Source organism: Nothobranchius furzeri, chromosome 9 (assembly GCF_043380555.1).
Source record: "Nothobranchius furzeri strain GRZ-AD chromosome 9, NfurGRZ-RIMD1, whole genome shotgun sequence".
Lineage (NCBI taxonomy): Eukaryota > Metazoa > Chordata > Actinopteri > Cyprinodontiformes > Nothobranchiidae > Nothobranchius > Nothobranchius furzeri.
The window spans coordinates 35,613,535-35,757,713 of NC_091749.1; the positions used below are offsets into that span (position 1 = coordinate 35,613,535).

Below are 144,179 nucleotides of genomic sequence, written 5' to 3' on the forward strand. Positions count from 1 at the left end.
TATACATTTTTTATAGTCATTCATTATCCCATTTCCAGAATTTCTTCAAAATAATCCACCACTAACTTAAAACAGAGGCAAAATTGTAACATTCCTGGTAGAGGTTTTTAGGCAGCTATTTACCTTTCAGATGATTCTCCATGAATGCTAGACAGAGCTGGCACTGGTGTTGGAGAAATAAACAGTTGGCGTTTCAATGGTGTTGATGCTGATGCTTCATATTTGGACTGATGACTGTAAAAACAAAGCCCATATTAAAATAAAAAGTAGTGATCACAGGCTAAACAAGTAAAAGAAACACAAAATATTATGTTATATAGCCATCTCTTAGTTTACACATCTATGTTATTGTAAGATATAATGAATTGAAGGCCAGAGGAACTACTAAATAATTGACTGTAGCATGAAGAACATGCAAATCACATTATATTTTTACATTTTCCTGCTAAAACAAATCTGATTGTAATTGATAAAGTATCTCCTCAGCCAACTGAGTTCAACATGAGCAGCTAATCACTCATTTTAACATGATTTGCTTTTTCAAAACAGGGAAACCTAATAAAATACTTGAATTTGGCACTCGATTATTGCTATGACTGCAACAGGCTAAATAGTGTGATATCAGGCTAACTGACAGCCAGTGTGACCGTGTTTTGTATAGGTTTGTGGTCAGATACGTCTTTTTCCAACAGCTAATGTTTCTCCCCAGCCTTCACAGATTTCTGCACGAGCTGATTATCATTCCTTTTATTTTAATATGGAGTTTTCACGTAGGCAAAACCACAAAACCAGACAGTAATTAGAATTCAAGCTAATGCTACATTAGCCAATAGGACACTAAGCATACAAAGCTTGTTTGCTCTATTACTTATTTCAGTGAAAGGAAGATTTTAAGTAAATTTATCCGAAAAACAATAAATATCTTACCTGTCCAAAAGCTACTTTGCCAACTTCATCCATTTTCAGGCCGTGTAGATCACGACAATCTCTCCATGGTGTAAAACAATCTCCAATGTAAATTCGACTCGACTGTCTTAAACGTCTTACAGCCACTTTTGAAGAAGGGCTTTACAACTTTTTAAACGTTTTTTGAGATGTGGAAGGCAGTCGAGGACTCAGTAATTTGGGGTTTTGTCGCTCCAGAGCTGTCCTCTAAAAAGCCGAGTGAGGTGCGTGACACTGTTGTGCACGCTGAGATCTAATGCTCGTTCTCGATGATTGACAGCTACCCCTGGTGGTAATGCAGCGCTATTGGTCAACGTGTTAGGCTTGCAGAAATATTGGCTGAGCTCTACAGGGCAGGGGAGGAACTTAGGAGAAAATTGAAATATTAAAGATGATTTACTTTTTTAAATAAAACTGGGTCAGATGGTCAAAATTAAACATTTTTAAAGTTATTCTACATTTAAAACTTACGTACCCTGCCTTTAATGGTAAAAACTACACATTGTCTCTTTAAGCTAAAATAATAGAACAAGAACTATAACAGTCTGGAAAACTTTTACTGACAATTGAAAACTGAAAATTATGCAACAGTTAGTTGCTATCAACACTTTTTGAGGAAATCATAATCCCTGCAGGTGTTTTGGCCAGTTAGCATGACTTAACGGCCAGCGTGCTGACCAGGCAGGTATACCGTCTGCTCTGTTTCAAGGATCTCACTGAAGGTGACACAAAGGCCAACGCAGTACATAAACTATCGTCGACAATGAGGCAGATGGCAGAAAGGAAATGACTCTTATTTATTCTCCCCGTCTATGCTTTTTTTTCTAACCTACCTCCCTGTCCCTGCTGTGCTTTCAGAACTTGCCATACTCTCAGTCTCCTTGTCACTAGATGACTTCTTCCTCTCCTGTTTGCTGCACCTGTGTGTCTGGCTGCACCCCCCACCCCCGCTTCACACCTCTCTCCCCCATCTCAGAGTCAGCCTTTGATCTTGCCAGTCCCAGCACACAGGCAGACAGTGATGCTGTATGGCTTCTCTCTGCCTATTAATGTCCTAACTCTTCCTCTGCCTTTTGCAGAAGCTCAACTGAGACATCATTTGCCCACACCGTACTGTGTAATGACAGGTGTGGACACTCCTAATCGCATACTGGTGTGTTTGTGTGTGTGTGTGCATGATAAGATAAATTTAAATGAGCTTTGGGTCGACTAATAGGAGCTGAAATTAGTAAATTGATTGCAGCAGAATGTGTCAGTTTAATCACACTATATTCTGTTTCCAAAAACAAAAGAAAGACACATTTGACAGCTGCCGAAAATGATACTGATGGTATACTGTAAAAAAAAAAGGGAGCATAAATATTGAATTCACTCATGCAAGTTGATTTGGATTGAAATCAGGTAAAATATTTAATTCCAGCAGAGAATCTCTGCTTTGTTGTTTTTGGTCCAGGAAAACAGGAGAAAACAAAATTCTTGTAAACTCAGACTTGGGCAAGTGTAAACTCACTTCCAAATGTTGGTGCATGCATGTGAAGTATTTAGTGAAATTTCACCCTGAATTAGGCTTTAGGTGGAAGCAGGAAGATAAATCATTTTAGTTTTTGTCCAGTTTGTGGTTCGGCTTTGAATTCCAACAGTAGTCTTTTCCAGACTTAACGACATGGTCGTTCTCCCAGACAGCAACAAGGTCTAGGTTCAGCACGTTTTTGCACATGCAGTACCACAATCTGGCCATCTTTTCCTGCAGTATCCAGGTATTTATGATGCAGGTGAGTAATGAGTAGCAGCTGGTTGGACCTGCACAGCAGGCATGCTTCTGCAATCAGGTGCACATGGGGGGAGAGGACCAGAAAATGGAGGGTGTGATGCAGCTAAAGTCTGCTAAACATTTAATTTAAAGAGACCTAGGTTGTTTTCTCATTATTGTACAAACACAATCATAAAAAGTTTTAAGAGCTAAATGTTTAAACATGGTCTTACTCACAATGATTCTGTATAATTAGGATATTTTATAAAATTCAACGTGTAATAAATTCTGACTTTACCAGAGTTTTATGAAAATTCATCCAGTGGTTCATGGTTTTTTTCTATTGCTAAAACAGTCCCTCACAGGTGCACAAACACCACCTTTCTTCAGCTGGGAGAAAATATTCAAATTCATAGAAATAAAAAAAATAAATGACAGATTCATGTTTTAAGACAGGTTTTTACGCCTAAATGCTCCACAAATGATAAAAATCACAGATCATTTGTTAAATTAATAAATGTTTCAATACAAAATTGCATCATAAATAAGAGTTAGCAGTTATGAAATCAATTAATCATATGTAAAACTATGGATCAATAACATTTGTAAAAATATATAAAAAATTAAAATCATCCCTTATAGTTTTAAATCCTTGTTTTTTCTAACCCCCCCCCCCCCCAAAAAAAAACAACAAAAAAACACATTTAAAGTTGACATTCAACCCATCCATTTGATCTCAATGTGAGCCAGTCTTACACCACTTTCTCTCCTCTCCCCTTGACACTCTCTCTCTCTCCGTTTCTCTTCCCTCAGTCTCTTCATCTTTCTCCTTTTCCTGGAGTGATGGCTCAATTACCATTCCTCACACTCATGCTTCAAAAAAGAACAAAATGGAGCAGGGTTTCTCTTTTTTTAAGACAGAAAGAAGAGACTTTTAATTTTTTACTCTCTTTCTCCGGCTGTCAGAGTTCACGGAGCTCGGTTGTGAATTACACTGATAATTTTAAAAGATTTTTGTGCTGCAGCTCAGCAATGGATCAATTCAGAGGACTGAGCTTAACAGCAGAGGAGGAAGAGGAGGAAGTGATGTTGGTGTGGCTATAATAAAATCAGTCAGAATTTATACACACAATCATGTTTGTGTTGAGATATACAGTCAAAACATCCATACTATGTGTGTGTGTACAAGAACGCACTAAGAAGTCTTTTACATCATCCTTTCCATTAATCTATTTTCTGACTGCTCATCCTTCTGCGTCTCCTAAAAACCTCCATCACTGCGTTTTTGATGCCTCTCTTTCTCCCCTCCTCCTAATCCTCTCCTTCCCTAAGAGCTGCAGCCTTGAGCCTCAGGGATCCACATGACTTGATTGTGTTTTGATGTTCTTTTGAAACCTACAAGTGCACTCAGCACTCAAGACCTATAACATACACTTTCAAGACCATTCACCCAAAGGAAAAGGGATGCAGGGGAGAGAGGGGAGTATTTAATATAGCTGTTGTAAGTACACAAACAGATGGGTAAATAAACACAAACCCCTGAAGAAAAGGGGATTAAAGCATCATAAATTATTACACACACACACACACACACACACACACACACACACACACACACACACACACACACACACACACACACACACACACACACACACACACACACATATATATATATGTGTGTGTGTGTGTGTGTGTGTGTGTGTGTGTGTGTACATTGTCATATTCAAGTTATTTCTGTGACTGTTGTGCATTTTTCTTTCATTGACCAGAGGGTACCAACAGTTTTGTCCATGTCTGTACGTCCTCTCTAGCCTGGGAATGTTGTTATCCCTAGGAGGAACTGGAGGATGTTGCTGGGTAGAGGGGTGTGATTTTAGGCCTGATATTTGTTGTTTGCTTATTCTGTAAGAAAAGTTTGTAATTGTTAAGTACCCTGGTTTCCTCCCACAGACCAAAAACATGCATGTAAGATTAAATTGCACCTTGGTGTGAGCGAGTGAGTGTGTGAATGGCTCTGTGTCTCTGTGTTTCCCTGTGATGGACTGGGGACTTGTCACCTCCCATAAAATAATAAAATACATTTTTTACTGTCTTGTCTTCAAATAAACATTTTAGTCCAGCAATGCTTTTAGAAATAAGACAAAAATATATTTTTTCTGCATTTCCAAGAATTAAAAACTGATATTTTCTTTATTTTGCAGCTCTGTGTGTTTCCCTCAGGATTAGTACGTGCAGAACTGCAGCTATCAAATACGTTGGAAGGGCAGTAATCCTTCCACATCCCTTAATCACTCAGAGGATCCTGCCTCCCACTGGGTCTCTTTGACCCAGCTTCAGTTCAATTCCTCAACCACAAATTTGGGCTTTCCCTCCTGCCACCATGATCGATCGTGTAACAACAGGTGCTCGCAGGTGTTCAGATGTGTCCACACATCGACGGAAAGCTTTTCTGAGCTTTAGAACAAAGGAAATTGGCTTAGAAGGCAGCAGGAGAGGAAGAATAACAGTTTATGCTACGTCCTTTGTAGATGTTTGAAGTGTCACCTTCTCTTTGACCCTGAGAGGCTGGATTGAATTCCTAAGTTGTCGTCTGAAGTGAAAGAATTTACTTATCTACAGTAAAGTCCTTTCAAAGTCAGAATCAGGGGTTGGCTTGTTGTTTTTCTGTTGAATTCAGAGCTGAAAGTCACAAATAATCACATTTTTCTGCTTAGTTTAAAACATACTATTTAACCTCACGCCCCAAACCAGAAAATGACTAAACTTTACTAACTCAATTACATTCTCAGTTTTTTTAAAAGATCAAATACATGAAGTTCAGCCTCCGAGCATAAATAAAAAAGTACTTCTGCTTCAACTTTGAGGTGCTGGTACAGTGTGTTTTAGCAAAGCGATGACGGTGATGTGTTGATGAAGCGTGTCCTGGTTAGCATATCTTTAAAAGGTTAGTGACGTGTGTTATCTGTACTGTTTCTGTTTATTTTAATGGCTATAAATATTCTTCATAGGGATTCCACTTAAAAACATCAGCAAAATGTTAATTGTGACCTTTTTGAAGCTTCTCCCTCAGGGGAAATAAGGTTTATCAATCAAACACTACAAGATTGCAAAAGGGCAGAACAACCCTGGAATGGATATTAAACTTATTTTTATGTGACTTCATTTTCATGTGACCTATTTTCTATCAGATGTACATTTATTTAATTCTCATGTAGCCATTTACAAGCATGCTAAAGTTATGTTTAGTATCAAAGACAGCTGAGTCCATTAACTTAAAATAATAACATTTTTCTGTCTCACATCACACTATTTCATTATTTTGCTCATTTAGCTGTAGTTGACATGCCTCATTTTAATGTTTTTAGTTATTATTTCCGATGCATTATCAATTAAATAGAGATGTTACCCATTTGCTGTATAAAAGTTATGAATAATTGTGTTTTAACCAGATGCAGATACAGCTTCCTGAACAGAAGAGTTTACGTTCTACATGATTTCCACCTTAACACTCTTAAAATTTCACTTTGGGCCATTCAACAGAAGTTTTTTAATTATTAAAGATTGACCGAATACCTATCACAACCAAATAGGTATTATTTAGTACGACTTAGCTCATGTTTAGTTCACTATAGCTTTTTAAACTGTAAGCTAGAGCTTTAATGTTGATCTCAGTGATTGTTGAGTTAGAACCATCGACATATATACTGGACAATTAATTTCCATAGGCTCCAATATCACTTTTTTGAGGCCAAATGGGAGGTGGCCACCACCGCCATTTTGACCGTGTCACAGGTTCCGTCAAGCCCAGACAATTCCAAAAAACGGAAGAGAGGAGGAGCTGAGGGTGGGGCTGTAAGTCTGGGATCGACTGACGACACCCGATCGAACTAGCTACAAACAAACCTGAAGCTAACCCAAAGCTAACGCGGAGGTGGGAGCTAAGCTAACGGAGGTAGCAACCTAGCTACAACCGGAGTTAACTGTGCACCACACCAGAGCTTCTAAGTCAGAGATACGCCGGGCTGACCGCTGGGTAAAACCGGGTGGAACACAGAGGTCTCCGAGACCAGGTCTCGGAGACCTCCACAAGCCGGCAGCCGCACAGCACACAGAAGCCGCGATCAGACAGATACGCTGAGCTGCTGGGAGAACCAGCCGTCAGCCCGTGCAGCACACAGAAGCCGCGATCAGACAGCAATGCACCGAGCGGCTGGGAGAACAAGCCGTCAGCCCGCCGCAGCACACAGAAGCCGCGATCAGACAGCGATGCACCGAGCTGCTGGGAGAACCAGCTGTCAGCCCGCACAGCTATCAGGAGCCGCGATCAGGCAGAGATTGACCGGGCTGCGGGGAGAAACAGCTGGCATTCCAGGTGGAAAACATCGGTCTCCTGAGAGCTCCACAAGCCGATAGTCGGAACCCAGCTCCACCAACATGTTATATTTCAACCCATTTTCTAAAGTGCAGCATTATGTTAAATGTACTGGGGTTTACCCTATTACATTTAAATTTCATGGTTAAATAGTACATGTTAAAATCTAAGCTCAGCTCGGCAGTGACCTAAAATACATAAATATAATTTTACTTATCGAAAAAAATGAAGTGGAGACTCCTTGGACGCTCTATTAGTGCAATTAATGCCACAGCAAGTCATTTTGTCCAACAATTGCACAAATAATATCCAAAATAGAATACACAAACACAGAGACTCAAAATGCCGGAGCAGTTCCAAGCCCGACCGAGGCTCTACTGAGGCCTTTCCACGGAGCTAGCTCTGCGGTCATGTGGGTCGGATGCTCATTATACCGAATTTTAGGCTTTTAATACACTTAAACAGAAGAGTGAGGGGCTTTAGCTGACAATAGCTGTTAGCTATTTTCTGTGCCAGTAGCTAATAAAAAGCGAGCAGTTAGCATTTTCAGTTCGCCAACCGTCAATAGAAAACACAAGAAGAGGAAAAACTAAGTTTGCTTTTATGTTAGCATCATGGTGGAGCCTGGAAGTAAAAGTTAGAGAGTAATGTCTTTGGAGGTGAAGTAAAGAGCTAGAACCTGAGTGAAAATCGGCGCGGCCTAACGTTTGAGGAATCTATGGAAGGAGGCTATGATATCACAGACTGATAGTGACCTGCATGGCTTTGTTGCAACTGGACTTGTAAGTTAAAACTATCTTTGTCCAAAAGTGTGGACTTTTTTAATTCCTGGTTTATTTAGTCAGACTTGGCACATGTTACCACAGACATATATACTGTACATAGACACGGACTGGCACTGCCTAATGGAGCTGCCGTAGTGGCTGGCCACCATTTTAAATGGGTCTCCATTCGCCCCCAGTGCATTCAGTTCTATTGTGGAAAGTCCTTACCCAACTAAAACCACATATTATCAAGCGTTTTAACACAATCAGACTCAAGGTATGGCATGATATTTAAAATATAAACATTATTAAACAAAATAAATAAAAGTAAATTTAAATATAAAATCATATCACGTAGGCTAGGAAATTCACTAGTAATCCCACATGATCTGTTTTCAATAGTACACCTGTTGTTGTAACCATAGGCTGTACAGAAACGGGCAAAGTTGCTCTCTCTGCATCAACTTTGAAGAGTAGGGAGACCCATCCAATATGGCAGTGATGCTGTTACGCTCTCCCGCATCCATTGGGGCATCTACGTATTCATGTCAATGCATGTGAGTTAGCTTGTTGTTAGCATTAGCTACAACAGGTTGCTGCAGGGTTGTTTAACGACAGTTGCATTTCCACTTTCAACCAGTAGGATGGAGGAACAGGAAATTACTCAGTGTTATTTTAATGAGCATAAGCTTGTAAAATTGGACAACTTTTATTTTATTTAACACCAGCCATTAAAAAGAACCCTGTTGCCATTGAAAAAGTAAAGGAAAAATGTTTGTGTGCACTTGATACAGTTGGTATACAGCATCCCCTCCTATTTAAACACTTGTTCCTTTGAAACACATTGTTTCCCTGCAGTTTTATTCCATGTTTTCCATTATTGATGGTGGACAAAAGAACACACAGGTCTTTCTGTCTGTTTCCAAACACTAGCGTGTCTTGTCCTCCTCTCTTTACTGTGCGCTCTTCCTCCTCCTTCCTCTTGCTCCACTTCTCCTCCTGTCCTCACTCTTCTGCATGACCAGTTCCATGTCAGTCCCTAATTGTGTTTTGATGTTCTTCCAGAACTGCAATTGAGCTCCACTCTTGCCAGCCAAAACAGAGCCAACGTTTGTCAATGCACAGCCTCTCTCACTCCTATCTATCTATCTATCTATCTATCTATCTATCTATCTATCTATCTATCTATCTATCTATCTATCTATCTATCTATCTATCTATCTATCTATCTATCTATCTATCTATCTATCTATCTATCTATCTATCTATCTATCTATCTATCTATCTATCTATCTCTCTATCTATCTATCTATCTATCTCTCTATCTATCTATCTATCTATCTATCTATCTATCTATCTATCTATCTATCTATCTATCTATCTATCTATCTATCTATCTATCTATCTATCTATCTATCTATCTATCTATCTATCTATCTATCTATCATCTATCTATCTATCTATCTATCTATCTATCTATCTATCATCTATCTATCTATCTATCTATCTATCTATCTATCTATCTATCTATCTATCTATCTATCTATCTATCTATCTATCTATCTATCTATCTATCTATCTATCTATCTATCTATCCATCCATCCATCTATCTATCTATCTATCTATCTATCTATCTATCTATCTATCTATCTATCTATCTATCTATCTATCTATCTATCTATCTATCTATCTATCTATCTATCTATCTATCTATCTATCTATCTATCTATCTATCTATCTATCTATCTATCTATCTATCTATCTATCCATCCATCTATCCATCCATCTATCTATCTATCTATCTATCTATCTATCTATCTATCTATCTATCTATCTATCTATCTATCTATCTATCTATCTATCTATCTATCTATCTATCTATCTATCTATCTATCTATCATCTAACGAAAGACCTCCTTTGCCCTCTGGGCCCATGTCACATGTAAACACTGTGACTTATAAGACACACACACACACACACACACACACACACACACACACACACACACACACACACACACACACACACACACACACACACACACACACACACACACACACACACACACACACACACACACACACGCACCCTGGTGGTGAGCTAAGCTCAGCCCTGGGAGTAAATATTTGCGCAGTGCAAGTTCTAGACAGAGGAAGGTTCCTCACCTCAGCAGTGTGCCACCAAATCATGAAATATTCAGAAAGAGGAGGATGGGAGCAGGGAAGAAGAATTTAGAAAAGGAGAGAAAAAGTGAGGTCACACACAACGACTCAAGATGGACAGTGGGGGGATAAAAGTGAGTGAGAAGGTGGCTCTGTAAAACAGCGTGAGATGCGAGAGGCAGGTTTGAGTTGTTCGTGTTGAGAGGGAGGGAAAATGCTGCAGAGCTGCTGAGGACGTTAGAAGGAATGAATAACAGGGCTGAAGGCTAATGAATACTGAGAGGAGAGGTGGTGCGGTGTGTGACAGGATGGAGAAATGAGCAGAAAGGAGGCCGTGGTGAGAGAGTTAGGGGTTCGGATAAATGTATAAAGATTTAGACTGTCAGGCAAACAGCATTAGACACAATCAGGCACGTGTTGACAAACAGACTTTGTGTTGCCCTGCAACAACAAAGACATGGAAGAGTGGACGGATGGTAGGCAGTGATGTTCTAAAGCTCTTAGTGGTTCCAGTTAGTCTGCAGGTAAGACTGATCATCCCTATCAAAGGCTTAATCAGGGTTTATTTTTCCACTGCCACCCTGTCCTGTGAGGTTTTGTGACTCCTCTAACAGCTCATTCTGACTTACAGTTTTTCTCCATTGGTTTGGCTCATTTCTTAAAACAGAAATGACATTCTCAAACCTCTAAGATCATTTGGCAAAACAGTCTTACAGTTTAGCACAACACTATAGCTCACCTGCAAAAGCTTCAGTCTAAATGCCTTTCTCATTTAAACAGTCTGTGTCTCCAGAATGGCAAAGATCCTTCTCAATAGCTTTGGCTCATTTCTCAACACAGATCGGACATTCTCATCATTCTTGGTGCTTTTGTCAAAATAAACCAGGATGGTTGATCACAGCAACATGGTTTACCTGCACAAGCTCATATCTCTCCTAAAACAGTTCACTCATGTGTCAAAACTACATTTCTTTCTAATCGGAATAGCCAGTGCCCCCAAAATGCATCGTCCCTTTGGCATTGTGTGAGTACTGCCCTACAAATGTTTAGATGTTTTGACACTATGGCAGAGGACCAACAATATAACCGAAAAGAGTAGCCTCCAAGGTTTGACATCACAGATTGCACTCACACTACCAAGGAAATTATAACCATTTTTTATTCAGACGCAAAGAAAGTTTCATACATATGTAAAAAACGTACATTACAGTAATACAGTAAAGTGTATGAACACAAAATCAAAAAACAAGGACATATTCAGTGGTCGCTGTACTCATTCTCCCACTCTTGTCCATTGTCTTCACCCTCCTGATCATTTACACGCTGTTGTGTGTCTGGCACAGATTCTCGTCCACAACACAGCGGATACTCTCTCTTGCGATGCAACAAGGGAAGAAACGGCGTGCATGCTGCAACATCCCCTGCATTGATCTCCTGTAATACTGTCACACGCTGCGTCCATAGCATGGAGCAGGGACGGCTGATCCTGAGCATGATGCTCATACACTGTCCACCTCCAAGCAGATAAAAACTCCTTTATCGGACTGAGGAAAGGAGAGTAAGGTGGTAGGAACTCCATGCCCATCCTTGGATGTGTTGCAAACCATCCCTCCTCTTCTTCTTCTTCCTCTTCTTCCTTGAGGAAGAACTTCTCCTTGTCCGTTTGCTTGGCCTTGTCTATCCATGTTCAGAGATCGGACTGGCGCTGGTCAAGCTCTATATATCTGTGTTTGGCAGCGCACAGTCATGGAAAACACCTGTGTGTGACACTCCCCGTTCGTTAGTCTAGTTTCACCTGACTGTCATCAATGTATCAAATAATCAAAGAAATTCATATATGGTATTCATGATATTATGTTCTTGGCCAATTCTGACAACTGAACAGACGGTAGTGCACGTGAGCACTTACACAATGAAATCATGCTGACATGTTTTGGAGAGAATGATCATTAGACTGAGAATCAGCTAATCAGTTTAGATCTACAAGATCTATTCACTTGGAAAATGTGCTAAATGTGGGCTAACTGTATAACTAGAGGCTACATGTACTTAATCATTTGCAAAGATGCACTGAGACAGTTGAGACATGTACTAAGGCATTTGCCATTTGATAAAATGAATGAGAAATGCCATTCTGTTGTGAACATTTGCCACGAGGTTTGGAGGTTTGTCCGTGTTATTTTGAGAATGCAATTTCTTTTTCAAGAAATGAGCCGAACCAATGGAAAAAAACTGTAATCTGCTGTTGCTACATCATCTTAACGGTGCTGTAAAGATCTAGCCTGGCCTACCAGCCTCGTCCTCTGTTTAATTCTGCACAGAGAATGAGTCTGGTAACTCACAGGCAGGGAGGCACTTGAGGGGCGGGACTAGGAAGCTCAAAAATGACCATTCAGAAAAAAGAAGGAAATCCTGATTGTACCGCACGACGTGGTAGATTTCTAGTTGTAGTAAAAAAAAAAAAGCGTCTGGCAACGGCGCAAACATCTTTTATTTTTTTTAGAAGAAATGCTTTTAGTGCTTCTACTTGTGGTTTTAAAGACATCTGAGTCATTTAGAACCGAGGAAAGAGTCACAGCAAACTCTGCCGCTGTCTTCGTTGTTTATGAGAAACTGAGCGTCGCTGTGTGTGACATCCGCGACGCTGTAGTTTTTTTAGCTATAGTAAAAATGGAGTCTGGCGACAGCGCAAACATCTTTGTTTAGAAAAAGGCTTTTAGCGCTTCTACTTGTTGTGGTTTTAAAGACATCTTCAAGTCATTTAGAACAAAGGAAAGAGCCGCAGCGAACTCCACTTCAGTCAAAATGTTTATGACAAACTCGGCGTTGTGGTGTGTCATGTACGATACTCAGCGCTGATTGGCTCGGTTAGAATTCTCACGGGGTGGGGTTATTTGAATAGGAGAGTTCCCAGACTCTCTCTGTGCAGAATTAGACAGAGGAGGAGTCTGGCGGGCCAGGCTAGTAAAGATCCACTTCACTATTCTGCCTGATCTCATCATGATGCTGTAGAAGTCAAGTTTTAGCCAGCACTAATAGAGTTAGTTATCGCTTTGATCAACATGATAAATACTGGAAAAGTTTTGTGATGGCTAAAAAAAAAATCCTGTTTATAACTTTGACCCGTTTAAGTTTGAGACGTGGGCGAAACACGGCGGCCTGACTAGATCAGTCTAAAAGTGGAGGGCAGTTTTTGAACTTGATTGTATTTTTCTAAAGGTAATCATATTATTATTATTATTATTATTATTATTATTATTATTATTATTATTATTATTAGGCTTTTCAGAAGTTATAAAACTATTCACTAAAAGCCTTAAAAACGACAAACCCCACAGCTCCAATCAACCCTCTGCCTTCATCCTCCTCTTACTGTAATTAGGATACATAACTTCAGATTGATGCTCCTTTCATACTTAGATTACTCATTTCCAACTATAACATTTCTAAACCACCTGGAGAATTGCTTTTAGGTAAGTGTTAATTATTAACATTTAATTTCACACTTAATCTTTCTGAAGGCGCTTTTATCAAATGCAACATCCATCTATGTCCTATACCTGCTTGAACTTGTCCAGGGTTGTGGGGTACTGGTGTCTTTATCCTAGCTGTGAGGGAAGTGAAGGGAGATGAGGAACAGCTATGCTAACTGGTGATTAAGGACAGATGTGTGATGACCAGGGGAGCTGAGGGAAAAAAAACAGACATGGTATCAGCAAAGGAGCTCTGAAGACTGGAACCCTTGGAGGAGTTTGGGAGACAAGAACTCAGAAAGGCCGGGAGACTGGGACCCATGATGAGACAATGCAACTTTTTGCATGGTCCTTTTTTCTACAAGAAGTAATTTCAGCTGCTATTTTTTCTTGCTCTGGGATGTGAAAAGATTCAACCATTTTAAAGGCCAAATCTGTTAGCAGGGCGTCATATCTGTTTTCTGTCTCAAGCTCTCTCAGCAGGTCAGAAAACCACATATTTTGAAGTGTTTCCCAATCACTTTCAGCACACACACACACGTGCGCGTGTGTGTGTGTGTGTGTGTGTAATCTACGCCGTGCGATGGACTGGCAACCTGTCCAGGGTGTACCCCGTCTGAGACAGCTGGAGATGGGCATCAGCAACCCTGCATGGACAAGCAGGTATAGACAATGGATGGAAGGGTTTGTGATCTAAAACCCTTCATCATGTTGTATCATTCTGTTCATTAGCTGCAAAGAAGCAGAAAATTATTTTCAGGAAAATCATCTTTTTGTTATAGAACTCATAAACCCCAATACAGGTGTGGTGTTACAGACAAAAACGTTTCTGCAACAAACGGACTCGGACTCGTTACTTAAAGAGCAAAAATAGAATCATGAAAATATGGACAGCTCATTTTCTTCTTCAGGAAATAAATGGCTTACTATTGACCGCCACAATCAATATCTTCTAGCTTTCAGCCTTTGAAGCAACAGTTAAAATGAAGGAAACAATAGTGGGAGAGAAACATCTGAAAAGAGAAATTATTAAACAAAAAAAGGGATAAGTGGTTAATTCTAATTCTATCCATGTATTTTAAGATTGAAGTGAAGGTTGGATGTAGAAATTAGAAAGTCAAGATAATCCTCTGAAACCTGAAGCAGCAATAACAGAATCCTCTAATTTAGTTAGATTAATAAAATATTTGCAGAATGCACGCTGGAGTAATCTTAGTGCAATAACGTCTGCAGGATGGCGAGGACACGTACTGAACTGCAGATACTAATAATTTAGGCAAACATTCGGATGTATAAATAAAGATTTATCTTTTATCCCCGCAAGAAAACCAAAATCTTCCTGATGCAAACTCTTCTGAAGGCTGATGCCACTGTCCTTGGTGCTGAAATGTTGGAACACAGAGGGAAGGAGGCTGCTTTATCAAGAAAACTCCAGCAGTTTGCCACTACTGTTAGGATGGATGTTGTTAACCTCATAAAAACGATTTATGCGTTAACCGTAACCAGAAAGTAATTTTGGGATTCAGCATTTTGCTGCAAGCTGATAAAACAATGACTGAAAGTGGCACTGTGTAGTTTTCTGACACTAGGGGGGTAGCACATTTCAGGGTAGTTTTACACCATATCATTGACTGTCTCTAGTTTAAGAAACATAACCGTAAATGTTGTTACCTGTGGAGCAGGAAGCATGCAACCTCGATGTGACTCCTCAGACGTTGATGGTCCAGTTAATTCCACTGAGAAAATGCAACACCGATGCTAGTTTTCTGGCACTGCAGTTTCTGGATGTGCTTGGGGTCCTGTGCCTGCCGATGATGTCACACCACCACATTAATACCACTCGACCAAACTGGACAGCTCTTTTTAGATTCGTTTATTTTCACATAGGTTTTGGAAAGAATTTAGCAGTTTTGTCATTAAATTCATGTTTCTTACTTCCTAAAGCTTTTCAAACGTAGAAACTCAACTTTCGTAAGTCGTATGTCCAGCCAGTCATCGAGTGTGATGTCAGTTCCACCGACCCCGAACCGACCAGAGGGAAACATGGTGTCTAAAATGTGTTACCCAAACACGCTAGACTTTAGACCAGATTTTTATGGTTTTATGCAACGATGCCGCCAACATTTTTCAATGACTGGACGTAATTTTATTCATTTTGAACAATGTTTTGATGAATATTTCCAGAGATTAAAGGTAAAAACTACACGTTGTCTTTTGAATGATCCAAATATACATTTAATGGTCCACATACTGTACAGCCAGATACAAAGTCAGAAAATTCATTCATTCGTTTGTTCATTCGATCATTCACCATGGATCAGTCAATGGAGAATATCCAACAGAGACAAAATATGGTTTTTGAAGGGTTCACGTCAAAACCACAAAATAAATACACAAAACAGAAGATAGCAATGCATTTCCTCTTAGTGCAGGACAAGCCCTGTAATTAATTTCAGATGAACAATATCTTTTTCCTTTGGATGTACTCTCCACCTCACAAGGTTGGACCCGCTTTGGCCTCCAGAACTGCCTTAATAATTCATGGAATAGATTAAACAAGGTTTAAGATTCTGGCCCAAACAGACACCATGGCCTTATACAGTTACTGCAGATTTGTCGACCGCACATCCATGATGGGAATCTGTCTCCAGCACATGCCAACAGTGTTGGGTTGGACTGAGATCTGTGGAGGTTGCTGGAGTTTGGTGAACTCAGTGGGAGGTTCAAGAAATCAGATAAGGAAGACTTGGTGTTTGTGACATGATGATTTGACATGATGATTTGACATGATGCATTACATGCAGAAAATGTTGGTCATTTAAGAAAGGACATGGTCACCAACAGTACTTGAGTTCTGATTGTTAAAGGGCCAGTATCATGATATTTTAGCCCTTATAGGCACAATATATGATAAAATATTGCCGTTGGCACTCTAATTTCTTGATGGTAAATGACCTGTATTTTTACAGTGCCTTCTTAGGGTTCTACAACCCCCCAAGGAGCTTCACAACACAATCAGTCACTCACACACACACACACATTCACACCCTGGAGATAATGAGCTACAATGCAGCCACAGCTGCCCTGGGATGCACCAATGGAGGTGAGGCCTTCCATACAGAGGCGCCACCAGTCCGTCTGACCACCACCACCAGGTTAAGCATCTTGCCCATGGACACAACAGCAGCATCCAGAATCAAACCTGCAACCTTCCATTACTGGACAACCTGCTCTACCTCCTGAGCTACTGCTGTCTCAATGAAATATAAGTTATTTTTGTGAGTTATTACTTCTATCCAGAAATGAGATGCTAGGATTGGATGAAAAGCCGCCTCTGCCTGTGTAAATTTCACAATAGTACACAGCTGCAGACCCGGAGACCGCAAATTGACACTTGCTGCCAATTCACACTGTCGTGTTCCACTCAGCGATTGCCAAGGAAATAACAATAAACAGGGTCAAAATCTCCCCAAAAAGTGGATTTGACATGATAGAACCTTTAAATTATTCTCAGTTGGTGCTAAGAGGCTCGGAGTTTGATGAGACATCACCTCCTACACAAAAACACCAGCAGCAGCCTGAATCCTTCAGACAAGTTAGGATGGATCCATGCTTTCACAACCACCCAAATGCTGCAGCAGAAAACAAGACTCATCAGAACAGGAAACATTTTTGCAGTGTTTTTGAGTCTGTGTGATTTGTAGCCTCTGTTTTATAACTGGCAGGAGTCCACCTGCTTCAAGCGTCAACATGTTTTGTGTTTAGAGATGCCGTTCTGCAGACTTTGATTGGAGCTTTGTATTATCTACAACCAGTTTGTCCACTCTCTGACGTCAGATATCAGGAGGGCATTTTTAATCTACATTTTTAGCAACATTTTCTGTAAACCCTGAGATGGTTGTGGTGGATATCTCTGTAGGTCTGAAATATTCAGACCATCCATGTTCAAAATGAGCTTCAGCAAGGCGCCTGAATGCACAGCTGCCGTGTGATTGGACAGGTAGTTGCGCAGGTTTACGTAAAGTTACCTCGTCTGATTTTTAGAACCTTGTGCAGCAAAGTTTGATTATCCATTATCTTTTATATTATTGCTGTTTACTAAACCAGACTTTTAGTTGCATAATTCCTGCTCCATTTGGAGAGCACTGGGAATAAAATAGAATTTGAGCTGATGCCACTTTATTATGAGCAATTTGAGCTGCATGGGTGAGTATTTCTCATCTAAACAGGGACTCAACTGCCAAATCTACCAGCAATTACACTCACTGTCTGCCAAAATGACAGAATGTGACTAATGTGACCCTTAAGTGTAAGCAGCATCCTCAGCTGAAGTGTTGCTCTGGAGACCAAAAGGCCACTGTACCTCCTCTGGAAAGCCCACATCAGCCAGGAGGGTGTTTGATGGTTGGATGAAAGTCTGTTTAGAAGAAAAGCTCAGAGAAAAATATTTTCAGAGACCTGGTGTGTCTGAGTTTCCTACCCCAACAAATTAGTCAAAACTTGCTCTTTCCACTCCTGCCACCGTAAATAGACACGGCCCCCACAACATAATTCAGAGCAGGTAAAACCTGCAGCTCGTGCTTGATATGGCAGCGTAATGATGGCTTCATATTTCCCTCCGTCTTTCCAGCATCAGCATGGCCGAAATCAATAAGGCAGCAGAAGATCGCGCTTTTGTCTGATGGAAACAACGCGCTTTTTTTAATGATGGAAAGTGACAAATGAGGAGAAATACCGCAAGGGACAAGTTATTTTAGCTGGCGTGGACTTGGCTCCGGAGTCTGAGGCTGTGTGGACTTCTCATCCTCCTGCGCAGGAGCATTGCTCCTAACAGAGAGGGAGATGCACGCAGTGATACGGAGACACAGCCGGGGATGCACCGGCCAAAAGTGAGGCGGGAAGTCCGGGATTTTTCCTGTTTGGCTTCCCCCTCATCCTCTAGCATCGTTTTCCAGAAGAAAATAAACAAACGGACTTTTTTATTCCTTCATGCTCTGCGTTTCCAGGCGTCAGCTTGAGATTTAAGGACGCTTTATCTACCTTTTTTCTTTTTCGAAACTTGCTGCAGCTCCATTTGTCGTGTTTCTATTATTATTGTAGTCATTTTCTTTCTCTCTGGTTTAGATCGTGTCTGGGAGCTCACTGAAGATGCAAGGATGTTTCAAAAATAGCAATAACAAGACAACTCCTGCGGATTCGTCTGCAGCCTCCTAAAGTCTGGGAGTTTGGAAGCTTTCGGGACTCATCTTTGATCTTTTTTCATGAAACGCAATCTTCTTTTCAGTTTGTGGATCTAGAGGCTGGCGGCGCTTTAGTTCAGAGCGCACTTGTCTGACTCAACGATGCGCTCCGGTGGAAAATACTGCGTGCTTCTGCTCCTGCTTCAAAGTGTCCTGCCGGACTCAGGAGTCTCCAACCAAGGTGAGTCCGGTCAGTGTCAGAACTCACCTGCAACAACAGAAAAACACTTTAAAAAAATGCTCAGGAAAAAAAATCCAACCCATTCAACTCTGATGTATCTCAAATGCTGTTAGTAATTCACGTGTTGTTTCTGCCCAGCCTAATTAACAAAAGAAAATGTGATTTTGCAGAAAAGTAATATCCCAAATAACAAATAAAGCAAACCTCTTTGAAAATTTCCCATATTTGTGCTCATTTGCATCATTTAAAAAATACTAAAAAAAAAAAAAAAAAAACAAGTGAGCCGCATATTTAAAGCGTGGATTCACCAAGTCTGAGTTCATGTAAACACAACCAGACCTATAGGAACCACTGGCTGTTACAGCAAATGTCAGCCTCTGGCTAACTCTGTCAGCTGATCCAGTTCAGCTGCTTCTTCCTTGTCCCCAGGGTCTTCTATAGGAATAAATGAACACACAGCATGTCTGTCTGGTCTCAGGAGGGTGGCTCCTGACAACAAACTATGTAAATCATGTAAGCTGGATTATTCTTGGCCAGTTTAAACAATACTCCTCAATTATTTCTCATTTTTCAGGAGAGCATGCATGAAACACGTCAGGCACAATAATGTTGCCTTTCCTCAGCAGGTAAAAAGTTGCCATAAATGCAATCTTTTCTTGACATCTTCCAATTTGCACATTTGCAGACGTGAGTTTAATATTCCTCTCCAAGTGTGTTTAGATACACATTTTCAAAGATAGCAGGAGCCCTGTCACTGACCAAATGTCAAAGTCTCCTCTTGTGTGTGTGTGTGTGTGTGTGCGTGCGTGCGTGCGCGCGCACGTGTGTTTTCCGACCAGCATGCCTGTGATGGTGACAGGCTTGAAGGGGGTAGACTCAGGGGAAACTTGAAAAAAAAAAATAAGACAACGTGAGATGTTTAAAATATAGCGAGTCAGAGTCGATGCAAGTTAGTTCTGTAACAAATGTCAATTCTCTCTAAGCTTAAATAGGAGTTTTGTGTTTAAGTAACTGATTATCAGCTATTAAGCTTTTTGTGGTAAACTAACTTTTTGTCTGAAAAACAACAAACGCTGAAAGACATCCTGTCTGATGATGGAAATATTTCAAGGTCAAGTGGGTTGTTTGAAATCTCCATCCCTGTGTGAGTTTTTAACGTCTAAATTATGTAAATAGGTTATACATTCATTCTCTTATGCAAATTATTAATGCATAAAAACTGATCTGCAAGTTCAGCTTAAACTCAAAATGCTCAGGAGTTAATTGGCTTCAGTAAAGCTTAAAATGACTTCTCTAATAGATGCAAGTGTCCCACAACAGTGACCTGTAACTTTTTTAAGCTTTACATTTTATGCCAGGAGTATATTTGACTATATGTATGCCCTTAAAAGTACTATTACCTCAATACTTGCAGAGTTCGAGGCTCATAAATGTGGAGTCGCATTTATACCATTTGGCGAGTATCAGCCAGATTTTTTAGAGAAAGGTTTAATATATAAACTACGAAACTTTAAGAAAAAGTGATACATCGTGTTGCCGTATTACATAATTATACATCTGGGTCAGATCCTAAATAAAGGTGTTTATTAGGAGGGATAAACCTGCTTTAACAATGTGGGTTTAATGGGGCTAATAGGAGCAGTTTGTTCAGATAAAGATGTTTCTGGGAAAGAAACTAAACATAAATCAGAGTCAACATCTGTTAAAAGTGACGGTGGAGAGCCACTGGCAGCAATGGAGGAATCCATAACTTCTGTCTTCTGAAAAAAAAAAAGAAATGTTGAGCTGACAGAGTCATCATCTTACTGACAGTTGCAGGAACACACGGCTCAACAGAGACATGTCTCTATTCAGTCTGGCTGTTTCAAAAACATGGAGTTCTCTCCTTCTGCTCTATTTTTAAACAGTTCCTGCTTAGCAAATATTTTCCGTGCGCCGTGCGATTTTTCTAGGATAAAGTCAGATTCTTTTACATCTGTGGAACGCCGTTTTCTGGCCTGCTTTGTGAGGTCTGCTGTAAACCGTGTGGCTGCAAATAATACAAGTCCAGCTCTGAGTGTGCTCAGACGGGCGGCATTAGTGAGTTTAGACATAGGAGTTGTAGAGCTGTCGGCATGATAATCAACTTGTTATGGCATCACATTTACATAACTGATCTATGAACTTCTGCCTCTGAAGAAAACAGTAAAATAATTTTTTAATCAAAACGCGTTCTAATACAGGGGTGGGGAACCCTGGTCCATCAGGGGCCGCTGTCCAGCATATTTTAGTTTCAACCCTGCTTCAACACACCTGGTTTCAATCAGCAGGTGATTAACAGGCTTTTGCAGAGCCTGATGAGCTGCTGGACAAGTGAATCAACCGCTGAATCAGAAGCGTTGGAGCAGAGACATGATTATGTCACTTCTTCTGTAATAAAGGTCAGAAATTTAGAATTAAGTTGCATAAGCTACACATCGGAAATCCAGAGTAACAAAACCCTAAATGGGTTCCTGCTGGGCCACATTTAACCTGCAAGTTTATTATAAATTTTTAATAATAAATCAAGCACAATCAGATCCTCAAATCTGTACCGAACTGCAGTGCATCAGCCAAAACAGAAATGCTACTCACCAATAGTTTTCATCGATCTAACCTACCCTTCATAAACAGTTTTAAATGTTCTTCAGACGACTGTTTAGCCCTAAAATGCTCATCTTCTCAGCATTTAGGTAGAGAACATAGAGGAAGACTGCAGCAGCACTTTCTGGGTGAGTTAATCCATTTGAATGAGTGTGCCTGAAGCTAACAATGTTAGCATCAATGAGATGAGTGGTGATTAGCAGAAGTATCAGCCTGATTTAAAGTTCATCTGTGAAGTTGTTTTGCAAATGGAGCTGGAGAACTTTGTAGATGTGAGACTAAAACAAACTCAGTCCTTTAACAGCAAACAGCAAACAGCCTTATGTGCTTTCCTTCAGGCCTTGTGCAGCAACCAGAATCGTTGGGTTGGGTTGCATTTCTCCTAATTTTTAATATTTTGCCCCATCTTGGTTTACAAGTAAATGCACAAAATATGATTGAGACAAAATGGCCATAGTTGCTAATATGGTTACTCCTCAGCCTCCCTGGAAAGGTCTACTCCAAGGTACTGGAGAGGAGGGTCCGATCGATAGTTGAATCTCAGATTGAAGAGGAGCAATGTGGTTTTCGTCCTGGCCGTGGAACTGTGGACCAGCTCTATACCCTTGCAAGGGTGATGGAGGGGGCATGGGAGTTTGCCCAACCAATCCACTTGTGTTTTGTGGATTTGGAGAAGGCTTATGACCGTGTCCCCAGGGGCACCCTGTGGGGGACGCTCCAGGAGTATGGGGTGGGTCATTCAGTCCCTTTACCAGAGGAGCGTGAGTTTGGTCCGCATAGCCGGTAGTGTCGGACCTGTTCCCAGTGAGGGTTGGACTCCGCCAGGGCTGCCCTTTCACCGGTTCTGTTCATTACCTTTATGGACAGAATTTCTAGGCACAGCCGTGGTGTGGAGTGTGTCGAGTTTGATGGCAGGAGAATCTCGTCTCTGCTTTTTGCTGATGATGTGGTCCTCCTAGCTTCATCCAGCTCTGACCTTCAGCTCTTGCTGGGTAGGTTCGCGGCCGAATGTGAAGCGGCTGGGATGAGGATCAGCACCTCCAAATCTGAGACCATGGTTCTTGACCGGAAAAGGGTGGCTTGCCAACTCCGGGTCAGGGGAGAGGTCCTACCTCAAGTGGAGGAGTTTAATTATCTCGGGGTCTTGTTCATGAGTGAGGGTAGGAGGGATCGGGAGATTGACAGGCGGATTGGTTTGGCGTCTGCAGTGATGCAGATGCTGAGCCGATTAGGGTTGTCACGGTGTGAAAATTTAACCTCACGGTTATTGTGACCAAAATTACCACGGTTTTTGGTATTATCGCGGTATTTTTTTAAACGTGCTACATTTTCACACAATTAAATAAACCCTTTATGTCAGGAAATATTGTCCTCAGTTTGTGTCTAAATTTTGCCTAAAATGTGTTATTTTGTAATTATGTTGTTCATTTGTTTCCATTTTTTCCCTTTAGTCTGTAAAATACCAATATTTGCCCATAACTTCTTATTTCATGTCTGTTTGATGTCATCATTTTAAAAATATTAGATCAAATGATACTCAGTACTCAAGTAGCCTTCTAATCAGATACTTTTTAATCCTTACTTGAGTAATAAACCCTATATCAGGAAAATATTGTCCTCGGTTTGCGTCCTTCCAGTGAGCTTTGCAGATGTGGGAATATTTCATCAAGCAGTAATCATTGTTAAATTTATAATTATTCTCAGAGAGAGACCAACTCTTATCTGCCCCTGGGAGCCCCGTAATGCATAGCGTCATTTCAACATGGTGGTGTCATGTTTGTTGTTAAGGTTAAATGTGATATTTTTCTACTCCTTTAAAAATCATGTGACCGGTAATCGGGCTCGATCACGTGATCTGATCGGATCATTGCTACTATTTACCCTTGAGCAAGTTTTGTTGATCACTCATCTCTGAAATGTAAGATGATGGTTTGATTGATTTCTTTAGTTTTTAACAGTTTGTTGCAAAAATGTCGTGACGTTGTTCTGCTCTTTGTGTCTTTGTTAGATTTTCTTTTCAGCATTTTTGACTCCTCACTGCCTGTGAGAGTTCTGCTGACACTTATTGTAATTTTAATGTTTCTTACAGCCTTGTCATTAAACTTGTAAAGTATAATAGATGAATATAGATCTTTTCGTCATAAAGAATTAAATTGGCACATAAAACTGAGGAAACTAGGGAAAAAGACAGTTATCTTTAAACATTTTTGTTATATTCATAGTTTCTTTTGGAATTTTCATTGCTTCTTAAGGATTTACAGAGTGCAGCACAAGTTGTTTGCTGACGGTTTTGGTTTCACTGCTGTCTTCATCAGAGCATTCACGGGTGTTTCTGTGGTTTCTTCTTCTGCTTCTGCTTATGTGTGGGTGACACTGATAAAGATGTCAACAGACATTATCAAAATACATCCACCCATCCATCCATTGTCTGAAACCGCTTTGTCCACGTAGGGTCGCGGGGGGGCTGGTGCCTATTTCCAGCGGTCAATGGGCAATCAGGCAGGGTACACCCTGGACAGAGAGCCAGTCCATCACAGGTAACAAAATACATCGGAGTGGCCATTCCGTAACTCTCCTCTTCAACCGAAAGAGCCAACGACAAGCTGGATAATATCTGTTGCTGTAACAACCGCTGCAACGGTTCCTTTCAGAATAAAAGCTGAACCATCACGGCCCAGGTGGGTCGCACCAGACGCCAACAAATTGTCATGACCCGGAAGTATCTCGAGACGGGTGGTCGGCTGCCGTGGCTGCTTCTATGCGTCACAAATGAGGCCATTCATGTCGCTACATAAGAAAAAAAATTGAAAATCATTATGTATTGAAAAATAAAGTTATTCATCAATATAAAATTTTATTTTACATTTTCAATTAGGGATGGGTACCTTTGACATTTGAATCGATCCAGTACTAATTCCCGGTACCTAGGAAGCGATACCGGTACTTAACGGTACCAATTTTCGATACTTTTGAGTGTTTATTATTTTAATTCTCTTTTATAATTAAATATGTATTTTTCTCAATATATAACCATAATTGATAAATATCACGATAAATAACATTCAACTGTTTGTATTTTAACATTGTCCTTGGAGTTTTATAAGCTGATAATTAAACTGAAGCAAACATCTTTACTGTGAACTAAATTTACAGTGCATCTTCATTCCTTGTACCGTCCTTTTTCAATTGATTTTTCCTACTGGGAAGTTAGAATTTCCGAGGAGAAAGTGAATGCACCATTAGCTGATAACAATGGTGGCAATGGAAGCTAACATATCAAGATAACGTTATCTTAAACAGTTTATTTAGCTGCTGGAGCAGATTAAAACGATGATGCCTCACACTTAGATCGTTGCCGCTGGTTTCATCTTCACCCAATCACCCGTCGCATTTAGTAAAGTGAAGCCAAACTTTAGAGCGCGTTCATGTTCTTCTAGTCAGAAAGTCGGAGTTCCGAGGAGAAAGCGAAAACATCATTAGCGAAACGGAAGCTAACATATCAAGCTAACGTTATCTTAAACATTTTATTTACCTACCGGAGCAGATTAAGATGAGGATGTCTCACTTAGATCGTTGTCACTGGTTTCATCACCACCCAGTTACCCATCACATTTAGTGAAGTGGACCCAAGCGTTAGCGTTTGTTCTTTCTACCATGCTGCACTGTTTACAACTCACTCGCAGCGACCGATGACATAACGCTTTTGCGCATGCGCGGCTGTCTTGGCAAGTTCTCGTTATGAAGGACGGGTACCGAAACGAGGCACCGTTTGAAATGACGTGAATCGGTGCTCGGTCGGTACTATGGAATTTGGTCGGTACCTTAAAAAGTACCGAATTCGGTACCCATCCCTATTTTCAATACACCCAACACATCAGTTTGACCCAACATAGCTCAACTGGGTCGGCACGGCCCAGCCCTGGTAGGTTAATTGTGTTTACATCTGGGTACTCTGTACGCTTTCTGTGCTCAGCCGACTGTTTTTTTTTCCCTGACCTGCTTTCCAGCGTTCAGCTTAGTGCTGAGCTGACCCAACACCCCCTCTACCAACTGATTGGCTGGCTGAAGTGATGCAAAATCAGGTGATGTAGAATTAGCCAGTGGCGACGTCCTGCATTCATGATTCATCTGGATGCAGCTCAGACCCGCCGCTGCAGCCGCAGCAGTGTGAGGACAGACTGCTGTGAGAGGACTGCACAGCAGCACCGCTGCTCAGCGAGACAGAAGCTGTGTGCTTCGTGTCAGAGTCTCCAAGCAACACTGCTCACGTTCGCCTTCTTTTACTGATTTTAGGAGGACACCACAGACTTCTTTGCACGTCTTTTGCACCACCCGCACGTGCGCAGAGAAATCCTTGTTCATGAGAGTACTTTGTGAACAAAACCTGACTGCCTGGGTGCAGGCTGACCCAACCAAGACTCCACTGAGCAAACCCAGATGTGAATGTGCCATTAGGTGCCACTGTAACAGCTCCTGGACAAGTTCAGTACCACTAGTAGCCAACGCTGTTGTTCACTCCTGGGATTAAGTATATTAGTGGCTTAGTAATTGAATAAAGTAAGAGGTTTTACCATAAAGCCTCTTCAGCGAGGCATTATGTTGCAGGGTACTAAATGTGTTGATGTTTTGTGCCAGTAGGGTGGAAATAATTGATATGGAAAGTCAATTAGTGGCTCTGTTTTCATGGACACACAAACTCTTAGGTTGTGGTTGAAACACATATCGCCTCAGGTAATTGAGGAAGTATAAAGATCTATTAAAGTGACCATCAGAGAGCGGGAGGTGAAAAGGAAGACTTTTAACCCGCAGACTCCATTATCACCAACATGAGCATCTCATTCATGTTGCTTTTGTGTGGAGTCGCTCTTTTGATGGCAGCTTTCACACTAGCATTGAAAAACTGTCACCCATCTAGGCCTCATGTGAATGCTGTCTTAGTTCTAGACTTACAATGTTAAATCCACTGAAATACTGTGCTATAAACTTTTCTTCTGGTTCACAAACCTAAAAGTTTCCAGCTCCTGAGTTGTCTTTAGCTAAATGTTACCCACTTTACACGAGCATTGGTGTTTACCTGTCAGCTCCATCCGTGGACCATTAACTTTAATTATATGAGACCGCAAAAATAAAACTTCATTCAGCAACAGCTGACATTATATAATCCCACCAACAGCTTTACTGACACTTTCTTCAGAACTGATTAGTAGGTGGAACATTTAATGTTAAAGGTTCTTGGAAAATTTGAGTGAATCATTTTGGTCACAATGTGTAAAGATTATTATTCTGAACCCAAAATTATACCTGAGTATTGTTGCCGACCATGTCATCTCCAAATGGGAGATTGGCATATCATGGAATTGTGTGATGCAGTCATGTGACTATGGACCAGAACCTCTGAGTAATGCTTTCTACATCTTTTAGAATCCCGACTGGAGGAACTTAGGCAATTTTGACAAGCCAGCCCGTTACAAGTGAGGTTGATATTTATAATACAAGTTTGAAATTTCCTACAATATTCAGTTGGTGTCTTCTTGAACATGTAGAGGCTTCATTTCTGAAATTGTGTGTATTAGATGATGCTGTCCACTTTCATCATCATCAAATGCAGAGCACGTTTGACATTCTCATTGGCTTTCTGGAGCCACAGAATCTGAAAACGGAAACTTAAAACATAAAAGTCTCGAAACCGCGACCAAGTACTTGTCTTCACAAATATTATCAGCCAATTTTTCTAGAAATCTTCTGTCTTTATGTCTATTTAAGGTCCAGTCTCTGAAGTGTTATTATATCTTTCTTAGTTGACAGAAAGAAAAAGCTGATTCTCCATGAAGGTGCAACATGTAAGAAGGAAGTAAGAATGACATCCTGTGGTCAAATTTGGGTACTGCAGTCCATTTTTCTAAACTAAAAGTGACTTTCTTACTGCCTTTGTGTGAGTTTCATGACTGCTGCCAGTTACGGCTCAGCATCAGAAAATTCTAGATGACAAATGAAGATGAGTCATACACAGTAAGTAACGTTTTATCTTGAGAGGCGCTTTATAAAAAAAAGTTTCTTCTTTTTTTTCCATGTCCTTTCCAGCTGTTAAACTATCAGAAATGATGAATGAGTGTTGAAAACAAGCCTTACAGTTTTATTCTCACAGGTGGGGCATCAAAGATTCAGCTATGATGCCCACCTGATATCCAAACTTGATTAGAAATGCTTTCAGTTGTTTTTAATACCTGTCTTCTTTCTTCTTCTAATTACATTGTCAGATCTGGTGTTAGTGCTTTTGGGTGTTTTGTGGTAAGGAGCAGTTACTACAGTTGTTACGGTAATATGTCTGAGGCATTAGAGGAGTCTGCCAACTTGCTGTTATAGTTCTGAACGACTTAGTTAAACTCTACGATTAACTCATTATTCACTTCACACATATATTTCACTGTAATATCAAGCTGTTGGTAGCTGAAAAAGTAGCTTGAGATAGAGCCGACTATTTGGTTCTAATTCACTGTTAGCATTGTTAGCTCAGATTTAGCCTCTAGACTGCTTCACCCGATATTAGGGTAAAACTAAAAGATATGGCTTCTTCGGGGTACAAGAAATAACTTCGGGGTCACTTCTGTTTACTTCACACTGCTTTTTGCTGGCCATGTCAAATTACAAACGCCAGTGCCTCAGCATTCACTCGGTGCAGACTCTGCAACCTCTTGGTCTCACAGATTGTAAACAGTGACTTGGTCTCGCTTTCCCCAGCCGGCTGAGAAGGAAATCTGTTTCAATGTAACCTCCCAACAGGAGTGAGACATTAGACTGTTTTGATATTTTTTCATTGCAAAACTTGCATATTGCCCCTTTAAGTGAAAATTTAGTCAGTTCTCTACTGATTTTAAAGTCAACATTAGAAGAGCTGATTTTTAAATCAGCTTCATAATTTATGAGCTTTCACAGAAACTTTGTAAAAAGAAATCCAACTTTGCCTTCTGTTGATAACAACACAAACACAGCAGCTGTAAAACTGGTGATCTGTTCAGAGTTCCTCTTCCAAAATATATCTAATATTTTAAATTATTCTATTCCTTTAAGCCCACCATTAAGGAGCTATAACATTAGTGCAAAATAGTGCTGAGGGGCATTTTTGTGTTGATGGGATAAGTTTAGAAAGATGTAAACATCTTATTTCTATTTTTTTACCACTATTCAGCACAAGAAACAAGCAACCTATCAATTATAAGTCTAAAGGTGTCAAAAACTTTTTAGTGTTTAAACTCTCATCGGAAACGTTTTACTTTAAAATGAAGCACAGGCAAGGCAATGCAGCTTTATTTATACAGCACATTTTATACACAGAAACAATTCAATGTGCACAAACACTGGGACAAGAGAGCAAAACAAGGTGTGAATTATGTGGGAAGTGGCCAGTTTTCCACGCAGTGATTCAGGCATGAGTACTCATGGCTCACAAGCTTACCAAACACCTCCTTCTACAGTAAAACCAGTGTAGGAATTTACATCATTTGTGGTCACATCAGTTTCAAATGTGTGAAAGGAAGCTTTGAAGAGATGGTTGCAAATGCAGACAAAGGCAATGTGATCTGGTCTTTTGAAAGTACAGATGCTGTGTGTGTGTGTGTGTGTGTGTGTGTGTGTGTGTGTGTGTGTGTGTGTGTGTGTGTGTGTGTGTGTGTGGTCTCAGGCCATTCTTTCCTTGCTCCTAATTTACTGTATTAGATGATTTCATGACAACAGTGCTGTGCATGTAGTGTGTGTATTTAGCATATGTGTACAGTTGGGCATTTGAGTGGCAGAAAAATAAAAAAAGATAAAAAGAATGAGCGGAAAAGTCCAACATGTTATGGAACATTACATTTAATAAAGAAAGATTGTTCTAATTGCGCTCTCTTTGTCCTGTTTCCAACAGCCCAGACTTATTATAATTCATTTCTTAATTACCACCATGGAATCAAGGCCAAGTGAAGTCCCTGTAAATACTAAAGTGGTTAATTTAGTCTCTTTCAAAATTTATCTTCTCTGGTGATCGAGCTTGTTCTTAAAACATGCTCGCTCCCATTAAATTAGTTTGGATTTTGTAAAGTCTGCGGTACAGCGGAGTGACAGGTCATCTGAAGATGTGACTCCTTGGTCTATAATGTCGACCACTGAAGTGGGACATACTTTATTGATAGAGATTGTAATTAACTGGCTGTGAGGAGACAAAGGAAATTGCACATTCATCACATCAAATTGGCTCAGGGGGCTTAGCATGGGCCTGATAATGGCTCTCTTCATGCCTGAGCCGTGACCGGAGTGCAGACAGCTATGTATTGGTGAATTTTGAACATACACAATGTGGTTATGGATTCTGAAACACAAACACCAGTTAGCACACTCATGCAAAAACATCAGAGGACAATTTTACTGAGATCTGACTGCATTGTCTTGTGTTTTTGCAATAATTAGTTTTTCAGATTACCTTTGAGACGTAAGTTATTGACATGACTGCTGAGTGGCAAATGAGTCCACCCAGGATCATCAGCTATGGTAGTTGATTTTGAATGCATAAGCATTGTGTACTAAATAAGAGCTTTGTTTATTTGCTTTTCAGCGTGCAGATACATTAGCTTGCTGCGACAGTACTCTAATATGTACTCACAGCAGGTGACGGCACACCCACAGGTGTGATTTAATGGATTCATTCTCCCGCACGGAGGCTAATGCTGTTAAAATGTTTAGATTTTCCCATATTGCCTTTTGTAATATTTGAATTTGGGCTTTTATTAAACTTGGTCATACAATTATATTATGTTTGTTTCTACTGAGTTCAGAAAATCCAATTCCTAAAAAGGCTTATTGGCCTTATTGGGCCATGTCTGTCATAATAAACATGTTTAATCTCCATGAGACTTTAAAGCGTAAATATTTTGAATGTTACAAAAACTTAAGTTTGCTTTATTATGAGTAAAAGCCTGCCTCTGTAATTTTTAAGCACAAAACTGCAGAAAAGTTGGAAAGTCCATTATGATTCCTGGTCTTAACAAATAGTTGTTAAATGACAAACTTCAGCATTGGAAAGAAAAGCAATATTTTAGTTTATAATTTTAATCCTACCCAGTTTAACACTTGTGCCCAAATAGGAGCAGGTCGTGTAAAGGCGTTCATCACACATATGTTCTTAGATGCATCTAAAATCTATTCAGTATTGACAATTAGCCTGGCATGCATGCTGGCCTGTGGGTGGAAACCAGCGAATCTGGAGAAAACCCACACATGGACAAAAGCACACAGAAGGTCCAAGTCAATAGAGATTCAGTACAAAGGCCTCCTTACTATGAGCTGACCTGCACCCCCCCCCCCCCCCCCCCACACACACACACACACACAACACAAAGGACAAATGTCTCTAAAATTCATTTTAATGTTGGAATAATAACAATTGTCAACTTCAGAGGCATCAATTTCCAATGCAACCGTTATGATGATTGAATTATTTAAATAATAATTGTTGAATAATTATGGCAATTTTAAGATGCACCTTAAACTAAATTTCCATTTTCTTCTTTAAAGTTGGAACTCATCTCCGAAGACACAACTCAGTGTAATACCTGCAGCACCAATTGTACTTCTGAGTGTTTAATAATTCATTAAATCTCTTTTTTAGTTAAATATATAACCAAGTTTGATAAATATCACGATAAATAACATACAGCTGTTTGCATTTTATCATTGTAGTGTTGTATAAAATTCCTCAACATGAAAACCTTTAACCACAACTGTTTCTAAATGATGCAAAAAGTAAAACTCATCTCCATGTGCCCTATCCCTCATCTATGCCCTCTGGAATAACTATGAAACTATGATGAGGAGACCATGTATGATAAACTAGAAATGAAACTAAAACAAACTTAATTACCATACAACTGTTTGTATTTTAATATTGTGGAGTTTCACAAGCTAAATCCCAGCTCCATGTACTTCCCCTCTGGACAAATTGTGTGATGGGTCCTTGTAGTATTAATAAAACTGAAGCAAACATCTTTGCTGTGAACTAAATTTACTGTGTATGTTTATTCCTTTAGCCGTTTAATTTCAAACAGTTGATTTGGAAGTTGGAATTTCTGAGTTCCGAGGAGAAAGCGAACGCACCATTAGCTGATGTTAATGGAAGCTAAAATATCAAGCAAACATTATCTTAAACAGTTAATTTACCTGCAGGAGCAAATTTAGACAATGATGCCTTACTTAGATGGTGGGTGATGTAGTCATCATCAGCCAGTCACCCATCACATTTAGTGAAGTGGACCCAAACCTTAGAAGCTTCCTGTATACCATGCTGCTTGCTCTTTTTGCAGCTCTGACGACATCACGCTCCTGCGCTGCTGTTAATCTTGGCAAACCGCTGTCTCACAAGTTGTTGTCAATGAAGGACAGGTACCGAAACAAGGCTCCGTTGCATTTCACACACTCTCAGACATTAAAGTACAGAATTGTACCTTTAGGAGTACATTGTCTTGTCACTGCGGTGGTAGACTCAAAGGTACCATTTTGTACCATCAACTGTGAGTACAAATTTGTACCCTTGTAATTTAAAGTACAAAAAAGGAGAACATGCAGAGGGAGAGTTAACACATTTTTTAAATTTATTGTAATTTTTTTTAAAATCCAACAAATCATTTTACAACTATCTTTCAGTGCTTGCAAAATGGTGAACAGTGAAACTATGAAATCTATTTTGAGAAGTATAGCTTTGCTAAAGTTTGTTTTCTTTAGTGAATGATATCATAACCAGAAATGGTACCTTTTGAAAGAATTGGTACAAATGTGTACCTTTTACTACTAAGAAACATAAATGTACCTTTCAGATAACGGAAAAAGTACAGATAGATACCCTGAGGTCCAATATTAGTCCTTAGACTGAGTTAATGTCATTTTTGTCCCTTGGGGTACAACAATGTACTCTTTCCGTACCCTTTTTTTTTTATTTTTTTGACTGCGCATGAATCGGTCCTCGGTTGGTACTACGGAATTCAGTCGGTGCCTTAAATAGTATCACATTTGATACCCATCCCTATTCATGTCCAAATAAACAAAACAACAGAGTTAGTGCTGATTTGTATACATTTATGTTGTGCCACCAAGCAGGATTTTGAAAGTAATATATCAGACCTCATATTCTACTATCTGCTAAAACAGACTCCAGCCTTCAGCGACGCTCCGCGGGATGCAGCATACAGATAGAAGATGGTATTAAAACATGCAGCATGCTGCTCTCACCGCTGATAACCCTCAAGAGCACGCCGCATGTTTCAGGGCAGGAAATCCTGGTCTGCAATGTTTACATCGTCTACTTGTGTTTGTTGTTGTGTTACGAGTTCAGGACTTAATAGATAGTTGTAAATGTCACAACTATTCTAGCTGCTTGATTCCTTTGTACATTATGTGCATGTCTGCTGTGATATTGTTTCAATTACAGCTGTTTAGTGGCTTTTTGAGAGAAAACCAAATCCCTGTTTTCTGTGTGAAAGATGCCACTTATCACCACACACACATTCACGTCACTAACTCTATTTTTACACCCTCCCACCCTGCAAAAGTAAGTTGTCTCTTCTCTGCCTGTCCACTCTGTTGGCTTGATGCAGTCTGTCATGCTATGAACTCAGTAACCTGCAAATGGGAGAATATCTAACACTCCTAATGTGGAGCTCACATTCACCATTCTGCATAAATTATAAAACCAGAACAGGTTAAATGTGTTTATTTTTTTAATAGCTAGGAAATAATATTTAGCCTGTTGTCTCTTGATATGTTTGTTTGGGAAAGTATCTCCTAAACCATCATTTTACTGAAACACTCAGAAATGAACGGTTGCATATAAATCCACAAGTAACTGACTTTTGGAGTAAATCCAGTTCAACTGACCATAGCAAACACTAACCATGCTATGACTGAGCTAAAATGTGATTCTGGGGTAGCATCATTCACAACTCACTCATAAATAATCACAATCTTTTTTATTGTCAACTTGGAATTTGCTTTGGTGAAGTGGTGCATACATTCAGAATGAATCAAGTGACATCATAACATAAAAATAATAAGAAATATAAAGTGACTGGTCAGTCATTCTTTATTTATATAGCGCCTTCCACTGCCTTTGTGGGAGCCCAAGGCACTGAACATAAAATACACTAAAAGCACGAAGAGCAATGCAAAGGAAATAAAAGCAACATACCAAATGTAAAAGGTGCATAAAAGCATAAAACCAAGTCACAAATGGTGCTTACTCATTAGCTTCGGTGTGGTCGCTTACTGTCCCTTCCAGGACCAGAATTTGGTTTCACACACAGGTCAGATTTGCGTTTTCGGTTCCGAGGCGACTTGTTTTCAGACTTCCTCCCCAGCGGTCAGACTGGGACTGAGGCGACACCACAGACGGATTGGCTCACTGAAATTATCCTCACCGCCTTCGATCTGTGAGTAGAATGAGCCAACGGGGGGGGGGGGGGGGGGGGGGGGGGGTGATGGGGGGGTATCCACAATCTCATTCTTGAGATTGTGGATACAAGTGGCTGAAATTAGTTTTCTTCGCATGGTGGCTGGGCTCTCCCTTAGAGATAGGGTGAGAAGCTCCGTCATCCGGGAGTACATCCACTGCTCCTTCACATCGAGAGGAGCCAGTTGAGGTGGCTTGGGCATCAAGTTAGGATGCCTCCTGGACGCCTCTCTGGTTAGGTTTTCTGGGAATGTCCAATTGACAGAAGACACAATGAAAGACCCAGGACACGCTGGAGGGACTGTGTCTCTCGGCTGGCCAGGGAACGCCTTGAGATTCCCGCAGAAGAGCTGGCCCAAGTGGCTGGGGAGAGGGTAGTCTGAGCCTGCCTGCTTAGGCTGCTGCCCTTGCAACCCGACCCCGGATAAGCAGACGAGAATGGATGGATGGGTGGATGACTTCTAGTCCGAATGGACCGTAACCTCCTGCCTGAAAGAAGTGGTTCCAACAGTCCATGACCAAGGGTGGGGGAGGTCGGCTAATATTCAGGGACCTGGAGACGTACAGATCATGGAGTGATGGAAGTCTTTAACCGATCATCTTCTCAGCAGAATGCAGAACATGCTGCAGTCTGTGCTTATCCCTGGCTTGGCCCAGTAGGCCAAGCAAATCAGGGTAATCATCACTAACAATCATGATAATCTTGTAGAACTGACCCTTCAGGAAGATCGTTGTCGCAGGAAGAACATCCTCTGCTGGACCTTTTTGACCAGGGTGCTGATGACCGTCTCTCACTTGTGATGGTGGTCCTACAGCAAAACCAGCAGGGCTTCCATCCATGGGGCCATCTTGGTTTGGAAGGTCACACAAGATTTCACAACATTCTTTTATTGCATAGAACATTATTCTCAAGATTTGACTAAAACTCCTCTAACTTCATCTTTATTCAGTATAAGATGATGGTAGATTCAGACATGAGGGAATGTAAGCTCATTAGTGATTTTTAAAATTTGAATCTTTGGTGCCTTTTGCGTGCTTCACTCTCTTGGTTTTTCCACTTTTTCATCTCTTTGATGTGATGCTAAAGAAAATGTCTGACCTCTGAGAAGGAGATTACTAAGTTTCCATACTTCATCCAGACGGAGGGTGGTTCTGCATAAGCGCTGTCCTGCCGTTTTCTAAGAGCTGTGATTTCATAGGTGGTTGAATCTGATGAGAGGTTTCCCACCATGTAAGCTCCTCGTTGACAGGTTGATAACTATTGTGTACTCTCTCTTCCCTTTTCTTCACCTCCATTTCTCTGCTTTCTAAATCCAACCTCTCTCACTCACTCTTCCCCTCTATGTTCCCTCCTGTCATTCTTACTCCCTTTGTTCTTCTGCTCCTCTAACTTGTCTCTTCCATTTTTCGTGACCTTTTCTTCACCTCCCACCAACATCCCTTCTGTAGTGGTTCTGTTGGACACCACGACGGCACTAGGAGAGCTGGACTGGAAGACCTACCCAGTCAATGGGGTGAGTAACTCCAGTGCTTTGTAAAACTATGATGCTTATTTATTTAGTAGATCATAATAATTCTAAGTCAGATTCTTATTTTAGTTCTATAAATAACCAGGAACACTTGAGCCAGGGTTGACAGGTTTTTTTTATACCGTAGTGTGAGCCAGACAAGAGACAAGACCTTTGGGTCCTATTATAAAAAAGGAAACATGCCAGAGGTATGTGACATATTTTACTGTACACGCCAACCTTTTTGACAGTAGTTAGACTCATGTGTCAGTGGGGCTTTCTGGACAAAAGCAGCTTCTGTACGTCAAAGCCAAATCTGGGCTTACAGTGGATGAAAAGCACCCTAATTATCCAAAGATACCCAATATTATATAATTCCACCAACTGGACTGTTTAGAAAACAGCAGTGAACCAATTAGACTCATGTCAGGAACCATTATGCAAACATAAAGTATAGAGTGTGGCATAGAAAGGATCTGACCTTTTTAACATGAGGAAGCAGCAGGAGCAGGACAGAAGGGATTATGGGGCAACAGCATTAATTATCCCCAACTACCAGAGGATGGGATGGATGGTGAATCTGTGTGGACTCCGTGGGCTGGGAGAGCTGCAGAAGCTTCCAGATCAGTTGCAGATGCCATGTCTTAACCCCGGTGGTGTTGTGTTATTACTTGGCTGACATGTGAAGTGTCCATAGATATTAAGTGCTTGATTAATATCTAAGAGCGTTTTCATCTGTCTCCGTCTCTGCTAGGACTTTCTTAGCCTGGGGCCCTAGGGCTCTGATAACCCCCAGTCTATATGTTTCTGTGTGACGGAGGATTTCTTATAAACCTCAGTGTTTACCTTACTATCTGCAATATGCTGAGCGCAGCACAATCAGGAAGCCTATTTCCCCTGACATCCTCCCGTTTGAACTTATGTTATCATCCAGAGTTGATGTGCTCTGCTTCTTGTGTTCTGATTTTGACCTGAATGTCTCGCACACGCACTAGAGCCATCAGCTAGCAGTTGTTCCCTTTCAAGAAGTTTAGCGCTGTGCTTTCCTCTTTCTTTATAGAAAGATGTGCGATATTAATGTCACTTCCTTGGAAACAGTATGGTGGAAAGTTTTCTGTAGTCTTTAGGATTTCTCGTGTTCTCTTTGGTCACACTAGCCAAGTTCAGATTCACGTGTAGAATTAAAAATCACTTCAATAGCATCTCTCTGATAACCTGTCTGAGATGAACAGTCTCAGAAAGCAACACACCCGGACCTGTTCTTAAGGAACTCATGAACATAGCAGACCAACGACATCTTCAACAACTGATTCAACAATAAGGAATCGGTTTCAAAGATGAAAACTTTTGCTGACAGAAAAACAAACAAAATAAAGGCTGAACTCACTTTTGCTGGAAACATTTAGATAGCCCTCAAGACATCAGAAGAAGTATTCTGGGAACTGATGAGACTAAAGTAGAATTTGAGTAATTTCACATCTGAATTAAAACTAAAGCTTAGTTTATAATTATTAGTCGGTATGGAGACGCCATTATCCGTTGTCGCAAGGATGGACAGAAAAGAATCAATTTTTTTAACCGTCCTCCAAAAGCGACAGAGACCCCAAGCCTGTGATTTGTCAGTACGTGTGCATGTGAACACAAACTTGCTGATGGAAACGTGTAAACGAGGCTTAACACTGCATTTTAGAGGAAGGACAACAGTCAAACATGGTGGTGGTTGTGTGATGATCTGGGGCTGCTTCAGGTCCTGGACCACTTACTGTAATTTATGAAAACACAAATTCTGCTCTCTACCAAAAATCCTCACAGAGGGGGTGTTTGACTTTTGAGGTTATTGAACCCCTCTGACTGATGAATTCAAACAATTCTGTGAACTCCCTTAATAAATTAAAACCTCAGGCTTTGCAACAAGGGTTCAACAACTTTTCCACATAGGATAAGATTGGTTTGGATAGATTTTGAAAAATTTATTTTAAACACATTTTGTATTTTTTTATAGTGAAGTAAAGGCAAAATGTTTTTCACATCACTGTTATTTATACTATACAATTTATTATGGTCTATTAGGTTCATTTTTAAGGGTTTAAGCCACCACGTTATCAGTGTCAAAGCCTCTAGACCACTAATTCTCGAGTGATTCCCATGCAATTATATTTTGAATGGGGCCTTTTTGAGCCACAAACTGGAGTGCAGTGTTTTACCACTCCTCAACAGCAGGTGGCAATACAGTTGGGCAGTGCTGATTGCTTCCTGCAATTTTACCACACAAAGTAGAACACACATGTCGGTAGCGAGGGACAGTTCCTAAAATGGAGCTCACTGATCAACTATGTCAAAACACATCATGTCATGTGACCGCACGCTGAACAAAGACATTTGCAGAGCTAAGCCTCTCCCAGTTCTGGTGCAATAGGAGTAATGAGCAAGTGTCCTCCAGTTGCCATTTGAGCAGTAAAACCTTTCTTACTATTCAGCTCTACCTACCTGAGAGCAGCTTCTGAGCTCTTGTTCAGCTACAGACAAAACAGTTAGACTGTATGAAAAGCAGGATCTCAAGGTGCTCCAGAAGTTTACATAGAATCAGCTTTTCATTGAATACATTTGAGAAGTTGAAAATTTTCCTTAATCTGGGTCACAGCTTGCCATCAAGAGGCAATAGTGGGTCTCAAACCCAGACTAGCTGATAATCACTGCTCCAGACTGTTAGGGTGCTTCTGAGCACACACCACAGGTGTTTTTTTAAGTTCTGTATGCCTTTCTGTCGCATAAATAGATTCTAACAAACATTTCATGCTGACATTGTTTCACAAACTGCACTCGAGAGGGTTTTATGCCTATTTTAATTTGGCACTCTCTGCTTTGGTCTCTTTTTAAAATGGATTCAATAGAACAAATGACATCATTTGCTTGAAGTGAACACAAATGTGAACGATCCACTCAAACATCGAGAGATTAACCTAATTGAAACGCAGCTTGTAATGCCAAGCCTCATGGGGAAACGCTGTGAGGTTCATTCCTACAAATATTTCATCTGAGACCAAGAAACCGTAATAACAGTGGTCTCTTTTATTGCAATATGTATAATTTGACACGTGAGACAGTACAACGATGGAAGGAGAGCCTTCAGTCTTTTATTAAAAGTTTAATAAATCATTTTGAGAAAAAGCAATAAATATGAAAAAAGGGTTTTAGAGATATTTTGAAAGCTGAATCTAAGCTACCCATCCTTCTTGGTAAATACACAGACTTTATTGCAATAGGGACCAGCAACAGCGTTAATTGATTGAAGAAAGGCACAGCACAATAACACCTAGATTCATATCAAATCAATAATTCATCAAAACTACAGGGATTTAATGATATTTCCATAACACCTACTCTCTTTTTTCCCTTTAGTCTGACAATGACAAATTGCTTTGTTTTAATCAAAACTTCAAACCACTGCAACAGGTTGAGTGTTTCTAAAACAACACCCACATGCGTGTGTGTGTGTGTGTGAACGTTTGGTTTCATAGGAGCAGAATGCCTCATCATAAAATATTTACACTCTGAAACAAGATCTTTTCCTTTTTCACATCTTTCTGTGATTCACACATGTTCTTGTGTATCTGTTGCTGACGCACTTGTTCTATTATTTTTGTCGTAATACATCTAATATCAAGCATGTTAACTTCCTTTGTCAGTGAATTGAAAAAGTGTATGATAGGTAATTTTAGATTTATCCCATATTACCTTAAAGGACGACACACACACACATAGAGAGAGTAGATTATTCGTAATGTCCATGAATCGTCATGCAAGAGCTGGGCGCAGAAACCCCTCCATGGAGCTAACCAGCCCCCCTCTGCTCCTGGGGAAAACCTTCAGCTCACCAGCTCTGCATGCCCGCATTCTCCACCAAAATGTTAGGTAGTTGAATGTGGGAAATATTTAATCTCCATAACCCTGGAACCTGAAATAAACACACGCGACAACAAGGATGACATTTTACCCTGAGTCCCCAAAATAATGGAGAGTTAATGCAGAGGAACCTCCTCCGAGGCTGTCCCCACGTCACTCCCATGTGCTCCCAGTTTGTCAGGGGCTTTATTCACAAAGGATAGAGGAGAAGGTGGGGCCTTCTCAGGTTACAGAGGTACAGAGGTTTGGTTGGAATCAACATCATTGACTGCAAACAAGCTTCTCTGCTCAACCTTTCATGAACAGCCACAGTTGGCAAACACAGAGATTCATGAAGTGTTAAGAACACAAATTGGGCATCTTTTAGGCCTCAAAAAGGTACAATTATAAAAATACCCAACAGTGTACATCATAAGAACAAAATTAGAACCTTTCTTTTGCCTCAAAAACAACAAAACCACACAGCTGAAAAAAATCAGCTTTGGCTCCAATCAGGATTTTACAAACTATTTGTGATTGTTGAGATATTGAGTGATTTTGTGGCAGCTTCTTTCAAAACTTACAATCAAAGTTACAAAAGACGCGGTGGGTTTTCGGTGTAACCTTTCCAAAGTAGGCACAGGATTTTTTTTCTTCTGTGAGCTTGCAAGTAAAGAAAATATCATTTATGAACAGTCAGAAATGATGACAGCCAGTAAAGCAAGCTGTCTAAATGTTTTTCATGTCTTCATTACAGCAACACACTCTGCCGTGCCAGTGGTTCGTGCCTAAAGGTGTTCTTCTGGCCTGTTTTGCTGCAGAAAGATGCTCATCAAGTGACAGTTTTATATAGTTCATAATGTCGCTAGCAGTGAAAAAAAGTTTCCACCAATATATTTAATAATATGTTAGCAAAATGACTTTGTTACATGTTAGCGGTAATTTTTGACAGCAGATGCATTTATTTGATGTCAGAGATGCTTTATCTTGCAGGCTCATCTTGGGAAATGAGGTGAATCTGACAAAAAAATATCATTGATTGGGTAAAATGTCATCAGTGGTTGTGATTGTGGAAAGACAATTTCATTCCCTGTTGTCCAGTCCAAGTTTCGAACCACCATTCAGCCTGTATTCACTGTTTCTCTGCTCCAACACACCTGTATAAATCATTTGGGGATTTATGCTAGGTCCACACTGGAGGCATCAGCGGTGCGGAATGGCAGCGAGACAGTTTACTCGCCTGCTTTGTAACTCCACCGTCTTCCTTTTAGCAAGACGTATACAAATATATATATGCATATATGTGTATATATATATATATATGCATATATATATGCATATATATATATATATATATATATATATATATATATATATATATATATATATATATATATGCATATATATATATAAGTGCTTCACATAGTTCAAAACAAAATAAAACATAAAGTCATAAAATCACAATGATCTTATAAAAGAAATAGATTAACATCAGAAAAAAATTCATAAAATTATAAAATTTCATAAACAGATGAAAGATTACAATTTTGAGTTAGAAATAAGAAAATAAAAGATTTATGTAAAAGCAGCTTTAAATAAAAGGGTCTTTCTCTTTTTTTTTTTTTTTTTTTTTTTAATTTATTTTTTTTATGTCCAGACTGTCAATGCTACATGAGGAGAAAGGAAGATCATTGCAAAGTCAGGGTGCAACAGTCTGGAAGGAGCGATCACTTTTATATCTGGTCTTTGGAACTTCTAGAAGGTTCTGTTGGGTGGACCTGAGGGCTCAGGTTGGAGCATAAGGCTTCAACAGTTCAGTAATATAGGGAGGAGCTTGACCATGTAGAGCATTGAAAGTTAGTGTAGAGAACAGTGTTGTCGGGGCCCAGCAGATTTGTGTTGTTTTGGGGTAAAAATCTGAGGGGAAAAAAAACTGATATTTTATAGCAAAATTGGCAAACTGGACTTTTTAAGAGGTTCACTAAGTAAAATTTAGTTTACCAGAATCAAGCAAATTGTTGAACAATGTTTACCTCAAATCCAGCTATGTGCCACTATATCAGGGTGTTTTCCTAAGAATTTCCGGGTCATCAAATATTTTCTGTATAAATTCCAGATGAGCAGCATTCTCATTCTCATTATATATTGTGAAGTACTGTTTTCTAAAGTCTACAAAACAAATAACCACTTCGATTAAGATAATGCAAAGTTGCCACCGTTTCTGAGACTCTGGTCTTGAGGAACAAGTAAAACTAAAGTTCAAAAAGTAAAGTTGACCACTGTGATGGCAGACATTTCCAGTGGGTGGGTGCACATCTTTAGAATCAAAAGGCCAGATCTGGAATTACAGTTTTCCTTCAAAGTCTCAACACTAGAGAACATTGATGATTTTTATCAGCTGCTCCAGATACCCTCTATTATACTATTATATTGAAATATGAGTAGAGTGCATTAATTAGTGCTACACCTTGTAATCACAACCTACTTTTCTGTCTGCTGAGCTTGGCACTAATAGGCGAAGCGATTAGTAGCTGCATATCTGATTGCTTCTGAGAGCGTGAGCTGCAAGTCATCGTTCAAACCTGCTGTGTTTGTTTTATCTGCTCTGAACCATGTTACATCCCAAGGGTGCATTTTCAAAGACCGAGGCACACACGGTGACAAATTACCATTTTTGCTTGTTTGTATGCATCATGGATCTCTAATTACTTAGTGCTGATCATTTGCAAACCAGAAACCTTGTGTTTTTTTTAGAAGTAGTTTTTGGTTTTTTGCAGCTCTAAGGAGGGCACTGGAATGAGAATCTGCTGGAGAGACTCTTCTTGCGTTATCTCTGTGTACTGTGCACGTCTTTTCTGTGATTCTTACAGCAGTTCCAGTTTTATGCATTAGCACAATATCTTAAAAATAGAAAGCCGGATAACATATGGCAATGTGGACCAGCTGTTTTAGATAGCAGAAGATAGGTGCTCTGAATATGTTAGATTTTAGGTGTTTTTGGCCATGCTAGCAGAAAGCAAGGTGAAATTTAAAGAGAACCTAATTGTTTGAAGAACTAGAGCCAAACATGGCAGAGGAAATGATTTAAGGAATATTTAGGTGTTCGTTCCTCATTAACGCCCAATAGAATATGAAAGCTTACATCTTTTGCTCTCTAGTGTGGCGAGTCTTCCATATCAGGCCACTAATCACCAATTATGTAATAGCTTGCCTAACCTTTGAATTATCTGTACATATTGCTCACAGATCTGTTGGTTTTGGCTCATTGCAGAATGTCCACCTTAATCGTTTTTGTTCTACAGTTGTCAGTAATCTTAATCTTGTCTTTTTTTTTCTTCATTTGTTTTCAGAAATGACAGATATTTTAAAACCAGGCCAAATTCTGTTCTTGCAGCTGTCAGTTTCTTTTACGGCGTTGTTCTCCTCACTGACACTAAACCCCCAGTGCAAGCTTCGTAGGTCATTAAAACACCTCATCCATCAAAATGTAAGTACAAACAAGAACAAAGAGGTTTTCAGTAAGGGTCTCGAACCAGTTGCTGCTTTTAGAGCTATGTTGTCATTCAGGTCAAAGAAGCTGTGTGACCGAACGCTTGTAAAATACTGCTCATTTATTTCAGTATCACAACCTCTTGAGGAATAAATTTTTTAAATTTCAAAAAGCGAATGCATTAAGTTTAACCTAAAAATGGAATGATGGGAAAATCTATATTTAGTGCTAAATTAAATCATGCCCCCTCCCTCAAAAAACAAACGAATAAATAACTAAATAATGATTTGTTTCACTTAAAGGTTGCTTGCATTAACCCTCTCAAGCTCAAAATAAGTTTTGATAAAAGGACAAACAACTAAGTCCTTCAGGGGAACTTCTGAGTTAAAAAAATGCTCATGAAATACGTATGTGGAGTAACCAGGTAGGTAGGTTTTAATGTTGAAAATCTGCAACGTCTGCCTCCAGAGGTTTAAAAATGAATTTAATTCGGTTATGATTTGTTGGGCTGACTAAAGGAAACAACGTTTTTAGCTGCATGGTGAAGGTTCACATTCATCCAGGTCACTGTAATCCAAAGGGGTTCAAATGTAGGCAACTGAACTTCTGGTTTCTTGAAGAAGTTTCACTTCTCATTCGAAGAGCTTTGTCAATTCTGACTGGAATATGGGAGAGCCACGCTTATAAGCTGTAGCTGTGTGTTGATGCTTAACGAGCAGAAACTACCTATGCATACCTCAACCATATGAAAGGCTTTAAAATGGGACCCAGTGCCTCCCTGCTTGACACTCAGCTTTAAGGGGTTGGATCAGGGGGTTAAACCACCAAATAGTTCCCGAGCACAGCCACAGCTGCAGCTTACCGCTCCCCACTGGGATGGGTCGAATACGGAAATAAATTTCACCAGTGTGTGATGATGACTATGGGACTTTAACTTTAATGGCAAAGTTTGACATTATCATCTATCTTTAAGAAAAAACAACATCCTTGTAGTCTGGACTGCAGATGTAACTATAGTGTTTGTTGTCTTTAGGGTGGAAGTAGCTAAATCCACACAAACAAACCGTAAATATGTTTTAACATCATATTAATTTACCAAATGAATATATTTGTGCAGCATTTAATTATGCTATCATTCACAGAAATTGATTCAAACCACATGAATTATCACTTGTCTTTGTGTTGAAGGAACAGACCTTCTTGATTTGAGACAAACAAGTTTACTAAATGCTATCGAGGTGGAGGCTGAAGACAGTTGGTGGTCCGGAGTTTAAGATGAAAGAGGAAATGATTATAATTGATTAATCATTTGGCTCAAGGGTGCCAAACAGAGATCATTTACATAACGTAATTAATATAAGATGAATTGCTTTTCTTGCACTGCAGTCAAGGTTGGTGTTATTTAATAATTTATAATCGAGAACACTCTACCTAAGTTGTTTCAATTTCCTGTAAGACATCAACATCCTTCTGTGCATTCTAAAACGACTTTTAAAAATGTGTGTGTGCGTACGTGTGTGTGTGTGTGTGTGTGTGTGTGTGTGTGTGTGTGTTTGTTTACCAAACACTTGTTTTTTCCTGATGTCACATGCACAAACTAACCAAGTGCAGGACTGGAGAGTAAAATCAATAACCAGTCAGACTGTTTTCGGTGAGGCTGCTTATACTTTCATGAAGCCCGCGCGTTGCTCTGTGACCTGGAAATGATGGTGTGAAATCACTGAGGAAGCTTCAATCTTCCACTTAGCCAAGGAGACTGGCGGGGAGAACGCTTACACAGAAAGATTTACTGGGTAGTCACTCCCCTTCAATGGAAACCGTCATCTATCAGGGGATAGGTGCTGAAAAGACAGCATTTCATACCAAAGACATTTAATAGGCTGTCATGACCTATCCCATTTGGAGTGGCCTTTGGAAATAGGCTGAGACTCTGCAAATGTATCTTTTATGGCCCACAGTCTCTTATAAAATGTTTTGCAGCTTCCAAGAAGTCCATATCTCCCATTAGTGTGATAGTTGGTGAAAACTCACATTAAAAGGGATTTTATGTTGTGACAATTATTCTTGGCATGGTGCTGAACTTTAGCAGCAGGGTCAAAGTCTCACTTTTGGTTAGAAAAAGGACAATTGGATTGTTGCAGAGAAATGAAGGCAGAATCCCTCTTTAGCAGAAGGATGGTAGTTGTATTTCCCTGTTTGGTTTTCCTTCTTGAGTTTGAAAATGCCATTCCTCACTTTACATCCAATCTGCAGACAATGACAAAGCCAGTATGGTCCATAAGGTTGCACTGCATCAGTTAAAAAAGAGAGAACTAGAAGCAAGAACTCAGGAGAGTATCAATCCTTTGAAGGGCAACCACACAGTTCTTAAACTCATGATCCAAGGCTACTTCCCAGCATCCCTATTTGTGTCAAAGGCTAGACATGGAATGAGCTGAGAGAGAGCAGGGAGTTCAATGTGGCGTGTGATGTGACCATGCGAATGCTTGGCTGATCATGACACGCGGTTTAATCTTGAGACACCCGCACACTTCTCGAAGGGAAATGAGAACGAGTGGGTGTGCAGTGAGAGTAAAACGACTGACTTACTGATCAGGTGAGGGTTGATAAGGTGAGCTGGGAAGCTCCGAACACTCGGTATGAATCTTGATACAAATTGAAGACTGAGTGGAGAGAAGAGGAGTGGTTTCTGTTGGCACGTTGATGGGTCCTGACGAGTGTTTGCATGCCTGGTAGATGGTTGGGAGGTTGTGGTCGTGACGACATGTCTGATGTGTGGACAGATGTTTTCAAACTCTAAAAAAAATGTCATTGTAGGGAAATGTGATATTAGTCTGAAACTTAATAAAGAGTTCATCAAATTGTTTAACAAGTACAAAAGTTATGATTTACATTGGAGTACCATAGAGGTCTATTTTCACTGAGTCCAACAGCGCTGCTTTACTTTCAGTAAAGTCCATTTCTGTCTGATTTATTAATAACACGTAGCCACAAGGGCAAGACGTTGTTCGTGGGCTTGTAAAACAAAATTGTGTTACTGGATTAAAGCATAACAGAAAAATACAAAAATGTGTCTCAAACATTGAAAAACAAAAACTTAAGACAGAGTTTGTGAAAGAGGTCGTTTAGGTTCATTTCCATAAAGAATAAAAAGACCATGAACAGACACAAAAACAAACCCTGAGACTATTTACGAGTTAGGATGTCAAAATAATGTTCAGAGTTCTTAATAAAAGCAGCACAGTTTGCTTTAAATGTCAGTAATGCATTCTCTCATCTTTAGACAAGCATCTGTGTGCTAGTTAGATTTTTATCTCAGTGATACTTTTGAAATGATTCACACTATCCATCTAAATGAGAGCCAAAGCCTGTTTGAGATACAGGGTTCAGCGGGTTGTCCAGCAGGGCAGAGGCTGCAGGTTCGATCCCGGCTTCGACCAGAGAATGCTACAGTTGTATCCTTAGGCAAGACACTCTACCCACTTTGCCTTCTGGTGGTGGTTGGAGGGACCGGTGATGCAAGTGTTCGGCAGGCTTCGTCTCTGTCAGTGTGCCCCAGGGCAGCTGTGGGTACACTGTAGCTCATCCCCACCAGTGTGTGAATGTGTGTGAATAACTGATTGTGTTGTAAAGTGCCTTGGGGGGGTTGTAGAACCCTAAGAAAGCACTATATAAATACAGGCCATTTACTTCCTGATTATCTGGTAGATAATTCTCTAAATTACCCCTTGGTTGAGGAGTTCCTCAAAGATGCATCTTTGGATCACTAGGGTGTCAATATGCATTGCTGAGGCCATATAGTCTATAAATATTCTTTGAATGTATAAATAAATATATTAAATTGTATTCATGAATACACTATTGTGGACTGGATACATGAGTGTAACCCCGGCTTTCCACAGGAGCCGTCAGCAGCACGTTACTGCAGCAGCACGTCATAGCTGCTGATAGGAACCTCTGTGGTCAACAGAACCTTTTCCACCGGAGCCGTCAGCAGCGCGAGTTGGCCGCATCTCAGGAGCAGCATGTTGCGGCCTTTACGCGCCGGTTCTATTTTCTACGCGCGACGCCTCTGAAACGGGTCAAGTTCAACATTTTTGGGGAAGGAAAGACGGGAAATCAGGACGCGGAAATGGAGAGAAGCTCCTGAGATTTTCAGAATAAAGAACGTACTGCCTTCCGGTTGCTTTACTTTTAAAAAAAGTTACTAAATGTGCGGCCCCGTGAGAAGTTATCATCTAGCTAGCGATCTCCTTTGTTTTTCAGGTCCGTATTGGTGATTATAAAACGGACAGAACATAAAACACAAACATTTTGGAGCCATGTTGAAGTTTTCTCCTGCTTGTTGTTGTGTTTACTGACAAGTCACTCGTGTGACTTCGTGCTCGGTCGGTGACAGCTGCTCCCCTGCTGCTTCGCGTCTCTTGGGAAGGGCCAAGCAGCAGCTTACGCGAGCAAGACGTGCTGCTGCAGTAACGTGCTGCTGACGGCTCCCGTGGAAACCCGGGGTAATGGTGGCATGATACCACAGAAAAGTGCTCCGCCCTCTGTTGTCCAGGCGGGGAACTGCTTTGCAACAATCCCCAGGTGACGGAGAGGTCAGAGATCTAAACGTCTCAATCAGAGCATCTTTCTCTTGCGGAACTGACAGAGAAGTATAAATCTGTCATGTTCTGCGGGTGGAGGTGGCAGACCATGTGTGGTGGTGGGTTCCGGAGGCAGATGAGCAGGCAGATGTAAAAAATAAAAAGCTGTTTATTGAAGGACGGGAGCACAGGGCGAACGAACATGGACAACGACAATGAACCGACAAAGACAACAACCAGGAGGGAGGTATAAATACACAAGGGAATCAGGAACACATGGGCAGAGTAATCAGGGACAGGTGAGAACAATCAGGCTAATCAGGGCAGGAGAGACACATTCAGGGAGGCTGGGGCGGATCATGACAGTACCCCCCCCTCAAGGGGCGGATACCAGACGCCCACAAGCCACAAAACACAGGAGACACGAGCACGAACGAAGACCAGACCAGGGCACACATGACAAGGGAACACAGAAGACGAGACCAGGGAACAAGGAACACCATCCAGGGCTGCGGAGCAGGGGCCTCTTGGTTCAGGCGGCACCCCGTCTTACGACCAGACGTGTCCAAGAACTTAGACCAGGGAAACTCGGACACGATGACTTGACTGGACACGATGACTTGACTGGACACGATGACTTGACTGGACACGATGACTTGACGACTTGACACGATGACTTGACAACTTGACACGATGACTTGACGACTTGACACGATGACTTGACTGGACACGAACACTTGACTCCCGGAACACAGGACACCAGGAACACAGAGACGAACTGCAGCAGCAGGCGTGGGACCCAGCAGGAACTGCAGCAGCAGGCATAGGCCCCAGCAGGAACTGCTGCGTGGAGAACCTGCAGGCACAGAACCTGCAGGCGTGGACCAGGAAGTGGCTGAGTAGCGGGAGCGACGCGTGGAAGCCCAGCTCGGCGGCAGGTACTCGACATCCCAATCAGAGCAGGTGCACATCCGATCTGCTGGGTCCATCGGCGGAGGCTCGGGTGATGGGAAGCCGGAGAAGAGCGGGGAGACCAGCCCTACCACACCGGAGAATAATGGCGTGCGTAGACGGTGTAGCTCCCTTGAGGCTCCAGGATCCACCGGAGAAGAGCGGGGAGACCAGCCCTACCACACCGGAGAATAATGGCATGCGTAGGGGGTGTAATTCCCTTGAGGCTTCAGGATCCGCGGCTTCAGGAGAAGAACGGGACGGGGCAAAAACAGCTGGAGGAGAATGACCCTGGCCACCCCGAAGATAAATAGGATGCGCCAGGATCTCCCAGAGGAACTTCGACCACCCCGAGAACAGGTAGGATGCGCCGAACACACAAACTCCAGGCCAGAAATCTCCCACAACTGAAAGGGACAAAAAAGAAAAAATAATCCTCCAGGAACAGATGTGTTAGCTCACCACAGGTCCAGGTTTGGTCGGTTCATTCTGTCATGTTCTGCGGGTGGAGATGGCAGACCATGTGTGGTGGTGGGTTCCGGAGGCAGATGAGCAGGCAGATGTAAAAAATAAAAAGCTGTTTATTGAAGGACGGGAGCACAGGACGAACGAACATGGACAACGACAATGAACCGACAAAGACAACAACCAGGAGGGAGGTATAAATACACAAGGGAATCAGGAACACATGGGCAGAGTAATCAGGGACAGGTGAGAACAATCAGGCTAATCAGGGCAGGAGAGACACATTCAGGGAGGCTGGGGCGGATCATGACAGTACCCCCCCCCCCCCCCCCCCAAGGGGCGGATACCAGACGCCCACAAGCCACAAAACACAGGAGACACGAGCACGAAGACCAGACCAGGGCACACATGACAAGAGAACACAGAAGACGAGACCAGGGAACAAGGAACACCATCCAGGGCTGCGGAGCAGGGGCCTCTTGGTTCAGGCGGCACCCCGTCTTACGACCAGACGTGTCCAAGAACTTAGACCAGGGAAACTCGGACACGATGACTTGACTGGACACGATGACTTGACTGGACACGATGACTTGACTGGACACGATGACTTGACTGGACACGATGACTTGACGACTTGACACGATGACTTGACGACTTGACACGATGACTTGACGACTTGACACGATGACTTGACGACTTGACACGATGACTTGACTGGACACGAACACTTGACTCCCGGAACACAGGACACCAGGAACACAGAGACGAACTGCAGCAGCAGGCGTGGGACCCAGCAGGAACTGCAGCAGCAGGCATAGGCCCCAGCAGGAACTGCTGCGTGGAGAACCTGCAGGCACAGAACCTGCAGGCGTGGACCAGGAAGTGGCTGAGTAGCGGGAGCGACGCGTGGAAGCCCAGCTCGGCGGCAGGTACTCGACATCCCAATCAGAGCAGGTGCACATCCGATCTGCTGGGTCCATCGGCGGAGGCTCGGGTGATGGGAAGCCGGAGAAGAGCGGGGAGACCAGCCCTACCACACCGGAGAATAATGGCGTGCGTAGACGGTGTAGCTCCCTTGAGGCTCCAGGATCCACCGGAGAAGAGCGGGGAGACCAGCCCTACCACACCGGAGAATAATGGCGTGCGTAGGGGGTGTAATTCCCTTGAGGCTTCAGGATCCGCGGCTTCAGGAGAAGAACGGGACGGGGCAAAAACAGCTGGAGGAGAATGACCCTGGCCACCCCGAAGATAAATAGGATGCGCCAGGATCTCCCAGAGGAACTTCGACCACCCCGAGAACAGGTAGGATGCGCCGAACACACAAACTCCAGGCCAGAAATCTCCCACAACTGAAAGGGACAAAAAAGAAAAAATAATCCTCCAGGAACAGATGTGTTAGCTCACCACAGGTCCAGGTTTGGTCGGTTCATTCTGTCATGTTCTGCGGGTGGAGGTGGCAGACCATGTGTGGTGGTGGGTTCCGGAGGCAGATGAGCAGGCAGATGTAAAAAATAAAAAGCTGTTTATTGAAGGACGGGAGCACAGGACGAACGAACATGGACAACGACAATGAACCAACAAAGACAACAACCAGGATGGAGGTATAAATACACAAGGGAATCAGGAACACATGGGCAGAGTAATCAGGGACAGGTGAGAACAATCAGGCTAATCAGGGCAGGAGAGACACATTTAGGGAGGCTGGGGCGGATCATGACAAAATCAGGCTTTAGTCTCCTCAACCCTATGACCAAGTGCTGGTGGATGAATCTTTCCACTTGGAAACAATGAGTCTTTTGGCCAGAAAACAACAAAAGGTGATCATCTGCAGATGGCATTTGTCCAAAGGGGCATCCACCGTAACCACTCCAATCAAAGTGGCCAAGGGGTCAGGGTGCACAATGGTCCCACAGATCCTGGAGTGCGCATAAAAAATAGAACACCAATACCTCTGTATTTTCGGGCACGTCCAGAAGATGCGAAGAGTGGCGGGTGATTGTCTGCATTCACATTCACATGTTGGGTCAAATTTCGGTTTAGTTTTAGATCTGTCCTTGGACCAATGCAGACGGTGCAACGCTTTCAGTTGGATGACACTGTGTCACACAGATCAAGAATTTGTGACAGTTCTATAGAATCTTGCACCAGACCTCCTCCGACCCAAGTATGTTTTAGAAAATCCAGACTGGTCCGATGGTCCTCGTTTTTTAGAAGCTTGGTTGTTAGGGTTAGGTAACCAATCATACATAAAATAAACATAAATACTTAAGTGTCATCTAGGAATTTGTTGCCTCTAAACAAGTGTTTAACATTTACTGCTCTGTCTCTTATTCAAATGAAAAATCTCTCAGATCATCCAAACACTTTCTGCTGGAGTCTAGATCAGTCCGATAGAGATTGCTGCAGCAGCCCTAAAGCAGTGGAACAACATCGCTGTTGACTTTATTAATGGCTAAAACACGTTTATTTAGCTAAGCATGTAATTGCATGTCATGTGTGGAACTTTTTTTTTGCCTTGAATTGTTTTTATATTGTTCCTTTTTTATTTGATAGATTTTTCTTTTTTCTTCACTTATTTTATAACGTGTTAATTTATTTATTTTAATTTGAGTGTTTTTCTGACTGATTTGTTGTACAGCACTTTTGTCTACTGGTTGTTCAAAATGTGCTCATTAACTAATTAAGGAGTTTTGAGTAATGAACACTTCTAAAGTCTTGTTTTGTTTTGTAAAACTAAAAAAGGGCAACAGACTAGAACAGTCTCTGTGAAGATGGTTCTGAAATCAAAACTCTGACTAATAAAGCTGTAAATTTCAAACTTACAACATGAAAAGAAAAGAAACCTCTCATCCATATACAACCGTGTCCTCGGGGGTTAAATAACATGTCCAGCTGCACAACTGGCAGCAGCTCAGCTGCCTGTGTGATGCCAAAGGAGGAGTTCTGTCAATAAATTTTGGGGCTTTTGAAGCTCTGATCATCACACTGTTAAAGCGGAGAGGGTCTGGCTGATGAAACTGCTTGAAAATGTCAGCGAGGCGCTCTTGGTGTCTCAAACCTCACGTTTCTTGAGGAATTGTGTTTTGTTATGAAAAAATAGACTAGAATAGAAGTTAAAATGTTTCTGGGACCAGATCACAAAGGGGAGCATCTCCAGTAGTACAGAAAATGTGTGTGTAGATGATCAGACACACACATTTGTACTATTCCCTTAAAGATGTACAAATCAGAAAAATGTGTCATTATTCTAATCATAAAATTGTCTGCTGTTGCCTGCTTATGCTTACCCAGTGGGATGCCATCACAGAGATGGACGAGCAGAACCGACCTATTCACACCTTCCAGGTTTGCCACGTGATGGAGCCCAACCAGAACAACTGGCTGCGTTCCGGATGGATCCAGAGACAAGCTGCACAGCGGGTCTGGACCTTATCGCTCATTCTTGTTTGGAAAAATTGTCTGAAATCTGTTTTGTATGAAGTCATCTTGGAGTTGGGCCTGTGGTTGTGACATTTTCTAAACTCTGAGATAAGACCTCGCTCCCTGCAGAAAACTCAGGCTTCCACTTTATCACAAAAGGAAAATAACAAGCAGATTTACTTTATAGCATCAAAAAATGCAGCTTCTTCTTGTACAGTTCTCTTGGAATCAATTCAGGGAAGCTTATAATAACTTAAACAGGTGGAAGTAAATTTCCTGCAGAAATGGGAAAGTTTTTTGCTACATGTGCTATTTCATAAAATGCTGAAAATAAAATGAAACTTGGTGCATTTAATTTGCATCTCATCTTTTATCGTTTTTTATCTTCCATTTGTGCCAAAGCAGTTCATTTCATTGCTATAATTAGCTGTTTTGATGTTTGCACACAGTATAATTTAATTTAATTTGTAAAATTACAGCACAATTTGTGCCACTATTAGTATAATTAAATCAAGAAACGTAAATAGAAGAAGAAGAAAGTATCATTTCTATAGCGCCTCTCAAGATAAAAATCACGAAGCGCTTCAAAAATCTGGGTTAGGGCCAAACCAAAAAGGTTTGCTATGAATATATGATTGACTTAAAGTGTCTAAAGCCTAAAATCCCTTATTTATTCATGTTCCTAGGTATATGTAGAGCTGCGATTCACCTTGAGAGACTGCAACTCAATTCCCTGGGTCTCTGGCACTTGCAAGGAAACCTTCAACCTCTTTTACCTGCAGACAGATGATCCTCTTCCTGCAGCAACGCGATTTCGGCCAATTGACTACGCCAAGGCATGTGTCTGCGCCAGGTCAAAGGTCTCTGTTGTTGTCCTGCTTTAGAAGTGAAACAAAGATTTGTTGTTGGATTGAAGGTGGACACCATAGCAGCAGATGAAAGCTTCACACAGACGGACCTTGGAGACAGAGTTCTCCGCCTAAATACCGAGGTCAGGGAGGTGGGACCAGTGACACAGAAGGGCTTCTACTTGGCCTTTCAGGACGTGGGAGCTTGCATCGCTCTCGTGTCCGTCAAGGTCTGTAAACAAAATGGCTCGACAGCCTTCAGGATTCAAAATTTCACACCCTTAAAAGCAAAACGTGAACTTTACGTTGCTCTTTCTCGCATCAGGTGTTCTACAAGCGCTGCCCGTCCACTTTAAGGAACTTGGCAGCTTTTCCTGAAACAGTGCCACACATGGATTCATCCTCATTGGTAGAGGTGAGGGGAGCCTGTGTGGAGAACGCAGAAGAGAGGGACACACCAAAACTGTACTGTGGTGCTGATGGAGACTGGCTGGTGCCGCTGGGCCGCTGCATCTGCAGCATCGGCCACGAGGAGATGGATGGCCACTGCCGAGGTGAGAAGTTGCGTGAGACGTTTTGTTGTTGTGTCACGTTTGACTAATTCAGCTCACAATGTACAAAACTGCACAGACAGGAAAACAAAGAAAGAACACTGTCAACTAAGGGATGACATCACGCTTCTGGATCTCTTGGGTTTTTCTCGAGATTTGCATGAGTTTGAGTTTATGTTTATGTTTATGTATTTAGCAGACACCTTTGTCCAAAGCGACTTACAAGTTAAAATCGGCATGTTGCCCTTGAGGCTAACAGCAACAATAACAACAATAACAAACAATTTCCAGTCAGTCGTAGGTGGCAGTGAGGCAGCATGATGAATCATGGAGAGGAAGGAACAAGGAGTGGACAGTAGAGAGGGGGGGCGGGTGCAGGGAGGGTGCTAGTTTAGAAGATGCTCTCTGAAGAGCAGGGTCTTCAGGAGTTTCTTGAAAGTTGAAAAGGAAGCCCCTGTTCTGGTAGTGCTTGGAAGGTCATTCCACATTTGTGGAACGATGCATGAGAAGAGTCTGGATTGTCCTGAGTGTGGTGTAGGCACTGCGAGCTGATGATCCTGTGATTACCGGAGCGGCCGGGCCGAGACGTAAGCCTTTGCAAGAGGATTCAGGTAGATGGGAGCCGTACCATCTCGGACTTTGTATGCTAGTGTTAGCTATTTGAATTTGATGCGTGCCGCTAGCGGCAGCCAGTGGAGCTCAGTGAACAGAGGGGTGACGTGTGGCTGATTGAAGACCAGACGCACTGCTGCGTTCTGGACCATTTGAAGAGGTCTCACAGTACAGGCTGGAAGACCAGTTAGAAGGGCATTGCAGTAATTGAGGCAGGAGATGACAGTAGATTGCACCAGGAGCTGGGTGGCATGTTGTGTTAGGTATGGTCTGATCTTTCATATGTTATACAGCACAAAGTGGCATGAATGAGCAACAGAGGCAACATGATCTTTAAAGATCAGGTGTTCATCAATCACAACACCCAGATTTCGAACTGCCTTTGAAGGAGCCAGAGATAGGAAGTCATTTTGGATTGAGATATTGTGCTGTATGGATGGTTTTGCTGGGATGACAAGTAGTTCAGTTTTAGAGAGGTTGAGATGGAGATGGTGGGATTTCATCCATTTTGATATGTCAGAGAGATGGTTTGATATTCATGCAGAGACAGTGTGGTCGTCCAGTGGAAATGATAGATAGAGCTGGGTGTCGTCTGCATAGCAGTGGTAGGAGAAGCCATGTGATTGAATGATCTCACCCAGTGTGGTGGTGTATATGGCAAAGAGATGAGGTCCTAGTACAGAGCCCTGGGGGACTCCTGTGGCAAGATGGTGCACGGTAGAGGATTGTCCAAGCCAAGATACACTGAATGATCGTCATGTGAGGTACGATTTAAACCAGGTATGTGCTTTCTCTGTGATGCCCATGCTAGAGAGAGTGGACAATAGGAAGCTATGGTTGACAGTGTCAAATGCAGCCGATAAGTCGAGCAGGATAAGCACTGAGTTTAGTGAACTGATATTTGCATCGCTGTCCGATCTATCCACCGCCCTTGCTTCACTTTTTCCTTGTTAGCTTCTCTCCTTTCGCCACTAACCATTTAGTTTATTCTTCACTTCTCCTTTGTTTTATTTGTCTTCTGTTTTTCCATTGCATTTACATTGTTAGGGGATATAATAAACCATGCAAATACAGGAATATAATGTCACCCAATGTTTTATTTTTTGACATTTAAAAATCATTACTTTTAGTAAGAGCTCCCTAGACTCCACTTTGGTTTAAATACAGGGAAAAAAACACAAGTGCAATCAACCTTTTCTTTTTAAAGCTATTTGGTGTGTTTTTAGTGCATCTCTTCAGCATCACTTAACATTTACAGTACGGACAATTACTGGAACAGAGAAATGATGATAAATACCACAGCTCTTTAGCACATGGCTTTTTGGGGTGCCTCTTCTCTAACTGGTCCTTTCAGCATTACCTAAATGCAGCTCATAGTGAGCTGAACACATTAAAAACAACTTTCAGGAACCGTTGACTTGATCCAAATAGTCTTCTGGCCTGGTTTCTCATTTAGACTGTGCAGAGTGCAGCCAGACTGGGAGCTAGCTGGCTAATTGCCTTCATTTGTTAGTTTCACAGATAATTTAGCTTGCACCTTGTCTTTTCCAAAACTCCCCCACACCCCCCTCCTGCTTTTTGTCTTTCCTTCCTTGCTTGTGTAATTAAGGCAGGAGCTAAATTGAGCCACACCGCATGATTACAATGAAAGTGCTTGTGTTTCTAACCACATTTTGCAGACTTACAGCAGTCTCAGCCGGCTGGGGTAAAATTCATGTTGCACCCCCATGGATATGTGGTTGCTCAGGGTATTACAGCTCGAGCAGTCATTAGTAGCTGATATGTAGGACAGTCTGTAATATCTTCTTTAGCTGCTCCGCGGGTGTAATTTTTCTTCTTATCTTCTTGTCTTTTATCTGCTCCTTATTTTTCTCTTCACTCTCACTCCCATCTGAAGTTAAACATCGCTGAAGCCTGTCGGGAGAGATTATCAATGAGACTGTAGCTTGGGAACAGCTCAGCATCTCTTACATACGGCCCAGATCTGTGCTGTCCCTGTTCACTCCCAGTAACAGCATTGGTTTCTGTGGATGGTTCTGCAGCTGCAACACCACACATGAACCTATGTAGCTGTGACCCACTTAGCACTGGGTTTAACGATTTCATGGGAAGATTTGGGAAAAGTAAAGCCTTGTGTCATTTTCAATTGTAAAGTTGATGCAAAGTGTTAAAAAAAGAAAGAAGAAGTTCAGTTTTGATGCGAGAGATGAATGGTTTCAGACAAAAACTGGAAAATCAAATAAAACAGATCACTTAGATTTCTGACATTGCCTTAATCTCACTGCTGATTTGTTTAGCTGAAAAAAAAATCTGTCAGATTTCACAGCCAAAAATCATTGCTGAATGAACTAAATGTAAATATCAGCAACATCAACTCTGGTTCATCCATAGTGGTAGGTGCCATTTTTAATGCTTAGGTAATTTATTTAAATGAAACCAATTTGTAATTGGACCATAGGAATAATTATCAATTCATTTTTCAACTCTTGGAGCCTAAAGTCCTGCAGCAGAACAAATACGTTTACTTTAATAGGATTTTGTGATCTTACACGATTCCGTGAACCGACTGTAAAGCTAAATGAAAATAATTCAACTCCTCAATATGACCTTTTTTGTAAAGATTCCCTTCTTGTGGAATCACTGCTGTGATTTTACAGAAACTAGATGTCATGGTCTGTGTCTGCGTCTCCCCTCATGTGTCTCCTTGTGTCCTCCATTCATCTCTAGGTGCTCCTTTTGTGTCTTCTAGCGTCTTCATGTGTCATGTCTGCGTCTTCCTCATGTGTCTCCTGGTGTTCGCCATTTGCCCCTAGATCTTCAGCCCTCTAGATTTCCCTCCTCAGACATCCCTCTCCCAGGTCCTGTGCTCTCTTGGCCCCCTCTTAGCCACACCCCTGTAGTTTTCTTTCTGTAGTGTTTTCCTTTAGTATCGCGTCCCCTTAGAATATTAGTTATGGTTCATGCCTTCTGGTCTTGTGTTTTTCTCTTAGGTCATTTTCCTTTGTTACAGCCTTTCATGATTTAGTGTGTTTTTCCCACCAGTGTTTTCTTCCTCCTCCCTGATTTAGTAATTGTGTTCACCTGGTCCCTCTCCCCACACACCTGCAAGTCATCTCCCTCTCATCTTCCCAGTCTGTATGAGCCCTGTCTTGTCTCTGTGTGGTTGTCGGTCCATTGTGGTATTCTGTCAGCCTTCTCTAGTCTCTAGTATTTTGGATCTCAGTCTTTTCTAGTTTCTTGTGTTTTTGTCTCTAGTTTTGATTTTGGACATATTGGATTTCTGTCTTCCAGCTCTTTTGGATTTATTTTTATTTTGGACTCATCCTACAAATAAAAGGATTTTCTTTATGTCATCTCCTGCCTTGTGTCATCCTGGGTTCCTGCATTTTGGGTCCTAACCATCCTCGAATCGTGACACTAGAAAGCAGAGAGACTGACAGCTTGCAGATTTTTTTTTATCCATCCAATAATAATTGATATAAAAGTCTGTGTTGGAATTCACAAACAGAATTCTTTAACTCATTATCATTAGTTGAAAGGAATGGTCAGTGGTAACAACACAGCGTGCTCCTGTAATTAATGATTTATTGCTCACATGGTTTATGTCCTTTTTTTAATGAATAATTTCCAAAAGCCTGTCAGAGCTTATGCTGGCATAAAGATGTGCACTTTGCAAGTAGTTGCAGGAAGTTTAGGCGTGAACTTTCCATGACTTCTGCTTCCTCCTCGTTTTCATTTTGGAGCACTGCTTCAAAGGGTGCTGTGATCAAAGCTGTCTGAGCGGGAGCGTGGGGAAAAAGCAAAAGAGGAGAGCGAGGGAGCAAGAGGATGAGAGAGAGAGCCAGAGAGAGAATAGGGAAAACCCCAGCGCTCCCAAATATAAGCAGAGCTCAGCACTAACACGTCCATCTTTCCCTCCCAGCTGCCTAAACAAAGGCATTGCTGCTTATCAAACCCTGCGTTCCTCCCCAACAGCATTCGGCCAGACTGTTCTGACATCTCAATCCAGCACTTTATTATTCTATTGCTTTCATTCAGTGTCACCCACAGGAGGATTACTCAGAGATAGGCTGGTTATATCATGACCTAGATAAGGGAACATCATAGAGCCAATTCTGTTTGTTCCGCATCCTTTCGTCATGGCGCCGCGTTAAAGGGAGGCGGTGAGCTGCAGGAGTGCGGGAAGCTAATAGAGATGTCTTTTCAAATTTCATTTGAATCAGAGCAGATACTCTGTGAAGACCAAAGGCCCACCAGTCGTATAAGTGATTACACTCAGCGGTGAAATTCAAATATTTTTGGTTCGGCATCAAACTCAGTTGCCACATTCTGTACTCTGATTGTCACTCATAGTCACACAGCCCAATCCTCCTACTGGTGACTAAAGTAAAAGGTGTGAAATCCCCTTCGCTTTGAGAGAAACACAATGTAACAGGTCACGTTTTGACTGAAATTGATCAAAAACACTTGCAGCTTTCTTCCTGAGAACAAACCTGTGACCTTAAATTCAGGTGAAGTGGAACAAAAAATGAGGAAATCAATCATCTCCTGGTTATGCTGGAGTTTTTGTGTCCCCCTTGTCTCTATTAATGACTGTGTTTGACCTCTTAGAGCACAGCCAGACTAGAGCATCACTCATTCTCTATGAACTTCCCATCTGCATATCAAAGCTGAAGGACCAGGAAGGGTAAACATTCACCCTGGTACCATCTGCTTCAGACAACATAAAGAAAACTGGAACCTACGCTAGGAATGATTTAGCATCTCAGATTATAAAAGGATGTTTGCAGAATATCTCAGTCCGGGAGGAGAAAAGGCACATCGTAATGATCTTTTAACCTTCAATAATCAAGTTTTTGTTTCGGTTAAAAACATGCTACCAATCCAAGAGCGATCAGATTATTAACTTAGAATCCTTGAGCCTTGTTGCTGCTGGGGTTTTATTTCTTATTTGAGAATCTTAAGCCTGTACATACCTCGCGATACAAGGCATACGCAGTATTCTCTGAATGAATCGGCTGAGCCTAAAGCAGAGCAGGAGCTTTTTTGATTTAACAAGCTCCAGCGACTGGAGAAACCTAATCTGTCATCATTATCATGGCACTTTGTTGTTGTTTTATGTCTACAGTTTTATTGCCTCGGAGAGAAAAACTGAATTTGCACCAAAAATGTTCCCTTTGACCAAATTGCACAACACATAGAAAAACTCAAACAATTGAGGGTAAACAAGTTGGATTTTATTGTGTGTGTGTGTGTGTGTGTGTGTGTGTGTGCGTGCGTGCATGCGTGTGTGTGTGTGTGTGTGTGTGTGTAAAATGGTTAAAAACCAAACACTTATCAACACTTGAATATATTGTGAGCCCGAACTTAAACCCTGAATCATCCGAGATAGAAACCTGGACAAGGTCATCCCCAGAAACACTGCCCAGCTCTTCCAAGGGGATCCCAGGGCTTTTCCTGAGATCTCCTCCCAGTGGGACATGCCCAGAAAACCTTAAGGGAAGCAACCAGGGAGTATCCTAATATCAGATTTTCAAAGTTCTACTTTTCCTCTTATCTTCGTGGTTGGGTCCAGCCACACAGAGGAAGCTCTTTTTATCTTTTTGTATGAAAAATCAGTCCTTTTGATCATGATCTTGCATGGTGGTAGCCGTGAATACTGTATATAGTCTGGCCACGACCCATAGACACACACCATGCCGGCAAGTCAGCGTAATACTACCACCATGGCGTTTCTTATGAAAGCGGAAATTGTGCGGCTTTCGTGCTGCCAAGCTTGGTAGTACTATTACCACAATACAGGACTTGTGAATTAAGATTACACTTTGGCCCGTGGAGACGGGGCAACTATATTGAAAATTAAAGTAAATACTAGCACGAGTTTTGCTTTTGTTAACAGAATCAGCTGAGATTATAAACTGGTGCGATGTAGAGCTCCAGGGCTTCTCTCCGTTAGATCTGGAGCTCAGATCACCAGACAGTTCACGGAGGCAACGGAGGACAGACACTTTTAGGAGCGGCTTGTGAAAGAAACATAAGGAGCTCGACTTCGATCACAATAAAAAGCATGTTATGTTCAAGCTAGAAGGAAATCTGTGACAGCACAGAGACCACCCCCACACCCCCTATACACCGCCATTGGGTAATTTTTTGTGAAAAGCACACGATTGCGCCACATAGCCGCCACAGTCCGACCACTTATAAATGACCAAAAGCTCTCTGATACCTCAGCTTTGCAGCAAATCGGTGGCATTGTTTTATGAAAGAGGCTAGAATTTCATTGTAGGGGTGGAATCTATAGTTGTCTTTCAAATGGTCTCTTCTTGCAATAAGAGCATGCTAGGACCAATCAGAACGACGAACATGACATATTCATTGTAATAAAAAGCAGTCAACAGGAATATCCACCATACACCATCAAAGATGTAGGAGAAAAAAGTAGGAAAAGCAAGTCTAAATTGGCCAGTGTTGAGGCAAAAGCTGTTTCCAACGAGTGCCATTTGTTAGCTGCCACCATCTTTGGAGTTTTTCTGCATTGTGCCCAAAGTAGTTTTACATACACAGTGCACTGTGATTGGCCAGGCCTAGATTTAGCCGAACCAATAGTAGACCTAGTGTTGTCACGGTAACCGGTATAGCGGTGAACCCCGGTAAAAAAGTTGACAATAAAAATAACCGTCCAGTTTTTAAAAAACTAAATTATCTCGGTGGGTTTACCGCGACCGCGGTTTAGGCGCGGTGACCCTTACCAGCCACCGTCGCTTCTGCTGAAGCTCCCGCGCACACGCACTTTTTAGTTTGCAACCAAAACTTTGAAGCTGAAATAATGGCCGAAGGAGGAGACAGCAGCGCCCAGGAAATCCATCAGCCATCAAAGAAGACTAAATCGGAAGTATGGGCATATTTTGGATTTCTGAAAAACGCTGAGGGACAGTTAATAGAAGACGGCTATCCCGTTTGCAGAACGTGCAGGAAACAAGTGTCTGCAGAAGGCAGCAACACTTCGAATGTAATGGCACGTCTGCGTGACCATCACACACGTCTCTACAGCCAGTGCAAGGTAAGTTAACATTAGCATTTTAGCTTAAATGCATGACGTGAGGACTTTTGGTTGAGGGAGAATGCAACGAGTCACTATATGCTGCAGCCGCAGCGTCCTCTGCCAGCATTTAAACCGTGTCACGGACACCCTGTTGCTGGATGAAGCATCTTATTTGTTGATGATGAAGAGAAATATACAATTAGTTCCTTGTCATTGATTTGTTTACTTATTCAATGCCATTTATACTTGAACATTTGGATTTGATTACATAGTGTAGTAGTTATTTTAGTAATTTGTTTAAAGTGGCTATTTATTTTAAATACATATTTTTTAAGGTTGACTTGTACAGCGCTCAAGTCAAGTGTGGACTGGAGTTTTAGATTTTCATTTTGATAATGAAGAAAACAAGTATATGAGAAAACAAGTGGTGTTTTTTAGATTTGTTTACATATTGTTTATGTTTTGAATGTTTGGATTTGTATAATTTAAACCTGCACTGACTACTGTAACATGTTCCAGAAAAAGAAGCTATTTGTTCCTTTACTTGTGAAAAGTTGCACTTTTGCTAAGGCTTTGTGTTATTTTAGGTTTAATAAACACTGTTAAACATTTTCAAAACTATTTCAGTTTGTGTAGAACACGACTATCAATGCTTTCTGAACATATGCAACACCGTTTAAAAAATACCGCGATAATACCGAAAACCGTGATAATTTTGGTCACAATAACCGTGAGGTTAAATTTTCATACCGTGACAACCCTAAGTAGACCTGCTGAGGCTACAATGCAACAAAAAACAACCCACGGAGCAGTCTTTTTTTCCTTCTTCTATGGTTTGTGTGGATTTCTAGGCTAGCATGGTAGCGCAGCTACTTTAGCCTCCCAGCAACAAGGTTGCAGGTTTGAAACCCAGTTGCAGCATTTCTGCATGAAGTTAACATGTTTTCCCCATGAGTTTTTGCCCACATACTCTGGTTTCCACAGACTGAAAACATACATGTAAGGTAACTTCTCATGTTCATGGGGGGAAGTGGAATGTACATGGACCAGCAGACAATGGTTCCCCACTTTCCTCAGCTTTTCTTTACTACGACAAACCAGATCAAAATCTTCATTACTGAAGACGAATTGCTGATTTCTATCCCTATTTTTCCCTCTTTCCTGTTGTTACTCACCAATATGACAGAACGGTATCTGAACTCTTCCTTTTCTGACAGAGACTCACACACGATCAACAGGCAGCATTCCACCTTTTCACAACTGAGAACCAAGGGCTAAGACATGGAAGAGCTGACCAGCAGTAAACTTCCTGAGTAAACACATGCTGAATCTCATCACTTTATGATACCAACAGAATCACATCGTCTGCAAAAGGCTGAGATGAGACCGTAAAGTTCCTAAACCAAACTTTGTCTTCTCCATGACTCCACCTTCAGGTCCTGCAGGGTGTCCTACTGGCCCACAGAACAGTTTTATTTATGCCACCAAGTCTGGGAGATGCCTCAAACATTTCTATTTGTTAAAATAAAATTAGCATTTTATTTTAAAGTGCTTTTACAACTTATTTACCTCTAGTTTAATGCTTTTAGTTTAAACTCTAGTTTTTACACATGTAGAAGCCATGGTAAAATCACTACATGCACACATTCTGTATTAAATATTTCTGCATTAAAACAGACAGATTTTAAATAACTACTATTTGTGCTTCATCCTGTACTACTGGAATGAAGTCACAGGCTCAATCTCTAATGGGTTTCCATCTTCTGATAAGCAAAAAAATGTGTCGGAAAGGAAAGCAGGAGGCCACATGGCAAAGGAGAATCACCTGCTATATTGGAAGAAAGATGAAAAACAAGGAAAAAGGTGAAAAGTGAGGCAGAGCGAAACAGTCGGAGAAATGTTGACTGGATAAGAAAAAGGAGGATTGGCTGTGCTGATTGAAAGACATGGTAAAGTGAAATTGTAATCATGGTGGTAAAAAGTGGGGCAATGCAAAGGTGGACAAAGGAGAATCCCTCAGTCAGCAGAAGGAAGTGAATAAAGTAGAGAGATAGGCTGCAATTATTATTTTACTGAGCTTCACTTGTAAGGTAATGTCCCATGGCTTACTGGCCTGATTATACACACACACACACACACACACACACACACACACACACACACACACACACACACACACACACACACAAACACACACACACACACACACACACACACACACACACACACACACACACACACACAAACACACACACACACACACACACACACACACACACACACACACAAGAATGAACCTGCTGATGGATCCATCTTTTACAAAATATTTACAATCAGACTTTTTGCTGTTCAATCTTTTCAATTATAAATGGTTTTAGACTTTTAATAATTCAGTCTAAAGTTTAATAAAAGTTGATGAAAAAGATTTGCTTTAATGGAGACATTTACGGTTAACAGAGCTTATTGAAATTTGGCTCCTAAAATGTTGTTTTTTCTGTCTTTTGCCTTTTTGTTCTTTTTTAATCACTCCTGCCTCCAATTCTATGCTCTTTCTTTCTTATTTTGGATCTGAAAACATTGATAGAAATGTCTAATAAAATAAACTTTATGGGTTGTTCATGAGGTATTTTGTCAGAGAAGCGTTCTTGTAAAGATCACTAACTTTTTCTGCGTTTTTTTTACTCTCCAGCTTGTAAGGCTGGCTTTTTCAAAGCGAATGCTGGGAACGTCAAATGCTCCAAGTGTCCTCTGCGTAGCTCCAGCCACGACCAGGCGGCCACCATCTGCCACTGCGATAAAGGCTTCTACAGAGCCATCAAAGACCCTCCAACGATGGCCTGTACACGTTAGTACGACTTTAAATCAAAAATATCTACTTTTGAACGTTTACCGCACTCAACCATACCACCTTTTTACCATCCATATATTCTGTATTTATTTTTATGCTAGTAATTCAGATTTCTAAAACAAAATCCCCTAACCCTAATCCTAACTCTAACTATTAAAAGTTGCTTTACCATACTGCAGTTTAAGCAAAACTTTGCTATTATTTTCCAGCTACTCCAGCAGAATAGATGCACCTTGCAGTGAAAAAGTTTATTCCAACGTTTTATTGCATCACCTTATCTAAAGCGCAGACTGCCCTGTGCATTTTTTGGCTGTCACACAGAACTGCTCATGATAAACTGTGGCGCATTGTACAGTCCAAAATGTCAGTGAACCAAACTGTGCGACATTTCGCTCTAGCAGGACGAGCTAACATCACAAGCGCACCACCTACACTAAAAACTGAACACTAACCAAAACAACTGTGCCGAAAAGAAGAAAAAAAAAAGCACTGCCGGTAAGTCTTCTTTTGTTAGACTCCGACCCAAACTCCAAAAAGGAGCAACCCACAGGTCCCTGCATGTAGCTTCCACTGTTGCTAATTTTACGCTCGTATTGTATTCTCGTCCTTAGCTGTTCGCATCACTCCCTGGGTGCATTTTCATTGGTTGATTGCAGATGGAAGTCATAGGTTTTCAAGCAGTTCTTCAAGACTGTTGGAGGCTGACTTTGGTCGTGAGTGTTCTCAGTAGGCTGTCGCAGAGCCGGTCACACTGGACAACCATTACAAATCACCCTCACTTTCATCGTTTTTGTCACATTTCTGTTTACGATGAGAGACTTGTCTAGGATGGCCGAAAAATGCACAGTGTGGACCGGACTTAACTCAGAAAAATGTTGTTGTAGTGTTATTGGTTGGTTGCCTCTTTAACCCAAGTCCACACTTTGAGCTGGCAGTCCACATTAGAGCCATCTGATTATATGAGATCATTATGGAGTATATTGTGATGATGAGCTACTAAAACTCAGAGATCACAAAACTGTCTATTTGTTTTCCATCACCCATCTTTGCCGTTACCTCTGGATGTGTCTACGGGCACACAAAGTTTTTCTTCTCGGCTGAGTCACACCATTTGCTAGTCTGCTTTTGTCAGCATGACAGAAGCACTGATGAACCAGTCAGAGCAAGTTTTAGGCAGCATGTTGGTTTGTTTAGCTGGGATGCTTGATAGAGCAGAGGAAAGCTATTTAATAGGATTCTGAGACATTTAATCCTGTTTTTATGCTTAAAAATGTTATGCTTTTAAATTGATGTATTTTATTGTTAAATAACTTCAAAACATCTGAATTGTTGAAAAAGAAAAAAGAATCATGATAAAAATGTGATTGTATTTTTTGCCCATGTCACCCACCCCTAGTCCACATCCAAAGGGTTAAGTTCCCTTCTATGGAGCAGACTACAGGTCATCCTCTGATCTGGGATGTCTGGTTCAATTATCGTTCACTCACATTTTTACAAGCGTTTCGTCTGGATGGTGGTTTGTGTCTCTGTGTGTTTTTAAGAAGCCGTCATTTTGTTTTACACTATAATTCAGTCACCAGAGACACTTAAAATCAGTTTTAAGATCTACTCAGAGATATTTTTTGGTATTAAAAGAACAGCTGGATTTAGAGTTGTCTTGTGAGACATGTGGGTAGTCACTGGTCAGTGTGCTTCCTGTAGCAGACAGCAACAAATGTGCTGTCAGGTTGCTAAGACAAGATGGTTTCTGGATAGACAGGGAACACTTGACACGTTTCAGATGATGGTGACAAGAAAGATGCTTTTTTTTTTACAGGCAAAACAACCGAAAATACACGTGCGCGCGCACACACACACACACACACACACACACACACACACACACACACACACACACACACACACACACACACACACACACAGCTGACACCTTTTTACACTAAACAGATTTTACAAGGTATATATAAATTTTTTCTTAATCTAATGTTTCTTAGAAACAGTTTCATAATTTAACGGGCCTCATGAAAACAACAAAAAGTTTGTAAATTTATGGTTACATGAAATATTTTAATGCAATATTTATTTCTTTGTAAAAATACATTTTTAAAGTAACAGTGAGTAAATCCCAGCTCCTCTGCCCTACTGGTTGATTGTGGAATTACAACTGTCATAAACAACCCTGCAGCAGCCTGCTGTATAGCGCTAACAATGAGCTAACACTAACATGAGCCACCTAATACTAAAATAAACCACAAAGGAAAAAGAGCCACTCTGTAGGACAAAAACTATTACCTGCAAGTCTAGTAGCAACAAAGCCAGGTCATCATCAGTCCATGATTTTGTAGCCCCCTTCAGCTTCTACAAACTAGTGTAGGCCACACCGATGTTCACTTGGATTTTACCATTTTGCTTACCATCCAAAGACATCACTCTCTTACTTTTACTTTCAGGCTCTGCCACAATACCAACAGAAAAGGCAAACTTCCTTCTTTTTCTTCTTTTTGTGATGTTTAGAGGGAGCCTAAGTCATCTACTTCTGGACCATGGGTCTCTGGAAGAATGAAAAAACAAATGCAAGTCAATGGGGCTAAAAATGTTATTTTTATTTTCTTTCTCGCCATTTGTTACAGTATATGCCATGGATTTTACATATGATGTTTGTGAATTAAAAAAACACATTTTGATGCTAAGAGCGTGCTTATTTTCAAACAGAGGGAGACGTTATTTTAGGTTTTGTGTTAAAATATGTCCAGGACTACAAATGTGCATCATCAATTTAACATCATTGAACCAGACATGAAGAAAAGCAGAGGAAAAACGGCTGAGTTCAGCGAATTTCAAATCCTTCATTCAAGAGGAAAGAATCACCATAAATCTGGTCGTGTGGTAAGTAACAGCTACACTAGGGGAGAGGAGATTCTGTGGTGATGTCATATATTCAATTCAGTTCAATTCAAATTTAATTCAAAAATACTTTATTAATCCCAGAGGGAAATTCGATTGTTTCAGTACACACAATTCCAAGATCAGACATACATACATGACTAGAATTGGTGACTGTGGTCAATTGCAACACGAGTCATGCTACCATAACAGATCAAGAGGGTTTATATGAGGATAGAGTCAGGGGGAGGGGAAAAGACACTTCAGTTACCCACAACAGAGAGGACAGCTTTGCTATGCAAAAAATAACCTCAGATAGATATGCACTCAGACTTCAGATGATACACAACATAAGTGTCCACTAGGTGGGGAGGTAGGGTTGGGACTCTCCTCACTTCAGTGCGTGCAGCCGCATGGAGCAGTGCTCATCACCTCCATTTGGACAGGGGAGGGAGATAATGGGTTAGAGAGCACATTGAATCCTAGATACGGTTCCACGGCCTTCACCGGTCACAGTCCCACCCAGGCTGGGATAGGGAGAAAGAGTTTCCATAGCGACAGCAACATTCCAAATTTCTTCTGAGGGGAGTTTTCACTTCAGCCTCACAGGCTTCAAGGGCACCCGATTCAGATAACAAGAATTTTTTGGGGTACAGGCAGAGATAATTTCCTCTCTGCCTTAGAGTTCTGTCAGTCTTCAACCCCTCCAGGTCCCAATAATGCCATTATCAAACTATTCCAATCTGTACTGATCCGTCAACTCTCTCCTTAATCGAATCCACCTTCTGTGCCAGAGCCTGAATCTCAGCCAAAGTTCCAAGCTTACGACTCATCTCGACAATTATATGAGTCTGTGAGTTTACAGCATGATGCATTCCATCCCTGAGCTCCGGAATCAAGCCAATATTCCTCGAAAGCGCATTAATTTTCCGGTATGCCAGGTATCCGCTCAGGCCAAACAGCGGGAATCCCGACACCAAAACGACAAATATCCAAACATCTTCAGAATCCTCTACAGACAGTTGAGAGAGGCAGATCAAGTTCCACTGTTTCCAGGAGTCCATGATATATCCAGCTGGCTCTGTCCCAGAGGGGCATCCAGGAGCCCGTTCTCCCCTTCTCATCGTAGAAAAAATGTTGTCAATCGCGTTGAATGACCAACTGATTAGATCCATATTTAATAATTTCCAGTTTGCAGAAAAAATGCAGAGAAGCGCCGTGTGCAGGCAGACAGGGCAGAGAGCCTTGGGAGGAGCAGGGAGGGAGAGGATAAAAAAGCGTCTGTACTCTCCAAGAGCCGGTAGAAAAACACAACCTACATGCGATGTACCGACATCTGATTTTTAGTCATGCCATTTACAAACTTTTATAAGCTGATGACAGGCGTGGTCGAAACACCCATCATTAGTTTTAATTTAAACTGAAGTACAACATATGTGTGATCCAGGGCGTAAGGCAAAGCAGGTTAGAAAATAACGTTTTTAGCCCCGTTGACTTGCATTCATTTTTTAAATTCTTCTGGGACCCATGAGCCAACCGGTAAGGGAAGCGACTTAGGCTCCCTATAGAAAAAAGCTAACCGCTAGCATTACTGCTAACAGCCATAAAGCAGGTAAAGATCACCCTCTAGAACACCTACCTGCTTCACAAACCTATCAAGTGTGGTTTTTGGTCAGCAGAGAGCTGCAGAGTTGTGTCAATTATGAAACAGTTCAAGTTTCTAACCCAAAAGTCACGTTTAAAGAACTGACTGTTGTTACTTTAAGAATTACTTACTTTTAATATTATGCAGAAACTTAAGCAGCTTTTTAGCCTCATTTAGGTGCATTTATTTTTTTCTAAACAACTAAAAAGACTCATTAGCAGGTGTGAAACTGTCTGACAATTATAAGCATGAAATTGACAATTAGCATGGTGGCATAAGACACTTCACACCCACATGCCTTCACATAGATATTTAGAGAGACATTCAGAAAGCTTCAGATTTTCTGCCAAGTCAGCTCATCTTTGAAAATAAAAAAAGACGCGTGGACTGCCAGAAATTGGTGTGTGGAAAAATTGCTGGAATTAGGACTACACGCTGAAAGACAACCACCCACTCAGCTTAGACACCCAATGTACTTGCTAAGAATTAAATCCGTATTGGCAGCTAATTTATCTAATTGTTTTGATCGTTGTGACATTTCTTTTTCCCTCCTCAGGGCCTCCATCGGCTCCCAGGAACCTGGTCTCACTGATCAATGACACCGCTCTCTTCTTGCAATGGACCCCTCCCGCTAACACAGGAGGAAGAAACGACATCACCTACAACATTCTGTGCCAAAGGTGTGATGGAGGCGACAGCGGTGAAACACAATGTGAGCCATGTGAGCCAGACCTGCACTTCATCCCTCGCCCACTTGGTATAACCGGCACCTCTGTGGCGGTGCTGGATTTTGCGATGCACGCAAACTACACCTTCCACGTGGAAGCGGTGAATGGTGTCTCAGAGCTGGGTGTGGCTGCGCGCTCGCTAGCAAACATTACCGTCAACACACACCAAGCTGGTAAGCTGCAAAGCTTCTCTACTTACTGCTTTAGTTTGGTTTCCTCTGGTGTAATCCAGCTATGAACGGTCACATTTCTCCTCTACTTTGTAAAATATTTGTCTATACCGGCCTGAAACCTGAAATTGAGTTGCAACCAATCGTTCATTACCACGATATGATTGTAATTTTTCGATAGGTTGGATTGGTTAGTTTTTTATTCAGTCGCCTCTTTGTTTTTATTTGAGAAATCATCTTCTTTTGGTTTCAGTGCTTCTCCCTGTGTCATCTGCTTATTGTTTCCCTCTGCTCCTCTGTCATTCAGCCTCATTCCTCATCTGTAATCAGCTCACACATTTCTTTTCCTGCAGCTAGTCTTCCCTGCAAATATGTAGACGTCCTGATTACTCAGAGACTCACTGTTTTCCTGCTCTGTTAGCAAAATGTGAACCCATCCATCCTTCAGCTGGTGCCTATCTCCAGCCATCATCAGACGGGAGACGGGGGGCACCCTGAACAGGGCTAAAATATTAGAAAATAATTCTTTGACAATAATAATTCAGCGTAAATCTACAACTGAGTAACTTTTAAAGTCAAGCCAATTTAACATTGCTGCCCCGGCTGATTGATTTTTGAACAGACAAGAATATAAGTAAAAAATTATCAGTTTTCAAGATATTGAGCAAATACTTTATTTAGTAGTTGCTAAAAATGTGTCATGACACAAACTTTGCTAACAAATCATGCAAGATGTGTCAATTTAGCCTGAGGTCACACCTAATATGACTAAAGCCGGAGCCACACTGTGCATTTTTCAGACGTCTTAGATAAATCCCTCATCGTGAACAGAATTGTGTCAAAAATGGTGATTTGCGAGTCTGTGGCTCTGCAACAGCTTACCGCACCCTCACGACCAACGTCAGCCTCCAACAGTCTTCAAGCACTGCTTGAAAACCCACGACTCCCATCTGCAATCAACCAATGAAAATACACGCAGGGAGTGATGCGAACGGCTAGTGACGGGAGTACAATGCAAGAGTGGAATAAGCAACATTAGCAACAGTGGAAGCTACATGCAGGAACTAATAAAAAAAATGTTAACGGCAGCATTTTTTTTCTCTTTTCAGCTTTGGCGTTTTGGTTAGCTGTCAGCTATTACTGACGTATGCCTTTCAGGGGGGCACTCATGACGTAGCGCGTCCTGCTAGAGTGAGACGTTGTGCAATTTGGCTCACTGAAATCTTGCGCCGTACAATGTGCCACTTTTCTGGAGTTCTCACAGTGTGACATGAGCAGTCCTGTGCGACGGCTGAAAAACACACAGTGTGGTTTGAGCTTAAAACGGCTAAAACTTTATCCGTTTAGAACGTAAGAGGCTTTTAGCTTTGACTCCTGGCATTAAAGCGGGTGAGTGATATGCATTACATTCAAAAAATGGTAGATCTTTATTAACGATTTAGCTTTCACTGAGTATATTCGTCTTTGAGTCTGCATTTTAGATCCTCAAATACAAATCATTACAGCGGATTAAACAAGTTTTGCATTTGGGCAAAAAATAATCTCAGGGTTGGATTATTTTCTAGAGGCATTTGACTATCATTAACTGTAAATCCTTATTTAGGTTTGTTGCATATGTTTTGAGGCATTTTTCTGGGATGAACTTGCAAGATGTGAATAAATAAAACAAACTGAACAAATATAAGAACATTTTAATCTACTTTATAACTGCTCAATTGGTCCTTTTGGCCAGATGCTCAAAACTTTGTCTGCTTTTCTTTTGGAAGTTACTTTTAATTGCTTTATTGTAGGCTTGCATTTAAATAAATTTACAACCTTAAGTGCGTATACTGTTAAATTATCTGATCCATGTTGAATAATTTGGTGTTTGATTGCATAATGTGTCTTTCTGCTTCCTGCATCTTCTGCCTCCACCTCTACATCCACCTTAATGAGCCAGTGCGTGAAACACACTTCTGACCCTTGAAGAGCTGACAGAGCCATTGTGAGATGAACTTAATCCTAATTAGAATAACCCAGCTGACCTGAGGTTTGCTGCGCCGCAAGTTCACAAAAAGATCATTGTCCTAGGTTTATATTAGTTAAAATAAGACATCTGCAGCCTGAGACTTAAATCTCAAGGGCAAGGAAATTGATAGAATAATCAATGAAGAAGGTCAAAATGAAGGATGGGAAAAGGTGGGTTATGAAGTAATACTGGAGTGTATTTTCTCCTATCAACATCTAACATCTAAAGCAAACAAATAATAGACAACTTATGCAGTGGTGCTAAAAGTGTGTATGCAGTGTATGCAATGCATAGAGGCGCCAGGCTGGAGAAGATGCCAAAGTGATGATGCAAAAAATATGTTTAGTCTGCATTTCCTGTGTTAAATAACAGGTGAGTATTTGTCCTTTTGTGTAGCTTCAAATTATATAATTATTAACACAGAAGCACGTCAGTGATTAGGCGCCCCTCCGTTTCTTTGCCCCTGATCTCATGGGGTTAAAAGTAACGGACATAACCAGCTGTGTTTCTACAAGCAATTCACCCGAGACCCTGTAACGCTAACATTCTAAATGTTGATGTGATGCACTGAAGTAAAAGCAGCAACCATGTTTTTACACGTACTTTGTAACATAAATGAGATTAAATAAGCCCAAATATTATTTTATTAACAAAACAGCAGAAAATAACTCAACTGAATTTAGGTGTTGCAGGAAATTAGATTTAAAACTATTAAAAATGTAAATTTTTACTGATTATCTTATCAACTTCCTCTGACACAATACGCACAAACCAACAGTCATTTTATTCATTTAAATGTAAACTATTACCAGTCGAGTCGAGTCGCAGTAAGCTATGATTAAATCCAGCCTTCTGCATACGTTGTACTCTGGGATTTTCCAGTTAGGACGGCTCAGACCACAGTCAGTCCACCAGTGTGACCAACTCATTTTGCAGACTTGCAGACTGTAATTTCTCCTCTCATATGCAGTGAGAAGTTTGCTATGAATAATAAATGCCTGAAGAACATCCACCTTTTTTCTGCATTGATCCCGTTCATCAGGCACTTATGCATCTGGAAACCATGTGGTCTCCCAGGTCCTTCCAGCTCCTGCTTGATGAAGCCAATTCCTTCTGCAAAGTCTGAGTGTGATTGGTTCTGCAGCACAAGCATTTTAAACAGATAAGAACGATGCAAACAAATAGATCTAAAGAAAAGCAAAACAAACTAAAACCTATAAGATCCAGGAAAGAAAAAAAATGAATTATCGCCCTTTAGAATGAACTACTGTAGACTGAATGAGTGAGAAAACAAAGAATCATCTCAATATTCAGGTTTGGGTTTTAAGGATCAAGCTCTGCTCTTTAAAGCACATTGCTGCTGGTGCAAATGATAATTAAAAGTTTTCTAACTAAACGACAAATCACTGTTCCAAATTCCTTCTGGGGACAGATTGTATCTGGAGGCTTAAATCATTTTTGCTCTGTTGAGTTTTCTAAAGTTTTGGTCTGTAGAGGCAGAAAAGTAAGAAATAAATGTGGAGAATATTTGGAAACAGTTCTCTTGATGTTTATGTTTTCATCAATCCTTATTTATTTTAAATTTTTTTTTTCCTTTTTTGTCGGTGAACCAACTGAAATCCTAAACTTTGAAATGGCAAAAATGTAATTTGTACCATTTGGGTATCATAAAAAGTAGAATCATGTTTCCATTCCTTCCACTGATTTAAGAGAATTCCCCAACACAGGTGGCTTTTCATAATGTGTTAGAATGATAAAAACCAGAGGTTACGCTAATCCAGTTAAATCAAACCAAGGTAACCATGGATTACTTATAATACATTCCTCAGGTGCTAATCAGGACTTCTGTGGAAAGATGATGATCAATTGTCTCATCTGTTGCGTAATCACTCTGAACAACCTCAGTTTGATGAAACAGAGATTTGCGTGTTAGACTGCTTCACCAGTGAGTGATGTCACTGCTCAGCACCAAAAAGCATGCATGAATAGTAATAACATTATATCATTTTATTCTTTAATCGAGTCAGAGAACAGAGAGCTGCGGTGTGATGTAAAATGTGGTGTTCGATGACCAGAAGAAATGCCATTTTTTACGCTGCTCTGTGAGACAACAGAGCCTCGTGAACTGCGTCATTTTGGCTGCATTTGCTGGTGTAACCCAAATTTTAAAGCAGCGTGAACACAGCCTATTTTCTTTTCCGTCCATTCTGCTTCACCAGCAACATCTGCTCATGTCACTTCCTACTGAATTACAACCAGTCAGCGTTGGTTAACCAAAGAATCCACTCAGCGACTCGGAAAATGGTCCTTTCAACAAGCCCGCTGGGGTGGAAACACGCACAGGAAGTTCCCGTAAAATTACCCTGATGTTTTGGTAGTGGAAACATGCCTGAAGGTGGGCATTTAGCCAAGATTGGTTTAAAACATCATTAAAGACACGAGGTTTAAATCTAATCGTTAATGCTCGGTATACACACTGAGCTAAACCAGTCATTTTGGTGCACATGCAACTAGAAAGTGTCACAGTGCTCCTACCATTTCAGATCATAATTATGCGTCTGTGACTAGCTGTTAGCTCATCAATCTGGACAGAGCCTATTCCTCCAAACTGAGGCCTTTTAAAGAGCTGTCTACAACAGATGACATGTTAATTGTTCACGTTTTTTCCTCAGAGTCCAACTAGAAAGGATCTGAACTCATGCTGAAAGGATCAGCATGAGTTATTTTGTTCTGATGACTGCTCATGTTTGCAATTCAAGAATCTTCCCCCACAAATCAAACCAACTTTCAAACAGAATATTTTATTCTTGTGGCTACAAAATATTAATTTAAAGCCAGTAAGGAAGTGATTTGTGCTGATGCTATCAAAACGCCACGACTTGTCCTCATTACAGAAGTGAAAAGGAGAATCCAGCAATTTTCTTGTGTCCAAACCACAGAGTTACTCTGAGACTGATGTAGTAGTCACTTAGAAAATGAAGCCGCTATTTCATATTTCTTCTCATCAATCCCATAGTTTATAAATGGAAGAGACTGATCTCATAACTGTTATTTATAATAATTTATTGAAGTTTTCTCTCAGATTTTCTGCATTCATCTGCAGTGATTTAATTTAATTGCTTTGTTTGTTTATTTATTTCCCCAGCAGTATAGAGTGCAGCTGGCTCATCGATAAAAGATGCACCAGTTATGTTGTGTTTATCCGGCTGCCATTTAGTTGGTCATTCCTCATGGCTAATTTTCCTCTAGAGGTGTTATTTTTGGAAGGATATCGTGCAGCGATGAGCTGTCATCCACCATGAAAGCAAGATGTCAGGTATCTATATGTGTCCCTGCATATGGCTGCATTTCCAGCAAAGGCAGCCAGACTGATGGGAGGATGTCACAATGCAAAGTATTCTCAGCAGAGGAGGGGAGGCAGCCAGTGGGAATTTCTCCGATTAGGCTGTTCAGACGGGATTAAATTGTCAAACAGCTTTTTCCACAGCAGACTTAGTGTAAGCGTGAACATAAAGAGGCTGCTGTGCAAATAAGCAGCCAAACAAATTCATACAAACAAGACATTTGCACACATGCACCACCCACAGACATGCATTTTGTTAGCTAGTCTTTCCCCCTCATGGCTTTCTCGCATAAATTTCTCATCCATGAACAAACAGGTTTTTTTGGAGTCTTCTTTAAATCAGAAACACAAACCTCATATGTTTTAATGTTCAGGTAAGATGCACACTCACAGTTTCTTCAAACAGAATGAAGCCCTCCTAGTCTACAATGCAATTTGTTGCATTTATTCAATATTAGTTCAGGTATTTGTCAGAAATCGCAGATGTGCACCTTTAACAGTTATCTGCAGAACTGGTTTTACTCTCCACCGTGATGCTCGCTGCTCGTCGGTGGTCAGCTGTCGTCCTGACATCTCTCTCAAAGCGGCAATGCAGAGCAGAGCAGAATGATGTCTATATTTATGAGGAGTGAACTGCACTCTGCCCAGAACACGCTGTGGGCTAGTTGTTGCTCTGCAAAGCATTTGTCACAGAAGATTCCTCCCACTATGTTCACTGCAGCACTCTTTGAAGAAGCTCAGAGAAGTCAGCACAAATTTGTGTAAGGAGTTTGCTGCACAGATCAGAAATGTGCTCCTACAATAGGAGCAAAGGGGAACCATAAATATAGACTATCTTTGTGTTGGAGGTAAGCTTTAAGAGAAAATATTTTAAAAAAGGGTAGTAGAAGAGAAAAATGAAAAGTGGAACGGGAACGGGAAAAAAGTGTTTTGTTAACCGTGCTTAGTGAGATAAATGTTACCTTAATTTGCAGAAGTCGGGACTCGATTCACATGACTTGGACTCAAGTCAGACTCGAGTCATTATTTTAATGACTTCTGACTAGACTTGATAAAATCTATAAAGACTTACGACTTGACTCGGACTTGAACGCCTATGACTTGCGACTTGAGTCTACTTGCATCTGTTGACTTGATGATGACTTGATCGTCCATCCATCCATCCATCCGTCCATCCATCCGTCCATCCATCCATCCATCAATTTTCATCCGCTTATCTGGAGTCTGGCCGCGGGGGCAGTAGTCTAAGGCGAGAGGCCCAGACATCCCTCTCCCCAGTCACTTGGGCCAGCTCCTCCGGAGAAATCCCAAGGCGTTCCCTGGCCAGGTGAGACATAGTCCCTCCACTGTGTCTTGGATCTACGTTTAGGTCTCCTCCCGGTTGGACGTGCCCAGAAAACCTCACCATGGAGGCATCCTGACCAGATGCCCGAGCCACCTCAACTGGCTCCTCTCAATGTGGAGAAGCAGCGGGTCTACTCAGAGCCCCTCCCGGATGACAGAGCTTCTCATCCTATCTCTAAGGGAGAGCCCAGCCACTCTTCGGAGAAAACTCATTTCGGCCACTTGTGTCCGTGATCTCGTTCTTTCGGTCACTACCCAAAGCTCATGACCAAAGGTGAGGGTAGGAACGTAGATCGACCGGTAAATCGAGAGCTTCGCCTTCTGACTCAGCTCTCTTCACCACGACAGACCGGTACACCGCTCGCATCACTGCAGATGCAGCACCAATCGGCCTATCGATCTCACGCTCCAGTTTTCCCTCACTCGTGAACAAGACCCCGACATACTTAAACTCCTCCACTTGGGGCAGGACCTCATCCCTGGCCCGGAGAAGGCATTCTACCCCTTTCTGAATCAAGACCATGGTCTCAGATTTAGAGGAGCTGATTCTCATCCCAGCTGCTTCACACTCGGCTGCGAACCGCTCCTGCGAAAGCTGAAGATCACATTCTGATGAAGCCAACAGGACCACATCATCTGCAAAATGCAGAGACCTGATCCTCAGGCCACCAAAACGGATGCCCTCCACACCTTGGCTGCGCCTCGAAATCCTGTCCATAAAGGTTATGAACAGAATCGGTGACAAAGGGCAGCCTTGGCAGAGTCCAACTCTCACTGGGAATGAGCCTGACTTACTGCCGGCAATGCGGATAAAGCTCTGACACCGGTCATACAGGGACCTAACAGCCCGTATCAGAGGGCCTGGTACCCCATACTCCCGGAGTACCCCCCACAGGGCCCCCCAAGGGACACGGTCAAACGCCTTCTCCAAATCCACAAAACACATGTAGACTGGTTGGGCAAATTCCCACGCACCCTCCAGGATCCCCCTAAGGGTATAGGGCTGGTCCAGTGTTCGACGGCCAGGATGAAAACCACATTGCTCCTCCTGAATCTGAGGTTCAACAATCCAATGGACTCTCCTCTCCAGAACCCCTGAATAGACCTTACCAGGAAGGCTCAGGAGTGTGATCCCCCGGTAGTTGGAACACACCCTGCGGTCCCCCTTTTTAAATAAGGGGACCACCACCCCGGTCTGCCAGTCCAGTGGGACTGCCCCTGATGTCCACACGATATTGCAGAGCCGCGTCAGCCAACACAGCCCCACAACATCCAGAGCCTTAAGGAACTCCGGGCAGATCTCATCCACCCCTGGAGCCTTGCCACAGAGGAGCTTTTCAACCACCTCAGTGACCTCAGCACCAGAGATTTGAGACGCCAACCCAAAGTCCCCAGACTCTGCTTCCTCACTGGAAGACGTGTCGGTGGGATTGAGGAGGTCTTCGAAGTATTCTGCCCACCGATCCACAACGTCCTGAGTAGAGGTCAGCAGCACACCGTCCCCACTATCGATGGTGTTGGTAGCGCACTGCTTTCCCCCCTGAGGCGCCGGATGGTGGACCAGAATCTCCTCGAAGCCGTATGGAAATCTTGCCCCATGGTCTCACCGAACTCCTCCCATGCCCAGGTTCTTACCTTGGTGACCACCCGAGCCGTGTTCTGCTTGGACTGCCGGTACCAATCAGCAGCCTATGGAGTCCCACAGGACAAAACGACCTGATAGGACTCTTTCTTCAGCTTGACAGCATCCCTAACCAATGGTGTCCGCCAGCGGCTTCGGGGGTTTCCACCACGACAGGCACCGACGATCCTGCGACCACAACTCCGATCGGCCTCCTCAACAATGGAGGCACGGAACAGGGTCCATTCAAACTTAATGTCCCCCGCCTCCCCCAGAACATTTTTGATTTCTGTCGGAGGTGAGAATTGAAGCTCCTTCTGACAGGAGACTCTGCCAAACGTTCCCAGCAGACCCTCGCGATACATTTGGGCCTGCCTGGTCTGACCGGCATCCTCCTCCACCATCTGAGCCAACTCACCACCAGGTAGTGGTCAGTTGACAGCTCCGCCCCTCTCTTCACCCGAGTGTCTAAAACATGCGGCCGCAGGTCAGATGAAACAACAACAAAGTCGATCATCGAGCTGCGGCCTAAGGTATCCTGGTGCCAAGAGCACATATGGACACCTTTATGTCTGAACATGGTGTTCATTATGGACAATCCATGACTGGCACAGAAGTCCAATTTTTGATACTTTAGCAGAAAAGTGGCACGACATGAGCAAAAATCATAAACCAGTCTTCGTTCTGGGTTTGATCTTGATCTGCTAAATGAAGCAGCACTTTGTTTATAAACAAGTTCAGTTACACTTCCTGCTTGTTTGAGCAAATAAATTAAGATTTAAGAAGCTTTAATTCAGAAATTTATTTATTATCATTGTTATAAAATTGAAGTTGGACAGATGACTTGATTATGGCTTGAAAATTCAAAGTTAAGGACTTGGACTTCCACATCATTGACTTTGGACTTGACTTGGACTTGGCTGTCTTTGACTTGGACTTGACTCGAGACATGACTGGAAAGACTTGTGACTTTCTTGTGACTTGCAAAGCAGTGATTTGGTCACACCTCTGTTAATTTGTAATTTCAGCACATTATTGGATCCATTTTTTATCGTTTTTGTTTTTCTAGCATGTGGAGAACTAAAACCGTTGACTTACTGTAGATAACATAATTTCAAGCATGACTTTAACTTGTAGTGTAATCCAAAAAGGTTCAAATGAAGGCGACTTCTTTGGTTTCTTGAAGATGTTTTAAATTCTGACTGGAATATGGGAGGGTCAAGCTTATAAACTGCAGCTGTCTGCTGTTAGCCTAGTGAACTAGACCAAATTCTTGCTTTGCAAAGTTTGGTCTAGGCATGCTCCATTGGAACATCCGCAGCTCCTACCAGGACTCTGGCTAGCCAATCACAGCGCTCTAGAGGGGTTTCAAACACATAAAGAGCTGTGATTGGTCCATAATGGTGGGCCAATCATAGTGCTCTATCTGCTTAGTGAACAAATCACAGAGCTTTATCCGCTTTGTGGGCCAATCAGGGCACTCTATATGCCTGGTGGGTGGGATGATGCAACAGAGTGAAACAAGAGAATGTCACATTCATTGTCCAGTGGAATGCGGAGATCATTTGAAAGACAACGGTAGAACCCGCCCCACAACCGAGAGCCGTCAATGGAGCGTGGCCAGACTAAATAATACATTTATTTAGTCTGGCTTGCCAGGCTAGTCTGCTGTTGCTTAATGAGCAGAATAGACAACACACAATAGAGCCGAACGACACCAACGACGTGTCCTTTCATTTGACACTTTAAAGTGTCTGTTGTGTAATCTAGGGATTTTTTTGTGGAGCAAGTATCAAGACTTGTTTTGATTACACATGTAGTGACGTTTGACGCCTCGTTGACGGTCCGTACCACGTGACTGATTCAGAACAGGACAACAAAAACACTGCTGATTCCCTGGTCACATTTTGTTGTGGAATTGTTTTCCATACTAGATATTACCATACCACTTTATTTATATAGCGATTTGAACACGGCATTAAAACTGACCAAAGTGCTGCACATAAAACAACACAGGCAGAAATACTCACATGGGTCATAAAAATAAAAACTACACTAATCCACGGATTTAAAATTGAACAACCAAGGTGGAAAGAAAGATGACAGAGTATGACTTAATGCTTTATGGTTTAGGAGGGATCTTTACATTAAGTTTACAAAAAATATGTATAAGACTACAGCCTAGAGGCTCTTTTATGCAATGTCAGGATTGCAGAACTGTCAAGTACGCATGGGGCAGGCATGGCCAATCAGACGTTAGCAAGTATCAGCAGAGCCAATACATGAATTTATGGACGGTTCTAATGGGAAACGGGCTTCAACACAAGCGGTGGTTTTCTGCTTGGTCCTAGTGAACCAGGATACAGTTATGGATACAGATACACTATGGATAAAGGAACCTGTATCCATAGCGTAATTTTGTGTTTGGATGGTAATAAGTGCAGGGGACAAAAATGGACTTTGGAAAAAGTAAATTTTTTCATCTCCATGTATAAGCTTGACCCTCCCTCCAGTCAGCATTGACAAAGCATCTAGAATGAGAAGTGGAATGTCTTCAAGAACTAAAAAAGTTAATTTGCCTACATTTGAACCCTTTGGATTATGATGACCTGGATGATTCAGAACCTTCAGCAGCAAACCTGTAGTATACATTTCTGGAGCCAACTGGTAAACAAACACAAATGATGGAGACGAACATCACAGCCAAGCTGTTGGTGATTTGTCTTCAGGGTCCTGTACACCAAATCACATTATTAAAGGCTAAATTTCTTATATCCTGCAGGGTAAATTAGCTCCTTTTCCCTTCATAAACAGCCATTGTAACTTTTGTTTACTGGTGCAAAAAGATCCATAATGTTTATTTATTTATTTATTCCTTGAGGGTACTTAAGTGAGCATGGTTGGCAAAGTATCGTGGGATTATTTTCCGTCAGTAACGTCATAAATAACGTTGGTGAAAGAGCCCCTAACCACATGACTACAGATTCAGAACAATAATCCAGACAAACACTATGAGATGTAGAAATACATGAAAGAAGTGTATTTCTTAAAGGTTTAAGGCGTCTCAGCCCAGCAGAGTAATTGAACTCTTTTTGTGCCTGGGAGAGTGATTGAATATTCTGCCTGAATTCTGCCAGAAGCTTGTTAACAAAATAGTTTGTTAAAAGTCAAACTTGCATCATGAGATTGTTGCATGCACTGCATTTTAATCTTCTGATGCATCACAAATCAGTAAGCATTAATTAAGAGTGTATTTTAATGTTAGAACTCACTAAACGCTCACTGTTGCCACCAGAGTCTGTAGAGTTCTCAGTCATTAAATTATGCTGTTGAAAAAGATTTTGACCAGTCTGGATAATTTTTTTCTGTTACTTGGTCAAAGCCTTTTGTCCTTTTGGTCTCATCCAGTAAAGAGTGACTGTTTTCTGCTGGTTTCTGGTGTCCTGGTTCAGAAGAGGAACCCTGCTCCCACTTTGCTCCTTTTTTCTTCCCTTCAGTTATTTCTCCTCTGTTTGCATTCCCACTGCTCTGGGAATAACGCTGCCTTCTATTTTTATGCTCAGATGCTGGGGAGATGCAACCTCGTGGGATTTCGTTACAGCTTTCCCTATTCAGCCATTCGCTCGCTCTCTTCTTGCCTTTTTTCCGTCTCTTTGAGCGTCCATGGCTGAGGGTTAACCCATTTTTATGTGTTGGAATCAGTTGCAACACATTATTGAAAGAAGATGCAGGAACGGTGATCAAGCTGTGATAATTGTTCTCTTTAGGTTGCTCATCCATACCAAGAGGTGTTTAGAGAGTTGACTGATTTGTGCCAAAAATAGCTTTTTGCACAGGAGTGGATGGTAAAAAAAATGTTGATGCTCAGAGAATTATTTGTTTCTCTCCCATGGATAAAATTATACCGTGCAATAAGTGTTCTGCAGACAGGATTTTTCTCTAGTAATATGACTCTCAGGAACACCCCTGCCTCCTAAGTAGGCTACGCATGCAGATCTGCACGGTGACAACGAGCTCGCATCAACTAATCTATTTCTGAAGATGGTTTATGTGTGCACCGTTTTTGTTTGGGTGGTTTTTAACAAATTCCCTCCAACCGAAAGCTCCTTCAGCCATGTAATCACTTGGGATTTGGAGGTTTTAATGATGTCGCATATTTTAAGGGAGACGTCTTATTTCCTACGGAGCTCCATCCTGATGCACATCCCTGACACTAACACTGACAAACTGTCAGCACGTAAAGAAAATCCTTCTATCCGCATGTTCTGCCTCTGTGGGTTAAAGTTAACCCTTTGTGTTCCTTTCTAAGCTTTGTTTAGATTGCCTCAACCAGGAACTAGATGTTGCAGTTTGACACCTGCAAGAATTTAAAAATCCCACCCTGTTTATCTGATTAAAGGACCTTCAACGCAAGCCCCCTAATTTTTTTTCTCTTATATGTTTATGCTCTTCCACATCAAGAGGAGCCATTGAGGTGACTCAGACATCTGGTTAGGATGCCTCCTTGGTGAGGTTTTTTGGGCACGTCCAACCAGGAGGAGACCTAAAGGAAAACCCAGGACACGCTGGAGGAACCATGTTTTTCAGCTGGCCAGGGAGCACCTTGGGTATCCCCCAGAGGAGCTGGCCCAAGTGGCTGGGGAGAGGGAAGTCTGGGCCTCTCTCCTCAGGCTGCAGCCCCGACGACCCGACCTCAGATAAGAGGAGGAAAATGGACGGACGGAGTGGTGTTGTGGTTCTGATCAGTTTAGGTTTTAGAGACAGACAATAAAACAGTGTTACATGTTAATTGTTGCAACCGTTACTTCCTCCGCAGGACTTCTAACCAATGTCAAACCACAACAAACAAAAAACTTGCTGGCTGAGCATGAATAATGAAGCCAGAAACAATATGAACAAGAGGCGAGCTAGAATAAAACAAGGAAAAGAAAAGTTCTATTTGATGTAGAATTTGTAAATCATGAATTGAAATATTTCCTAAATGTGCAATAAATCAGTTGAGAATAAATAAAAACGTAGAGCTCTCTAAGTTGTTTATTTCCAGTCTCAGATTTCTCCAACACAAGTTGGACAAAGATCTTTATATGTTCTTGAAAACAAGCAGCATGATTCTTTAGAATATCCTGGTCCTATTTATTTGTTAAAAAATCAGAGCCTTTGACCTTTCAGTGCTTTTGCATTTGGCAACAGAAGTATTTGTTATTGTTGGTCAGAATCACCAGACGTCTGTCAACGCTGCAGCACAGGTATGTTTCCACTCACTGAGGTTTAAGTGGGAATTTTTAAGACTTGGTGTGTCGTCGTTTCAAGACCCAGCCTCGAGTTCTCTCTTTCTGCATGCTTCAGTTGTCTTTTCTTTTTTTAACACAAGTGTTGGATCTGCTGAACTGGAAGTGTTCTATCTGGGGTTTGTGACTAAATGTGGAGCTGGATCTGCACTCATCGCCTTTGTTTGGAGCCTGGACCGCTCTGTGGCCTTCTGTATGAAGCAGGTTATCTGCCTCTCTGAGCATGAGGAGGACGTTTACCTACACAAGTATCTTTGTGAATTTGTATTCCAACGACGCACTCCCCAACGCTAAGCTCAGCAGCAGAGGACTCGGATCTCTCTGTTTGCCGACTCGTACTCCGTTGAAGCGCCGTTATTAGAATCTCTGGAAGGTAATTTTGTGATGTTGGTGTCTGACTTTTATAAACTTTCGCCACCTTCAGAGCAAATGTCCAACATGCTAAAGCTGCTGTATGACAGGTGCAACATGTGATGCTGTATCATCTAAATGAAGTATCTCTCAAACTGCCATCATTACTCATAGGTGTCAAACCTGAGATTGTCGATTGAAACTTTGAAAGGAGAAGATAAAAAATTTAATACAGCTGGTACTTTTCAGAAGCCATCAGACGCTCGTTGGGCATTCTGACATCTGAAATGTCTGAATCGATAGCTGCACCTGCCTTCTAATGACCAGGGGCCACTGAGTCCCATATCATTCATGGGATTCTCAATTTTACAAGAATACTTTGCATAGATTTGAGTTTTTATTTGTTATTGTTGGACTCTTTCTTGTGATGTTTGTTGAAGATCCCACAATGCAAATTTATACAACTTGTAGCACGTTTTCAAGAAATGCCCATTAAACAATTTCTAACATTTTCCCATTTTCCCATGTGCCTCCTTTACCACTGGAGGCGTTTTAGGTCCAGCCTTTTTGGGTATAGTGAAGAAAGACTGGGCCACCTACAACAGCATCGCCCTCTCCTGGTCAGAAGTGCAACAGCCACATTCAGACATAGTGGACTATGAAGTCAAATACTATGAGAAGGTAAATCATTCAGGAAAATAAATACAAATATATTTTCACGTGATCAACTTTTGTTTTGTTTTGGCCAGCATCTGCTCTGATGCACAGTAAGATAAAGATCATGCACTGCTTGGTTCAAACAAGACTGATTTGTGCTGAAACACGTTCATCTTTTGTGCTAAAATCTGGTTTCTCATCTTCGTCTATGTGTTTATGAAGGAGCAAGAGCAGCTGAGCTACTCATCAACCCGCACCAAGTTCCCCAGCGTGGTCGTAACGGGACTCAGACCTTCAACTGTTTATGTCTTCCACGTGCGAGGTCGCACTCCAGCCGGGTACACGGCTTACAGCCCAAACTTTGAGTTTACAACTGCAGCCGAGGGTAAGACTCATCTTGTTGGTTGTGTGTTTAAGGAGGCAGTGGAACAAATGAGATTTTTATAAATGTTCTTGTTGAGGATGTTATTTAAATAGCAAGTCACCCCCTCATCGTATGTTTTTGCTGATAAACACTGTAGTCAATGATTTGGCACTTTAGTGCATCTTAGCTAAAATGTAAATGTTCTGCCTGAAACTGTCAGTGCTGTGCCGTCTTCAGGTAAAACCTCTGCACTGCATTAGAATTTCAATCTGCCATTCCTATTGGCTAAGAAATACACTATGACATTAGCTGTTACATTATGATGTCACAATGTTGTTGTGAGTCTGTGTGTGTGTGTGTGTGTGTGTGTGTGTGTGTGTGTGTGTGTGTGTGTGTGTTAGCAGCTCCGCCCTCATTCTCCCAGGCCACAGCATTTGTTGCATGTTTCAAAGCTGAAGTGGGAGTGGCGTAAGACTCTGGTAGGGGGTGACTTGCTCTTTAATAAAAGTGAAGTTCATACTTTAAAGGTGTGGTTTACTGAAAATCCATTTTTAATGATCATCTCTGATTATAATTGGTCACTCTTGAGTTTTTCATATACATTCCAAAATAGTCTCCTACACCAATCTCCTGCATTAACGTCTGAAAGAAAATAGATGGTGAAAAACCTGACAGATCTACACAAAGTGGTCGCTTGGACTCACTCATACTGGCTCGTGACGAGGAAGGCTGCTGTTAGCGTCCAGAAACAGCAGATAACGTCTCGGCTAGCAGAATTTAACCATTAGCATTACCAACTCCACAGCATGGCAGAAGCTCCTTCAGGCTTGTGTTATTTGTGGAGTTAAAACGTCCATGTAGAGCAAACAGAGTCAGTGGAATAGTTGTTGCTGTTATCCAATCAGAGGCGGGATGTCAAAATATCAGGAAATAAGACTCAAAATCCCGCCGTGTTAATCTCTCCTATGATGTAGCTGACTTGCCCGTGCTGATACAGGTGTTTCTGGGCTTTTTTGCCCAGAGTACATCCTGTAAGACCTCCATTCTTACCAGAGACCACTGCAAATATATATTAAACGAGTGTTCCACACCTTTAAGATGGTAATCTAAATAAATAGTTGATAATTTATTAAATATTTTGTCTACTTAAACTTTTCTTCTCCCAGATCCTGATGTTGCAGATCAGGGACAAGTTCTGGTTGTTGTGACTGCATCTGTGGGTGGATTCTCTCTTTTGGTCATCCTTACCCTCTTCCTCCTCATCACTGGGCGGTGAGACACACACACACACACACACACACACACACACACACACACACACACACACACACACACACACACACACACACACACCTGTCTCGGTCTCATAATCTACAGAGTAATGCTACAAACTGAAATCTGTTAATGGACCTTTTTTTTTTGCCACCAAGCAGACATTCTTATTTTCCAAATGGCTGAACCAATTTTCTGCCTAATTACTCAGCATGTAATGCATGTAGCAGCGGTTAGCTCTGGTCCATTAACCTCCAAAAGTTTGCCTGGTCTGTTGTCGCCACTCCGCCCTCAGTTAACAGGGTTTCACCATTTAGGCACACACACATTTTTCTTTTTCTTACGGACAGAATTCCAGTGTTTAAACCATCAGACAGATGAGACACCTGAGGCCAGAATACCGTGCTTAATAACCTCAGAGTTGTTGGGCTGCTACTTGCTGTTGGGGGGAGCTCTGGAGTGGAGCTGACATGGTGGAGCTGGAGTCTACTTCTAGCATGTTTCCTGCATGTTTTTGTGATTTGTTTGTTTTTTATTATAGCTCCTCTAGCAACTAATGAAAGCTGAGGAGACATTTCAGCTGTTAAATTATGGTATTAAAAAGACAAACACACAGTGATGAGTTAAAAGGATACTCAGCAAAATGTTCACATTTTAAATCATTTTCTTCAGCCAGTATGTGCTAAAATTACCCTTAACCGGTTTAATAAAAGGCCTACCAGCCCATATCGCCGCCTGTGGCTAGAATATTCCACTTGCAATTTCAGACTGGTAGGCTGCTCTGTTGGGACTTAGAAAAAAAAAGCGCTGACATACCTGACTTCAGTCGGGTGCCAGCACGTTTTGTGTAAGTTATTGATCATGAACACAGCTGATTTGTTTAATTTAGTGATGAATCACTCCTGTAGACACTTAGGAAGGCTGGGAGATGTTTCAGCTGTTAGATTACGGTGATTACGGTGTTAAGAATACAAACGCACAGGGAGGAGATATGCTTTGCTTTTAGTTCTACAAACGGACACTAGGGGGTGCTAAAAGCATGTGAAAACTACCTAGTTCCCCTTTAAGCTTCATTTTCAGTTTAACCTCTCACGTTGTGAGCCAGGAGGAGGTTAGGACCCAAGATGCAGAAAACCCAGAACGACACAAGGCAGGTAGAAAAAACGTTAAATCCTTTATTTAAGGAATAAATGTCCACGAAACCAAAAAGTCCAAAAATATCCAAAACACAAAAACCTAGAGACCTAGCAGCAAAAACCTAGCGACCAAGAGGGGGGAACGAGAACAACGCTGACACAACGACAATGGACCGACACACACTGAGAGACAAGACAGGGTTTTATACACGGGGGCTGGGTGATTAAGGGAATTGGCCACAGGTGATACAAATTACCAAGAGGAGGAGCAGAACAGGGCAGGTGAGGAAGGCACAAACTAAAACCTGTTAAACAAAGCTACTGAACTAAATAACTTAAAACACTTTAGAATTAAGACACTGAAGAACTAAAGATAAATAAACTAATGACCTAGGAGTAATAGAACCAAAAACACTGGAAGACAGGGGAGGATGGTACCTAAAGGGAGAAATGAACTAGACAATCTACAATAACAGAAAACTAATGATAAGTGGAGTGACTAAGGGAAACATGAGGGAAACCTGGAGAGAACCTGGAGGGGGCTGGGGAACACAAGGAGACACATGAGGGGAACCTGGAGAGAACCTGGAGAGGGTTGGAGAACACAAGGGGACACATGAGGGGAACCTGGAGAGAACCTGGAGAGGGTTGGAGAACACAAAGACACACGAGGGGGGCGCCAAACATGACATAACCACAGTAAAAAGAGGTGTTAAAAGCAAGCAAAGCTGCCTAGTATCCCTTTAGTGTATGGCTGCACATGAAACAGTGATGCTGAATGATACAAGTGAATTAAAAGCTAGAATAGTAGAAAATGGTGTTTTTTTATGTAGAGTTTGATTCCTTTTGTTGCATTTTCAATAGAAGATGCAAATTGCACAGTTTTACTGAACATACATAATTGTTCCTTTAGTCCCAACTCTCCCTTGGAAATGGCCTTTTCAAAGCCTCACACACATCAGCATGAATACTGGACAAATAGCAAAAGAGAGGAACAGCATAACAATTACTTTAGTGTGAAAGAAAATACTTTATTCTGAGGAAAAGTGACTTTAAAAATGATCAATCATGTGAAATTACAAGCAGGAGATACGTTTTTATATGTAGCAAAAATGTAAAACAGAAAATTTTTTATATTTTTAATAATAAAAAATCACTCTATTAGATTGAAATTAACTGTATTTCAGTCAACTGCAGGGTTGTTGCCAGAGAGACAAGTAGGGACATGATGAGCAGTTTCATGTTTTTTTCTTTCTTTTTTACATTTTATAATTTTCAGTCTGTATGTTATTTTGCAGATGTCAGGGTTACATCAAAGCCAGAATGAAGTCGGAGGAGAAGAGGACTCGCTTCCACAGCGGCCACGGTATGTGCTGCTTCATATTTTTGCTAAATACGTCACACAGCCACAGTAGGAGGAACACTCAAACATGTATTGCTCCCGTGGGTCTCAGTTTTATGTAAGGAGTTTATTAATTATTTTTCCATCTACTACTGGCAACATTTACTTCCTTGTAGTTCAGCTAGCATGTAAATTTGTGGAGTGATTACACTCTGAGTGCTGTTTTAGATGCGGTAAAAGCAACAAGGCTCCAGGGAAAGACCAAGGATGAAAGTTTAGATGAAACTTGAGAATATTTAGAATATTTCAGACCCGTTTATTCAGTTATTCAGTGGCTTTGTGAGCCACACAAGGAGGCAGCTTGTTGCCGAATCTGTTATGCTACAAGTGGTTTTATTTTGAGTGTCTTTAGCGAGAGGCTTCTTCAGATCCACTGCAGCACAAACAGATCTACAAGCAGAAAATATTATTTCTGCCCACATTGAATTCTGTAATAACTCTTTGAAGACACCTGAATAATAACGAGTGGCAGCTAACTTCCCTCTGAGACTAATAAAGTGTTTTTCTCATTTGAGTTTGCATTGATACACAAATAAAGGCTTTAGAGTGTGTAGAGCTGCTCCTAAATGTTAGCTTCAGAAATCACCAGAAACAAAAGTGCCCTGTCTGTTAGACAGGCTGCCAACTCTCTCACTTAATGATTGTGAGACAAGCACATTTGACTGTCATCACATGCTATCACAACTTATCTCCAATTTCTCACGCTGAAAAAAGAAATATTTATCTCAATTTAAAAACCTTTCCTCCCTCAATATTTAGCTAAAAACACAATTAAAATTGTATTCATGTAAATTGTTAGTGCTAAATGCAGCTAGCTACAGCACTACAAACAGTTTTTATTGCCTCATATAAACAAGGAGGGTTTTTATTGCGTTATATAAACAAGGAGGGGAATGTTCGCCCTCTGGTGGTGATGTCCTGGAACGTTGGTTACGTACTGTAACCCCAGATTCTATGAGTCTAGTCGCAGCCCTTAAGCTAGCTGCTATTGGAAGGATGATCTCAGCATCAGCCAATCATGAAGAGCTTAAATGTATGCCCACCAACGGTGGACACCCTTGTGGGTATATAAGTGGAGCGACTCAACTATTCGCCTCCGAATGCTCTTGGTCCTAACAGAACCAGTGGGGCCATTGGCTTAAGGGCTGCGACTAGACTCATAGAACCTGGGGTTACAGTATGTAGCCAACGTTCTTTTTCGTCTAGTCTTAGCCCTTAAGCTAGCTGCTATTGGACTATTGCGCAGCTGGATGGGTTTACGCCACACTGTTTAGCTCAACCAATGGACACACCCAACATGTCTCCTTTTAGTGAGGGTCGCTCAGCCTCAGCCCAGGGCTTAAAAGGCTGAGGCAGCCAGAGAGAAGAGTGGGGTTCCCACGAAAATATCATCCACAAAAGGATGAAATTCATTCAAGTAGGGCTGATGTGGTGCCACAATGCTTTCACTCAGCCTGCTGAGGTCCAAGCACTGAACGAGTGATGAAACCTGAAGACACATCTCGTAAATAATAACGAGTAAAGGAACATGGGGAAGCCCATGAAGCAGCCTGACAAACGTCTTCCATCGATACACCACTGTGGAGCGCCATACAAGAGGAAATCCCTCCGGCTGAGTGTGCCCTGAGTGTCTCAGGAGGATCTCGCCCTGAAGATGTGTATGCGAGTGAAATGGCGTCACATAGCCAGTGTGAAAGACGCTGGGTCGACAGCGCTTGCCCAAGGGAAGAGTCTCCGTAGTGCACAAACAGGCTTTGTCAGCGGCGAATCCCTGAAGTACGTGACACATATCGTGCGAGCGCGCGCACCGGGCAGAGAAGGTGGGAAGCCGCCTCCTCATCAGAATTATGGGGAGGAGGAAAAAGTCCAGCCAATGAAATTGACCTGGATTTGAAGGAAGTATTAATGTTTTGGGGCACAAAGGCTGGGTTGGGGCATAAAACAGCAGACCCGCCATCTTCCCGGATCCTGAAGCATGCGGGAGCCACTGAGAGGGCGGTTAGGTTGCTCACCCTCTTGACTGATGCCAGCGCCAGCAGCAAGGGGCAGTTTTGAGTGACAGGAACTTGAGTGAGACCTGGTCCAAGGGTTCAAATGGGGATTCAGATAAGCTGCGCAGAACCACCGTTAGGTCCCACTGAGGAAATAGCGGGCGGGACACAGGTCTGTTCCTTCTGACACCTTTAGAACACGTTTTGTGAGGGGATGATTAAAAACAGATCTATCACCAAAACCCTGGTGACAGGATGAGATAGCTGCAGCATATGTTTTAATAGTGCTGAATGCGAGGCCCCTGTCCATCAGTATCTGCAGAAATGATAGGACATCCGCCAGTTGGCAGGAGAGCGCTTGAACATTCCGCTCTGTGCACCATTTTTGGAAAGCTGCCCATTTAGCAGCATAAGATGCGGCGGTAGAAGGCGCCCGAGCACTCTGAATTGTGGCGACCACATCATGCGGCAGCCCAGAAGCCTCTAAGCGTGACCGCTCAGCGGCCAGACCCACAGCCATTGGCCTATTTCTGGAGGATGTTTGATTATCCCATCCGCCTGGAGAAGGGCGTCCGCCCTCCACGGGGAGCCGGACACTAGCACTTACAGGTCCAGAAACCATGACGCGGACAAGCGTCTGGGAGCTACCAGAATTACCGAGAGCTGTTCCGACCGAACTCGGTCCAGGGGACGGGGAATCAGTGGGACCGGTGGAAACACATACAGGAGCGTCTGAGGCCAGGGCTGGCGTGAGAAGGCGTCTGCTCCGAGCGGGGAGTGGTCCCGGGGACTCAGGGAAACCCACAGGCGACACTGAGCGTTTTCGCGAGCCGCGAACAGATCCACAGAGGGTTCCCCGAACTTGATCCAGATCTGTGACATCAGTGCGGGATGCAGACACCAGTCGGAGTCGCGGGGTCCCCCTCTCGACAGGATGTCTGCTACCACATTCAGGACCCCCGGAATGTAGGTGGCTTTGATGGACAGCAGGTGGACATGTGCCCAACACAGTAGATCTGTGGCTACGCGCAATAGTGGGAGGGATCAAACTCCCCCTTGGCGATTTATGTAGGCTGCTGCCACCTGGTTGTCTGTGTAAACTTCGACATGATGGCCCTCGAGAAGGGCAGCGAAGTGCCTGATCACATTTGTCACTGTCATAAGCTCCAACACATTTATGTGCTTGTGCGTGTGGGAGGGCCAGCGATCTGCCACCGTATGGGACAAGCACGTGCCCCCCCCCCCCCATCGTATCAGTGACGCATCCGTAAAAACAGATATGTGTGACATAGGACGTCCGATGGGGACCCCGTGTGAGAGGATGCAGGGATTCCCCCAGTTAGCGAGGTCCCCGCCCACTGAAGGGGGAACCCTCAACAAATGTCTCTTCTGACGTATCGGGTGTACCCGGAGGCAGATGAACCAACGATGTAGGCATCTCGTGTGCAGTAAACCTAACAGCACCACAGCGTGGGCTGCAGCCATCATGCCCAGAAGTTTCATGACTAACAGGGCTCTCACATTCTTGCGGGGTTGCACGCGGGAGATCACCGTGGTGAGATCTGCTGCTCTCACCGGAGACAAACGTGCTCTCATTAGGGAGGCGTTCAGCTCCACCCCAAGAAACACAATCGACTGGGATGGAAGGACGGAGCTCTTTTCCCAGATTATGGAAAACCCCAGGGTTGACAGATGCTCTATTAACTTCCTGGTTTGCTCTGACGCCTCGTCCTTGGACCAGGCGCATAGGAGCAGATCGTCCAGGTAAAATAAAACCCTCATTCCCGCCGTGCGCAATGGCTGCAGAGCGGTCTCCAAACATTTGGAGAAGGTGCGCGGGGCTAGCGAGTAGCCGAAAGGGAGACCATTGAACTGGTATTGAACTCCCTTGAATGAAAAGCGCAGGAACTTCCGGTGTTTGGGAATTACTGGAACGTGGAAGTATGCATCTTTCGGGACGTGGAAGTATGCGTCTTTCAGGTCTATTGACGTGAACCATTCCCCGGAGCGCACGCATTCTAGAACTTGCCTCATTGTTAACATGTGGAAATGCATCACTGCTATGGAACAGTTGAACAGGGAAAGGTCGAGAATTGGTCTCATTCCTCCTGACTTCTTCGTTACTACGAAGTAGCGGGAGTAGAAGCCTGAGAGCTCTTGTCCGCGAGGGACTTGGGAAATGGCGTCCTCGGACAGAAGTTCCCGTAGCTCCAGCTCCAGGGCCTGAGACTGTTCCTGTGACGTGAACGTCGCCTCCACGATCCCGTTGAAGGGAGGAGGAGCGGACTGAAAATGGAGTGTGTGACCGCAATGAATGGTGTCCGATGTCCATTTGCTCTTGAGACAATGGTGGTGCCATTCTTGTGCGCGTTCCGACAGCGGACGCGTGTTCAAGGTCACATGAATGACGTCTAAGGACTGGGTTTGCGCCCTTACCGCCGTCGCTCGCACCAGAGAACTGGGAGCGACCCATGGAGAGCTGTGCTCGAAAAGGCGAGTGTGAAACAGTTGGAAGAGGCTGATCCGCACCGCGGAGCGTGGAGTCCGAAGATAAAGGACGAGTGGAAGCCGGACCCGTGCACAGGGACGACAAAGTGCCAGCAGATGGAGCCGCGCACTGTGTCTCCGCGTGTGGTCGCGATAGCGCCATGACATCCTGTCCCACCCTACGTTGTGGGGGGAGCGGGATGTGTTGGGCCTGGCTGTAAGCTAGGGCCGGTGCGCAAATGGAGCACACCCGTACAGCTGGCCGTGTAATATGACTGACTGCGTGAACATGCAGGTGTGTCGCAGTGCTTGGTGTGAGGAACATGTGTGAGGATTCGGCAGAGGATTCTGCAGAGGACTGTAGGATTTTGCTCTCAATGTGACGTTTTTTGGGTTTTATTTCAAAACCAAAATCATTCACAGAGTTAACATTACAGTCAGAAGCACACACATTCCCCCCAACGAGTCATTTTTGTGGTTGCTTCCGGCGAGGTTCTTGTGACTGTGACGGCCAGGACGGTGTCTGCTGGCTCTTTCGAAACCGTTGGCCGCCAACTCTCTGGTCCTGCTGAGGTGGAGCCGAAGCGGGAGGCCGGCTCCATGGGGCGGGCGGAGCAGCTGGGTGTCTGAAGTTTCTGCGCTGTTCGTCCCATCCTCTGGAGGAACGGCCGGAGTGAGAGGCGGACCGAGGGTGGACCAGGTCTTGCACCGTGGCTGACAGTTCAGCTGCCTTCTGAGCCCTCTCGATGACACTCCTAAGATGGGGACTAAACAGAATGCCAGAGGTGATGGGGCCTTCCAGCATCTCTCTGTGCAGGTTTTCAGGAATGGAGGGCAGGGCCTTGAGCCACAAGGCCCGCTGGATAAGGGTCTGCCAGGCAGCAATGCGAGCAGAACCGGTGAGTACAGCAGCGCACAGATTGAGAATGGCATCAGCAGTTTTAGTGATGATGGTTTTTGACTCGTCAGGAACGTCAAGCTCTTCCACCATTTTGGAAAAGCCAAAGGCAAGAAGGGCGATGTTATTTCCTGCAGCGCCGGTCTGGAAGGCACACTGGTGTGCGCGATCGGTGAGCCGCGTCAGCAGCTGGTCATGCTTAGGAGCGGGAACTGCTCGCAGGCCAGTGAGGTGGTTCTTGGTGCCAAACAGTGAGGCCTAGTCCGGCTCCAGTGGAGGAACGGATGGCCAGCCCTGGTCGGAGAAGCACTCAACCTTGGTAATGGGCACATACGTGGAAATTGGCACCATGAGCTTAGCAGGTTCGGAAAAGGCGGCGGACCAGCAGCTTATGGCAGCGGGGAAGCGCGGCCAGATGGGGTCTGCACAGCGCGTTTGTGTTGCCCCGAAAATTCCCGCCAAATCATCTGCTTCAGGCGGAGCCGGTTCTGTCACAGCTAGCCCCTTGCGGACCGCAGCCACGGAAATGATGGCAGGTAGCTCCTGGAGCAGTGCTCTAACTGCTGGCAAGGAGGAGCGAGAAGGCACTGGAGCAGAGGAGCCCGCTGAGGGAGGCTCGTCGACCTCCGTGTTGTCCAGGAGGGAAGAAGGGCTATGGCAGCCAGCCTCGTCGTACTCCTCACTGTCAATGACATGGTCCAGTCGGTAGGAGCCAGCCGGCTCCTGGCCGACGTTGAAGAACTGTAAGGCCTTGTCCAGCGAGTACATGTTAGCCACCGGAAATTCCTCGTCGGCGGCGGGGGTGAAGTACTCGACCCGGCGGATCTTTTCAGCCACGGGCAGAGCGGCACAAAACGGGCACGAGGCCTGGGGGGTCAAGGCCAGGCCAGCGTGATGAGTCCCGAGGCAGACCTCACACTTGGCGTGCAGGTCGTCGCTGGAGATGAAGCCCGTCTGGCAGGCCGGGCAGGTCCTGGCATCGCTGGACATGGCTGGTGAGTTGAATGTTGTTTTTAGATAATTTGCTCTTCAAAGAAAGCTCTTAGGATTGGCTTGAAGAGATAACGGAGGCGAACAGTGGAGCCGCTCCACTTATATACCCACAAGGGTGCCCACCATTGGTGGGCGTACATTTAAGCTCTTCATGATTGGCTGATGCTGAGATCATCCTTCCAATAGCAGCTAGCTTAAGGGCTAAGACTAGATGAAATAGAACACCACTCTGGTTCTGATAAACCATTAAGTAGAGAACAATTTAGCCTCCTTATCTCAAAAAAGCAGAAAATGAAATATCTAAATTTTTGTTTTTGTCCTTGTAGGAATTTTAATATCAGTGAGGATAAAGAGGAGGAGAAGGAAATAAATAGAAAAAGTAAATGGTAAAAAATGGCCTGTATTTGATATAGCGCTTTCCAGAGTCCTGGAACCCTTTAAATGTTCTAAACACGACCATTCAACATTTTTAAAAGTATTCATAAAAATCTAAATTATTTGAGTAATCTTGTCCAGACTGATAAAAGTAACTCTTATGCTGGCTAAATTAAGATGAACCTAATTGTTTCAACAGACTCATTAATGCCACATTTTTCTTTTGTTATTAGTTAAATCATCTGGTTTTTGTTCCCTGTTGATTCTATTTAAGGTTTTAAAAAGCAGCTGTTGTATATGTTTGGACTCTTGTGACACACGTCAGCTTTATTGTATTTCTGTCAAAAAAATCTTTCAGCCTTTCAAAAACACGCAGCTAACTGTTCATTGGATTTTGACAAAACAAGCTCTTCCAGTCCAGAATTACAGTGCTCAACAAATCATGGGGCTACAATTACAGAAAGCGGAGTTATTGATTCTCCCATATGGCAGGTGTGTCTTTCTTAGGGAACAAAGTGGTGCTCTGTGTTTCAGCACGACCGTTTGTGTCGTGGATCTCCAATCTGAGACCTGTAGGGGCCCAAGTGGGGCTCCTGAGAGAGCTGTTCCACCGTGCTGAAGCCTGATTTGACAATTTGTGATTGATTCAAGAAAAACAAGAAAAGCTGTTCAGAAAAAGATTAAAAGACATCAACACAGCTCTGCTGGGCTGTTGTTAGAGAGAACAGTTTCATCACCTTTGTTTGTGTGCCTTTTTCCCACAGACTGAAATAGTTACAATATGAAGCACATGACAAAAAGTTTGAAGTTGTTTAAATTAGACCAAGATGTGAAAATCTAGCCATGGCAAGCCATCCTATATGTGAGTGTATAGTCTGTCCACGACCCATAGACAGATCTCTGGTCTCAGCAAGCTATAGGAGGATCTTTGTTAGCATCTTTTTTCATCTTTGTGTGCATGCGCGAGTGGCTGGGTGGCAAAAGAGGCTGCTATCAATCATGACGTAAACTTTTAAGAGAGTCTGTTGGCGAAATCCCCGATATATAAACATTTTACCCTCTAAAGACAACAGGAGGTTTAGAGAGAAGCTTAAAATCTGTATTGAAGACAAAATTAAAGTTATTAATGTTTGAGCTCTGAAATGACAGAAAACGTTATATTTTCCCTACAAATCTGCTGGGGAGACATTTATTCCTATTCAACAGAAAGCCTCATGCTCTTGACTCATAACAAATAAAGACTTTCAAACGTCTGGAGGCCTACGATTATTTTGTTTTAAGGAAAATTGAGCCGATCTCTTCTGAAAACAAAAAGCGGTGCTCGTGCTGATCAGAACAACATGACTCCCTGGATTTAAAACTACACAAAGAGGAATGTTTTTACAAACATCTTCTCTAATTGACAAATACTTGGTCACAAGGACTCACCGTGATTTAAATGAGCCTCATAAGCTGTCCATTGCTGCAGTAGTCCAGGCGTTCTTCAGTTAGTATCGTCGCTATCATCTTTTTCGTATTTCGCAGTCATTTATGAAGGAAATTCCAATAACACTTTTGATCAAGCCTCCCACGGGCCGAACAACCAACCACACAGCAAGAGTGCTTCGCTAAATCCTCCTCCAAACGTGCAAAACAACCAAATTATAGGTAAAGCATGTTGTTTCTTGCCAAACACTCCTGTGATGCAATGTGAGAAAAATAAACATTAACGTCACAAAAGATCCTCTTATAGGACAACGAACAACGTGATGCAGTCACTGCTACGGAGGTCAGTCAGCGGGGCAGTCCCCCCATACACTGTTGAAGAAAACATAAATACATCCTTTTTCCGAATAAAGGACTTTAGTGCCTCTATCTGCTCTTGACTCCAAGAAAAGCCAGAGTCTAAAAATTCCAGACATTTTTGTGTTCCCGCTCCATCGCAGCTACATGCCACCCACCAAACCAATAGAGCGCTGTGACTGGTTAGACACAAAAGTGCTCTGGCCAATGGTAGACCTGCTGAGGCTCCAATGGAACATGGCTAGCCTGACCTGCAGAGCAAACTCATTTAGCTTTGGCTCCTGCTGTCTAGATTTCTATACCAGTGAAATGCAATCAGTAGGTTTTTAAACTCTTTTGTTTTGTTTTAATTATTCTCTCGTAGATTTCAAATTTATAAACGGAATAGGGTTACAAAAATATTTCTATTATGTTTTCTCCCATTCCATTATAAAGTAAACATATATTTGTAGTACTGTTTAAGTTACACAGTTTAAAGTTCAGTGCATATTAAATGAAGTCAAATTTAAATACTAAGTTCAAAAATTATTTTACAAGAGAAAAGTATGTTTTTTGGTTGATTTAATTTCCTTTCTTCTTTGTTAAAGCCAATGAATTGTGGACATGACTTGACTTGTACTTTATTTCGAACTAACGTAAAAAAACATTTTGTTTTTATACAACACAACTCGACATTGCAACAGAAACCCACAGGCTTTTTACGTGTTTTAAGGACCTTTATCTTAACAACGGCCTTTGCTGGATCTTTCTTATTTATTCTTTACCACTGAACGTTTATAAAGCTTGGAACAGGCAGGCAGACAATACCTACAGGCTCAACTAACTGGTAGAAAAGGTTTCTTCTTCTCCTTCTGTAAACCTGAGCTCAGACACCCTGGAGACCGAGGTGGAATGTAGTCTCCAAACTCAAACCTTTCTCAAACAAAGTTTTAAACCTTCTACAATGAGAGCTGACACAGCTATAAAGTACACTTAGTCCCTGGCTCATCTGCTGGAGCTGCTTCTAGTTATTATTTGTGCCAGTACTCACTGTAACAGCATCCCCAGCCTTCCACAAACAGGAGGCTGCTGAAATCCTCCGACAGCCCGCAATATTTTTATTCTGCTTTGGGCTTTCTCCTTTTTCCTTCTTTCTTCTCTTGACAAACAGTGAAAACCTAAAAAAATATTATAAGTTTGAACTTACAAAGTTAAACCAATTATGAGTAATGTTCTTCTTTGACATGGTCCCAACATATTAAAGATAATAAGCTGTAGAACTTTAATCCAAAGGTTTCAAATGAAGGCACCTGTCTTGGTTTCTTGACAACATTTCGCTTCTCGTCCGAGGAGGTTTGTAATTTCTGTTTGGAATATAGGAGGGTCAAAATGTAGCTGTCTATTGTTGCTTTTTGAGCAGAAACTACCTTTGAATACCCCTCCTCCCTACCCCATGAGGAGTTGCTAATGTCATTAGGTGCTATTGTGTTAGTATGGTTGTTTTGATTTGATGTGGGAGGCTTTGGTCTAGACTGAAATTGGGATGGAATTAGGTTCAAAGCTGCACTGTTGGTGCTGGAAAGGTGAAACCTGAGGCCTTCTCCTCAATTCAAAGGCTCACTTGGCAGTTTTGCTTGCTTTTAGCACCCCCTAGTGTCTGTTATTAATTCTCTGAGGTCAAACCGAAACCAAACCTTAATCAAACAGCTGAAAGGTCTCCCAGCCTTTTCTTGTCTGCAGGAGCAGTCCATCACTAAATGAAACAAATCAGCTGTGTTCATGATCTAAAACATGCAGGAAACGTGCCGGAAGCAGACTGCAGTGCCAGGTATGTCAGCTAAGTCCCAACAGAGCGACCGCCAATCTGGAGTTGGACATCCGTTATTCTGGCCACAGGGGGTGGTGAGGTTCATCAGCCTCATAAAGGGTCATTTTAGCATGTATTGACTCAAGAAAATGATTTAAAAGTATGAAAAAATTTCCCTAGTATGGCTTTAATGTAGTAGTTTTTTCCTGTTTGACAACAGACAGCTACAGTTTATGAGCTCGACCCTCTCCAATTCCAGTCAGAAATGACAAAGCTCCTGGGATGAGAAGCGAAACACCTTCAAGAAACCAACGAAGTCCAGTTGCCCACACGTACATACTGTATGTGTTGTGGAACAAATGTGTCCTTATTTGCAAATAGAATCTGTATAGAAAGGTGTATATATGACTGACACAGTTATATCTATTTAGTATTTGTAATAAAATAAAATCAAGTCCCATTTAATAGATGGCACCAAATGTCTGAAGTCAACATGACATGCAGTAGAAAATCTCATGGGTTATATGTCCATGGGTTCCAAGGATAATCTACCAATAACAAACATAATGGAGCCATGGCATAATAGGGAAAACCACAGTTGTTTCTATAAAGTTATGTACTGATTTTTAAGACTTTATGATTTAAATCAAATCAAACCAGTATGTTGATGAAATGCTGCACATCTCTTGTCTTTCAGTCCCATTCTCTGGGATTAAGACCTATGTGGATCCTGATACGTATGAAGATCCCACTCAAGCCGTGGAAGAGTTTGCCAAAGAGATAGACCCCTCATGCATCTGCATCGACAGGGTGATCGGGGCCGGTAAGACCATCCGTATAATAAATGTGTTTTATTTAGTGGTTATTCAGTCTTGGTCTATCTGCTATACTGATGTTACCCGAGTCAAACTGCCCTGGTGATTATGGTTTGGCATCTGTGATAGAGACATGACCTCATTTTACGTACCATTTTATGAAAATAATGAGATGCCGAGACCATTGAAGGTTTCATTTTAGATTTTTATTGCCTCCATTAGCAGCTGATTTCAAAATAAAGTTTTATAGCTTAGAGAAACAAACCCAGGACTGCTGACTAACAATGTTTCCTGATTCATGAAGAGAACAGAATTTTTTTCTATTAAGAACTGCTTGTTGTTTCCGGTTCCAGGGCTGCCCTCTAGTGGAGCCAGTGTGTCATTACCTGTTTTCAGTTTAGCTATTTAGATTATTTAAAAAAGTAAAATTTTCATTTTCACTTCATCAAAAGCAAGAAAATCTGTATGAATATTTTAACACCAGCATACATTACAGAGTTACATTCACATGGTGCTTATGAAGACATTTTATTCTTTCTTTATGTTTCAGGTGAGTTTGGGGAGGTCTGCAGCGGCCGCTTGCGTATACCTGGAAGGAAGGACATTGCAGTAGCGATAAAAACTCTGAAAGGTGGCTACATGGATCAGCAGAGACGCACGTTTTTGCGTGAGGCCTCGATCATCGGACAGTTCAGCAACTCCAACATCATCAGGCTGGAAGGAGTTGTCACCAGGAGTAAGCTCCTCCTTTATCAACAGATGTTCAACCACTTATGTCAGTTTTATCCATTTATAATGATGCCTCTAAGGGATAAAACACAACAGTGCTAAAATATCAAAATAAAATTATTGTCTTTTCCAAATGGTGACACTTTTAGGGTTTATTTTTATCTATTTTTTAAGTAGTGTTTTTGTCTTCTCTGTGAAATGTTCTGGGAATTAAAAGATTTTAGCATCATAGTTTTTCATTTGTTTATCATTTTTTCATAGTTTGTAATTTTTATCATTTTTATAGTTGTTAGTGTTTTTATTATAGATTTTTGCTCATTGTGGTTGTGTTTTACACTCTATAGCCATCATGTCAAATCATTTAAATTAGAATGTGGTTTACTTTTGTATTTCACGCCAGGCAGACCCGTAATGATAGTAGTGGAGTACATGGAAAATGGAGGCCTTGACACATTCCTCCGGGTAAGAGTGCAAGTTTACAAACGTATATTTTTCCGGAAAGCTCTCTACCTTCTTCACGCTGTCCTCTCTCTCTCTCTCTCTCTCTCTCTCTCTCTCTCTCTCTCTCTCTCTCTCTCTCTCTCTCTCTCTCTCTCTCTCTCTCTCTCTCTCTCTCTCTCTCTCTCTCTCTCTCTCTCTCTCTCTCTCTCTCTCTCTCTCTCTCTCTCTCTCTCTCTCTCTCTCTCTCTCTCTCTCTCTCTCTCTCTCTCTCTCTCTCTCTCTCTCTCTCTCTCTCTCTCTCTCTCTCTCTCGTAACCTAGACCCGTGATGGCCAGTTCACGGTGCTGCAGCTGGTCGGGATGCTGCATGGCATCGCAGTGGGGATGACGTACCTTTCAGACATGGGTTACGTTCACAGAGACCTGGCTGCTCGCAACATTTTAGTGGATGAGAACTTGGTGTGTAAGGTGTCAGATTTTGGCATGTCCCGAGTCCTTGAGGACGATTCTGAAGCAGCGTACACAGCTACGGTGAGTGTGCAAATGGTAGCAGGATCAAAAATATGGAATCAAACAAGTAAGAATTACAACCCTTTATTGTTTGTTATTCCTTTGTATCAGGGAGGAAAGATACCAATACGCTGGACAGCACCAGAAGCTATTGCCTATGGAAAGTTTTCCTCGGCCAGTGACGCCTGGAGCTACGGCATTGTCATGTGGGAGGTGATGTCATATGGTGAAAGGCCCTACTGGGAAATGTCCAATCAAGATGTACGATTTTAATGACGTTAAGTCCCATTAAAACTCTAAATCACTGAAATGTTTTGTGATTTTAATCCTTACTTTTTATTGGTCTCAGGTTATTTTATCTATTGAAGAAGGCTACCGTCTGCCAGCGCCAATTGGCTGCCCGGTGATTCTGCACCAGCTGATGCTGCACTGCTGGCAAAAGGAGTACAGTCAACGCCCACACTTTAATGACGTGCTCTCTTTCCTCGACAAACTCATAATTAACCCCAGCAGCATGCTGGCTCTGGTCAACGATGCCATTAGGTAATAAGTGTGTTGTTTTCAGTGTGTGTGACATGGCCTAAGCATGAAATAAACAGTCTTATTCTGCTTGTCATCTCAGCTTCCCCGACTCTCCAGAGGACATGCCGGACTATCCTCTGTTCATCTCTATTGGTGACTGGCTTGACTCCATCAAAATGAGCCAGTATAAGAGCAACTTCCTGGCAGCAGGATACACCACGCTGGATTCTATTTCAACCATGAGTATAGAGTGAGTCCAGCCAAATTATGTAGAGTGCTGCTACACCATCAAAAGATGCACTGAAAGGAGAACATGTAGCATCAAAGGAAAAGAAAACAGCTGGCATTGTCATAAAAATGCATCCTGTAATTTATCCTGAAATTGTAAAAAGGTTTTTTTGTTTGTTCTATTTTATTTAAATACGTTTAAGAGGGCTCTGTAGGCACTATTTGTTAAATGAATCTAATGATTTAGAAAACAACCCACTCCAATTTTTAAAAACTTTTTAGATCCCATCAGCCAAAAACAGCGTAAAAGTGCCTATTTTTTCTAATTATTGCTGCAGTGTGTTCTTTAAAGGTGTTGAACACAGAAACCCCATTTAAAAAACGCTTATTTCTGATTATAATCGGTCATCCTGAGATTTTCATGCAGGCTGAAAATGAAAATAGTCTCATACCTAGCTCCTGCATTAGCTTCTGACAGAAGATAGACGGTGAAACTCTAAGAGCTGAAAAGCCTGACAGATCTATATCACAATGTCACTTAACATTCATGGACTCGCCCATCTTGACTGGTTGGTTTAGCATCCAGGAAACAGCACAAGGCGTCCCAACTAGTCAAAGCTAACTGTTAGCATTAGCAACTCCACCACATGGCAGAAATCTTCCAGACTTAAGGTATTTGAGGAGATAAAACCATAGACATGAATACGTAGACGCGTGATTGGGTGTTGGAGAGCGTAACAGCATCGCTGTCATATCGTATGGGTCCCTCACTCTCCAAACCCAACTAGAGTTTAAGCAGGGTGGCTAACTATGCCCATTTTTTGTGCGGCTTACAGTTGCAACAACCGGTGCACTATTGACAACAGATCACGTGGGATTACAATTGACTTTTCTAGCCTATAATTTAATATTTTATTTTATTATATTTATTGATCTTTTAACTCATGCCATACCATGTGTCTGATATTGTGAATAAAATGTGTTTTTTAGTTGGGTAAGCACCTTCCTCAGTGGAAATAAATGCACTGGGGAGAATTGGGACCCATCCAAGATGGCTGCCAGCTCCAACAGGCAGTGCCAGTCTTTACTGCATCTACTTATATGGTGTCTGTGGATATAACATCTAAGTTGCAAGTCAGTGGTAGAGTCACATTGCTGTTATCCAATCTGAGGCGAGATGTTCAAATATCAGGAAATAAGACTCCAAATCCTGACGTCTGAAACTCAGCTGTGATGTGGGTAACTTCGAGTTCCTGGAAATGGTGCACTGGTAAATTTTTTTCCTCCTGAGTATGACTTACAAGGAATTAATTCATACTAGAGACCACTGCAAATGCATTGATTAAACAAGCTTCCCGCACCTTAAAAAGTCACAACAGGGACAAACTTCATTTTTTTAAATCATCATTACCAATAATTATTTTTGTGAAATACTACAAAACAAAAGATGATAAAACGTTTTCTTTTCTTTGGGTACTTCAGATCCTTTTAAATGTGTTGCCAGCACATTGTCTATCAGATGCCGACATCTGTTCATAAAGCATGTTAAAAAGTGTATGTTTTAGTGACTAATATGATGTTTTACCACTTTTTCATGTGCTGGTTTTTATCGCAGCAATGTCATTTCAACCTTGTCAACCTGTATGTCTTACTTTTCATGCACAGGGTTTTTGTTTTTGAAACAGCATAATTTTTTGTCTCTTTTCCAGCGACGTCAAACGCATCGGAGTGTGTTTGATTGGCCACCAGAGGAGAATCATCAGCAGCATACAGTCTCTCCGACTGCAGCTTCACCACATCCAGCAGAGCGGCTTTCAAGTGTGAGACCATTTCACAAAGTCAAACTGTGTTTGCACACCGAGATAGACTTCCTCTGCATCATCATCCAATTAATTGCACAAACACCGGACTTTTGGGTGTTGCCAGTACCACATCCTGCTCTTGTGAGGGCAGTCCTGCTGCTAGACCCACATGTGGTCTAGTCAACACGCACATATCATCATATGTATCATCCTACAGACAGCCTCCACAACAACCAACCTCTGTCAGCATCGGCCAAACGCCGTCGTTTTAATATCTCAGCAAGTACTAGAATTCACTTGAATTTAGGAGCTCTTCTCTCTAGTGTCTATTCAAGTGTTCACCAATACCTCTTCTCTTTCCAAGTGACAATCTAACAGTTTCTATTGACTCTGAAGGGTATTAAGTCTGTTACCTCGTGACCAGGGAAGATGATCATGATGCATGGGATGTCATGCAGTTTAATGTTTGACGCTGGTTTATCAAACAGTTCACCAAAAATCAAGAATAAAAGTGATGAATCAAATTGTGTTTTTTGATTTGCAGACCAGTGAATGTCAAAAGATTTTTTTAGAAATGTATGTTGTCTTCTCATGAAGTCTTGTACAAGAAGTCTTGTGGAAGTTGTGTTTAATTCAATAAGTTTGTTCCTTAATAAACAACTATATTTTAATACTTAGTTTTCTCTCAAGTTTAAAGAACTCACATCATAATTTCTGTTTTTTCCTTACATCTGTTCTTATGGAGCTGTACCCAGGTACTGTGACATATACTGTTGTATATGATCTACAGTATTTAGGTTATGGACATGCAGTGCTGTGAAGATGATTGTGTAATTTGGACAATGTTTGAAAGCTCTGAAAATTCTGAAAAATGCACAATCATTTTAAAAACAAGGAAATTCAGAACTGAGAAGCAAAGAATAAGAAAACCTGAGACGCATTAAAACTTTTGCACAGCTCTTTATCATATATCTAGTTGAATTGGAAAATGACCAATCAGAGCACAGGCCTAGATTTTTGCCTAACAACACAACCACCAATCACAGCAGACTTTTCTTCCGGCCGATTTTGGGCACCCTTCTCCCCGGTGGTCGTCTTTACCTGTAGGGGGCAGACTGGCGCCAGCACAGCGGTCCCAATACCCGCTGCTCCAGCGGTCTCCCAGCAACACCGTGTAAATAATTGAGCTTTTGGCTAGCCCGTTGAAGAATATCGGAAAAATGAATGAAACACAGATTTAACTCTTTCATAAATGAACGAAGCGAAGACTGTGTGAAGTGCACCATCGGAGCAGGATACTACAGCGCAGTTACAGGTAAATTACTGCGGGGAGGATAATACGAGCTAACGTTAGCGATATAATGGCCATGCTAACACTCGCCACAACATGTCTGTATTTAGTTTCTCTCGTTGTTAGGATAACGGAGTAAAGCTGGTTATATCGAGCGTAACATTAACATTCATTTGATAGTTTTCTGACCAAATGAAACAAACTCGCATGAGGGTAAATGTTAGCATAAACGAGGTGAAGAGCGAGAGATTAAATAGCTGCTAGCTTGTATTAAACGTGTTCAAATCTGCTAAGAGCCTCCTGTTGGCTTAAACTAGGTTAGCTGCACAGAGCTAATGTTTTAGAACTTGGCTAAGAACAACCACGAACACTATTATTTTACGGATGATTGCCATTGTAGTTTTAATTGATGTAATCATTTAAGTTGATCGAGTGTCTAACTTTTTGGGCTCAGGCTGAATGCTTTATTATGAATCCAAGATGAGGTAAATATGCCAGCTCATCTATCACTTTCATTAATTAAATATGATCTAATTTCTAATTTTGGATTCCATTAATGCTAATTTTAACTGGTGCTCGGTCGTGATTTTTAATAAACATGTTTTAAATTTAAGGAAGATCTGTTATATTGAAATCTAATCTTTAATCAGTTTCACAATAAACTGTTAGGGATGTTTTAGGACACTTGGGCTATTCCCGTTAGAAATGAAGTACAGTTAAATAGTTATTTTTAAAAACTCTTGAGAACAATTCCTAAAAATTGAGATGACCTGTGAAAATAATAGATACAGTTTAAGTGGCTGATCACTTTAATTTGATTTGTGATCCACCCTTTATTGAGCTGTGTAACCTGCTCAGATCATATCCTACATCTCACTGATTGATTTCTGGATCAGGTCCCTGACACCTGCAATGCTGATAGCATAAAGATGATACAGAAAGACAAGTGATGAGAAAAGAGTTTAGGAAACACTGCACAAGACTGTTTTTTTCCCCCTTATATTCTTAGGATACTAGCAGTGTTGTGTTTTTAATTACCCACTTTAACTCCCAATGCTTTTACATTTAGAGCAATTGTAGTTTGAAAAGTACACTGTGATAGTCTAATATGGTTGCTTTGTGTCTTGAAGATTCCGCTCGGCTGATGGTTGCTGGCCAGCCAATGGGACTGTTTGACAAGTTAGTTGGGTGGCTTGGGTTAAAGAAGGAGGTGAATGTTCTGTGTCTTGGTCTGGACAACAGTGGGAAAACCACCATCATCAACAGACTCAAGCCTTCCAATGTAAGCATTCCAGTCTGTTAACATTACTGGTGCTGCTATTCTGTAACTTTAAAGGTAAAGACCCATTAGTCAACACACACTGGTGAAATTACATCTGCAATTCACCCATCCCTGTTGGGAGCAGTGAGCTGCAGCTGTGCCCGCGCTTGGGGACTATTTGGTAGTTTAACCCCCCACCCCAACTTCTTCAAACTGAGTGTCAAGCAGGGAGGCATTGGGACCCATTGTTAAAGTCTTTGGAATGATCCAACTGGATTTGAACCCCGATTTCCCTGTCCCAGGGCAAACACTACCACTAGACCACTGAGAAGGTCACTGTCTGCCATATGATGTACATTTAAAGCAGCAATCAGGAGATTTCCTATAGTCTGTCAAGCCATCCTATATATGTGAATAAATAGCCTGGCCATGATCCATTGACGGCTCTCAGTCATGGGACGGGTTTTACGGTGATTGCTGTAAAGTCTTTGACACAGCAAGTCTGACTCAGTGCAATTTGCTGGGTTCTTTATATAGGAAACTTTTAACTAATTGGCACAATGAACTGAATTCAATTGGAATTTTTTATTTTGTGAAGTATTTTGAGATGACTTGTTGTGATTTGCCACTATACAAATAAATAAAATGAACTGAATTGAATTGAATTGTCTTTCAAACTGTCTCCATGATATTGAATAACAAACAACGTGACAGACTCAACCCTACGGATGTCAGTCAACGAGGCAGTCCACCTTACTCCATCAAAGATGACGTATAAACCTCCTTTTTAAATAAACTTAAGTAACTCTATCTGTTCCTGACTCAAAGAAAAGCCCAAGTCTAAATAGTCCAAAGTTAATGCCAAAACTGTTTCAGGTGAGCTGTCACCATCTTTGTATCAGTAACATCCCTCCCACCAACAGAGTGCTGTGATTGGCCCACCAAACCAATAGAGGGCTGTGATTAGTCTGCTAAAGATGTCAGTCAAAGGGACAGTCCACCATTAAATTGTGGGAGAAGACACAAAACATTAAAAAAAAAAACATACATAATTTTTCCAAAAACATAAACAAGCTGTGATTGGCCAGTCACTGTACTGTCTGGTGCTGTGGAGGTTCCAGTGGAGCGTGACTACACCTGCATGCAAAGCAAAATAATTTTGGCTTTGGCAAATAACGGTCTAGATTCTAGGCTAGTGTTTCCCCCCTCTCAGGAATTACGTTAGATTATTTAGAAATCCATAAAAAGCCATACGCTCTCCCCGTAGAGCCCCATGCATTTTAACTTGAGCACTGCTCAACATTAGCCAATAGGGTACAAATGCGTTTGCAGAAGTACCTAGTCCTATGCACAGTTGACAAGATTTCTCAAGGACAAAAAGTCTTTGTTGGACAATGTGTTTTACCTCTGTTGGCCAGCTAGAGGTGCATGTTCACAATCCAAAGGTGTTGCTTCCAGCTGTAATCACGGAAGCAGGATTTGGACCTGAGCTTCACTGGTCACATTGGGGCTATAACAAGATCAGCGTTTTAACATCTCCATCAAATAGCAAGACTCAGAGGTCTCATATCCAGACAAGACCTGGAAAACTCATTCATGTGTTCATCTCCAGCAGGCTGGACAAGAACCAAGAGAACCAAGCACATCACTCCTGTTCTTAAGTCTTCACACTGGTTACTAGTAAAGTACAGAATCAATTTCAAAGTACTTCTACTAGTTTATAAATCACTCAATGGCATGGGGCCAAAATACATGTCAGATCTCCTTCTTCAGCAGGGCTCTGAGATCCTTAGGAAGCAGTCAGCTGGTAGAACCCGGGTCAGAACCAAACAGGGTGAAGCTGCTTTTAGCTACTACGCTGCACACAGATGGAATCAGCTTCCTCGTGACCTCAAATGTGTCCCAACTCTAGAAACTTTTAAATCAATATAGAAAACATTCATGTATTCATCAGCTGTTGAGTACTTCACCATCTGCACTGGAACTGCTCACACTTAAACTTTTGAAATCTAAATTTAATTTGTGTATACATTAATTATGCTGTTACATTGACTTTAATGTTCCTGCTATTCTTGCTAATATGAAAGCACATTGAATTGCCTCTGTGTATGAAATGTCCTATATAAATAATGCTGCCTTGCCTTAAGGTGCAACTAATTTTCCCCACCACTAGATGGTGCTATCTGACAAAAAAGTCCAGATTTCTGCTTTAACAAAAGAAAACTACATCTCTTATAGAAAGAAATGCTGCTTTTTTCTTAAGCGATCACTGGAACTATATTCTTTTTTTTCAGGCTCAGGTACAAGACATTGTTCCAACTATTGGCTTCAGCATAGAGAAGTTCAAGACGTCCAGGTAGCTTATCATAAAAAATCACTGAAAGAAATCTAATAAAATAAAAATTGTATTAAAATGACAAGAGTCTGTTTTTTTCCTCCCCTTCAGTCTTTCCTTTACAGTCTTTGACATGTCTGGTCAAGGCAGATACAGAAATCTTTGGGAGCATTACTACAAGTGAGAGCATGGAAGTGCAAAAAATAAAATACTCTCTTCTCTCTTGGCAAATTCTGATTATAATTTCACCTCTAATCTCTTCTCAGGGATGGTCAGGCCATCATTTTTGTCATTGATAGTGCAGACCAGCTGAGGATGGTTGTGGCCAAGGAAGAGCTGGAGACATTACTAAACCACCCTGGTGAGTTCGGTTTTCACGACCTGGTGACCCCTGCTCTTATTAGACTAGACAGCGTGTCATATTAATGTATTTTATAATACTTTATAATTGTGTAAAATGTATGCTTTTCAGGCTGGTTATTTGTACATCAGTTGTTTGAAGAAAATATCACTACATGCATACTGAATTCAGAATTATAATAAACACTATAGAAATATGTGTGTGTGGATTAAAATCTTTCTCCAGCGTGTTCCTAATTAATGAACTTGCAAAATTTTTCTAATAATAAAAATGATTTCAATGCTGCAGACATTAAACATCGGCGAATCCCCATCCTGTTCTTTGCCAACAAGATGGATGTCAGAGATGCTCTGTCTTCTGTCAGGGTCTCGCAGCTGCTCTGCTTGGACAACATCAAAGACAAACCCTGGCACATCTGGTATGATCTTGTACAAATATATGTGATGTAGGGCTGGGCAATAAATCGAAAATGTATCGTTATCAAAATGTCTGACTTATCGAGATAATTTTTCCCATGTCAATAAATTAGATAATAAAAAATGAAAAGATGTGTGTAGGTTGGCAATGTTCCTGTCCCTTTAAGAAGCTGTACCACCATGACTCGTGTAAAAATGTGACTCAACATAATACGCGTGACAGCCCCATCTAGTGGACAACGTTGTTTCTGCGCATACCTGTAGTTGTCGTCCATTTATGTTATCAAGGTGAAATCCCCAATATCGTGATATTGATTTTAGGCCATGTCGCCCAGCCCTAATGGGATGTAAGCAAGACGTCCTTTTTCCCAGCTCAGCGCGATTCACTGAGGTGTTGAAGAAAATCTTTCTGCTGTTACCAAGAGATGGGGTCGTAATAAGTTATGTGCAAATGCTGCCTCAGATATAACGTCTATCAACAAAATACTCCTTGTTTATTTGTGCACTGGGATGTGTTTGTATTTTTCAGTGCTACTGATGCTCTGAAAGGAGATGGTTTACAGGACGGAGTTGAATGGTTACAAGGTATGTGACTTAGCTTAGCACTCGTTTCAGTCCGTTTGGGTTTGAGCTGCATTTGTACACTTGGCTGTGTACAAGTTATAAATATTTACTATCCCACTTACTGATGGCTTCCTGGGAGAAATGGTGAAAGTTCTACTGATGAGCAGAAGGCTGTCAGAGCACAGCCAAGACCAAAGTACAGGTGCTGTCTGATGTTCGTCTCCAAAAGGTCACAGTGGCTCATGCTAATTTTGTGTTATGAAAAGAAAAAATGAAATTTGCAACGATTCACAAATTTGCTGCGCCAATCAGTCACGCTTTATTTATGAAGCACTTTTCATACCAAAGGCAGCTCTGTGCTGTACAGAAAATAAAACAACCACACTGGGATTTCTATAACCCCCCTCCCTCTCACCCACACTCACATGCACACACACTTTAAAATGCAAGGACAATGTTGCTAAATGAAAGCTATATCTATGGGCTGAGCACAGGTCAGAAGGTATGGCTGAAAAGAGTCAGTGAGATATCACTGAAAGTGTGATACTCTACAATCCAGCTGACTAACACTGCCACTTTTGAACCTTTTTAAGGCATAAAATACACCCCATAATAACTTCCAGCAGCACACAGGCCTCTACACCTCCACCTGGATTTACATTTTCTCATAACAATAGGTCATCTATCCATTATTGTCTGCTTATCCAGAGTCGGGTCAGGGGGGCAGCAGCCTAAGCCGAGAGGCCAGACTGCCCTCTCTGCAGCCACTTGGGCCAGCTCCTCCAGGGGCATTCCAAGGCATTCCCCATCAGCCGAGAGGCATCCTGACTAGATGCTCGAGCCACTTCAACTGGCTTCTCTTGATGTGGAGGAGCAGCGAGTCTACTCCGAGCCCCTCCCAGATGACCGAGCTTCTCACCCTATCTCTAAGGGAGAGCCCAGACACCCTGTGGAGAAAACTCATTTTGGCCGCTTGTATCTGCGATCTCGTTCTTTCGGTCACTACCCAAAGCTCGTGGCCAGGTGAGGGTAGGAACGTAGACTGACCGGAACAACGCCAGCATCACTGCAGACGCAGCACCAATCCACCTATTGATCTTGCGCTCCAGGTTTCCCTCACTCGTGAACAAGACCCCGAGATACTTAAACTCCTCCACTTGGGGCAGGACCTCATCCCCGACCCGGAGAAGGCATTCTACCCTTTTCCAAATCAAGACCATGGTCTCAGATTTAGAGGAGCTGATTCTCATCCCAGCTGCTTCACACTCGGCTGTGAACTGCTTCAGCAAAAGCTGGAGATCACGTTCTGATGACGCCAACAGAACCACATCATCTGCAGGAAGCAGAGACCTGATCCCCAGGCCACCAAAACCGATCCCCTCAACACCTTGGCTGTGCCTAGAAATCCTGTCCATAAATGTTATAAACAGAATTGGTGACAAAGTGCAGCCTTGGAGTCCAACTCTCACCAGGAACGAGCTCGTCTTACTGCCGGCATGGCGGACCAAGCTCTGACACCGGTCATACGGGGACCTAGCAGCCCGTATCAGAGGGCTTGGTACCCCATACTCCCAGAGTACCATCCACAGGGTCCCCCGAGGGATGTAGTCCAACAGCATACCATTTTACCATAAAAATGATACTAACCTAAGAAATGCATTACTGTGTTGAATGAAACAGCCACAGTAGGGAGCTGACAATAATATTTATCTAGACCAGGGGTGTCAAACTCATCTATCTCCTAAACCTATCTCCAGCGGTCAATGGGCAATCAGGTGGGGTACACCCTGGACAGAGAGCCAGTCCATCGCAGGGCAACACAGAGACAAACAGGGCAAACAATCTCACACACACACACACACACACACCTAAGGACAATTTAGACAGACCAGTTAACCTAACAGTCATGTTTTTGGACTGTGGGAGGAAGCCGGAGTACCCGGAGAGAACCCACGCATGCACAGGGAGAACATGCAAACTCCATGCAGAAAGACCCCAGGCTGGGAAGCGAACCCAGGACCTTCTTGCTGCAAGGCAACAGCTCTAGCCACTGCACCACTGTGCAGCCCTAATATAGTTTTATCTTAAATGAAAATGTAATATCTCCCCTGTTAACTTTCATGTTTTGGAGCAGAAAAAGAGCATAAAACCCAAATATTTAAAGCTCAGTTTTCTCCACTGATTTACTGTGATGCTCACCTGTTCCAGCCAGATACCTGCATCATGGGGTTGAGGAGCTCTGAGCTGAGGAGGAGACTCCTGTTGTTTTGTTCATCTTCATCATAATAATGACAACATTAGATGACAACAGGTGCTCACATAGGTTTGTGCTGATGAACATGTCTGAGCAGCTTGACCACGTTGTTGTGTGTCGGGGAAGAAACACGACAGCAGCCACAGAGTCATGCTGGTTTGAGCGTGTCGCTGCTCGCTGGAGTTGTATCAGCTCTGTCTGGAAGTTAGTTGGAAAACTTTCTCTTTCAGTTGTGAACACATTACTGAACGGTTAAAATCTCAGTTTCTGGGCTTCAACGTCGGCAAATAGCTTAGCAAACTCTGGGCTTGGTGAGAGGAGTGTTTAGTTTGTCCGAGACAGCGGAGCTGCAGACACCGACAGCAGACGCTGGAAAAAACACAAAGGAGGGGCGCTTCAGCTCCGCGCTAACGCCGCAAAGCATCATGGGAGTTGTAGTCTTTGCGGTAAAATTGGTCAGCAGGTCAGTTTTAATATATTTTTTATATTTATCTCGCGGGCCACATTAAAATGCTCCGCGGGGCCTTGTGTCTGACACATGTGATCTAGATTCTAATGAGGCAGAACAGGAGTGTACACCATGCTTCTGATCATAGTTTGCTTCTGTTTATTTGGCTCAGAAACTGAAGATAAACAACAAGGTTCTTCAGCTGATTATAGGAGGAACATTTGGACAGTCCTGGTATTTATTTTTTTGTTTAACAGCTCAGACTGTCAGAATTTTCTGAGCAGCTGTTCATACGTCAAATTAGGCGCCAGCCCTGCTGCTCAGGTCTGTGGCTGCATCAGTAAAGGCTTGTGGTGAGTTGAAGGTGATGTTTGCGTATTATTAGTTATTACGCTGTCGGATATAGAGTAAAATATTGAACGTATGCTGTGCACATCGCCCACCGATGCCAGAGTTCACATCAAGGTCATTTATAGTTGGGAAATGATGGAATTATTGCTGTTTTGGTCAAATCTTTCATTACCTGTTAGCAGTGTGAGTTAGTAGTCTTCCATACCATCCATTCATTTCTACCTTCTTTTTTAACAACGCTTTCATTCCATAGAGCAAATTATACAGTGAGTACTGGCTGTTACATAAGTGTTGTGCTTTTTATTGTAACTATAGAAACTGACCTGGGTTGTTGTGCTGTGTCTGAGCTAGAGCTCCTCCTGTGTCAGACTAACAGTGAAGAAATAACTGCTTTAGATGATCAAAAATGAAAGTTAGACCTCCTGAAATGTAACTTCATGTTAACTATGGACATGAAGGTAAACCATCCATAGAAATCTTACTGTTAATCTGTGTGTGTTCCTTTTATTCTATTACACCATGTTTTAGTTGAGGAACTGCTTTTCTCCTGCTCATATCCAGATCAAATCAAAACAATGAGGACATGAGACCATGAGGGGCCTCCAGCTGGAATCGAGAACAACATTCAAAGAGAAGGTCAACGGGTTTCCAGAGGGACTGCAACAGATAAATGTTTCTGACGGGACATTTAAATCAATCTTGAATGTGTCTGAGTTCAAAACTATGATCTAACTCTGTCGCCTAGAGGGGAAAAATAACATTTGGATGCTTTAACATTTCTTTCACTTTTCACAAGTTATATTGTTATATAAGTTATTATAGTATCTGCACTTTTTATTATGATTCAATGTTAGTTTGAAACTGGGAATTTTTATTTATTTCCTTTAATATCCCCTTTGAGCAACTTACCAAATGTTATAGTGTAAGCTCATGACTCCCACACCTGTTGTACCAATGCAGATGCTCTAATCTTGGACATTTTAAGGACAGGTGACTATTTCTATAGCATTTTAAATATATAGAGTACCAAATGTTCTTTTGCTGTCTGTTATTTATAAATTTAAAGCTTTTGTAGATTCATTAAACAAACCTTTCAGTCAACTTTTACATGCAAATGGAACATTTATAGGCTTTTTGTTTTGATAAAGTATCTGTTAATAATTCCTGTCAACGGCCTTTCCCGGGTTGGTAGAGAGCTACGTGTTAATGTTGTCACTGCAGCTGATGAAAGAATAAATACGTGACATTGTATTTTTTTAGTCCCATTTACAGTGAAGCTAAGATTGAAACAGCTTTAGGCGTGATGTTGACACAACGTTGCACATGTTTTTACTTGAGGCTAAAACACTAGCTAGTCTAGCTGCAACAGGCTACGGCGACTGTCATTAACGAGGTAGGATATAAAGTTTGTTAATAAAACTACAAAGATACATTTATAGTGTTCTTTGTCTGCCTCATTTAATCACTAAAGGTCAAACAGAATGGTGTTTTTTCTTAAATCCATTTCCTCTCATTGAGCGAATCAAAGAGAAACAGCACAGCATCCACTTAGTCTACACAAATGGGATTATTATCCCAGTCTTTGATGTTTTCTGACTTCTGACTTCTGACTTAAAGCTTGCATTCAGAAATGGTTTGTGTGATTGGGTCTACAAAATCTACATTTTTATTAGTGTTTTTGAACAGTTTTATGGCGTTTTTCTTTCTTACACAATATCAGTGATATTTCTGAAGGTTCTCCTGTGAAGAAAAATGTGACCCTTTTTTAGGCTCAACGTTCTAAAAGTGCAGCACAAACTTTTCTGGTAAACAATCTTCCTTCTCTGTGTTTTGTAACTGGTCTTTTGCTTTTCTTTTTCAGAGTTTAGTGTCTTAAAGTGAATAAAGAATGTAATGAGAGGGATTTAGATTTATTTAAGAAAAAGAGGCAAAAAATACTAGATTATTTAATTAAAAAGTTTCTGTTGATATGCATTTTCTGTTTATTATTTTTATTTTGTTTTCTTCCCTCTTTTTGAATGAACTAAATATAAAAAAATTTAATTGTGTGTGTGTGTGTGTGTGTGTGTGTGTGTGTGTGTGTGTGTGTGTGTGTGTGTGTGTGTGTGTGTGTGTGTGTGTGTGTGTGTGTGTGTGTGTGTGTGTGTGTGTGTGTGTGTGTGTGTGTGTGTGTGTGTGTGTGTGTGTGTGTGTGTGTCACAGACAGACAGGGAGAAAGACAGATTGGGGGAGAAAGACAGGCAGACGACAGAGATTATTCCCTTATTCTATAGAAAAACTCCGAGGTTTATAAATCAGCACATAAGTCATTTTAATGTAAGTTATTACCAACATTGGTGGATTAACATTAAGTGTATGTTAATTATGCTGGTTAGGGTTCTCAGTCATCCAGGTCATGGTAATCCAAAAGGGTTCAAATGAAGACAACTGGAGTTCTTTGGTTTCTTGAAGACGTTTTGCTTCTCATCCAAGGAGCGTTGACAATTCTAACTGGAATATGGGAGAGTCAAGTTTATAAACTGTAGCTGTCTATTGTTATTTAACGAGCTGAAACTACTCTGGGTACCCCTCCTCTCCATCCCCTGATGAGTCATTAGCCTCTATTGATTCACACGACTCCCTCTCTCAATAGAGGCTAATGAATCATCAGGGGATGGAGAGGAGGGGTACCCAGAGTAGATGTTGACAAACAAGTCTACCTGGTAAAGTAGGTCTGCTTTTTGGGAGTTTTTGTGGAGCTTCTTCCTTCTAACATGGACCCTTTTTCTGACTTTGCATAGAGGCAGAAATCTGGCTGTTGGCCTACGTTTTCTGCCAGGGCTACACCACCTCTCCTTAAATTATTTAACAAAAGAAAGGAAAACAAAAAGCAAGATTTTGGTAATTTCTTGGTAACTGGATTGTTAAATTTTCTTTAAACCTGGAGCTGAGAGCTCCAACAGTACCTGACATGTGTTTCTAATGAATGCTGTAACACTTTCTTTGTTCTAGATGCAATTATCTCTAAATGTCAAACCAGAAATCTTAACTAATAGTTAGAAAATCACTTTAAAATATTATATCAACTGATTATTTTTTCTAATGAGAAACAGGCTAACCTAGCTGTTTTTATCATGAGCTAGCTAGTAGCATTGTCTGTTTAAAGGCCTTTCATAATAAATTCTAGAAGAAACTAATAATTTGTAACTATTAAAAGACACTTCACGTCTAAACTTTTAGAAATAACTTTTTACTCACTATTTTATTTAATGGAAGAGAAGAAGTCCAGTTACATCTGATCAGGTCACAGTCAGGGCCAGATTAACACTTTGTTGTACCCTGGGCAACAATATTCAAGGGCCCCATCATCACGACCCAAGGATCACCATTATATGGTCACATACAGATTTTACTGTAATATGCATTAAATATACTCAGTACTTGAATGCCTGACATCACGTAACCCACTCAGGGTAACCTTTGACCCACCTCGTGTGGACTGACCAATGAGGAGAGGGTCTTAACTTGAGGCCCTCTCTTCATTGGTCCGTCTGCATGAGACTGACTCTCAACTGACGTTAAAAGTCATAGGCAGCGAAGCGTCTCTGTGCAGCGCAAAAGCCCGGGTGGACAGTTTGTTTAATGTAGGGTGACCATATTTCCATTTCTAAAAATGAGGACGGGGCCTCTGATGCCTATAGTTCCTATGATGTCACACTATGGCAACGCCACACAAGCCACGTTGGGACCCATTTTTTTGTAAGAACTAAATTAATATCAGATTCTGCCAATAAAAGGGCTCTAAAACAATTCATATGTAAATATTTAGCATATTTATAGCAAAATCTAATTTTTCTGCTTTAGTGCTGCAACAAGGTTTTATTACCATACCATACCATACCATTTTATTTATAAAGCGCATTCAACATGGCATTACAACCAGACAAGGCGCTGTACATTAAAAGATTACAGTTAATTAACACGTTCAGAATGACATTTAAAGCATAGTTTATAAGAAAAAATGAAAACAAGAAAATACTCGAACTAACAGTCGTAAAACACTAAAAACACAAAGGAATGTGAAACAACAGATAAAAACATATGAAAGAACCACAGTAATACAGATGTTAATTATTGTGCATTCTATTGTAGAAAGAATGCAGATGTCGAAAGTGGTCCATGATTATGTATTATATGCAAGGTTGAAGTATTGAGTTTTCATGCGAGATTTAAAAATGCTAATTGTTGGTGCTTGCCTCACTAGTAGTGGTAATGCATTCCACAGCTTGGGAGCACAGACAGAGAAAGCCCTTTCTCCACGGCTTTTCAGACGTGCGTTTGGAAGAGCTAGGAGGAGCTTATCCTCAGACCTGAGAGCACGAGGCGGATTGTAGTAATGGACGAGTTGACACAGATATGGAGGAGCTTGACTGTTCAGGGATTTATAAGTGAGCAGCATGATTTTGAAATTGATCCTGAGATGAACGGGCAACCAGTGGAGAGATTTTAGAATTGGTGTAATGTGCCGTCTTCTGTCAACTCCAGTCAGGAACCTAGCTGCTGAATTCTGGACTAGCTGGAGTCTAGATTGAGCTGCTTTACTGATGCCGTATAAGCAGGAGTTGGAGTAATCCAGCCGTGAAGTGATGAAAGTGTGGACTACTGATTTGAGAAGACGGACACTCAGGATGTGCTTAAGTTTAGAGATACGCCTGAGGTGGTAAAAACATGATTTAACTGTGTTATTGACCTGAGCATCCATCTTCAGAGCCTGGTCTATTTTAACTCCAAGGTTGGAAATTACAGTGGAGACATTAGGTGAGAGATAAAGATATAATAGGTATAATAATAAATTATTATACCTTTTGTTTTACTACAGCATCAGTAAGCTTCCGGTGCAGAGATTATTAAGGATGCTTGTTTCAGTTGTGAGATTAGACGATAGGAACAATGAAAAAATAAGTTGTCACACACTCCATGGAAACTTTCAGAGAATCCACAAATAGTGGCTTTCAAATGGTTTTGTTACTTTTTGCAAGTTTAGAAAAGAAGCAGATGAGACAGCATGTCTGATAATTTAGTTTTTCATCTGATAATATTAGAACATGTCAGTAATGTCTGAGGGGCTTTTACAAACACTATAACTAATACTCCTGGAGAGGGTTTGGAATACACAGAGGCTTCTGGGAGTCCAGTTATGGGGGTGGGGGTGGGGGGTTCTGTTTTGCCTTGGCCCCCAAAAGACCTTGAAACGGCCCTGGGTGTGGGACTGAGTTTTCAATTCAATTGAAATTCAAAAATACTTTATTAATCCGAGAGGGAAATTGATTGCTGTAGTAGCTCAGAATAATAATAATAATCAAGTCATCAAAGAGTTATTGTATATGACAATGGCTGTTGGCAGGAAGGATCTCCAGTAGCGGTCAGTGTTGCAGCGAAATTGAAGAAGCCTCTGACTGAAGACACTCTTCTGCTGTCGGACAGACTAATGATTTCTTTCCAGATGTTAAGAAATGCTCTTCATTGCTATCAGGCTGTGGTGATGGAGGAAAGGAGGAAATATTTCTCAGATATCATTCAGTCTGCCTGCAGTAAGCCACATGTTCTTTTTAATGTGTTAGATAACGATCTCAATGTCGACCAACCTGCAGAATGTGAGATCTCCCAGGGGCTGTGTGAATCATTTTTGACATTTTTTATCGATAAAATAGTGAGCATTAGAGCTCAGATACCGGCATGTCCTCTCCAGGGTTCTGCAGGATGCTGCCCTTCAACTTTTTGTCAATTTGAACCTCTGACACTGGATTGCCTGTGGGAGATCGTGGAACCCTTAAAACCCTCAGGTTCTCCTACTGATGTGATTCCTCCCCGCCTCTTTAAGGAGGTTTTTTCCTCCGTGGGTCCTTGGGTTCTTAACATGATTAATAGTAGTCTTTCATCTGGTGTAGTTCCAGAATCTTGGAAGCCTTCCCGCAGTCCCACCCAGGCTGGGATAGGAGACAGAGTTGAGTTGCCATAACGACGGCACATTCCACATATCTTCTGAGGGGGGAGTTTTCGTTGGAGCCTTGCTGGCTCAAGGTCACCAGATTCCAATTAGAAATCTGAGACAACAAGGAGGCATACAGGATCATTTCCTCTCTGTCTTAAAGTTCCTTGGTCCTCAACCTCTCATAATCCCAATAATGGACATCAATCTATCCCAATCCGTGCTGATTCGTCCACTCTATCCTTGATGGCATCCATCTTTTGTGCCAATGAATGAATCTCGGCCAAAGTTCCAATCTTACGATTCATCTCGACAATTATGTGAGTCTGTGAATTCACAGCACTGTGCAAACCATCTCTGAGCTCCGGGAGCAGGCCAATATTCCTCAACAGCTCGTTAATTTTCCGGTAAGCCAGGAAGCCTCCAATGCCAATGAGCAGGAAACCTGACACCAACACCACGAATATCCACACGTCTTCAGAGTCCTCCACAGACAGCTGAGATAAACAAATCACGTTCCACTGTTTCCAGGAGTCCATGATGTGTCCAACTGGGTCTGTCCCGGAGGGGCATCCGGGAGCCCATTCTCCCGTTCTCATTGTTGAAAAAATTGTATCAATCGCGTTGAGTGACCAACTGACGAGGTCCATTTTAGTGATTTCAGTTTCCAGAAAAAATGCAGAAGCAGCCGTACACCCAGCACACAGAGACAGACAAAGGGTCTTGAGGATAAGATATGGAGGAGAGGAGGAAAAAAGCGTCTGCACCCTCCGAGAGCCGGAAGAAGAAAGCACCCACTAGTTGGGTAGATTTTCACCCAACATTTGGTCAAAGCTACCAAACCTGTGACCCAACAGAACTAGTCAAGCCTGGGAGTTAGAAAAAGAGCTCGGCACATTGGCAAACCAACTCCTGGGTCAAATCTTTTGAACCAGTAGTGGTTAACCCAGCAGTTGTGTTATGAAAATAACTCAGTATTTTTTAATGCATACTGAATTATTCTTTGAGAAATCCTTGGCTCCTTGGTTGTTTGTATCATATGGAAATGTGTCTCCTCTATTGCTCTCCCTCTTTTTTTACTTCTTCTTCACTGACTCTTTCTCACACGTCTTGTTCGCTGCCAGCAACAGCTGCTCATTAAACCTGCAGTTGGTGGGCTTTGAACAACTTATTTGGAAATTATTTAACATCTAAATTATGACTTATTATGAAATTATGATGCTGAACTTTTTTCATTACAGTTTATAAATGCTGAAAATATAACAATGTTCACTACATGATTAGTATAAACCAGTTTTGTGATGTTAAGCATCAACATTTGGCCTAAAAGGGTCTTGAGGTTGGGCACCAACCATCTGTCCAACATGTAGTTAAAAAGCTTCCCAGCTGTCTGCTGGTTGTTTTATATTTTTGGCATCGATATTTTGCAGGCATTTTTTTTACATGTCAAACAAAATCAGTCAATTCAGTTTTAATTTAAACTTGTAGCATGGCCTACAAATTTCTCCTTATTGTTTATGTTAGTTTTCATGTATGCAAAAACAAACCTGGTTGTACACGAAAATAACATTCAATTGATTAATTCTGCCATCAGTTAACTTTGATTCATTATAAGAAACATGGCGTTTTCTTTAACCCATTTGTGCCCATTTTTTTTTCAGAGTTGCAATATATCATTTTATCAGTTAAGTCCCTCTGAATCATGTAATATATATATTTTTTTCAATTATGTACTTTTTTGGGGAAGAAAGTGGCATATTTATGACTGGCAACTATTGTTGCCAGTGGTCACACAGCTTGTCAGTGGGTGAAATGTCACCTAATAATAGGAATAGAGAAGTAATGATAATATCGTTATAACTAGGGCCGACCCTGGGGCATTATTTTCACTGGGCAAAACTTTTCCTAGCCCCCCCCCCACACACACACACACACACACACCCGTGACCTCACCCATGCATCCCACAAACAGGACACTGCTCTGTTATTCTGGCGCACCTCACTGCAGCAATACCTCTCCCAATGGCTGTTCATGGCCCAGCCCTGGCAATAACAAAGTAATAGCCTAATAGTATTGTCATAAAAATAAGAAAGGACTCAGGTTCCCCTGTATGAAATTCAAAACAAGACACAATTTGAACTGTTTCCTTTATTGACTTTTTTCAAACTCAAAATCACAACAAACATGTCTTTTTAGAACATCTAACACATATTTATGTATATGACATAGTTCCCACACAATCCATCATTTGGTATGGATGTACTACTCAGTGTGGTACTTTTTGAAGCACTCCACATGTAGTGGCACATCACATTTGTTGTACGCACAGTTCTTGCACCACTTGTAACTGCTACCAATGTTGCTGGGCCAGTGGTTCAAGCTGTCAAACCTGGTGGCATCAGTTATCGCCACCGCCATTGCAGATTTTCTGCCTTGCCTACTTGGCTTTGTTCCATGGTGCTGAAGGAGGGTCTGGGCTACCAGCCTCTGGAATGAGAGGAGATCCATCTGCCCATTTTTCCAGGACCTAAATCAATGTCAAAACATGCTATTACTCAATCTTCAATATCATCCCTTATACATTGTCATGTTCCATATGTGGAACGTTCTGTAAAAGCAATATCACACTTGAGTTTGTGATGATAGATATCACCACCGGGTGGGTGGGGGTGGGGGGTTGCATATTTGTGTGTGTACTGGTTATGCAAGCTCTTGTGTGCAAAGAAAAGTGTACCCCCAGCTGCACATCAACATCTTCAGTAGCTTTTCAACTAGCTAGCTATCATTAGACTGTGAGACACAAGCTAATGTTTGCTAGTAAGAAAATGATGTATGGTAATGTATAAAAATCCTATACACACAGGCCTTGAATACCTGTGAAGTTATTTAGCTTGGAAAAGTATTCTAAGAGGACTAAAATGAGCCATTGTACATTATTCTAATATTTTAAATAATTAAATTAGGAGCAATCCTGCAGAGAGTTTTCCTTTAGTTAGCAACATGCTTTGTGCCCACTGGCAACTATTGTTGCCACTCACAGAAATAAGCCTATTAAGAAAGAATATTTATCTTTGTTATAATTTTTGGATGGAGGTTACTCTAGAGACTTGAATGAGTAAATTATTACAAATGTATTTTGGGGCAGTTCATCAAAAATGTCTAAAAATTACCTGTTTCCAGGATGATTTGAAGTCGCCATGTCTTCAGCGGGAAGGAGCAGGAAGCAGATGATGTCATACGACAGGAAGCACTAGGAAACAAATTTGTTTTAAACAAAACTTTTGTCTAAGTTGTTTACTAGCACATAAGTGGAAAATGTTGGATTAGTAACACTGTAATTTTTTATTGTGAGTCAAAAATGACAGTGATACACTTTGGCAACAATAGTTGCCAGTGGGGCTAAACGGGTTAATGAACATTTAATAATAGTAGCATTAAAAACATACAAATTCTAACTAGTTGCAAAGGCCAGCTAAAGAAAACATTTGAAAAGTGTTGACGCAGAAAGGGCTCTGTCCATGGTGCTGAAAAAAATATTCTGTTTCACCGTCAGAGGACGCTGCGCGTGTTTAACGTAAATCTGTCGCCTAAACATGTAACTTCTCTCCATGAAACTACGTCTTTAAGTTCTGCGCCCGCGTATGTGTGTGTGTGTGTTGGCATTTCTAAAAAGTCAGGTTGTATCATTAAATCACCCTGCATGGTCTTCAGGAGCCAACCTAATTGGATGTCTGCCAGTTTTGACAAGCGCAGACCAGATAAAGCGACTTGAGGCAGAAGTGGCTATTAAGTAGAGAGAGCTTACTAAAATCTGTCCTGAAGGGGAGTGGCAGACACTCAAATGTCTCCTAATGACTTAAACGTGGAGCATCTTTTAGCTTCCAATATCTTTTTTTATTTTAGAGAAGCAGAAAACGTGACTGTTTCTCCTTGTAGGACTTAAAATTGGAAAAACGTTATGTTGCTCGTTGGAGTAAAGTTAAAAAAAACCAGCTGGGGATGACGGGCCACGGGAGATCTGCACTCCGTTTCTATACGCAGAGTTTGGAAAAGCAGCAGTTTCACAAGACATAAAAAACTTTAATTTTCAGCCTGGTCAGAAACGAATGAACGGGTTGGAACAGAGCAGGAAGACCCTTATTGGGTGGATACATCTCCCCACCCACTTGTCAGATCAGCCGGAAACATCGTGACGGTTTTATTTATTTATATATATTTTTCCAAACAAGGTGCTCATTAGAGGGGACGGTCTATTTCTCTGACGCGTGTCTTGCTCCTCTGACGGCATCTGCCCCTTTATAAGCTTCAGTAAGTCACACAAGAGACCCCCGCCCGCGTTTCACCCCTTTGCTCCTTACGGCGCAAACAGGAACGAGGATTTTCACCAACTTTTAACTGATATGCGCACTTTTTCCTTCAGGTGTCCCGACACATGACTCTACGAACACTGCAGGTAAACTGTGCGTGTGTGTCCAAGTTTTGATAGATAGATAGATAGATAGATAGATAGATAGATAGATAGATAGATAGATAGATAGATAGATAGATAGATAGATAGATAGATAGATAGATAGATAGATAGATGGATAGATGATAGATAGATGATAGATAGATAGATAGAGGTACCTCTGTGTAATGTGCGTTTTAGTTGTTTCCGTGCGTAATTACGCACGAGCCTCATTTGGAACACGAAATTAACCAAGATGCACATCCATCCTTCACAATCCCGAGCTTCCTTAAATATTTATGTATTTGATGATCATGTGGAACCAATTCTACCAAAAGTCAAACGTGATTTTTCAGGACAAATATTTGTGTCAAATGATGTTAAAATTTTAAAACTTTAAATGTTCCAAGTTCGAAAAAAATGAAATGTTTCGTGATCATTCGGTTATTTTATTATATGTAATTAGTACAAGTTTATGCAACCCCCTTTTTTATTTTATGTTGATTATAAATTTCCAACATCTGTTCATCTGGGTAAAGAGAAATCCCTTCATGTGAAAGGTGTCCAAATACCAAATATTAAATGATACATTAACTAATGAAAAAACAAAGTTTTTTTTCTTGTGCCTTTTCAGGTCTTCATGCCTTCCAGCCCCTAGCAGAGGACCGCTGCGAGAATGGCCATCCATGCAGAGGGGCTTGTGGCTATCGCGGTCTTCTACCTGCTGATCCTGTTCGTGGGGATCTGGGCGGCATGGAAGAACAAGCACTCCGGGGAGGCGGAGGGCACCGACCGCAGCGAAACCATCATGGTTGGAGGGAGAGACATTGGATTGTTTGTGGGCGGATTTACAATGACGGGTAAAGTTTGCATGAACAATTTAACAAAACAGTTTTAATGTATTTAACAAAAACACGTGTCACACCATATTTTAATTGGAGTTAATTGACATGATGTGCTGTTAGAGTTTCACCAGCGCCACTCTTGGAGAAGTTTTTAAAACATTCTTTGTGTTGAGTGAAATCATTTAACTAAAATACGTGCCAACGTTTTCCTGATGGGCGCGCATCGGTTCATGTGTGTGCGTATTTGCAGCGACCTGGGTTGGAGGCGGATACATCAATGGAACCGCTGAGTACGTTTATCTTCCGGATCATGGTCTAGCTTGGGCTCAAGCCCCTTTTGGATACGCCCTCAGTCTGGTTGTTGGTGAGTACATGATGTTCAACATAATGTACAGATGTTATCGGGCAGCAGCAGGCAGTGGCGACCTCAAAGGGTGGCCAGGGGTGGCCATGGCTAGAAAATTGCTGGCCGCCAGAAAAAAACTGTGTTACAAAGATCATATTAATGTTTACTCAAATTGCAAATGCATCTTATATTTCAAGACATAAATATGAAACACAATTAAAAAAAATAAGTTATACTAAACCAGTAAAGAAATAATCAGAACAAAAACATTAAATATATTTCTGTTACTCACCATAAAAAAAGCTTTATCTCCATAGTTTTTTTGTGGAGGCAACAACAGGTGAATTAAACTAAAAAAGAAAATTTAAAAATAAGGTTTAAAATAACTGAAATGTATTTTTCTGAAATGTTTGTGTTTCTTAAATTTGTAATTAAGTGGTTTGGATACTGTTTAAAAAAAGGCATGCAATGCAGCGCCACAGGCCAAACTCTCCCAGAGTTACCAAATGGACCAATTTGGTGTGCCATCTCAAAATATTCTCTGGCCCTGTCTGGCCACCCCTATAAAAATGTTTCTGGGGGCACCCCTGGCAGCAGGAGCACAAGGATATCTGCGATCATGTCGTCTTTTGCTGATCCTTTTAAAGAAGGACATTCTAAATCTACACAAAGACCAATCAAATGTCATATTTGTCTTTAGGAATGTTGCGTTATTTAATTTTTGAGAGTCTCCAGGTCCCACTGCTCCCTTTTTATCCTAGGTGGTCTTTTCTTTGCCAAGCCCATGCGCTCAAGGGGCTACGTCACCATGTTGGACCCCTTCCAGCAGCTGTATGGAAAACGAATGGGCGGCCTTCTCTTCATACCTGCACTCATGGGCGAGATTTTCTGGTCTGCAGCCATCTTATCTGCCCTTGGTGAGTTTGTTTTTTCTGCAAAGAGCAAATGGAAGGCTTGTTCTGAAGAATCCTGTTAGAGTTGATGCTGCAGAAGTCATGATGTCCTTTCATCTGTGTAGGTGCTACTCTGAGTGTCATTGTGGACATCAACATTAAGATGTCAGTGGTTATATCAGCACTTATTGCGATCTTTTACACCCTGGTGGGAGGGCTGTATTCGGTGGCCTACACTGATGTGGTGCAGCTTTTCTGTATCTTTGTTGGCTTGGTACGTCTCTCTTTAAAAATCTGTTTCTATAACTTTTCCTGCTTTTTTTCAGTCTTTATCTCAGACTCCTGTATCAGTCTGTTTTTAATCTGCTTTTTATTTCTGTCTAAAGTGGATCAGTGTTCCTTTTGCGCTGACCAACGCTGCCGTGTCAGACATCACTGTTACTGCAGTGAAGCAGGTTTACCAGTCACCGTGGAGAGGCAGTGTCAGAAGGGAGGACACCTGGGTCTGGATCGACAACTTCTGCCTTCTGGTATCCACCTGCTGTTCACCTCACTTCTTATCAGAGCGCTTTTAGAAGGAGGTCTAAAGCTGCTTCTGCTGTTGAACTGTCATATAATAGTACATTTGTCAGTTTTAGTATCTGAAATAAGAGATTCTTGGCCAAATTAATCAGTAATGATTACTGAGGGCTCATTTATTAGAATATCATACTTTCCTGTGTGCAGCTAATGAAGAGAAAGTCACTTTTAAGACAATGTGTTAAATCCAGCTAAGAAACAACACTCGTTACTTTATTGATCGTTTATAGGTTCAACATTACCATACCATACCATTCTATTTATACCGCACATTTAAAATACAGCATGAGAGCTGATCAAAGCGCCTTACAGAAGGTTGGAAACAAGCAGAACAAAACATTTCAGTAAAATAATTCAGGAACAGACGATTTAAAAACAATTCAATAAGATAAGATTTCATAATGACTCTTTGGGAAAGCCTTTGTTGGGGCTAAAACACTGTTGTGTGTGTGAAACTAAACTATCTTTGGTTATTTTAATAGAGTACACGTAAAGAATGAGGGAAATGTGTTTTTAGTAACAAACTGGTCTGTTGCAGAGGTGAACCGGTGCAGTGGCACAGCACCGGTTCACCTCTTGGGTTTAGGAGCTTTTCCGTGTTTGACTGATTCAAGGGTGGGCGCAAGCTACATAACTGAAGAAGAACTTTAACTGGCTCACATAAAATGTAATGACTGAGCCACTTTTCAACATTTAAAAAATACCTGGTATCTTGGAACAAAAATATAAAGAAATGACGGATGAGTCAAGACTTTCATACAGTATAGAGAAGACTTTAGTTTGAAATAAATAAATCACCTGACTGGTGTTTATTTCTGCAACAGATGTTGGGAGGAATTCCCTGGCAGGTGTACTTCCAAAGAGTCCTGTCGGCCTCCTCAGCCACCTACGCACAAGTCCTCTCCTTCTTGGCTGCTTTTGGGTGCCTCGTCATGGCTGTGCCCTCTGTTCTCATCGGGGCCATCGGGGCCTCCACAGGTAGGAGACATGTGATTAGTGTGTGTGTGTGTGTGTTTTGAGGGGAGGGCTCCGGATGGGTCCTTGTTGCCCTTAGATCTGAGAGACCCTGGTAAATAACAGCTGGTTGAGCTCATCCATAATGAAGCAGCAATCAGTTTAATAACCACGCTGGTTTGTAAATATTACATCAGACGGAGGCGAGGGACCAAATTAGAGCTGTGATCTCCAGATTTTTGGGTAAGAAACTCCCAACTAAACAAGTAAATAAAATGTTTTTCATGTCTCAAAATACATGCTGATATTTTAGATGTTTGCTAAAAAGGCTAAATAAATAACTGGTACAATGAAAGAAACAGAGAAGTGTGTGATGTTTCAGAGTGGCTATTTCCCATCTGATTTTCTTTTTCCCTAGACTGGAACCAGACGAGTTATGGTGCTATCCCTCCCAAAGAGAAGGACGAGGCAGACATGATTCTTCCCATCGTGCTCCAGCATCTTTGTCCACCTTTTGTTTCTTTTTTCGGTCTGGGGGCAGTATCAGCAGCTGTCATGTCATCGGCAGACTCCTCCATCCTTTCAGCTAGCTCCATGTTTGCTAGAAACATCTACCAGCTGGCCTTCAGGCAGTCAGTAAGTGTGTTTTTACTTCACATAATATAGAAGATGTATGAGTTCATTTTAAACCATCTTTGTTTTCTAGCTGGTACTCTGAGAATGTCGCCACCCTTCCTGTCTATCTCCTCAGGCCTCTGACCGTGAAATCGTGTGGGTGATGCGAATCACGATCTTCGTCTTCGGCGGTCTCGCCACCGTGATGGCTCTGGTGACCGGCACAGTTTACGGCCTCTGGTACCTGAGCTCAGATCTGGTGTACGTCATCATCTTCCCCCAGCTGCTCAGCGTGCTCTTCGTGAAGGGCACCAACACTTATGGTTCAGTTGCTGCGTATTTGTTTGGCCTGCTGCTGCGTATCGGTGGAGGGGAGCCCTACCTGCAGCTGCCACCGTTTATCTACTATCCCGGCTGGACGACCGAGCAGAGGAAGCACCACATCACTGGTGAAATAGAGGAGATTGTGATCCAGAAGTTTCCTTTTAAGACCGTCTCCATGTTGGCCTCCTTTTTGGGGAACTTAGTTTTCTCGCATCTTGCAAAGTACTTATTTGAGAGCGGGACGATTTCCCACAAGTACGACTTTCTTGATGCGGTGGTGTCCAGGCACAGTGGTGAGATAATGGATAAGACTACTCTTGTAACCCGTGGCAACAACATCGGGCTGTCAGAGATGGCATCTGTCAAGCCGCGGCTGAGTGTGACCTTGGCAGCTGCCTTCACCCGCCGGGACACGCTACAGAAGGAAACGGTGGAGGAGGAAGACGAGGAGTCCAGTCCCGACTCCTCCCACCACGATGAGGAATGAGGAAGCCAGGATGAAATTTATATAGAAATGAATAAAAACGTGAATACCCGACTGAACAAAAAGTCAATCGGAATAGGTCCTCTTCTTCCTCCTGCTGGTCTATGAAGACTATGGACATCCAACTGGACGATCGCCACATGTCAGGATAGAAGACCTCTAACGTAACCGCTTGATAATTGTCCAGACGCTGATGGAAAGCAACACATGCAGTCATAATACTCAGAAATATGTGGTTCTGCATTTTTAGCTGTTTTAAGTTAAGCAGGAAAGACTCTTTAGCTTTTCATCACTTAATAAAGCAGATAAAGCAACTATAATGAAACAAAAGAGAGGAGCAAGAAGTGATAGCACAATTGCTAATCAAAAGGGAACCAATAACACAAAAGCAATAATACACATACACACTTTGATGCATTTGCATTGATTATAACCTGATTGTGGCACAGAGAACAGAAAATATCAGTAAAAGAACAAAATATAAATATTATTTAAAGCTTCAATGTGTTAAATCAAGTCAGCAGAACTGAAATCAGACCATCTTTGTTCTATAACGCTTTATCAAAAGAGCAGCCGTATTTCTCACTTTTAAAATCTTCAATTCTTAAACAATCAACTCATTGTGCAAGTAGAAAAACGTAACGTGTTATTGTAGCCGACGGGAAACCTTAGCTAATCTTCTTGTTGATGTCAGGTGTTGTTAAAGAATCAATGTGGGTTAGTGTTTCTTCGTCCCTTATTCAGCTGCCTTAATGATGCTCATTTTTAAATAAAAACACAATAATACTGTAGTTTTAACCAGACTTTGGTCAGGCTGCAGAGAGAAGACTTGAATGTAAATGTAGCTTCCATAGATACACGCTTGGCCAAGTCTCCTTCCTTTCCGGTTGGTTCACGGTCCGAAAGAACGTAAAAATGAACGCAAATCAACAGGGCTAATTTTCGAATCCGCTTTTTGTTACATCCTGAAACGTAAATATGGGTGTTTCGACCACGCTTGTCATTCACTTTGAGCTTTATCATCTTGCAAAAGTTTGTAATTAACATGACTACGAATCAGACGTTGGTATGTCGAATAAATGGCGTCACCACGAATCTCCTCTCCCCTAGCGTAGCTGCTACCTACCACATGGCCAGATTTATGATGGTTTTTTTCATCCCAAAGGAATGAATTTGAAGTTTACTGAGCCACTTTTCCTCTGCGGTTCTCCGTGTCTGCTTCGATCACATCACTTTTTTGAAGCGCCTTTGTAGTTCCGGATGTATTTTCACACAAAACCTAAAATAACTTTTCCTCCTGTATTCTGTGTCCTAAAATAAGTGCTTTCTTGGCATCAAGACGTGTCTTTAAGATTCACAGACATCATATGTGAAATCCACGGTATTTAACAAATGGAATTAGAAAATAGCGTTTTTCACCCCATTGACTTGTATTCATTTTTTTCGTTCCTCCGGGGATCCATGGACTGGAAGTAGATGGGCGTGACTTAGGCTCCCTATTTCCTCCATGTTTATGACGAGTCTTGGTGTGTCGCAGGGTGATGAGGTGGCAGCCTCCGACCAATGCTTGTTCTCAGCAGCAGTGAATAAAGTTTGTTTTGTGATGTGTACATTTGTAAATATGCAATATATGGGTAAAAGGTAAATAACAATAACAAACTGCTGAAAATATATCAAATGGAAAAAATGTTTAAATGTTTATTTATTTTTTATCTCATAAAAAATTTAATAAAAAAGAAAAGAATTATAGAATAAATGAACACGATTCATTCGTCTTTATTAGTTTGTAAACAGAATGTTTTCTAGTTGTGAATTAGATGTGATGTCATGTCTTGTTAATAATAATAATAACAATAATAATAATAATGATAACAACAACTACCACAAGAACAATAATAATAATAATAATGGTAGATTATAATCACTCTGATTTGATGGTTTTGGTTTAACCATAATAATTTTTAACCCACATATAAAAAATTGCTTTTATTGTATTTTTTGTCTTTCTTCATGCTTACACGATCATGTGTCATAAAGACCGTAAATGACAGAAGATTTAAAAGGAAGACAAACACATGAGTTGCATCTTGGGTAAAAAATAAATAAATAAAACTTTTGTTAACCTAACCCAAAAGGGTTAACCCAAAGTTCAAAGGTCAATGGTGGTACAGATTTCTTTGTGCTTTTTTTTTTATTTTTAAACAAACTTTAATCCATTTGTCCATTTACCTTTTCAGCTTGTTGGAATTTGAACCCAGCCGGCTTCCATGTCTTCATGAATTTAATTTATATAATAAAAGAGGAATTTACTGGTCCAAGCCCGTTTTCTGCCTGGTCTTCCAGCTAACTGATGGAAATGTTGGATACGTGACTGAAATTACAATCGCTTGGCTTGCATCTTTGTCCCTGTCCTTGTCCACAGTGAAAGACAGCTTCTTAAAATAGCTCCCTCTTTGCCTATTTACTTTAAGTGCTGTTCTCTGTCTGGATGCGGGCTTGGGGTGGAGCCATGACAGAGTGGGTGGGGTTACTGCTGGTCAGGCAGGGAAGATGGACGGAGGTGGGGGTGAGAAACCCACCAGCACCCGTCCATTGCCTTGGAATCTACGAGCACCAACCAACAGGGATGACGCCAGTGCTCCGTCCATTCTTTGTCTCCTCCCTCCAACGCTAACAACCTCTTTGATGTCCTGGAGTACTGAGACCAATCCCATAAAAGAAGAGAGGGGTGGTGGAAGAGAAAGAGTCATGCCGCCATTCATAGAAAGAGCCTCTGAGAGCACTTATGATGATTAACAATTATGAAACAAAACTGCCTCTTGTCCAAAAGTCAATCCATTTATCCAAGGCTTGGTGGGCGGTGAGACCGCTGGGTGATGGCTTTCTGCTACGCAGCGTTTGGATACAAACCAAAATCAAATCATTCAGAAGTCATGAGTAAAATGTCTCATCATGTTTTTGTGTTGCTCAAAAACAGTTAAGGGACTTTTCTTCCATCTCAAAAATTTATTTCATTCTGGCTTTCTGAGTAATACAGAAACACGTTTCAAAATATGACTAATTATTTTCTAATAATCACGAGTAATGATGACCAGCTGAAACAACAGCAATAAAAGCATCAATTAAACAGCTTTTAAAGGTGAATGAATGAATCAATCTTCTTGCTCTGAATTTGATCTGATTTGTCTTTTGTAATTGTCTCTGACCGTTTTCCCCTGAACATACCATTAGTTAAAGGATAAAAGGAAATTCTGGGAATCAAGATCTGACTTTTCTTTAACAAGGACCCGAAGAGATGAGATTAGTGCGAGCAGATGCACTGAGACAGACATCTGATGTGCACATCTGATGTGCTGCAGACGGGAGCGAACAAGCAGGGTGACCTGATGTTCAGGTCTCAAAGTGCTAGCTGGAAACGATCGTATCCATGCAGATTTGGTTCTGGTTTGTTCATCAAATATTTGGACCTCAAATTCTTTAGACCATAAAAAAAACTGCATGTGATCATAAAATGTTAGCATTCTTCTTCAGTATGAAAAAAGAACATTAGGATGTTGGACTTTTTAAAGATCAACATGAAAAGAAGAAACATTCAGATGTGTGGAAAGTTCAAATGGAGTGCATTTCATAAACCGAGTCGGAGAACTCTGTATTTAAAAACATAGTTTTGCTGAACTAACATTAGACTAACATGTTGGTGAAGAAATCTGGAGGTTTGAAGCCAAACTTTGCAACTTTTTCATATTTTTAACTCACTGAGCCAGTATGTGCTACCCTTTAAAGGGTTAATGAAAGACCACCCAGCCACATCACCCCCTGAAGCCAGAATATTCTACTTTGAACGTCAGAATGGCGGGCTGCTCTGTTGGGAAAATGGAGCTGACACACCAGGCCCTGCAGACTGGTTCCTGCATGTTTTACATCATGAACAAAGATTTATTTTTCACCGCTCTGAGGTTGACCAAAAGTGCTGCAAAGACCGGTCAGATCTGCTCGTAGAATGACCAACAGCAGCTTTCCCTCTCAAGCCATGATGCATAAATTGTGACAACCTCAGCTGATTTTATTTTTCCTTAAGTGGTTTTTACTTGCTAACTTTTATCTTGGCATGAAAGTAATTGTGTATAGTGTATTTTAAACATTTTATTCTCAGTAATATTTTTATAGCAAGGGTGCCAAACCACTGACCCAATGACCAATATAGTTCTGTGGGTCACTCTGGAAGATGTAAAACAGCTTTGAAAAAGTTCCCTGGTGTATTTTTTAGAATCAGCTGGAATAGTATTTATTTATTTGTATTTCTTATTTTTATTACATAGGCAACCGTTCAGATTTAGCTCATGCACTTCTTACGATTGTTATACACATAATTACGTCCACTCCCTTTTGCTCTATGGAGAGTTGTCTTTTATAAAACTGTGACATCCAAAAAAACAAGCAACAAAAAAAACAATGATTTTATATGTGCAAATAACCCCTCAGCACCCAAACATTTACAAAGAAACAGCTTTTAAAATAGGTGTCACTAGTCATCACTACATGCATGAAAAGGTGAGACAACATTTACTCAAGCAGCAGATGAAGAGGCAGAGGAAAAGCAATGCTGATGGACCCCACCCGTTAAGTTCATGAACTATTCACCCTCTCAGGCAGAGGACTGATCGTGATTGTTGTTTTCAACATTTACCACAAAAAAAGTCCAAGACAAGGGCATTTAACACATTCCTATTTGATCGTGAGTCCAGAAGAAGAAACAAAAGTCTGAACCTTGTTTCAGCTATTGGCTCAGCTGCTCTTTTCCAAAGAACCTGACACAGAAGACCTGCCATATCTCATGCTAGAGAGAGGTACCGCCGTCATGATGGCAGGCTCCTATTTATGTCCTTCATAAGTAATGTCCTCAGTAATTTAATTGAAAGTCACGTAATTGAAACACTGAGGGGGGATGGGGGAGGATGACGCACATTTGAGAGGGTATTAATCATAGTATGTGTTTAGTATTTCAATGTAAAACAAATAAAAACAGTACTTCATTCACTGCTTAACCTAGGAGCATAAACATGCAGCTTTGTCTTAAATACAAGTGCAAAGATGCTTTTACACAAACACACACACACACACCTACACACACGTTGTGATAGTCACATCTAATTGTTTCCCATATATCACTCCATCTCCTCCATTAGCCCCTCCAAGCAGCGTCTCCAGCAGAACGAGCGTAGCAGCTTCCCAAATCGAATCAGCGAGGAGAACCTGATTACAGAACCAGCTTTGTTCCTGTCAGGTCAGCTGCAGGTACACCGTCTGGGACTCACTGCAGGAATGAGACACAGTTAGCAAACCCCTAAATCTTAATGAGTCACTGCCGTGAATCAGCATCACCGATGAGAAACTAGAGCTGTGGGTTAGTTACGTCGGTCTCCATTTTACAAGCAGTGGGGAGAAGTCAGCCTGAGGGGAATCCAAACCCTGGTGGATAGAGTAAATGTTGCTTGGGTATAGAAGGAAAGGGTAAAAAAGAACATGTGTAAATAAATAATAAAGTGTAGGTTCTTCATTGCAGAATGTTCTGTTATGACTTAATTAGAGGACTCAGTGCTACAGCTGATCAGAGAAGTGCTGAGTAAATGTGGATTTAGCTAATTCTAATTTTTATAAACTAACTGTACATTAATATTCTACTTTTGTGTTTAATTTGATGTCATATTTCTATTTTGGTGAGAATTGAGTTAGAATGACTAAAAACCATAATTTCTATCAATGTATTCTAGATGCTGTCCTGCTTTTCAGCTCGTCTCTTTCTTTAGACACAGTTAGGAGGCGTGTGTTGGAAGGAACAGCCATTTTTTTCCTCTTAATTCTTTTGACCATTGAAAATCACTGGACAGAGTAATTCAGTATGGAACCACACACGCACACACACATGCAAAAGAAACACACTTTATCTCCAGAGGGCCTGCTCACCGTATGAATGAAGACACAAAGACAGACTCACACACAAGGCCCCTGGTAAGGATGGTGATGGAGATTAAGGACAGATTCAATGTTCTTTTTAGTAAAAAATGTAAAAAATTCACATTGATTTGTTTTGCAACCCTAAGTGTTTCTTAATTTAAAGACTGAAACACAGACTGTTTGCAGAAAGTAGCAACAAAGACGATGAAACAAAGATGGAAAAACCAAGGACAAATATGAGGAAAATGCTCAAAGGGTCATTTTACCTGTTAGCTCATCACGACGCACAAGCCTTCAGCCACGCCCAGATTATGTGTGTGTGAGCACATTGTTGTATATCTGAGTGTGTGTTCAGTATCACGACCAATTGAGTCTGAGCCAGAAGATCCATTAGTTGATTGAAAAGCACAAGGTTGCAAATGTAACCCTGAGAAAAGGTGACAAGAGCACTTTCTCTCACTCTCTAAAACACACACACACACACACACACACACACACACACACACACACACACACACACACACACACACACACACACACACACACACACACACGCGCACACACACACACACACACACACACACACACACACACACACACACACACACACGCACACACACGCACGCACACACACACACACACGCGCGCACACACACACACACACACACACACACACACACACACACACACGCACACACACGCACGCACACACACACATCCTTGATTTCTGTGCACTATGCGGCCATATCATTCGGTCCAGTTTGACTCTGTAGCGGAGGCAAATTGCTGATTTTATTTGATATAACCAGGAAGATGTAATATTCTATATAAATATAAAATATTAACCTGCTAGGTTCTTTATTGTAATTAATCAAAAGCCGTCGTCGTCTTCTTCCTCCACTTATCCGGGCCCGGGTCGCGGGGGCAGCATCCCAACTAGGGAGCTCCAGGCCGTCCTCTCCCCGGCCTTGTCCACCAGCTCCTCCGGCAGGACCCCAAGGCGTTCCCGGACCAGATTGGAGATGTAACCTCTCCAACGTGTCCTGGGTCGACCCGGGGGCCTCCTGCTGGCAGGACATGCCCGAAACACCTCCTCAGGGAGGCGTCCTGGAGGCATCCTGACCAGATGCCCAAACCACCTCAACTGACTCCTTTCGATCCGGAGGAGCAGCGGTTCTACTCCGAGTCCCTCCCGAATGTCCGAACTCCTCACCCTATCTCTAAGGCTGAGCCTGGCCACCCTACAGAAGAAACTCATTTCGGCTGCTTGTATCCGCGATCTCGTTCTTTCAGTCATTACCCAAAGCTCATGACCATAGGTGAGGATTGGGACGTAGATCGACCGGTAAATCGAGAGCCTGGCTTTCTGGCTCAGCTCCCTCTTCCCCACGGCAGATCGGCTCAGCGTCTGCATCACTGCAGACGTCGAACCAATCCGCCTGTCGATCTCCCGATCCCTCCTACCCTCACTCGTGAACAAGACCCCGAGATACTTAAACTCCTCCACTTGAGGTAGGACCTCTCCCCCGACCCGGAGATGGCAAGCCACCCTTTTCCGGTCGAGAACCATGGTCTCAGATTTGGAGGTGCTGATCCTCATCCCAGCCGCTTCACACTCGGCCGTGAACCTACCCAGCAAGAGCTGAAGGTCAGAGCTGGATGAAGCTAGGAAGACCACATCATCCGCAAAAAGCAGACACGAGATTCTCCCGCCACCAAACTCGACACACTCCACACCACGGCTGCGTCTAGAAATTCTGTCCATAAAAGTGATGAACAGAACCGGTGACAAAGGGCAGCCCTGGCGGAGTCCAACCCTCACTGGGAACAGGTCCGACTTACTACCGGCTATGCAGACCAAACTCACGCTCCTCTGGTAAAGATACTGAATGGCCCTTAACAGAAAGCCACCCACCCCATACTCCTGGAGCCTCCCCCACAGGGTGCCCCTGGGGACACGAGCATAAGCCTTCTCCAAATCCACAAAGCACATGTGGATTGGTTGGGCAAACTCCCATGCCCCCTCCATCACCCTTGCAAGGGTATAGAGCTGGTCCACAGTTCCACGGCCAGGACGAAAACCACATTGCTCCTCCTCAATCTGAGATTCAACTATCGATCGGACCCTCCTCTCCAGTACCCTGGAGTAGACCTTTCCAGGGAGGCTGAGGAGTGTGATCCCCCTATAGTTGGAACACACCCTCAGGTCACCCTTCTAAAAGATGGGGTCCACCACCCCAGTCTGCCACTCCACAGGAACTGCCCCCAATGACCACGCAATGTTGCAGAGACGTGTCAACCACGACAGCCCTACAACATCCATAGCCTTGAGATACCCAGGACGAATCTCATCCGCCCCCGGTGCTCCGCCGCTGTGTAGATGTTCGACTACCTCAGCAACTTCTGCCCCAGGGATTGGACAGTCCGTCCCCAGGTCTCCCGGCTCTGGTTCCTCCTCGGAATGTGCGTAGGTGGGATTGAGGAGCTCCTCAAAGTATTCCTTCCACCGCCCGACTATAGCCTCAGTTGACTTCAGCAGCTCCCCGTCCCCACTGTAAACAGTGTGAGCGAGTTGCTGCCTTCCTCTCCTGAGGCGCCGGACAGTTTGCCAGAACCTCTTTGGAGCCGATCGATAGTTGTTCTCCATGGCCTCACCAAACTCCTCCCACGCCCGAGATTTTGCCTCGGCAAATGCCACTGCTGCACCCCGCTTGGGTAGTCGGTACCTGTCTGCTGCCTCCAGAGACCCACAGACCAGCCATGCCCTGTAGGCCTCCTTCTTCCACCTGACGGCTCCCCGAACCTCTGGTGTCCACGAGCGGGTATGGGGGTTGCCACCATGACTGGCACAGGCCACCTTGCGACCACAGCTAGCAACAGCCGCCTCAACAATCACAGAGTGGAACAAGGCCCACTCGGAGTCAATGTCCCCCACTGCTCTCGGGACGTGGTCAAAGATCTGCCGGAGGTGGGAGTTGAAGACCGTCTTGACAGGTTCTTCTGCCAGGCGTTTCCAGCAGACCCTCACTATGCGTTTGGGTCTGCCAGGTCTACGCGGCATCTTCCCCTGCCATCTGATCCAACTCACCACCAGGTGGTGATCAGTTGACAGCTCTACTCCTCTCTTCACTCGGATGTCCAAAACATACGGCCGCAGGTCAGATGATACGACTACAAAATCTATCACTTGACCTTCACCTAAGACCAATTTGTCATGGGAGACCCTACCAGGGGCACAAAGTGCCCCAGACAACATAGCTCCTAGGATCACTAGGGCACTCAAACTCCTCCACCACGATAAGGTGACGGTTCAAGGAGTGATTAATCAAAAGATTCTAGGATTTAATTCAGAAGATCTAGGTTCTTTGCTTTTTCAGTGATCAACCACACTTCGTGATTCTTCAAGAAAGAGTCAGGTTTATAAAAGTAAGAATTTATTTTACAAACAATTTAAAACATGACTAATTAACTAAGTATTTACTGTGAGTGGATGTAACTAAATGTGATGAAGTAACCTATGTGTGAATGTGATGTCAGTCAGAGCTTCCTTATCAAAACAAGCTGAGTTCTGGTGAAAAGAATTTGGTTTGCTCTAAGCTATAAAGTTATCATCAGAAGAACATTCAGACGCAATCTGTCATGTCTACTTCACTCGTTTTGGAGAGACCCTCTTGGTGGATTTGAAAGTCGCAGGGGTCGGCTGACCTCTGGCACCGGAGGGCTGTAGAATACTGTGGTACCGACTCTTCAGTCCAGAGATGTCTCGGGTCACAACAGCTGGATGGAACCGTGCGTCTGGCCGACTCTTAAGGAGTCTAAAAATATCAGCTTTGTTTTTGCGGGAACTGTTTGCTCATCAGCTTTGCAGGTGGTTTTGCTACAGATGGCCAGTCTGAGCGATTCTCTAGAACTGTCAGATCACTCAAGATGATCTAGTTTTAAGGATTTGATGTTATGATTTGCACAGCTAATCAGAGGCTGACAAGTTTGGAGATGTTTTAACAAGGCAACTCAGAAACACACCTTATTTGATATCGGATGTCCTGACTGGTAAAAAGGGCAAGTTCTGTGTTGTAGTCTAACTTAACCGTACTTGTTATTGTGTGGATGCAGGTGTGAGGACCTTGTCGTCAAAACATGTTGAACACATGGCAGGTTCTAGTAGATCCACATAATATAACATCCATTCAGTGTGCACAGATTAATGAAGCATTTCATTATACTACAATCATTATAAGTAGTAATAAACAAGTGATACTTACAAGTAGATTATAAGTCATAGAAGAAGTTCATATTGATTTAGTAAATCGTTCTTGAATTTATCAGCTGATTCGAGCTGGAGTTGTTTCTTTTGGAGGCAGACAGATGGGACCTTGGGAAAGAAAGTTATTGTTGATCTTTCAGACTTGCAGAGTCTGTGAATCCCAGCTGGTGTGAAGGCAGACGCCTTTAAAGGGAACACATGCAATGTTGTGTCTCCTTTCTGACCAGATGTTGAATAGATGGTGAAAGGTCAGGCTGTACCTAAACTGACCGTTGCTGGACACTACAACTCTTTCCTGCCTAACAACATTAGCTTCTGAATTATCAGGAGTCTAGATTGCAGGATCAACATTCTGCACAGTTTAGATAACGGCTGTCTGATTTTTTATTTACTTATTGATTTATTATTTTTTCATTTTTGTACAGCGTCATTAGCTGAAACATGTAAGGTAAAAACCATTTTTTTACTGAGCTGTGTAAAAAAAGAACAGCATAATGGATTAGGAAGTTACACACATAATTAATGTTGTAACATTTGCACAATTTGACACAAACCAGAAAAATGCTCAGAGCATAAGCAGAGGTGTAAGCATCCACTAAGTGAAAGTTGGAAAATAGTTTCATATATTTCAACAGTTCAGGCTGAATCAAACCATTTTGGGATTAAATAATCCTAATTAATCAAATTGAAAAATTTTATAACAGGCTTAGCAATGCTTGAAGGAGCCTGTTGCTGCCATCTTTCATACCAGACTTTATAGTAAAGCAATACTTTGCAACTTTTTTATTAGTTCAAATCACTTTCTTGAGCCAGTATGTGTTTAAATGACCCTTTACAGGGTTAATGAAAGGTCACCCATCCCCTATCGACCCCTGTGGCCAGAATATTCCACTTGCAACTTCAAACTGGCGGGTCCCTCTGTAAGAACTTCAAGCTGAAATTGCTGACTCTGCAGTCTGCTTCCAACACGTTTCCTGCATGTTTTAGATCATGAACACAGCTGATTGTTTTAATTTAGTTATGAATCACTCCTGAAGACACGTGGGAAGGCTGGGAGACTTTTCAGATGTTAGATAAGTCGTTAAAAAGATAGACACACAGCGTTTTGGTTCCAGCTCTACAGACAGTAGGGGGTGCTAAAACCAAGTCAAAATAGCCTAGTTCTCCTTTACACTTATGTTGAAAATGTATGCATGACCTCACATGAATCTGCAATATCTCAAGAGTTCATCTGACTTAGCACTCAGAGAGAGAGAGAGAGAGAGAGAGAGAGACTGTGTGTGTGTGTGTGTGTGTGTGTGTGTGTGTGTGTGTGTGTGTGTGTCCAGCACAAGCACAAAGAAGAAGACTGTAGACAAGCAGAGCAAGAGGCCAACATACGGATGATGAGCTGGGTGCTCTGCTGTGCAGAGGTCACACTCCTGTAGCGGCAGAATGACAGCGTCTGGCTGAGAGTCCCATCAAAAACAAAAACAGGAGGTCACAGAGAGAAGCTTAGTAACACACACACACACACACACACACACACACACACACACACACACACACACACACACAGTCAAAATAATATGAAGTCTACAAACACACGCGCTCCTGGAAAAATCATAACAGGTCTCCATCTACATGTAAAGCAGCTCTTTCTGAATGTCGTGTATCATTTCTGTTTGTTTTAGCATCAGAATGTCTCATTTCATCAACAATGCCAAAGGAGCAGTCATTAGTAAAGTATTTTCTATTTTAAAATAACACTGAATTCAATTTAAATCAGCTGAGACATAATCCAACAAATGATCTATGAAGAAATCAAATGACTGTAAAATTCAAGAAGGGTACAAACATTAAAGACATGAAGCTGCAATTTTCATCCAGAAATGTCACATGATGCACATGGAAGCAGTTTCATGAAGCCTAAGGAATGGAAATGACCTGAAACAGACTGTATGGTCTTCCTATTACCGTTGACTCAGTAGATGAGCGACACTTTACAACGTCAGTCCAATTATCTTGGGCCGGTTTGGAGGAAAAAGGTCAGGATTTTAGTGATGAAACATGCAGGAGGCTGAGGCTGGATTGAGTTCAGCACTTTGGCTTCAATATGCAAAATAAAAAAATGCGCTCAACCCTTTTTTAATTATAATAAAACAGTTTTTGAACAATTGTTTTATGCCCTTTTTTCAAGCACAGTGAAAATTAAGCTAGCATCTGATTATTAATAATAATATTTCATAATAAATAAATGGCTGAGAGCCAGAGCACTGAGAAAAATGAAAGTGATGAATTTAAGGTGGACCACACAGATTTTAATCAAGTAAAAAAAGGCTGCACTTCGTAATACTGACCACTAGAGGTCAATCTAGCCTGGATAATAAAACAACCATGTAAGGGGACAAAGTTTCTCTAAAGAGAAGAAAAAGTATTCATGTTGTAACAAAAGCTGATAATGAGTGTCAACCTCACCCGGTACCTTAAACCTCTCTGGTGTAATGAAAAAATAAATAGCATTACTTTATTGAGGCTGCATGGTGGCATAGCTGGTAGCATTTTTCCTTCACAACCAGAGGGTTGCAGGTTTGATTCTTGAGTGTGGTCTTTGCAGGTTCTCCTTATGCATGTTTGGCTTTTCTTCATACTCCGAATCCCTCCCACAGATGAAGATGATGCATGCTTGGGTTAAACGGCAACACTAAATTTTCCCTGGCTGTGAATGTGATTGGTTATTTCTCTCTGTGTGGCCATGTGATGGACTGACAACCTGCCCGGAGTGTCCTCCGTCTCTTACCCGATGACGCCCAGATGACAGCTCCCCCTCTGCTCTACTGAGAAATAAGCTGTTAAAGGAAGAGTGAGATGATTGTCAAAAAGCATCTTCCTTGAACATTCTGTTTAATATAGTTTAATCACAAACAGTGCTGTAACGTGATGAAGGAGCCGGCTTGCCTTTTAAATTCAATTCAAGTTTATTTATATAGCGCCAAATCACGACAAGAGTCGTCTCAAGGCACTTCACATAATAAACATTCCAATTCAGGTCAGTTCATTAAGCCAATCAGAAATAATGTTTCCTATATAAGGAGCCCAGCAAATTGCATACAGCAATCCTCATACTAAGCAAGCATATAGCGACAGTGGAGAGGAAAACTCCCTTTTAACAGGAAGAAACCTCCAGAGAATCCTGGCTCAATATAAGCAGCTATCCTCCTCGACTCACTGGGGATCGAGAAGACGGAGCAGACACACGCACACACACACACACACACACACACACACACACACACACACACACACACACACACACACACACACACACACACACACACACAGTAATGTGTCTATAGTTATATTGTGATTTCTTAGTAAATATTCTATTTGGTGAGAAATAAACTTTATTGTATTTATCCTAGTGGATCTATAATTAAACTGATAAACTAGTAGTAGCACATCCAACGTAAATAATGTTAGCCAACAATGTATCATATTTTAGATCAAATTTGTGTTTGATTTTGTTGTATTATATGTTTGAACTGAATAGTCAGAAACCACTCAAGGTACTTATGAATTATTCTCAATTTACAATCAGTGATTATTTACATCTTCTCCTCACAATCTGAGAGATATTTTTGTGATTAAACGTGGCCCTCTGAACTTTAACACTACAGATGATTGGGAGCTTCGGCATTGAGCTGAGAAGACTTTCAAGGGTTCAGGTGAAATACAGTGGGGCAAAAAAGTATTTAGTCAGCCACCGATTGTGCAAGTTCTCCCACTTAAAATGATGACAGAGGTCAGTAATTTTCATCATAGGTACACTTCAACTGTGAGAGACAGAATGTGAAAAATAATCCATGAATTCACATGGCAGGATTTTTAAAGAATGTATTTCTAAATCAGGGTGGAAAATCAGTATTTGGTCAATAACAAAAATTCAACTCAGTACTTTGTAACATAACCTTTGTTGGCAATAACAGAGGTCAAACGATTACTATAGGTCTTTACCAGGTTTGCACACACAGTAGCTGGTATTTTGGCCCATTCCTCCATGCAGATCTTCTCGAGAGCAGTGATGTTTTGGGGCTGTCGCCCAGCAACACGGACTTTCAACTTCCTCCACAGATTTTCTATGGGGTTGAGGTCTGGAGACTGGCCCCACGGGATGAGATCTTGCGTGGAGCCCCAGATCGAGGGAGATTATCAGTGGTCTTGTATGTCTTCCATTTTCTGATAATTGCTCCCACAGTTGATTTTTTTCACACCAAGCTGCTTGCTTATTGTAGATTCACTCTTCCCAGTCTGGTGCAGGTCTACAATTATTTTCCTGGTGTCCTTCGAAAGCTCTTTGGTCTTGGCCATAGTGGAGTTTGGAGTCTGACTGTTTGATGCTGTGGACAGGTGTCTTTTATACAGATAATGAGTTCAAACAGGTGCCATTAATGCAGGTAACGAGTGAAGGACAGAAAAGCTTCTTAATGAAGACGTTACAGGTCTGTGAGAGTCAGAGATTTTCCTTGTTTGAAGTGACCAAATACTTATTTTCCACCCTGATTTACAAATACATTCTTTAAAAATCCTGCCATGTGAATTCATGGATTTTTTTTCACATTCTGTCTCTCACAGTTGAAGTGTACCTATGATGAAAATTACTGACCTCGTCATCATTTTAAGTGGGAGAACTTGCACAATCGGTGGCTGACCAAATACTTTTGCCCCACTGTACATCAGAGCACTCAGATCAGTCTCATCTCATCCTTTAAGGTGGAGAGTTTTGACCCCACAGTGAAAGATTTTCCTTTTAGATTTATTTTCAGGTGTGTACACATAAATACCTCATGCACTGACTCATCTGATTGTTTGCCAACGAGACTTTTGTCTGAAGATGACTCTGTGACCCAGAGGGAAGAATTTCTCTAATTTATGCAGTCACCCTGCAGCCTTAATATTAGCTGCTATATTTCCATATTCACCAGAGGAAGCTACGGATACTGTTTAACAAGTATTATCGACTCAACTCGACTTTTATTTATGTAGCATCAGACAAAAAACATGTCAGCAGAGTTTTTTAACAACTTCTGTACGTTCATTCTGTGTGTCTATTCAACTTGCATTTCTTGGATCTTTTTAAACACAGAAAAGAAAAGTTGTTCTTTACCTTGTTTGCTAATGTTTCGGCCACTTCCTGTAGCAAAAGAATTCAGCTAAATCATCAGCCCACTTTTAGGTAACAAAGATCAACATTGCAAAAACAGCACAGACCTTGCAAAGGAACTAAAAAAGATTAAAATAGAATACAACAACATACTCATCTTGCACACAGTTGTTATTTGCGTCTATGGAGGACTCTTAAGGAGTCGAAGCTGGTTCCGCTTTGTTCTGAAGGAACTGTTTGCGGTCAGCTGTAGCATGCAACAGGTTTTGACAGCTTGTCAAAAGATGCAATGGGAGCAGAGGTTCCCTCCGATGGCCAGTCAGAGTT

At 41.8% G+C, this 144,179-nt stretch overlaps 3 protein-coding genes across 10 annotated transcripts; all 3 read left to right on the forward strand.

The window, feature by feature from the left end:
* Nucleotides 1–18,610: 18,610 nt before the first annotated feature.
* Nucleotides 18,611–103,926, forward strand: epha6 (eph receptor A6). 8 transcript variants are annotated; one of them, XM_054731840.2, is made up of 20 exons: nucleotides 18,611–18,901; nucleotides 35,433–35,497; nucleotides 52,157–52,285; nucleotides 52,972–53,121; nucleotides 53,202–53,363; nucleotides 53,459–53,687; nucleotides 64,028–64,183; nucleotides 69,271–69,615; nucleotides 84,115–84,248; nucleotides 84,447–84,609; nucleotides 85,755–85,860; nucleotides 88,295–88,362; nucleotides 99,408–99,533; nucleotides 100,076–100,261; nucleotides 100,655–100,716; nucleotides 101,016–101,225; nucleotides 101,316–101,465; nucleotides 101,554–101,747; nucleotides 101,827–101,976; nucleotides 103,664–103,926. In XM_054731840.2, exons 1-20 carry the CDS (start codon nucleotides 18,814–18,816, stop codon nucleotides 103,776–103,778), a joined length of 2,988 nt encoding a protein of 995 aa, XP_054587815.1. In that variant the 5' UTR covers nucleotides 18,611–18,813; the 3' UTR covers nucleotides 103,779–103,926. The 8 variants fall into 8 exon arrangements, with proteins under 8 accessions (XP_054587815.1, XP_054587818.1, XP_054587812.2 ...); XM_054731843.2 differs by having other exon boundaries at nucleotides 18,611–18,892; XM_054731837.2 differs by having other exon boundaries at nucleotides 101,016–101,465.
* A 929-nt stretch (nucleotides 103,927–104,855) lies between these two features.
* On the forward strand, nucleotides 104,856–114,136 carry arl6 (ARF like GTPase 6). The gene is made up of 8 exons (XM_015952713.3): nucleotides 104,856–105,071; nucleotides 106,178–106,329; nucleotides 108,603–108,664; nucleotides 108,755–108,823; nucleotides 108,910–109,004; nucleotides 109,293–109,422; nucleotides 109,950–110,005; nucleotides 113,599–114,136. Exons 1-8 carry the CDS (start codon nucleotides 104,981–104,983, stop codon nucleotides 113,622–113,624), a joined length of 681 nt encoding a protein of 226 aa, XP_015808199.1. The 5' UTR covers nucleotides 104,856–104,980; the 3' UTR covers nucleotides 113,625–114,136.
* A 7,649-nt stretch (nucleotides 114,137–121,785) lies between these two features.
* slc5a7a (solute carrier family 5 member 7a) lies at nucleotides 121,786–130,253 on the forward strand. The gene is made up of 9 exons (XM_015952711.3): nucleotides 121,786–123,459; nucleotides 124,088–124,313; nucleotides 124,549–124,662; nucleotides 125,406–125,561; nucleotides 125,663–125,811; nucleotides 125,924–126,067; nucleotides 126,941–127,094; nucleotides 127,489–127,706; nucleotides 127,822–130,253. Exons 2-9 carry the CDS (start codon nucleotides 124,130–124,132, stop codon nucleotides 128,494–128,496), a joined length of 1,794 nt encoding a protein of 597 aa, XP_015808197.1. The 5' UTR covers nucleotides 121,786–123,459; nucleotides 124,088–124,129; the 3' UTR covers nucleotides 128,497–130,253.
* The last annotated feature ends 13,926 nt before the right edge of the window (nucleotides 130,254–144,179 follow it).

Excerpts from the sequence above, each read along its gene's own strand:
- epha6 (XM_054731837.2), top strand. The coding sequence starts at position 18,814 with ATGCGCTCCGGTGGAAAATACTGCGTGCTTCTGCTCCTGCTTCAAAGT. Across the intron at positions 85,861-88,294 it reads TTCCTCCTCATCACTGGGCG|ATGTCAGGGTTACATCAAAG; the intron begins GTGAGACACACA and ends GTTATTTTGCAG. Across the intron at positions 100,262-100,654 it reads GGAAGGAGTTGTCACCAGGA|GCAGACCCGTAATGATAGTA; the intron begins GTAAGCTCCTCC and ends ATTTCACGCCAG.
- arl6 (XM_015952713.3), top strand. The coding sequence starts at position 104,981 with ATGAAACACAGATTTAACTCTTTCATAAATGAACGAAGCGAAGACTGT. Across the intron at positions 108,665-108,754 it reads GAGAAGTTCAAGACGTCCAG|TCTTTCCTTTACAGTCTTTG; the intron begins GTAGCTTATCAT and ends CCTCCCCTTCAG. Across the intron at positions 108,824-108,909 it reads CTTTGGGAGCATTACTACAA|GGATGGTCAGGCCATCATTT; the intron begins GTGAGAGCATGG and ends ATCTCTTCTCAG.
- slc5a7a (XM_015952711.3), top strand. The coding sequence starts at position 124,130 with ATGGCCATCCATGCAGAGGGGCTTGTGGCTATCGCGGTCTTCTACCTG. Across the intron at positions 125,562-125,662 it reads AGCCATCTTATCTGCCCTTG|GTGCTACTCTGAGTGTCATT; the intron begins GTGAGTTTGTTT and ends TCATCTGTGTAG. Across the intron at positions 125,812-125,923 it reads TCTGTATCTTTGTTGGCTTG|TGGATCAGTGTTCCTTTTGC; the intron begins GTACGTCTCTCT and ends TTCTGTCTAAAG.